This window comes from Zootoca vivipara, chromosome 2 (assembly GCF_963506605.1).
Source record: "Zootoca vivipara chromosome 2, rZooViv1.1, whole genome shotgun sequence".
NCBI classification, from domain to species: Eukaryota; Metazoa; Chordata; class Lepidosauria; order Squamata; family Lacertidae; genus Zootoca; species Zootoca vivipara.
The window spans coordinates 97,639,378-97,767,827 of record NC_083277.1 but is presented as its reverse complement, the minus strand read 5'-3'; the positions used below and the strand labels follow the sequence as shown (position 1 = coordinate 97,767,827).

Below are 128,450 nucleotides of genomic sequence, written 5' to 3'. Positions count from 1 at the left end.
TTATTCAAACAACTGCCGTTGTTTAGGACAGCCAGCTCCCCCTCTTTTCAGTATCCCTCCTTTCTTGCTGTACTCAAAATTCTCCCTCTTTTACTCCGCAGCCGCCACATGTGAGAGAGATAAATATATGTGGAGCCCTCAAATATTCCGCAGTTCCTTCAGATCATGTATTTCACTCCTGGCACCACGAGTTGAGTTCAGCTGGAAGTTCCAGATTTAATGTAGTAATTTAGAACAGGTGTTTTGTTAACGAGCAAACACCCATATATGTACAACACCTGTAACCTGAACTTAACCTCTTAACTGAGCAAACTTTGCAGGCTTTCTCTGAAGGTTTCATACATCTTAAAGAGGTCTGCAGAATAAGAGAGAGAGGAGGAGTTATCTGTGTGCAAGGGAGAGTCGAAAAAGGAGGAGGAGGAGGTAGGAAAAGGGGGGTTGATATGAAAATGGGTTGCAAAAAAAAGGAGGGAGTAGAAGGCACCTGAATGGGGATGAAAATTAAAGCAGGGGCATGAAAGGGTCCGCAAAACAGGAAGGGAGGGTGGCTTGGCTTCCTAACTGGGCGGAAGGTAAAAAGGGTCTTTAGCAGTTGCAGTGCATGGGAGGAGGAAGCTGCAGGAGGTTACCATGGAAGTGGTTTGTGCGTGGGCGGGGGTTATACACAAGGATGGGTAAGTATGGGGATGAAGATGAACATGGGTGCAAAACAGGGCTGTGTGACAGAGGAGAGAAGTGGATTCAGAAATGGGGTTTGGGAAGGTGAAAGCAAGTTTTGTAGTTGCATGTGATGGGGAGGGGAACCTTGGGCTTAAGGTGGGGGTGGCGGCGGGGGGGTTGACGAGTGAAGCGAGCAAGGGCACAGCCCCTACCGGTAGCTATTAATAAGTATTTATACGAGTCCTATTGCAATTGCCTAAACCATTTCACTTCTATTATTTCCTTAACACAACAGATTAGTTTTACTTAATCTAAAGACGCACAATTGTTAATTCTGGAAAAGTAGCTATGTTGCCTGCAGCAGCAGCAGAGTGCTGTGGTACAGCAATAGCACCCTGGGGACTTTGTTAAAAGCAAATGGCTCTTCACCAGTTGTTAGTTACCTTTTGCCCTTTATTACTTCTCCAGAGGTTTTTTTATTGCTGCTGGGTGTGAAGCATAACAAATTTGTAACTTGGTGGGCAGAGGCAGCTGTGTTGTAAAAATCCATCTGCCCAGTCTAAAATTTTCCTTGGTTTCTGGAGTGTACATGCCTGTAAAGAGAATTTGGCTGGTTCTGAGCCTGTGTTGGAGACCATTGCCGATCCACTGCCCTTTCACAGAGTCTTCCCTGCTATTGTCTATCAGGTACACCCGTGATCAGGCCTTGGCTTAAGTCCTAACAATACCTGAAGCCACTTGCTGTCTGAATTATAGTGCTACATGCAGGTCACAAAGTGCTGTGTTTCAGCCAAGGTGTATGTTGCAATGAATTGTCTTTGGCAGAAGCAAACATCATTGGGTTTTTATTTTATTATATTCCCAAAGTCTATTTTATGTGGGTGCCTGGGATTCAATTTATCTTTTTGCATTGTTCAAATAGCTTCAAGTAAAACCTAACCTGGTACAAAAAAGTATTAATGCACAGTCAAGCTGAAGATTGCTCAATCCTCATGACTGTGCCCTGCTTTTACATCTTTTCTTTTCCTATTCTCACTAATGTTTGCATAAATATGGGAATGAATGAAAGATAACTTGTGAAGTCAAAGGAAGATAATTGAAAGCAGACCTGTCGCCCCTTTCCGTGGCCCCCGCTTTTGTTATTTGCAGCTAGCCTGGCTAAAGCCATAATACAAGAATGGATTTTTCTCCAACTCCTAATGTCTCTGTTTGGAAAGGAGATTCAGATACGCTGGGTAAATGGCTTTCCTGCATAAGCTTTCTAAACACACCTGTCCCATATAAGCTTGTTTACCCCATGTGTTGTTCTATTTGCATATAGAGGATTTGGGTGGCTTGGGAATGTGTACCACTTGGGTGCTAACGCTGCATAGGACTCGAGATCCTAAGCACCCGTGTATCCAAGTACCATATATACTCGAGTGTAAGCCTACTTTTTCAGCACCAAAAATGTGCTGAAAAGCCGCCCTCTGCTTATATTCGAGTGAGGTGGGCAGCAGCGGAAAAAGGCACAGGACCGGGGGTTCGGAGAAGCGCTGCGCTGCGACTCTCCGAACCCCCATCCTATGCCTGCTCTGTGCGAGGCGGCGGGGAGGGAGAAGCGGTGAGGAAGGGATCCTTCCTCGCTGCTTCTCCCCGCACCCTGCCACCGACAGCTGGGAAAGGCATATGATCGATATTTATTTTTATTTTTTGAAATTTACCAGTAGCTGCTGCATTTCCCACCCTCGGCTTATACTCGAGTCAATAGGTTTTTGCCAGTTTTTTGGAGATGAAATTAGGTGCCTCGGCTTATATCCGGGTCGGCTTATACTCGAGTATACTGTATAGGGTAAGTTCCTTTTGAAATCTGTAGGCTTCCAGTTAAATGACTGAACTGTAATTGTGCCAGATTGGTAACTGTGCTGTGCCTTCCTTCTGCTAACCACAGCAGGTGACATAAAAGGGAGTGGAAGGAGAGTGAGAGAGGAGTAGCCTCGCTTTAAGCTCTGTGTTCCAACTGTGGACAGCAGGCAGCTCCCAACAGACTGGGCCTTGTAGCCACAGATCAATCGGAAGAACATATATAGGAAGCTGCCTGTTACCAGATCAGATCATTGGTCCATCTAGCTCAGTACTGACTGGCGGTGACTCTCCAAGATTTCACGCAGGGTTCCCCCCCCTACCTGGAAATCCCAGAGATTTGATGGGATCCTAGGCATGCAAAACAGATGCTCTCCCTCCACTGAGTTTCCCTAGACTTTGTCAGAGAAGGGAAAGCTAATGCATATTCCTCCTGCTTTTCCCCTTCAGTTTGGGAGGGGAAAATAGGAGCAGGTGGAGTTACTTATAAAGTGCATTTGTGACGGAGGTATCCTGCTTATGTCCAAATATACTGAATATTGGTTTTTACAATTAAAAATTCTGCTTTCCGTGACATGTGGATGTTCTGCACGTGTTCAGAAGAACATTAATAATTTTCTGCTTGCGGGGGGAAATGCCTTAATACTTCCAGAAATGCAAACACAAAACGCTGGCTAATACTGTAACTGTTAGTGAATATATAATCGATTATGGTGTCATTCAAAATTTACGAATGAGCCACTTCAAAATGATGTTTATATCATACAACACATCTCACAAAATATACAAGTACCGGTAACTACAAGTTGTTATATGTATCAGAGTCAAACAAAGAATCAAACAAATCAATTACAGTGGTGCCTCGCTTAACGAATGCCCTGCTTAACGAAATTTCCGCTTAACGAAAGGATTTTTCGAGCGGAGGTTGCCTTGCTAGACGAATTCGTTTTATGAAAAATTTGTCTAGCGAATCGCGGTTTCCCATAGGAATGCATTGAAATTCAATTAATGCTTTCCTATGGGCAAAAAAAAAATCAAAAAAATTCAATGCATTCCTATGGGATTCGCTAGACGAATTTTTCGTTATAAGAAAAGTCCCGTGGAACGAATTAAATTCGTCTAGCGAGGCACCACTGTAATAGAAAGGAACGCGAAGCCGTCTATCAAAGGAAGACATCTCACAAAAGTCTCAAAAGGAAAAAAAATTGGTCCTATTAAGCTCTGTTCTGCTGTTTGATGGGTCGTGTCACTCAAGTGCTTTGTGCAAATGGCTGCCCTTTGTGTTTGCACTTTTGCTCACCCACTATGCTTGCTCACCCATCTCTGCTTCTGGCAGTGCCAGTCGCGGAGTTAATCACAGCTCCAGCTCTGCATGAACACCCAGGCTTTTAAGTATTTAATCGTGAAATCCAGTGTGGGAAAGCATTTCTAGAAAGAGTTCTTGTTTCAAATGAGGAGTAGGAGGGATTTATTCTCTTTGCAAATGGGCCTCAGAATGCTGCTCTGCCCAGATTCAGTAGGAAATAAACAGCCTTATACAGAGTGGGAGAAAGGAGGTGATTATCTTCTTGCTTGCTATCCATGGTTGTAAGAAATGACAGCATGGTTACTGGTGGTGAAATTCAGTACTGCCCCCCCCCCACAAGTCACTTTCTAGGAAGATGCTTAAAATCCACATAAACGAGGTGCAAATAACCTACAATGATACAGTAGTCTGTAATCTGTTGCATTGTCATTACCAAATCCAGAAAGGAGGGAGTTGATCCTGGTAAGGTGCAAATATGATTCCTGATCAACAGGCTGGAATATGCAAGATAACTTGGGACAGTTACATGCCCAGATCCAATAGTCTGCCCTTGCACGAAAGTGTTTATTTACGTGAATCTGCAATAGCAGTGACTGTGTATTTAGTAGTGAAATTTACTGCATTAGGCTGGGCTTCCCTTCCTGCTTTGTCACAAATTCCCTGGGTGATACAACCTAACCTTGTGTAATTTAGCTTAGACAAGTCCCATGAAGTTTAGTGGGACTTCAAATAATTATGCATAGAACTGCAGGCATAAGGTCTTCCTGAAAGAAGCCTTGTTAATTTATTTGCATTGTTGATGAAATTTGGTGATCAAACAGTGTTCAGGGCTGTTATCCGTTCTAATTATGCAAAGCTTGGAAGCACTAATGTGAATAATCCCGGTTTCCTCACTTGCTGTATGTGTGTGTGTGTGTGTGTGTGTGTGTGTGTGTGTGTGTGTGTGTGTGCATTTATAAACTGCATACACATGCATGTTCATGTGTGATTAACCTGACTTTGCATTCAATAGATGGTCTCTTTCAGGGCCACTATTGGGTAATGGCTCCAAAATGTTTGCTGCTAGCAGGCATAGTAACTGCTAATGCTGAATGTCAAAGGACATCCTGACTGCATCCTGAGTTCAAGGATTTGTTGTTCCACATAAGTGTGAGGCCACACTGCCCGTTCCTGCTCTTTGGAAGAAGTGTGACTGCATGCATGCACCTATACGAAGCTGGTACGCTGTTGCTCAGAAAGTCATCCTTGATCTACCACTCCCAGACAGGGGCGTAGGAAGATAGGGGCGGTGGGGGCGGGCCACCCCGAGCGGCGGGCTCCAAGGGTACCATCGCGGGCGCCCGCCCCGCCCCCGGAACGCATGTCACACCCCTCTGGAAGGCGTGCCACGCCCCCGGAACACGGGCCACGGACCTCCGGGAGGTGCGCCATGCCCCTGGGAGGCGCCCCTCCCCCAGAACGGGCACCAGCCCCGCCCCCGGTGCCGGAGCATGAAGCTCCGCCACTGCTCCCAGAGACAACAATACCAAGCTACCAGCTAATCCAGATTACCTTCATGTGTTGGTCATGCTACCTTTTTTGCATGAATCTGTGCTGAGTTAGTGCAAAGATGGAGCACCTGTGGTCCTCTGGATGTTGTAGGACTCTAATTCACTTCATCCTCAGTCAGCATGGCTGGTCCACTTGCTGGCTTCGGGGTACTTTTGAATTTGCGGGGATGAACCTTGCAAACCAGAACTCTGGCAACTAGTAAAAGCACTGCACACACTATTCAGTAGGAATGTGCAGAAAGGTGGGGAGTGCTGCCATTTTGTGCAGGCATTTACCCTTGTACTAATCCTCTGATTCTCTCTCTGCAACGTTTGATCTTTGCAGTTAGCTAATTTCTAGGCCAATGCCCCTTTCGGACACAAATAATACAGCTGCATTATATAACTTGATTATGCAGGGTTTATCTTGGAGAGTGGCCCGAGCCCTACAGTTGCAATGGAGCTTGAGATGAGGCTAGCATTAGTAGCCAGTAGGAACATTATATGTCTGAGCTTTGCAATATTTTCTAACGCGATTTAGAGCCGTAGCTTGACATCGAATTCAGGTCAAAACATCACTGTATATGAAACTGTTTATTGAATTCTAACATCTTTGCATCTTCTGAATTCAGATGCGTTATTCAAAGTGATGGTTCTTAATGAAATGTTTGCTATTTTCAATCGTCTTTATGGTAGCACATTTCCATGGCAACAAACAATGTATATGCGAAGCTTCAGATGGCTGAAAGCAAGGGGGCTGCTCCAGTGGCACTGTCATTTCTGGTCAATTCCAGAAGGCAGATTTACTCTGTCCAGTGTTTCTCTTGCTAAGGTTATAAGCTCCACGAGAAGAGACAAATAGATTTCTCAGACCCCTTGAAACATCCCTATGGGAGCATAGCAACTTGTCTGTCATGTCCATCCTTTCTTGGAACCAGTTAGCATGATTATTCTCTTACCCCACCCCACAAATCCTTTAACATGGATGTTGTATGCTGCAGTGGAAATCAACCATGGCCTTTTGAATCCTCTCAAGACCAAGACTGAAGGTTCATGGCCCTTTGTGTAGATTTCCCAGGTATGAATAGGAGTTAATGACTCCGGTCTGTGAATGAGAATTCACAGGGGCCTGTCACCATGCTATAAAAAAAAATTCCTCTGAAAATGTTCAACTTGTGGTGACTTTGCCACCCAATACATTTTGCTACCTGAGGCAAAGGACAACATGCCCCCCCAAAAAAAATACCATGTACAGAAGCTGGCTGGGCTGGCACCTGAATTTTATTTCAGTACTTTTTATTTCAGGACCCAGGTGGCGCTGTGGGTTAAACCACTGAGCCTAGGGCTTGCTGATCAGAAGGTCAGCGGTTCGAATCCCTGTGACGGGGTGAGCTCCCGTTGCTCGGTCCCAGCTCCTGCCAACCTAGCAGTTCGAAAGCACGTCAAAATGCAAGTAGATAAATAGGAACCGCTACAGCGGGAAGGTAAACGGCGTTTCCATGTGCTGCTCTGGTTCACTAGAAGTGGCTTTGTCATGCTGGCCACATGACCTGGAAGCTATATGCCGGCTCCCTCAGTCAATAACGCGAGATGAGCGCGCAACCCCAGAGTCGGTCACGACTGGACCTAATGGTCAGGGGTCCCTTTACCTTTACCTTACTAGCGTTAGGAAATTGTTCTCTGCAGGGTACTTATGGAGATATGTGGCAAACCAGACAGAGGGCCTTCTCGGTAGTGGCACCCGCCCTGTGGACCGCCCTCCCAGCAGATGTCAAGGCAATAAGCAACTATTTTACTTTTAGAAGACAACTGAAGGCAGCCCTGTTTTTAATGTTTGATGCTGTACTGTTTTTAATATTCGGTTGGAAGCCACCCAGAGTGGCTGGGGAAACCCAGCCAGATGGGCGGGGTATAAATAAATACATTATTATTATTATTATTATTATTATTATTATTATTATTATTATTATTATTATGTGGCATGCACAGCTCTGTCTTGCCAAGCAGTGGTGGCTACAGCCCACAGCATCTGCCACTTGAGCTGTACTGTATTGCCTCACTCTGCCAAATGGCAGGCCTGGCCCTGCTTTGCCGACAATCATGTGATTTTCACCTTTGGAGGATGTGTTAAAAGCCGCCTGCATCACAGGTGCCACCAGATGGCACTATTCTCTTAACCTCAACAAGCTGAGCTCTCCATTTGGCTGTGCTGGAGGAGGCTTCAAGTGCACATGGGCGATCTATTGTCTCTTGTTCATTTGCCTTTTCTTTTTTCTTCAAAGCAAGCAGATTTTTATCATCTTTACTTCAGCTTGCTAAGAGCCTGTAGGCAGAAAAGAGGAATCCCTGCCTAAGTTGAGAGAGCAGAACCTCCTCACCCAGAACCAGCCTCTCTCAGGCCATGTGCTAAAAACTAGCCCTCTTCTGAGCACATGGCTGTTGAGATGCACTCTGGTGACGTAGGGGCACTCTTTGGCTCTGCCACCGCTGCTCTGCAGTCCTCAGATCCTTCCCAGCAGCCAGGGAGCACCTCCTGGGGTATGAACATGTAAGGCAGAGCTTTCCAAACACTGTGTCACAACACGTTAGTGTGTTGGCTGCAGCATGTACAGTAGGTATGTCGTACAAACAGTTCCCGATGCTCCTTCCGGGGGCTGGAAAGGGGTTAGTTTAACCTCCGGTTTGCTAGTAAAACTGAATGACTGTGTCACGAAATGATGCGTGTGTCTAAAGTGCATCACCGACATGAAAAGTGTGGAAAGCTCTGCTGCTAAGGTTCTACAACCCGTGCAGCTACAATAGGCACTGCTCAAGGTTAAGGAGGGTGAAAATCAAACTCTTTAGGGCCAGACTCTAATATGTCCTTGCATCTAATATGCAGCTTAAAGGCATGTTCATTGGGGTGGGTTGTGATAATGACATCAGAGCAGGCAAGGGAGAGTGAATGTAACACATACACGCATTTCTCTCATCCGTCCTGAGGAAGATCCCTCTGGACACGGAGCAATGGATTCAAACTACAAGAAAGAAGATTCCACCTAAACATTAGGAAGAACTTCCTGACAGTAAGAGCTGTTCAGCAGTGGAATTTGCTACCAAGGAGGGTGGTGGAGTCTCCTCCTTTGGAGGTCTTTTAGCAGAGGCTTGACAGGCATATGTCAGGAATGCTTTGATGGTGTTTCCTGCTTGGCAGGGGGTTGGATTGGATGGCCCTTGTGGTCTCGTCCAACTCTATGATTCTATGATCTTCTATGATCTAAGTTAGCAGCGGAGGGCTGGTCCATTAGGGCCAATGGGGCAGTGCCCAGCTAAGTGCAGCCAGCGCCCCACCTGCCTGCCTTCTTACGTACAACCAGCCCTCCGCTGCTATGCCAATGGCAGTCTGCTTTCTTTTTCTTAGTCTCGGTGTTGCCCTCAGCAGGGAGGAACCTGAGGCCTGCTCTTGTAGGCCTCTCTGCCTTCCACCCCAACAAGCCTCAATTTAGACACCACTGGAAGTGAGAATGTGACTTTGGGAGGAAATCCTAGCCCAGTTGGCACATAAAAAGCGCTTGGGTTCAGCAGTGTGGGCAGCAGCAAGCTGATGTTGCAGCCTACTGCTATTTGCCCAGGGAAGGAGGACCCTTCCTCACAAGACAAAGACCCAGTTTGTGGGGCTTTGCAGATCTGCCACTAGCTTTCCTTCCTGTACCCACCTCCCACCCCCAAGACCCAAATGAGGGTGAAAAAGAGTCAAGAAAGGAGGATGCAGTAGCCGCTGAGCTAAAACAGAAGGCTTTTATTTGCCTTGGACAGGAGAGGACGAAAGTAGCATTTTCCTTTGGAGCAAAACCCTAGGCTCTTAACAGTTCCTAACTAGAAGGCTAACAGGAAAGTCCAGAGGACAGGCCAGGGAGAGAAAATATCACGTCAGGAGTTGGGCAGGCTGCGAAACATGTGCAAGCATTTCCGGTTCGATTTCAGTCCTGTTGTCCAAAAACGCAGGCAAACCGTTCTCCTTTCTCCACCAAAAGCAGCCAGTCTATTACCAGGCAAAGTGGGGAGCAGCTAGGCCAAAGCTAAATTTGATGAACACAGACCAAAGGATGGCTTGTGACAAAGGAGGAAGTGCGTGGCTCTTAGCCATAATCACCCTTAAGAGTTTGGAGAGCCGGTCTCGCCCTGTCACCATAGTTGGAGTCTGCCACTTGCGGACCAGGTGAGATTAAATCGCTCTAGGGCAGGTAGCCTGGGTCTGGAAAGAAACCTATTCAAGGGATGGGTAGCATTTTGGAGAGAGAGGCGCTACCAGGGCCTCTCTCAGCATGCCCTCACAGCAAGCTGCAGATTCCCCCACCTACCGACTCACCCACTGCATCCTGCGAAAATATTAATAATAGGGAGAGATCTTTCAAAAAGAGCAACATGATCATAGACAGGTAAGTTCCATCGTCCCACCCCCAGCACAGCATTCTTGCGTAGGGAAATGGAAGGCCGTTCTTCTTGGTCTCTTCTACTTTTTCTTTGGAACCTTTTCCTTTGTGACCATATCAGAAAACTCTGCAATAGAAACAGGCAGATGAAGTAGGTAGGTTTGGTGTCTGGTGTGGGGGCTGCATTTAAGGCAGTTATTCGTTAACCATAAAAAAGTATTAATAAGCCAGTTCATAAGTTTGGGGGCCACCACCAGTTCTACAGACAGAGTCCAACTGCATGAGCAGCTAAATATTGTTAATGCCCTGGGCTCCTCTGGGAGAAAGGGCAGGATATAAATTGAATTGATTGATTAACTTTTTCAATGTTGGTGAGCAGACATCACTTGAGGGAAAACTCAGACTAGGGGCTCATTTATCTCTGCTTACCTTTCTTCCTCTCTTTCCAGGCATGGTCTGCTATTTAAAGCTCCATGTCTGAGCATCTCCCTCTCCACCCCCTTTTTTGCTCTGGAGCTTTCCCTGCAAAAACCTGCTCTTTAAAGCTCAATCGGAGCAAATATCAATCCCTGGAAAACCTGAATTGACACTGAGCACTAAAGCACTGAGCACTAAAGAAAGAGCAGGGTAAAAGGTACCGGTAAGTGTGGGTAAGCCCTAGCCTAGGAGATGCAAAAAGGCTAGCATAGGGGATTCGGGGGTAATGGCTGGGAGACAGGCAATGTATTTGGCCTGTATTACCAAAGTGCCCATCAAAAGTGGCCACAACCTATGTCTAGGCTTCTCTCTCTTTTTAAAAAATGCTTTATTAGTTTTAGAAACAAAACAAATACAAAACAGGGCACTACGCAACAATCAACAAAAGGCAATTCCAAAATTAACACTGCCTATTTCTAAGCTTCTCACTGCCCACCTGTTCCAGGGCCGCTTGTCTCATCAGTACATTCCCTGGCAGTTTGCATAACTTTGCCACGATTATCTTCTGAGTACCTGGTTCTAGTGATGTCAGCCCTGGATGTGGCGATCGAATCTCAGCAGGAGCTCTTCTGCCGCATTTTGCATTTGCTTAGACTTACATGCCTTTCCCCTTACAGTATGGGATACAGGGAACTGGGAAGGGTAGACCCACCCAGTTCTAAATAGGACTAGGCGTCCTCTGCTTCTGAGCCCCCAGTGCTGTATACCCCCAGAGATACTGCCATGATGCAGTCTCTGCCCACCTTCAAAATCAATCCGGCCGTCCCCATCCGTGTCAGCTGCTTGGATAATGGCTTCAGCCTCTTCATCGGATAAGGGCACCACTGGCATATTGCTGGGCACAGTTTGTAAGATGTACCTAAGGGCAGGAGGGAAAAGCTGAGCCTCAGAAAGTGGAAGACTGTGGTTCTGCGATTACTCTTCAGCCAGTAGCACAGCCAGTACCACAAATGCATCACAGGGGGTTGCACCAGATGACCCTTGTGACCCCTCCGAGGGCTACAATTCTAAGATTCTATGAATTAGAGCAGGCATCCATCCCCAAACTTCGGCCCTCCAGATGTTTTGGACTACAATCCCCATCTTCCCTGACCACTGGTCCTGTTAGCTAGGGATCATGGGAGTTGTAGGCCAAAACATCTGGAGGGCCGCAGTTTGGGGGTGCCTGAATTAGAGCTTCTTGTTTTGCAGGATATTCTAGCTCAGTTTGGGGATGCCTGAATTAGAGCTTCTTGTTTTGCAGGATATTCTAGCTCAGGGATGGGGAACTTGGGGCTCCATCAGCCCCATAACTAATGGTAAGGGATGATGTGAGCTGTTGTCCCAATGCCAGTTGTTCGGCCACAGGTTCCCCTGTTCCTGTTCCAGGCTATCCAATAGGCTTGTTTTTGCACATCTCATGTAGCGGAGACACAGCATATTTCCCCAGAAACATCTGCTCTTCTGGGACAGCTCCTTTCTCCTGCTTTGGGATACAGGATTGCAGCAAGAAATGAAAGGGGAGGGGGGAAGCTGAATTGCTGACAGACCCGGATGCCTATAGTTAAGCAGGCAGGATGTGTCTTAATCGTCTTAGCCAAGGTTATCAAGTGCAATAGAGAACAGGTAAAGGTAAAGGGACCCCTGACCATTAGGTCCAGTCGTGACCGACTCGGGTTGCGCGCTCATCTCGCATTATTGGCCGAGGGAGCCGGCGTATAGCTTCCAGGTCATGTGGCCAGCATGACAAAGCTGCTTCTGGCAAACCAGAGCAGCACATGGAAACGCCGTTTACCTTCCCACTATAGTGATTCCTATTTATCTACTTGCATATTGATGTGCTTTCGAACTGCTAGGTTGGCAGGAGCTGGGACCAAGCAACGGGAGCTCACCCTGTCACAGGGATTCAAACCGCCGACCTTCTGATCAGCAAGCCCTAGGCTCAGTGGTTTAGCCCACAGCGCCACCTGGGTCCCTAATAGAGAACAGAGTTCGTCATTATTATAGATAGGAGTGGGTTTCGGCAGTGCCTCCTGACATGCCAGGATGATAAGAGTTGCAAGGCCAAACGTTTTCTGCAATAATGATTTCAGGCGGGGCTCTCCTGCGCTTTGTCATCCAAACACATGGGGTGGGGATTGGCAGGGTAACATATCCCAGTCCCAACTGAACAGAACTGGCCCTCTTGAGTCCGAGAAAACTGACAGACAAGCAGCAGGTGGGTTGCCATAGGGAGGGTAATATGACACCCAAAAGTGTGCCAAAGGGAGTGTAACCTATGGGAAAGCATTGGTCACAAATATGTATTTTTTCAGTGCTGGGTCTCATCAGTGTATAAGACTACTTTTTAACCCAGGAAAATCCTCTCAAAAGTCGGGGGTCGTCTTATACGCCAGGTCGTATTTCTTATACGGCGAGTATATCCCAAACACTATATTTTAACTGGAAAAGTTGGGGGTCATCTTATACGCCCAGTTGTGTTATACGCTGGAATATACGGTATATCCTGGCCAAGGCTGGGCAATATATCGTTCAAAACTGGTTTGAAGCCTGTATTGTGATACTGGTTTCATATTTTTTGACCTGGCAATATATCACCAATCATTATGTGTGTGTGTGTGTGTGTGTGCATGTGCTATACAAAAATCACAATGTGGGGGAAACTGTGCAGCCAGCCAATGCCTCTACATAGCTCCATCCTTATTTCAGACATTGTGATATTCTGGTATATTTTGATGTTTACCTGGTGGTAGATCACAATGTTGAAAACCAGGTATTGCCCAGCCCTAATCCTGGCAACTCTGAGGGGCATTTGGTTCCCAAACCAACAATTATTAAAGGTATCAGGCAAGCCCAGCTACGAGAGATCCTTTTTAGCTTCGAGTCTGAAAATGGTACTCCATAGAGATTAAGTAACCTTCCAAAAATTCTGTGTATGTAGAAATTCTTCTGTGTTGTAAGAAGAATGAATGGGTGATACCCAATGCTTGTCATACACAGAGTAGATCCATTGAAATCAATGAAGTTAAGCACATCGATTTCAATATACTTTCGGTTTGACCAATGTTGGGTGTCATCCCATGTTGACTCCTCCTGGCACTTGCAACACTTCACAGCAGAGGTATCTTACTTTATTTCATTCCACTCAATGAATCCGCTCCCGTCCTTGTCAAGCACTTGGAAGGCCTTTCGCAAGTGTATCTCCCGTTCGTCTGATGTCAGAAACTTCCGCATATAGTCAAAGAACTTGGTGTAGTTGAATGAAGCTGCAACAGATTGGGTGGCTTTTAATTCAAAAACTGCTTTGTTACGGTGAGGTGGATTTGGGGGGCTGAAGGACTTTACAGAAGTGAGGTGAGCAAGCTCTGACTTCCCATACAAGGCGCAGCTACCCAGACCTCCAAAATGGGGCCCCAGGTTTTCTTGGGTGGCAGCTTGAGCCAGGAGCAAACAGAAGGAAAATAACCTTTGGACAATGAACCCAAGATTTACATTTATTTAGAAGTATGGTTCATATTAATGATGATCTCTTGTAGATTAGTTAACCCCCTGTTATACTCATTAATCTGTTGTCCACCCTTTGAGTTCAGGTTTGTGAGGAGTGTTATTCTAATCTTTTTCAGGCCAAAGGCTCCACTGACCTCTGAGGATCACGTGTCAAGGTGGGCATGGCTGAAGTGAAAAGGTGGGTGTGGCCAATTAAAAGAGACACATTTTGGGGATCTGGAGGGTTACAAAAGCCATTCAGCATCACAGTGAGGTACCTACGAGAGAGGTCTATGTACACACAATACTGTGGTGCCTCGCAAGACGAATTTAATTCGTTCCGCGAGTCAATTGGTTTTGCGGAAAATTCGTCTTGCAAATCGTGGTTTCCCATAGGAATGCATTGGGAAAAATTTTTGCCCATAGGAAAGCATTAATTAAATTTCAATGCATTCCTATGGGAAACTGTGATTCACAAGACGAATTTTTCGCAAAATGAATTCGTCTTGCAAGTCACCATCAGATCGCAAGACGCATTCGTCTTGCGAAAAATTAGTCTTGCAGGGCATTCGTCTTGCGAGGTACCACTGTATTTTTAAAAATATTATCACATTGGGTGGCCTATGGCAGGCATAGGCAACCTTGGCTCTCCAGATGTTTTGGAACTACAACTCCCATGATCCCTGACCACTGGCCCTGTTAGCTAGGGATCATGGGAGTTGTAGTTCCAAAACATCTGGAGAGCCAAGGTTGCCTATGCCTGGCCTATGGGAACAGTCAGTAAATACTTTTTGAAATAATTGGGGGGGAAACCACAGAAAATTCTGGGGAGGGACTGTATGCAACTTTCGGGTTGTGTGTTTGAAGGTCAGTGTAACGGACTAAGGAGTGCTTGTTGCTCCAGATGAGCTAATCGAAACATCTGTTGCAGAGATGCACCTTGGCTTGCACGCATTATCTGTTCCTTACCATGATGCCTCATGTCTGAAGGCAGCAGGTCAATATCCTTGTCAGTCAGGGATGCCCCCATGGCTAAGGCCATCTTCTTGACTTGGCAAGTAAAATCGTCCGCCATAACGTTGTTGCTACAAAAGAAATGGAGTGTGGATGTAAGATGATGCAGTTGTATCGCACACGACTTGAGCGTTCCCCCTTGACTCATCACAACCTCCTCCAAACAACTTCTCTGCAGAGAAGAAGGTGGGGGGATAAAGAAGAGGAAGAAGCCAAACAAATCCTTGCAACTCAAAAGCAGCAGGTGAATCTTAGGAACTGCTTCAAAGCAGTGTTTATGAAGCACATTCCAGTGTGGAAGGAAAGTGCTTCACATAAAGATCTCTGCAATCCTTACGACAGCCCTATAAGATGATCATGCTTAATACTTGTGCTGTCAAATGTTCAAAGCACTTCATGTGCATTACTGAGTTGCCGTTCATTGCAATAACCCTGCAAGGTAAGTCAGCATTATTGCAGGTGGGGCGAGGGAACTGAGGGCCAGAGTGACGACTCCTCCTCATGGCGGGTGAGACAGTTAAACTAGGCGCTTTGTGACTTGTACTGCCGCTTCCACTGGTGTCTTGTACTCTTCCTTGGTCTTTCCCTCGAGGAAGGGCCATGGCTCAGTGGCAGAGCATCTGCTTTGCCTGCAGAAAGTCCCAGGTTCCAAAACACGCCATATCTGAGTAGGACTGGGAGAGTCTTCTGTCTGAAACTCTGGAGAGTCGTTGCCAATTGCAGTCCTGAGCTGGATGGCCCCATTGTCCTACTCAGAATAAGGCTGCTTCCTTTGCTCTTCTCTATATGCTATTTTTATTTACTCCATGGAAGTCTGTGTTGCATTAGCTTCTGGAACAAGTTAACCAGTAAAGCTATCATAAAGTGTTTTTTTTTTAATTAAAACAAAAACAAAAACACAACAACATAAAACTTAAGGATACTTTTTAGGATGTTCAATCATACAATGGAACCAACTAAAGGTACGTCCAATCATACCTCGGTTTAAGTACGCTTTGGTTTGAGTACTTTCAGTTTAAGTACTCCGGGGACCCGTCTAGAACGGATTAATCCACTTTCCATTACTTTCAATGGGAAAGTTCGCTTCAGGTTAAGTACGCTTCAGGTTAAGTACGGACTTCTGGAACCAATTACACTCATACTTTGGGTTAAGTACGCTTCAGGTTGAGTACTCTGCGGACCCGTCTGGAACGGATTAATCCACTTTCCATTACTTTCAATGGGAAAGTTCGCTTCAGGTTAAGTACGCTTCAGGTTAAGTACGGACTTCTGGAACCAATTACACTCATACTTTGGGTTAAGTACCGCCAGGACCACCCTACAGCTAAGGAAGGATGTACACCTGCGCATCACTGAAAAAGGAAAACGCATCACCAAAATCTGATGAACTGATAAAGGTCCAAAGCTAGGAATAAACACCACAATTTAAATAGAAGCACAATATCTGTCACTATAGACGTGAAGACTGGGATGGGTGACCTATGTGCTTGCTCAGCCTGCAGTCCAGTTTTATCTTGCTCTCTCTTCTTTATCTTTGAATTGGATTCGGATGGGACAGCCCTTCAGATATAGAACTCAGATATAGAACACACAGCCACCCTGTGACTGAGAGAGACAGGGCCAGCCCTGTCATTTGGCAGAGTAAGGCTACTGCCTCAGGCAGCAGGTGCTGTAGGTGGAGCGTGGGATTAAGCTAGACTGTTAAACCACAGAGCCTAGGGCTTGCCGATCAGAAGGTCAACAGTTCGAATCCCCGCAACAGGGTGAGCTCCTGTTGCTCGGTCCCTTCTCCTGACAACCTAGCAGTTTGAAAGCACGTCAAAGTGCAAGTAGATAAATAGGTACCGCTCTGGCGGGAAGGTAAACGGTGTTTTCGTGTGTTGCTCTGGTTCGCCAGAAGCAGCTTAGTCATGCTGGCCACATGACCTGGAAGCTGTACGCCGGCTCCCTCAGCCAAACGCGAGATGAGCGCCGCAACCCCAGAGTCGGTCACGACTGGACCTAATGGTCAGGGGTACCTTTACGTTTACTGCCCTTACTCTGTCTCCTCACCCGTGCTGAAGTATTTGTCAACTGCCTGCTTCTTTGACTTTCGTACATGGGGTGTGGGAGGCGCCATTTTGTCCTTAGGCCACAAAATTCTTAAGGTCAGCTGAGGGAGGTGCCATGAGTTGTTTTATATTAAATTTCCTCCTCCTAGATTCTGTGAGAGAGGGGCTGAACCCTGAAGAATCAAAACTTTAATAATGTACACACTAGCTAGCTTTTTAAAAGGGCACACACACCCCAAATCCACCCAAGGCTGAAGAGATCATAAATTTACTAGGGAACGATGCAACTCGCCCCCCAAAAACACCCCAGTACTTTCCCTGGTAAATAGGGACAATGGAGCATATGTAGATTGCATGATTGTTAAAAGAGAGATGTTATTAACTGCCACACAGAGAAGGGGAAAGAGGCTCCGGATTAATTTGCAGCTGCAGGGATATTCTGTAGAATATTCAGGAAAAGCTGCTTCTGTGGAAGAACAAATAGGCAACTGAATGCATCATTTTAGAGGAGTTGAGTGATTTCTCTCATTGTCAGCTTTGATGGAAAGTCTGGACAAGCATATGCCAGGGATGATTAAGGACTGTCATTAATTGCCCCGTGGCTTGTGCTAGACAACATTTTTAGGAACTCATTCAGAACTGCTCCTCCACCACTAAGGCAAGCCACTGTGTCTACTGCAGTGATGGCGAACCTATGACACGTGTGTCAGATGTGACACGCAGAGCCCTCACTGCTGGCATGCGCCCCATCGGCCCATTCATGCTGTTGTTGCCCCCCCATTTGTTCTCCCACTCCTCCTACAGCTTGTCTCCGCTGTTAAAACCAGGATCCTTTGTTGTTGTTGTTGTTGTTGTTGTTGTTGTTGTTGTTGCTGGTAGCCAGAGATTGGTTTTTAACCCTTTCTGTGCTGGTTTTTCTGGCGCTTTGGCAGACTATGATTGGGTGTAACGGCGTTCGTTTTTTTACCTGTTCTGTGCTGGTTTTTTGGGCGCTTTGGCAGACTATGTTGGTGCTGCGTGTTAGTTCCAGCGAAGGTATTATTTGTCATTCATTTATGTTCTCTTCCCCCCCCCCAAAAGCACAGCAGCTTCGGGGCACCCCCCCAAAAAGCAAAGCACCCCCCAAAAAACCTCCAAAACTTTGGTCAGCAGCTCCCCCCAGAAAGCTCAACAACTCTGGGCACTTTGTGATAAATAAGGGGTTTGGGGTTTGGTTTGATTAAATAATTAGTTTTTGGTTTATTAAATACAGTTATATATTACAATTATACTTCTTTGTTATTTAAACTATAAATATCACGAAATTATGCTTTTTTTCTCGAAGTGACACACCACCCGAGTTATGCTCGATTTTTTTGGCGAATTTTGACACACCAAGCTCAAAAGGTTGCCCATCACTGGTCTACTGGTTCATTCTGCCGTGTAGGAAGAGGGGCGTATAGCATCTTCGCTTCATCTCTGGAACTGTTTGCCTTCACAGAGGTGAATCTTGGGTGATATAGTCATGCGTGTGTGGTTGGATTCAGCCCCACATGGTGGAGTCATGCTATTTACCGAGATTATCTCCCGTTTAATCCAAGGGAAGGAAGCTTTCAATTGCCTGCTAAAACCACAGGCAGATTTCAAATTCCAGTAAATCCTGTTGCACTGAGCTAGCTGCTCATCTTGCCAATCAAACGGACTGGGCTCAGCCTCTTTGGCTCTTTCCCCCTCGCTGGCAGCCAAGCGTCTGCTAGACGAGCTTAACTCCTGGGTGAGTCACCCTCACTTCCCAAACTCTGCAGTGTACACTTCATTTAACAGCAACAACAAAACGCCACTGCAAAATGCTGGATTACAAAGGAACATGAGTGGATCAAAAAGGAGGCTGGTGGTACTTTTTTTTTTTTAAAGGAGATGAAAGACAAGGCCGGCTCCCACTCTCAGTAGCAAGGAGAAAGGGAACCCGAGGGCCCAATCCTGAGGGTGTGGTCATTTCTCCATTAGGAAACGATGAGTGAGGTTTGTCTGTAGACTGTGGAAGTGTTGACATGAGATTATGCGGAATGTGGGCTGGTGTCATGCAGGAGCTTATAAGAGCAACATTTGCATCGCATGATAGGAAACCAGGCCTAGGCAGAAAGGCAATCCCTTCTCTCTCTCCCTCCCCCCCCATTCTTCTTCCAGCTGAAACTGGGATGGGGGGGGAGCATTCTGGCACGTCTCTGGCAGGTTCTCCAGAGGGCAGATAAAATTGCATGCAGCTCACGAGCCATGGGCGTAGGCAGGGGGGGCAGGAGGGGGCAATTGCCCCCCCCCTAGAAGCAGGGCCACTGGCCAGCCTGCCCCACTGCCCGCCCGGTGCCGTCTCCCTTCTCCCTGGCTGGCTGTGGGGCGGGCGGCGGGAAAGCCCCAGAACCGCGCAAAGCGTTTGGCTGGCTTTCCCTCCCTCCGCCCCACAGCCAGCAAGGGAGAAGGGAGAGGTCCCTTCTAGCCGGCTGGCTGTGGGGCGGGCGGAGGGAAAGCCAGGCAACCGCTTTGCGCGGCTCTGGGGCTTTCCCTCCACCTGCCCCAGCGATTGCAGAGGGGGAGGAGGGAGTCGGAGCAGCCCGATTTCGGGCTGATTCTGGCTCCCCCTCGTCCCTTCCTATCGCGGAGGGGGAGGAGGGAGTCGGAGCAGCCCGATTTCGGGCTGATCCTGGCTCCCCCTCGCCCCTTCCGATCGCGGAGGGGGAGGAGGGAGTCGGAGCAGCCCGATTTCGGGCTGATCCTGGCTCCCCCTCGTCCCTTCCTATCGCGGAGGGGGAGGAGGGAGTCGGAGCAGCCCGATTTCGGGCTGATCCTGGCTCCCCCTCGTCCCTTCCGATCGCGGAGGGGGAGAAGGGAGTCGGAGCAGCCCAATTTCGGGCTGATCCTGGCTCCCCCTCGCCCCTTCCGATCGTGGAGGGGGAGGAGGGAGTCGGAGCAGCCCGATTTCGGGCTGATCCTGGCTCCCCCTCGTCCCTTCCTATCGCGGAGGGGGAGGAGGGAGTCGGAGCAGCCCGATTTCGGGCTGATCCTGGCTCCCCCTCGTCCCTTCCGATCGCGGAGGGGGAGGAGGGAGTCGGAGCAGCCCGATCGTGGAGGGGGAGGAGGGAGTCGGAGCAGCCCGATTTCGGGCTGATCCTGGCTCCCCCTCGTCCCTTCCTATCGCGGAGGGGGAGGAGGGAGTCGGAGCAGCCCAATTTCGGGCTGCTCCGATGTGGTCCCGCCCCCGCCCCTTGGCCCCGCCCCTTGGCCCCGCCCCTTGCTCCCCGCCCCTTGCCCCCCCTGATTTTCATCCTGGCTACGCCCCTGTCACGAGCTCCCAGTTGGCCACACTATCCCAGAATCACTTGGTATACATGAAAGCATATCAGATAAACCAGGCTGTAAGTGTTAGGAAAAACACTGAGTGTTCCTTTCTGGGTTAGATCTAGGGTTGCCAGACTCAATAGAGGGCAGGACTTCTGTGCCTTTAATTGCCCTGCTCTCTTTTGAGTCTGGAAACCTTAAAGAGAAACCAGCAGACCCTTTGTTTAATTTCCAAGCAAACGGTCTGCTGGTTTCTCTTTAAGGTTTCCAGACTCAAAAGAGAGCAGGGCAATTAAAGGCACAGAAGTCCTGTCCTCTATTGAGTCTGGCAACCCTAGTTAGATCAAGGGTAGCCAACGTGGGCTCCAACTCCCTTCAGCCCCAGCCAGAATGCCAGTAGCTCAGGGAAGATGGGAGTTGCAGTCTAGAAAGATCTAGCATGTAAAAGATATGCAGACTAACGTTAGTTCCCCACTAAGTTCTGTTCAATGTAGAGGAAGAATGTTGCCTTTGCTGACCCATGCTGCAAAGGTATAATCAAGGCCACGTTTCGAATTCACACCTACAGTGAACTCTGTTGTACCCCATAGGAGAAGTTAATATTCTGGGTGGATGCATCCGCAAGCAAATCAGCCATGCCAACGCCAATTGCCAATTGCCTTGCACTCCTAGCGTGGCCTCAATGGTCGCCGAGTTAGATATGACCTAGGAATTCATTGGGTTGAAATGGTTTTACATATATATTCCACCAAGTTCTTCGAAGTAAAAGCTATCATTCAACTTTTGGTGAAATACTGTGGGGATTTTTAAAATACTGCTAGGACACAAATGGAGCTAGAGCTGGCTGTAAGCATCTTGAAAAACGGGATTGGAGCAGTGTGTTAGAGGGTTCCTGTACTTAGCTGGATGAGAAATAGACTTTCATACAGTGTGGTTTCAGGTGTGAGAAGGCAGCAACCTGAGAGGGCAACCAGGCTAGATTGGGGTGAAATGTTGCAAGCCTAGATCACTCATGTGCTGACACGTGAAGACACTTTAGGTGTCCACACCCTGATGTGATCATTTTGTTTCCTAAGGATCTTTCTCACCGAGGTGGGCCTCTGTGTGAAGCCTGTTGCGTGCAAAGATTGCCTAACTTGTCCCAATCCCCTAAAAATGCAGTGCTCCATGACAGTGATATAACTGGGGATTAGCAGAGCAAACGAACAGTTGCCTGTACTATTGTCCTTCAACAGGCTCTGCCGTAGCTCGTCTTTTCCAGTATTAGCACTCTCCTGATGAAACTGAATGCAGCTGAAAGCAAAACGTAGTACTTTCCTGAAGCTATGGAAGCAGTGCATTGTGCTTCACGAGCCTGAACTTCTAGGAAACACACATAAGTGTGCAATTGGACAATTCTTGCCTAGCAGCCAGTTGTGTAGGCCTCAGACCTCGTCCAGATCTTCTGCTTCCTTACCTCACTTGGGTGACAACAACTTGAAGGCGTGTCCTGACCAGACCTTAGTCCTCCCCACTTTCCTCTTTAAGTTCTATAACATATATTGTGACACCCACTCTTCCATATTACTGTAGTGGGAGACTTGTTTATTTCTGGAGCACTCCCCCTCCTGTGCTCATCTTGACCCTTCCATTGCCTCCTCTAAGGGACTCTTATATTCACAAGGCAACGTCTTGTGATGTGAACTAGTTCTAAGATTACACACACAGTCTAAATAACTCAGCTTTCCCAATGGACTCCCTGTGTTTTGTCGGACTCTGCCTGCCAAGAGTTTATTTAGGAAAGGACAAGGCAGTTCTTCTCCCATGACTTTTGAGCATTCAGGGAGAGCAGCCATTTTCATATGAGGTAACTAACCCAGAGGCTGTTTTGCTGTTCACAGAACAGAATAGTGAAGCAATCCATTTGGACATGTGAAGGCATGGTAAGGGAATGTTGGTGTGATCCCAGTATTTGGACAAAAATATCTTCACTAGTGCTGGCTGCCAAGTCAACTGGCACTGTGGAAGGTGTCATTCCATAATGTTGCCCATGGATACTCCCGGATGCTGAGAGACCCTCTGTAGATGTTGTACTTTCTCACCTCTGTTGGAGACTTGTCTGGACTACCCTCTTATTTTACTACCCCTCTGGGATTTACAGGCTCAAGTGTCGTTTGCAAAAAGTGCAATGATATGGAGGCCCTCTTGTCTAAACTAGAAAAGGGGCTTGCTGTATTTGTGTCTTTGATGTTCCACCAGCCCCTTGGTCTATTTGCATCTTTGGAACCCTCTGTCTTCATGAAACATTTTCTTAACTATCTCTAGCATTTGAGATACAGGTAGGTAGCTGTGTTGGTCTGATGTAGTCGAAAGAAAATAAAAAAAATCCTTCCAGCAGCACCTTAGAGACCAACTAAGTTTGTCATTGGTATGAGCTTTCGTGTGCATGCACACTTCTTCAGATAGCATTTGAGAGTTGGACTTTTCTAACACTGACATTTTGCAAATCATCTCTCCCCAAGTTCTTTCAGAGACAGCATTTAAATGTCTTCCCCCCTTAAAAATAAAACTGCATTTCCCACCCCCTCACCAGCTTTAATTTATTCTATGTCTTAATTTAAAAGGCTGCACTTAGCAAACTGTTGGCACCAAATAACTGCACAGAAGTTGTAGTAGCAGCAAGAGCAGGCTGGTGCATTGGAGTTCTGAGTAGGCAAGGGGGAGTAATTCAATTCAGTTTGCATTTAAAGCCAAATCTATCAGATTTGCACTTTCCAAAACCAAAGGAGAGCAGAAACCTATTCGAATTTTGTGATACAGCTCCCCAACCAATGTTTACAAAAAAGAAAAAGAAAAAAACAACAGATTGCAGACCCTCCAAGTGTCCCTATTTTCCAGAGACATTCCTGATTTAGAGAAGCCGTCCCGGTTTCTGATTCGTTTCCAGAATGTCCCACTTTTCCTTAGGATGTCCCTGTTTTCATCGGATAAATGTTGGAGGGTATGAGATCGGAGAGAAATGTGCAGACAAGTGAATACACTGGTGACAATAACATACAAAAATGCTTTGTAGTAGGAGAAATTGCCTGCAAAAATGTGTAGGTTAGTCAAAACTGCATGCAAATCAGAAGAAATCCACCCAAAATTGTTGAAGGATTTTCAGGAGGACTTTTAAAAATAAAATTTGCAGATTGCTGTAGAAATGTGGAGAACTGAATCCAAGACTGGGGAAAGGAGAAACGGAGATCTGGAATTGGCAGGTGGTTCCATCTCCAGTCCTGAGCCTGTGGGTGTAGTCAGAACATCACACACACAGGCCTTGTTTACGGGTCACAGTAAGCCACCATTAATGGCTTATATTACAGGTATTCCATAGCTAATGGCTTTGCAGCAACAGAGAATGACCCCTGGCTTAGCACTGCATCCAAACTATGGATTGTGGTTTCTCATCTGAATCCAAAGTTTGTTCTTGGCTTCCCAGTCGGGGTTTAACTGAGCAAAACAAACCACAATATCTATATAACACTGCACCAAGGTCCATGGCCTGTTGCATCCCGCTCTCATGCTAGAGGAACAGCAACCCAGGAGCCATCTCCTAATTTACAGTACGCCATTAATCAGGGTATAGCAGGAAGAGCCAACTGGCCCCCGCTTTTCAAAATCCCCTCCTCAACAAACAAACAAACAAACATCAGTATGCCTTGGCTATCCTTTAACTTGGCTATCCTTTCCACAGCAATGCAACCATCAATTCCTTTATTGCAACTTTCAATCGGTGGTTTCAGCACCTGTTGCCTGAAATACTATGGGATGTTAGCTTTTCAATGCGTTGGTTTTCCATTGCCACCCGACCTATGCTGTGTACCACAGGCGTTCCATGTGAGCCAGGGTCACTGATCTGATTAAATACCAATAGCCTTTTTGGTTCGTAGAACATCCCTTTGACAAAGCTAGTATTCCTAACCAGTTTACTAAGCTCTCGAACTGTTCTAGCTCTCAGAACTGGATTGTTCACTAGTTCCACCCTTTCCTCTTTCACTAATCACAGGGATTTTCTGAGTGTGATTCTTAATGCTCTTGAATAAACTTGGCAGTTCTTCTCTAACTGCACCCTCCCTCTGACTACCATATTAATACATTAGCTTGCCTCTCTCTAGGCATTGACTATATCCACAGCAAGCACTTACCTCCCACAGAATTTCCTCAGGCTGTGTCTTGGAGGCTCCTTTTGGGAAAGCTAAAACCATGTCCCTGGCTTTTATAAGGCCAGGTCCCTTCGCTCAGCTTTGCTATTTATGGCAAGATGCACCTGTCAGGGATGCAGCCTGCAATTCTCCTGGGCCCTTTCAAGACGCCAATGGGGCATCTTCCGGGGTTGCATGATCTTATCAATTGCCACTGGCAACTGGATGCTCGGCATCAGATATCATATTAGCCAAAGCAAAGATCTGCGGAGTATGCTCCCCACCAGACAAACAAATAAACAAGCAAACAAGTTTACCATTATGCAGCAGAAGCCAGTCCTTTCCCATGAAATGGGCTGGGATGGCGAGGATCATGCTCTGCCATATTGTCCGTTGCTGTTCCTCAGCTCGTCCTCCCCAGCTTTTCGGGGTGGGGGTGGGGAGGCATTTCCCCCAGATGAAAATAAAAGCAAAAGCAAGTTTAATTTGAAACACATTAAGTGAATTAGCAACTTCCATTTATGTAAGTGAATGTATACCCCATCTTTCCATCCGAATGTTCTCAACATGGCTAACACTATAAAGTATCAAACAAAATTTAAAACGTATAGAGATGCTTGATACACTCATTGTTGGCTACTACAGAAGGGACTAAGGGGTATTGTTTTCCTTGTTGAATCTTACGGTCCTGTATATATCTGAAAGATTAATAAAATATGTTGTTGTTTTTTAAATGTGAAGAGGCAAAACGAGCAAACCACACCACCACCACAAAAACCACTCTCAGGGGAGCCTGTTGTTGCTGTGCTTTGATGCCCTCCACCACCTTACACCAAACAACAGTGAGTTTATAAGGTATAGTAGCAGAAATTTGTTAAAAACAGCTGCAACAAACATTTTAAAAAATGGAAGGAGCAATGTCTAAGAAAGGGTTATCTTGCATTCTTGTTTTCTGAGTCGGGGTGGAGGATCATAGGCAGGCATCCCCAAACTGCAGCCCTCCAAATGTTTTGGCCTACAACTCCCATGATCCCTAGCTAACAGGACCAGTGGTCGGGGAAGATGGGAATTGTAGTCCAAAACATCTGGCGGGCCGAAGTTTGGGGATGCCTGATCATAGGTGATGTTTTCTGTCCTCCTCTCGCACCCACCCAGTGAGACCTTGAAAGAGTTCTCTCACAGGTACATTCAACACCCACCGCATATCAGATGCTACGTACAGAACTCCCACAGAGCTTATAGATGCAATATCTTTTGGCAGAGGCAATTCACATATTTACCTTCGAGTGACAAAATCATTGAGTGATGGATGATATATACTTAGAGATGAATACACATGTGTGAACTGGTGCTTCAGTACTCAGGGTCTTAGAGAAAGTAGAAAGTCATGGGCAAAAATGGAAAGCCACCCCAAGTGCTCTTGATCCCTGCCAAGCCCATTACTCCACTAGAGATTGTCAACTCTCTCATTACACTTAAAACCACCTTTGGCAACAGCAGCCTCCCTGTTCTGCAAGTTCCCTTCAGTCCACTACAAGGAGGCTTCTTTATATGCATTTTGTTGCAGGGTCATGGGAAGGTCAGCACACCAGGGCCAGAGACTGTCACTGCATTGTCAGGGCTAGAGCCTCTTATGCAAGAGGAGACAAGAGATTCCATTCAGGCTAGGTGCTTCCTCCAACCTAGCCTTGCACTCTGTCACGCCCATTCTATTGACAAAGCAGCTGTGATGCAATCCTGGCAAAACAGTTCTTTTTTCCTGAAGAATGGTATGTAGCCAATGAATCATTTCATGTGTCCGCTCGCAGCCTCCCAAGCCCCATGTATCACTTGCATCCCTGTTCTATTGCCCCATAGATGGGGTAAGGCTTCTTCTGGAAATGGGGAGGTAAGCATTATAACTAGGAAGTGCAAATATATGAATTGGTCCAATAACCACGAGCCACCGTGCAGAGTGGGATCTGCTGCATCCTGGATCTGTTGAAGCGCAAGCTCTGAAACACGTCTAAGATGGGATGTGTTATATTGTTGTTGTTGTTTAGTCGTTTAGTCGTGTCCGACTCTTTGTGACTCCATGGACCAAAGCACGCCGGGCACTCCTGTCTTCCACTGCCTCCCGCAGTTTGGTCAAACTCATGTTCGTAGCTTCGAGAACACTGTCCAACCATCTCGTCCTCTGTCGTTCCCTTCTCCTAGTGCCCTCCATCTTTCCCAACATCAGGGTCTTTTCCAGGGAGTCTTCTCTTCTCATGAGGTGGCCAAAGTATTGGAGCCTCAGCTTCAGGATCTGTCCTTCCAGTGAGCACTCAGGGCTGATTTCCTTCAGGATGGATAGGTTTGATCTTCTTGCAGTCCATGTGTTATATTGGGGGGTTCTTATTAGATGGTGTTATCAGGACTCAGGCAGCCCCATCCTATCCACTGCTAAGCCAGAACTTACACTAGTATGCCATTGTTATAAATCTGTGCCGCTGTAGTTTCAATACACTGATGTGCCACTTTGAGTTTTGCCAGCATAAGATGTTTAGCCCACCTTCCTATACTTGTTTACTTAGCAGTAAGACCCATTAAACTCAGTAGGTTAGCACTCCATATTGTTATCCTGTCCTCAACTAAACATCACAATTGGAGGATAGGTTCGCACAATTAATCAATCGCCCTTCTACTATTTCATACTTGCAGCTTGGAAAACAGCCAAATATATTGGATAACATCCAAAATTCTAAGTGTTCATTATTTGTTACGATTGAATTATTGTTTACATGGTGGTTTCAATTACCATAATTACTAATTTCATTGTATATTTTCCATAACGGTAATCTGTTGGTTATTTTCCTGCAGTTTGCGAATTATTTGGGGCATACATTTTCGTTTCTTTAAAAAAAGAGAAAGAACTCCCCCTGCTCTTTCAGGGCTCCTAACTACTGTTTTGGATATTTTCTTTTTACTCCGATCAGTTTCACCTAAAAACGTTACCAAGTGTTCGTATCGTTTAGGGAATTTTTCACTAAATTATGCTATTAGAAATTTGAATATGCAAGATTAAGTTTAACAGGCACTGAATTGCTAGATCAAAGGAGAACTCTCCATTTTAAGCTGAACTTCTCTAGAGGCTGATTAACATTAACTCGAGAAATCTGTAGGTGGGTTAGTTAAAATCAATATATGCCTTTCAGATCCTCCATCACTTCTTTGCCTCCTCCCCTTAGTTTCCTAGGCCAGTGTCTCCAGCCTTAAAAGTGTGGCTTACCTAATCTTCCTTACCTCCCCATGTATTTCTCAAAAGAAATATTTCTCTTTGGGGGTATTGCATTGTCAGGACACTTAAATGGTAAAGCGACCCCTGACCATTAGGTCCAGTCATGACCGACTCTGGGGTTGCGGCGCTCATCTCGCATTATTGGCCGAGGGAGCCGCCGTACAGCTTCCAGGTCATGTGGGCAGCATGACTAAGCCGCTTCTGGCGACCAGAGCAGCACACAGAAACGCCGTTTACCTTCCCACTGTAGCGGTCCCTATTTATCTACTTGCACTTTGACGTGCTTTCGAACTGCTAGGTTGGCAGGAGCTGGGACCGACCTTCTGATCGGCAAGCCCTAAGCTCTGTGGTTTAACCCACAGCGCCACCCGCGGTCAGGTCACTCAGAGCACAGTTATTTTGCATCCTGGAAACTGTAGTTTGAATGTCCTAACTGCAGAAAGTTTCCTGTTAGGACATTCATGGCCATTTTGATTGCTACGTGGAATGCAGTTCATGGATCTCATAGATATCTTTTAGATTCTGTTTGTCATATGGAGGGCGATACCGTGTCCTTGGAATTTATTTGTAATTTGTTGAGTGTTTGGTTTGAACTTCAAGCATTGAAAAAAACGAAACCAAAACCACCCAAAATATTTGGAAAGGATATGTCCCAGTGATGTATAACTTTTATGCAGGAATAGGGTGCTGTGTGTGGCATACCCTCCAATATTTCTCCAATGAAAATAAGGAAAAGCAGGACATTCTAAGATCAAATCAGAAACCAGGACAGCTTTAGTAAATCTGGAACTGTTCCTGGAAAATAGGTATACTTGGAGGGTCTGATGATGTGGTAGTGGTGGCTACTACAGTGGAACCTCGGTTTATGAACACCTTGGTTTATGAATTTTCGGTTTATGAACGCCGCGGACCCATCTGGAACGGATTAATTCATTTTCCATTACTTTCAATGGGAAAGTTCGCTTCAGTTTATGAACGCTTCAGTTTATGAACAGACTTCCGGAACCAATTGTGTTCATAAACCGAAGTACCACTGTATCTGCAGGCAGGATATTGCTAGGTTATCATGAGAGATTGCCCAGAGATGGTGAATGGCTCTCTAAAAGCTCTGTGGTGATGTAGAGAGAGGATACAGCTTCTCTGCTGGTCATTTTGCTCTGATGAATTCTAATTTCATCCCACAGAACATAGGAGAGGGAGGGAGGCAAGACAGTCAGTGGGACAGCAATGGAAGTTGGCAAAAGCACATTGCTCTCCAGGCAATAACATGATTTTTTTATTTTTTTTATTTTAAAGAGGCAGGTAATAGGAATTGTGATTATTTCAACTTGTATGCCATTTTTCAAAACCAAAGGTTCTCCTTCGAAAGTCACACAAACAAAATATTTAAAATAATAGCAAGAGCATCGATAAAACAGCATGATCAAAGCCATATCTCTACAGTTGCATGGGGAATTAAAATATTTTTAAAAGTTAAATCTAACCAAGCAATTTAAAAACAACAACAGTCAACCTAGCAATGTCAGATTCCTCCTCCTTCCCTTCAATATATCAGACCCTGTACACATATCAACCTGTAAGCCTCTTGCCAATGTTCTCTGGCTTCAGATTGCAGCAGTGACAGAGAGGCAAGTTCTAGTTCAGTATTTCCTACACTAACAGGCAGCAGCTCTCCAGGATCTCAGACAGACTGGAGGTGCCAGAGATTTGAACCTAGGACCTTCTGCATGCAACACATGGCCTGTCTCCTTATCGCAGAAGAGCTGCCATTGAAAAGTCGCTTGCAGAAGTGCAATACAGTGTCTAGAAGGCTTTTGTTGCACACTTTTGGTGATTGTGCAGACAAGCCTGCATTGAGATTCCTGCATCCTGGGGGTTGGCCTTGATGACCCTTGGGGTCCCTTTCCAGCTCTACAATTCTCTGATTCTATAAGGCCACATAAACTCCTTTCCACAATACAAGAGTGCCTTCGCCATGGGTGGGCTTGTGGTGCAATATTTTCTGACAAATACAGCCGTGCAACACATACGCCATAATGAGTTTAAATTTGCATATATATTTTTACATGCATTTTTAAAAACATGTGATCTATGGAGCAACCGACCTCATTTACTGGCTCTACGTTTCACAAGCGGGAAAGAGAGAGGATCTTTTATCTACCCCTGTTTCTCTCTTTTTTTGGTGGTGGTGGGGAGGAAGTTCATTAACTGGTGCAAGCCTGAATGTGGCTCAGCTGATAGCAAAGGGAAGAAACACATGGGACTGAGGAGGAATTCCCCACCCTGATTTGGATTGATCCCAAGTTTAGTGCCTCTTGCACAGATCAGCGAGAAGCCTGCTTCATCCGCACTCTCGCTTTCCCACCTACACAATGCCCCTAAGCACATGCCCATGCGCTGCCTTGGATCATCACTGGGGAAGATATGCATCGGATATCCACCAAACCCTGAGGCAGTCAGCTGGCTCTTTAAGCAACTGATTCCCTGGAGTCTCAAACTGCTGCATCATAACAGATTATGGTTCCTGGAGGGTTCCTGGGAAAACTGACACTTGATGTGGCTCAAGAGTTTGCAGAGTTTGGAACAGGCTTCATGTGTTTCCTGTTAGTGTTACTATCTTGCTGCTTCAAGGCAAGAGGCACACAGCTGGGCCCGGGTGCACAGCTGGTAAGTGCTGAGCACACCGTGATGTTAACAGCTGCATTCTTGGGCTCTCCCTGTGCAGTTCCATCTCTCAGCACCAGGAGGTACCTTGGTTTTTAAAATCCTCTCCATGTGATCCCCAGGTGTTATCAGATAAAACTTCTGGCAGTCTCAGCAGGCTGTTTACTTGAGAACTGTGAGAAGCAGAATTGCAGTCTGGCGGCACTACCTGTCTGAAGGTGAGTGCGTATGTAGTTGAGAAGTAAGGCTGAGGATGAACAGGGCTAGAGTTGACTTTCTCCTCTCTGCAAGGAGCTTGTTTGAGAGCCTAGGGCTTGCCGATCAGAAGGTCGGCGGTTTGAATCCCCGCGACGGGGTGAGCTCCCGTTGCTTGGTCCCTGCTCCTGCCAACCTAGCAGTTCAAAAACATGCCAGTGCAGGTAGATAAATAGGTACTGCGGTGGCGGGAAGGTAGACGGCATTTCATGCGCTACTTTGGTTCGCCGGAAGCGGCTTAGTCATGCTAGCCACATGACCTGGAAGCTGTACGCCAGCTCCCTTGGCCAATAAAGCGAGATGAGCGCCACAACCCCAGAGTTGTCTGCGACTGGACCTAATGGTCAGGGGTCCCTTTACCTTTACCTTTACACCACCTGGGGGTGTCTGAACACCAGTTCCCATTCTATATATTGATGATACCTGTTAACCATCCCTTCTCTTAAGTTGCTACCTAGTTCGGTATTGTTCACACTAACTGGCAGAAGGGTTTCAAAAAAGGGGACACCCCCAGACCTACCCACAGTTGCCGGAGTTTAAATTGGGACCTTCTGCACTCAAAGCAGATGCTCTGCCAATAAGCTACCGTATTTTTCGTTCCACAAGACGCACCTGGCCATAAGATGCACTTAGTTTTCAGAGGAGGAAAGGGGGAAAGCAATGTTTTTTGGGGGATCAGCTCACAGTTGTGCAGCTTCTTTTGCAAAGAGGAAAAGCCCCATTTTTAAATGATCAGCTCAAAGTTGTTGAGTTTACTTTGCAAAGGAAAAAAAATCCTGTTCAACTCAGTTCTGTAGCTTTTGATAATCTAATCAGCCAGATAATCCAATCAGCCAGTCACATGTTGCTGGGAAAACAAACAGCCTCCCTCTGCAGAACATTCAACAATGGAGGCCTGGGCAAGGGGGCTGGCCGGGAAGGGAGCTAGGTCTCTTATCTCCCTCCCTGATCTCTTGCAATCAGCTGCTGAGAAGCTTCTTTTCAACACCCCTCTTTCCCTCTTGTTAGCCTTTAGCTATTTCTTTTAAAAAAACAAAACGAGCTTCTTTTTGCCCCTGGTCAATTCGGCTCCAGGGACCACACATTCACTCCATAAGACGCACAGACATTTCCCCTTACTTTTTAGGAGGAAAAAAGTGCGTCTTATGGAGCAAAAAAAAAAAAAGGTATATCGCCTTTCCCCAATACCTTTACAGTATATTACAGCTTATGTGCATTGATAACAATGACAGTGGATAACAGTCAACACATAACTGGATGATTTCTGGAAAGAATTACAGTGGTACCTCGGTTTATGAACACAATTGGTTCCGGAAGTCTGTTCATAAACTGAAGCATTCATAAACTGAAGCGAACTTTCCCATTGAAAGTAATGGAAAGTGAATTAATCCGTTCCAGATGGGTCCGCAGCGTTCGTAAACCGAAAATTCGTAAACCGAGGTGTTCATAAACCGATGTTCCACTGTATACAGAAAGGAAAACATTGAGCTCTACAATGATTTTTCCCCCCAAAGGGGTGTGGCTCTTTGTTAGTAGATTACATATTTGTGGTGGATTGTATTCTCTGATCCCACACGATGGTTTTGTTTTATAGGACTTTGTGCCGTTAATTGATTGGTGCTTTGTGGGATGTATAGCATCATCACCCAAAGGACTTTGGTTATGGGTCTACAAATAAATCTAAGAAATAAATAATATGTATAATGTATAAGCCAAGCATGATTCCAGTGCCACAATGTATCTTCACATCTCAACCATTCTGTGCATTATGGTGAGACAAATTTACATTTACCGAAGTTTCATCCAGATAACTAGTTTATTGAACATCCACCCTGATTTGTTTGTACAAAGATTGTAGGGAACAAGGACACCTGTTTATGAAGAGTGCATTCTTACTTGTTTTTCCAAAGGTTATATGATGTTCTGAGAGGTTATATGATGTTGCATACAAATGCCAAATCTATAAAAAGCATGGCCTTTAATACTGAGGGTCTTTCCTAATGGCTTTTTTCATTGCACAGTAGTACACATGCATTTGTTTCTCATCTGATGTAGTTACACCTTTCTCTAAGGTAGTGATTTGCTGCAGGTAAATTGAATTTTGCCAGCCAAAGTGGTAATGTGAAAAATGCTCATTCCACACACAGAGCTAGCTAGCATATTTTTTTCTGATACAGAGTGCTATGTGGAATGGGGCTGCACAATTTTTATTAGCAAGTATTGGCTAGTGGCTATGACAACACTGAATGATTATTGGCCCCAAGTCTTTTTGAAGAAAATAATGTGTATTTTATAGTCATCTACAGCCTAAAAACTCAGTTTTGTGCCAGTTCAATGCAAGAGTGTTTATACGGTCTTTCAAAATACAAATTAAAATTCAGAACAAAACCTGGTAAACTCTATTAAAGCTATTGGTATAGCAGTGCTTCATTACTTTGATATCTTTCCCTTCCCCTTTAATTCTAGGCTGCAGTTCAGAATTTCACTCCCTTTAAAAATACATCAAATATTTGTCCCCACCCCTTGCGGCAAGGCTACATAACTCATTTGCATGGTGGCAAGAAACTGATGTCCTGGATAAGGACTTGTGTTGTTGTTGTTTAGTCGTTTAGTCGTGTCCGACTCTTCGTGACCCCATGGACCAGAGCACGCCAGGCACTCCTGTCTTCCACTGCCTCCCGCAGTTTGGTCAGACTCATGTTGGTGGCTTCGAGAACTCTGTCCAACCATCTCGTCCTCTGTCAACCCCTTCACCTTGTGCCCTCAATCTTTCCCAGCATCAGGGTCTTTTCCAGGGAGTCTTCTCTTCTCATGAGGTGGCCAAAGTATTGGAGCCTCAGCTTCAGGATCTGTCCTTCCAGTCAGCACTCAGGGCTGATTTCCTTCAGAATGGAGAGGTTTGATCTTCTTGCAGTCCATGGGACTCTCAAGAGTCTCCTCCAGCACCATAATTCAAAAGCATCAATCCTTTGGCGATCAGCCTTCTTTATGGTCCAGCTCTCACTTCCATACATCACTACTGGGAAAACCATAGCTTTAACTATACAGACCTTTGTTGGCAAGGTGATGTCTCTGCTTTTTAAGATGCTGTCTGGTTTGGATAAGGACTTGTCTGTGGGTGGCTGTGGTTCTTTGGGATTCCCACCCATTTCTATCAGCTGGGGTCTTGTCTCAAAAGCAGGATGATGAAATTCACCTCTCTTTAACTTCAAAAAAATAAATGCCACCCTCCTGTTTTAAAGGAATATTGTTTGAAAGCCGATTGTGTTCTAAGCATGTCTGCTCCCACTCAGGTTATCTGCCTCTGTAACCACCCATTAAATAGTTCTGCACTCCTGTTTTACAAATGGGAATTGTAGTTGCATACAATGCAGTATTATCTTGTGCCCCAGGAAGGCAGAGAATGAGCTCAAAAACATCGGGGCGGGCTTCTCAAAGAACATTTATTCACAAGGAGACCTTTTAATTCCCCCCCATCCCCTCGCTCCTAACGTAAGATCTATTTATGGCAGGATGACATCTACAGCACTATGTTCTTTGCAACCATGGCTCCTATGAAAAATTAATACTGTACACAAATTCAGCTTTAAATATTAACATGGACTGTGGGAAAATATAGGTGCCCATACTAAGAGCTGAAGATTTTCAGGCTGCTTGCTGTTGCAAGTACATTATTTGGGTGAAAGAGTTCCGATTACTGGGTCTGGACGGGTGCTTTAATTAAAACATTAGGCCTTTCAAGTCAGGTATGTTTTCACCATTTCTATACTTTGTGGCCCAGACTAAAAATGTTAATTCAGGATTTGAGCTTTTGTCCATGGCCAGTGGCTTGCTTTAAAATATGGCTTGCAATTTAACTGGGTGGCATCTGGTTCCACAGGCCCACTCTGGTGCTAAAATGTCATCCCAGGAAAGAGGAGAGAGGGCAAGGCATGGCATGGCATGGCATGGCAGTGACATTATGCAAGGAACCAGCCTTCAGAGGAAGCACCTCCACATACATTTCAGGTCATTGCTACTGGAGATTCAAAAAACAGTGGCAGCTGCATTCTTGGTCAATTAGAAATAGAAATTTTTTTAGAATACTTTATTGTCACTGTACCACTTGTTTACAGTGAGATTAAACTGAAACATTATATGTTGAGTTGACACTGCAGCCCACTGATCCTAAAGTCTGGGAGCCATTAGATCCTAGCATCTGAATGATGTGATGTAGTGTTTAGCACATTGGAATAAGAGTGGGAAGACTCCAGTTGAAATTCCCACAAAACTGACAATAAGTATCTCTGAATCTTAATATACCTCAAAGGGTTGTTGTGATGATAAAGGATGAAAGGCCATGCAAACTGCCCTGTGTGAAGGAATTGTTGTTTAGTCGTTTAGTCGTGTCCGACTCTTCGTGACCCCATGGACCAGAGCACGCCAGGCACTCCTGTCTTCCACTGCCTCCCGCAGTTTGGTCAAACTCATGTTCGTAGCTTCAAGAACGCTGTCCAACCATCTTGTCCTCTGTCATCCCCTTCTCCTAGTGCCCTCAATCTTTCCCAACATCAGGGTCTTTTCCAGGGATTCTTCTCTTCTCATGAGGTGGCCAAAGTATTGGAGCCTCAGCCTTGCTATTCCTCCTCAGTGAAGGAATAGCAAGATAGAAATGTAATAAATACGTTTCATTTCCTCATCTAGTTCTGAAGGAGGTCGGAGTAGCTTTTCTCCCCTGTGCAAATACAGCCATTTGTTTCAGGGAAGTACCAGAGGAATGCAGCCAAAACTACTAACTCAAATAGGGGGAGTCAGTGGCAGAGAAAAGAGAGGAGAGCTATCTTATTTGTTTGAGGTAAATACTATGAATTCTACATTCACCCTCTGTTTATACAACCTTTTGATTTTGTAAACATATGCTGTTCACTCAGCATAGCAGACCTGTCCTCAAGGCTTTTCTTTTTCTTTTTTTAAAGATGGTATTTCTCTCCCAAAGATAGAGGGGTGGAGAGGAACTGCCAAAAGGTATTTACTCGGGACCGCAATACTGTACTTGAAGGACCGCCTTTCCCTTTTTGAATCGCCCTGGAACCTACACTCATCATCTGAGGCCCTTCCTTGTGTGCCTCCTCCGTAAGGTCCAGAGAATGGGCCTTTTCTGTGGTGGCACCCGCTTTGTGGAGTGCTCTCCCCAGGAAGGCTCGCTTGGTACCTTCATTGCATATCTTTAGGTGCCATGCAAAAACCACTGTTAGAATTGGGTGGGGTGTTTTGAATATCTCCCCCCCTGGTTTTAATGTATATATGTGAGGGGTTTTGTTTGTTCGTAAGGGACCACCACCTCAGTTATGTAACACCCTCTCCTCCAAGGTTCAACTGGTAGTGCCAACATCCATCTTTTGGGGCTGGCTGGGGAACTTTCTTCTTTTGCCAGGTCCTCTGAATATGTATGTATAGGGCCAGCACAGCGAGATAGTTTTTGCTCTACAACTGATTATTTTGACTGCATCTTCTCTTTTGTTGCATTCTGTTTTGTTATTACCTGCCCCGACGTCATCTGCTGAAGGGGGGGCATCATCTATAATGAAGAGTGGCATATACATTTTATAAATAAAACAATAATGCATAATCATATTTGACAAAGCAGCTTAACCCTTTCTTTGACCTAGTTCAGCCTTTCCCAGCCTTGGGTCCACGTATGTTATTGAACTACAGCTCCCAGCATCCTTAGCGAGAAGGGCCAGCAGTCAGGGATGATGGGAGTTGTAGTCCTTACAACATCTAGGGACCCAAGGTTTGGAAAGGCTGCTATAGTTAATTATATACGTGTGTGTGTGTGTGTGTGTGTGTGTGTGTATGTGGAGGAAGATCTCCCCACCCTCCAAAATCCTACCACATCATTCTTTGTAATCTGCAATGTATAAAATGGCCCTGACGGGCCTGCATTTTCAAGGATTTGTAAGATCATTCAGGAATATTCTCTGCCTCAGTTCATGACCATTACAACCATTCACAATTTATACTTTCTCCACATTAAATAACACCATACACCCTTCCCAACTAGTGCAGGGGAAGATCTGCCCCCCCTTTCCATTTGCCTCTGTCGGTCCCTATGGCCTTGCAACAAGACTCGTAGGAAACTCCATTCTTTATATACATTTACTAGCTGGCCCGGCCATGCATTGCTATGGCTCATCCCTGTGACTGCCCCCACCCTGTGCCGACCCATGACCTATTCTGCCTCTCCTCCCCCCACCCCCTGGTCACCCCTGTGATTCCCCCCATTCTGTCCCAACCTATGACCTATCCCACCCCCTAGGCCCAGTCTACAAAGCCGAGCCAAGATCCTGTGGAGAGGGAAGGTTTCCTAGCTGCAATACCAGTGTAGCCGTAGTGAGAGGGCGCTGTTTTGCAACCTCTCCTGTGTTCCCAGCATCCCCGGCTGTTTTGTGTTCGGGAACAGTGGGTTTTACCTGCAGTGCTTTACCTGCCATAGGTGTGACATCTATCTACACAAACGTATCCAAACCTTCGCATATCCACATGTGACGTTGTGTCCAAATTTGAATGCATTCGGTCAAGCGGTTTCGGAAAAAGTGGAGACTAACCCACATGCCCAGTTTACATTTTTATATATATAGCCTGTGAATCTGCTTATATCTAAGATTGACCCGCCTCCCCTTGCTTAGCCAAGCAGCGCAGGTCAGCGTGTGAACCTGCTCAAAAGCGCAGAGAGCGAGCGCGTTTCGTATTTGGCGGAGCTGCGCGTGTGAACGGGAAGGGCTGCTCCTGCCCGCCCGAGTGGATTGGGCAAATGTGTGCGCGCGCAGCCCTGCTGCCGGCTCGAGCGAAGGGCGTGTGTAGTTAGTAGTGTGTGTGTGTGCGCGCGCGCGATCTCACCCGGGTCACACTTGGCTGCACGTGCGGCAGCGACGCCCCTTCTTCACCCATTGCGCGCGCCAAGCCATGCCACCTGGGCGAGCGCTGCCCGGCTCCCTCTTCTCCCTTCCCCCCCGCCTCGCTCCTTCCCTGCCGCTTGCTGCAGTGTTGGGGGGAGGGCAGATCTGGAGCAAGATGGCGTTGCTGTGGCTGCTGCTTCTCCCAGGGTCAGCACTGGAACAGCTCCTTCCTTTGCATTCCCACTAGCACCGGCAGCTGCCCTGGTGTTCTGCCGACGCTCTGCAGCTTCCTCTCCTGCCCCGGCGTTATCGCTGCAGCCAGTGATCTCTTCCTCCCCACCTCCTCGGCGCTCCAGCTTTCTCTTGTTTTGGTGCAAAGCTTTCCCCCCTGTGTGGCAGCCGGAGAGGGGGGGTGGGGTGGAGAGTGCGCGACTACATCTCCTCTCACTCCTTTTGCAAGGCACTCGCTAGGCTGTATCCATTCTTTGGAGGACGGCACCAACCCAGGTGCAATTTTATTTTGCTTTTGCAGGCAAGCGTCTCTTAGCAGCTGTTTTGGCTTGATTTTGCATTTTGCAACGCCGAACGCCGGGGCCGTTGCGATTAAAAACAACAGCCTCAAATTAAAAAGAAAACAAATATATATATATATAAGCAACTCGCTTATGCTACCACTTGCAACTGTGGCCGTTGCAACCCGAACCCCCTTCATCTTCCCATGGAGGATGTAATCGGCTAAAAAATACCTGAAGGCGACGCACTGGGATAATAACATGGAGGAAGAGGAGGAGCTGCAGCATTGAATTCCCTGGCTGTGCTATCAAGAGGAAAGGAGATGGTGATTTTTTTAAATGTGGCACCGGCGCAACTTCTGGAGTTGCCAGAGCTTTCAGCCCCCTCCCCTCATCCCACCGCCTCACCTGCCTAGTGTCTGCCGCTTCTGTCATTTATTTTTTTGATCCACCCCCCCCCTTCTCTCTTCTCTGCACCCCCTACAACCCTCCCCCCCTTCTGCTTTGCCATGGGAATGGTGGCAAATCTCTTGGCTATTGTCATGTCGGCTTCATTTTTCAACCCCAGCTTTGCCTTCAGTTCGCACTTCGACCCCGGTAAGTTGGCTTTATTTCTGTTTTTTTAAAAAAGTAATGAATTCTCAATTTCCCTTTCCCTTCTTCTTCTCCTCCTCCCCTCTCTCTCTCCCCTCCTCCCAAAAATCGCCTTTGAATTCTTTGATTTTCCTCTCCTTGCCTCCCACTTCAGCTACAGATTTCTTTCCCCTTGCAGGCAATTATCCTCTACCTGCCCCCCCTGCACTTCTTTGCATTGTTTAACCCTTCGCTGAATCTGATCCATTTTATCAGGCCGCTGGTGGTAAAGGTGGCAGTTAAATCAAGGAAGGAAACAAAACAACAGTACCTCGGTCCCCTGCTCCCACACACTGCTTTTGTCTTGGGTTGTGATTTTTAGAAAGACTCCTCAGGAACAGATTCTTCCTGCAAAAGTTGCACCACCATTTATCAACTGTTCTGTTTCCCCTCCCCTTCCATCATTTTGGAAATGTGCAAAGAGTTCCTGGGGCATCTTCCCTATGAGATAATTTGACATTTAAAGCGCAGCTCATTCTAGTGTATGTGACATCTTCTGAGGGCATACCTTGCAAACAAGATATTTATGGTGGTGGCCACTCTTTAAAACGTGACTTGTTTTGGGTGAGATCCTGTGAGTGGTTGATGTTTTGAATTTCCTGCCTGGAAGTTCCCTTCAATTGCAGAAGGGATGGAATTTTATGTGGCTTATAACCCTTGTGGGCCTTTTGCTCTGCGTTCTTGTGAAGGTTGTATTGCGTAAACTCAAGCAAAAGTGGAGTGAGGGAACCTCCTTGCCTTGCTGGGCCGTTCTCTGTGCTGGGTGTCAGCCTTGTATTAAAACATCCCTTTGCTAGAGGTGATTGATTTTTTTGACCCTGTTCAGCCACAAACCTTTTGTCTGGGTAATTGCTAGTCCTTGATTTGTGGATGAGCAGGAGCATGTTGACTCTGCAAAGTCAGAATTGTTGTATCCCAGAGGGACTTACCGTACATCTTCTGGTGACAGGTTTCCCTGCTTTTCTCAGCCAGAAATCCTGAAAGGTAGAAACCTAATCTCTACATCGGCATCCCAGTTTCACATCCATTGTCTTCCTGGTGCCTTTTGCTTTTATCGTCTGAAATAGCTTCTAATTCTCATGGGTCCCTCTCCCCTCCACACGAAACTGCCACCTCATCTCTTTCCACTAATTTCTGTGCCCCTAGTCCTTATCTGCCACGCTGGTGGAAGATTGACTCAGTCACCTATGAATGAAACATGAATTTGTTTTCAGTACCTCCAAATGTCACTTTTATGTTCTCCGCTGGATTTCTCATGTGAAAACAAACTGCCGTGTTCTGCCCTGATAATACGATCTTGGCACAGCTTTCTGGATTCCACTGCAGTTGCTACCTGGCAGGCCTGGAATGATGTCTTGGGCTCAGTAATGGGTTGAGTTTTCTCAAAAGGCACCTGTCCAATGAAAAACATGCCGGGGGGGAGATAGAGGATAGCACAAACAAACCAAACTCTGCCCTCACTGATAAATAAATTTATTCGGGTTCTTTTCTTTTCTTTATACAGTCTTCAGCAAAAATTGGTGAAATGCTGTTCAGCCAAATTTCAATTTGTGCATACAAGAACTTGCAACTCCGTCATGTAGGCATTAGGGAATCATATGTTATATAAGTAGCTATTTTGCAGCTTTCGTGTTAAGTCTCAAGTGCATGCCCCAAATAAAAGTGGACCTGTTTCCTTAGTTATGTATGTTTCTGTTGCAGTGTGTGAGCTGACCTTGCATTTCACCAATCTGGCCACAGATGGAGGTTGATAAACAGAGAGGGATGCGATTACTTTGCTTTCATCTTCTAGGTGTTCATGTGGAAGGATTACCCAAATTTTCACGAAGGCTTTGGCAAGATCTCTTTCCTAAAAGCAACACTGAAAGATAGTGTTGATCAGTGCAAATGAATGTATGCTTTGGGTGGTGGTGGTGAGAACCATATAATGCCTAAATAGTGTTAGCTTTTCTCACCCATGAAAAAAAGGTAATGACATAGTTTGTAAATAGCACCCTGGAACCATCAGCTCAGTCTGTTTAGCCACTAAAATAGCAAACATGGCTAGAGAGTGTTAGGAAAAGAATAAAAACTAATACCAAAAAGGATCGGAATGTCTTAATATCAATCATTTGATGTATTATGTGTTTACTTCTTGAATGATGCATGGTACTTTGGGTTCTTGTCTTTTAAAATACACAATGGACTTGGATATGGATAGTAGTTACAGATGTTACATGGCACCATATTCAGTATGTTGAAGGGTGTAAGAAAAATTATCACCCTCTTTTTGTAGGGTCCCTTCCATCTTAGAAGAGAGAGAGTGAAGATAGAATAAAGTATGCAATATAGTGCTGGTTGAAGAAAAGTGAATAGGGAACATTTGTTTGATTTTACATAATGCTAAAGCTAAAGAAAACTCAGAAGCAACACCAAAACGTTAAACAAATCTTACAAAAATAGGTCTGTGTTAGAGTTGTGCAGCTCTCTCCCACTAGAAGTGGTAGATTGCCAGCTGATCCTCCATGGTCACAATTTGGTGGACTGATCTTATACTGACTGTGCACCAATGTGCAGCTGACCTCCATGATCTGCAGTGTGTCCTGGGTTGCTTGCAACATCGGTTATGAACTACTCTGCAGCTGTGCCATGGGATCGGCATCATATTGTTGATGCAACCAATCATTTCCCAACTTATGCATAGCTTTGTGAACAATGTTACCCCTGGGCCATCCCATAGCACAGTCTGTGTTTTTGATTTCAGAGGCATATAGTGTAAGTGTATGGGACAGGATATTGGATAGCATGGACTTTCTCTCTTCTCAATGAAGTTTCGGATGGGGAAACATATCGATGGGTTATGGTCATATTCAGCGCCCGACTGATTGCCACATACTTGGTTTTCTTAGCGGTCAGATTGACTAATGGCGTCTTGTTTTTTGTTTTGTTTCTCCTGTGCCTCAATGTACGTGACTTGGATCCCTTGCTTGAGTCTTAAGGAGAGGTTTGCTCTCTGGTTGTAGCAAAGTGTGTTAAGGTTACATTAACTGATCTGGGAATAAGGGAGACAGAGTTGCTTCAAATAGGAGCAAAGGGATTGGAATAGGTGGCCTTTTATAGTTTGGTTCCTCTTCTCCTTCAGAGCTGTGACTCTGTACTGATGAGCCTGTGGTCCTCCAGCTGTTGGACTTGCAACGGCCATCAGCCCCAGCCATTATGACTAGTGATCAGAGCCACAGGTTCCCCATTCCTGCTCTTTATATTGTGCATTGCTATATTATTGATCCGCTTATCATTGGTCATACAATGGGGGCAGCAATCAGCGAAGGCTTGCTGGTGCTTGCAGCTGTTTCTCTACAATTCCTCTTCACGTTTCCCACTGATATTAGTTCTTATAAAAGGCTGAGTATGGAAGATAGTGGTTTGCCTAAGGCCACCTACTGGGTTCATAGCTGTGGAGAGATTTGATCAGGGCCCTTCCTGCCATATAGCTCACAGTCTTTGCCAGCTCTCAGACAGCAGAGGATTGTCAAGCTAATGAAACACAGCAATGCAGAAAGATTTTTAGCATAGTCAAGGAATTAATAATTGCTCAAGTTATTAACCAGTGGTAAGCAGCTGGAAATTGGATCCACACAATCACCCCCCCCCAAAATGAACGAAGTTTTGTTTTTACATTTGTCTCGTGGTTGAGATGCACATGGAAACTTGTCTTGTGAATGCTTCAACACATGTGGTCAGCACATGTTTACCGGGTTTCAGAAAACAAGCTGGCCAAATTCCAAAACAGCCAGCAAATAGATTGCTTGATGCTGCATTCAAAAGATTGGTAAACATGTGGTTCATTTGCAAGGTGCATGGGTGTGGGAGGGAGTGGTAGGAAATTGATATGTGAATCTATTCCAGAAGTAGATGGCAAGGAATGGTGTACATGTACTCTTATCAGAGCAATAACTTCAAGTCAGCATTAGACTCCCATAGTGTATTAGCTTGTGTCTTTCAGTTGAAGCCAGTATTGGGGATTTGCTTCGTTGAGCACTGGTAGAGCTGCATGTCGTAGTAGAGTTCCCACTGTCAGTCTTCAGAGCCCACTTGTCCTTCCTGTTTCTCCTATTTGTTGTCACTCACAGATAATGTACCCTGAATAAGTGAGCAAATGCAGGACCAACAGCACCCGCTCCCTTTGTTATCTTTCATCCTTATGAACTAGCCCAGGCACCCCCAAACTTCGGCCCTCCAGATGTTTTGGACTGCAATTCACATCTTCCCCGACCACTGGTCTTGTTAGCTAGGGATCGTGGGAGTTGTAGGCCAAAACATCTGGAGGGCCGCAGTTTGGGGATGCCTGAACTATCCCTTTGGGATTAAGGAAACTGTGGGAGGCAGTGCAAGACAGGAGTGCCTGGCGTGCTATGGTCCATGGGGTCACGAAGAGTCGGACACGACTAAACGACAACAATAGGTCAGGAGGAGGTGGAACCATTCAGGGAGGGGAGAGAATCTTGTCACCCCAAAGACCTAGAGCAGGTGCGCATATCAGCCCTTGCAAATGCACAGATAATCATTGCAGGTACATTTATTTGGAGCAGGACAAAGGACCTGTGCTTGCTAAACGGTATCCTGCGCCCCTCAACTGAGATAAGGGGTGGAAGAGGTGTGCTGAGCATGGGAATGCTGAGCATGACGGGACCTCAGTGACATCTAATAGGCATTTACCTAGTGTCCTTTGGGGAAGAAATGGCTCTGCTTGGAATGCTTGTATGGAGCTGATAAGACCCAAATATTCAATGGTGATACAGCAGGGGGAGCAAAGAGGGGAAACATTCTGCTGGCACTGTCATTGCCTCCCTAGGATCCTGCCTGTCTTTCTTCAATGATATTCCTCTTTGTGAATGTGCTGGCCAATTTTCTTACCCACCAGGAGCCCAGAGATAGAGAGGGAGGGATGTGCATCTATGACATGGGTAGGAAACTTAGGGCTTGGGATACAGAGGCAGCCTCTTTGCTCCTTGAGACTCTCCTCGGGCCACATCTCCTCCCAAGGGCACCGAACCTGATCTACACCCTTCTGAAGTATTTTGTCTCTTTCCCTGAATGCCTGTCAACTATCAAATGATGCAGTAATACCCCCCACCCATTTTTTCATGCTAGAAAAAGTGCCTGGCTCTTGAGGCTTGTTTGTTGTTCCATTGCACCTTTTGGGGCTCCATTGCACCTTTTCTCCAAGGTACTCATGATTGTGGGTGAGAAACGTTGGCTAAAGTGGTCGCCAGGTAGCTATGGTTCAGATCTTGATGATTCGTTGGGTGCCTGCTGAAAGGTCTCCTTAGGCTTTTCATCTTCTGCTGCAGCAGTTGTAATGATGGCTGCCATAGTCTGAAGCCCAGGCTCTCCTCAACAGATAATAGGAAGGGCAAGATGTACCCCAGTACAAGGGGGTGAGACAAATAGACAAATAGAAAAAGTATCCTATGGTGAGAGTGGCTTTTTTTTTTTTTTGCAACTCACTGTATATGCAGCATTGTTGTGTATTGTTCTGTACAGCTGCCACAAATCAGTCAACATGAGAAGGAGGAGGCCACTAGTTTTTGGCAGGTAAAATGACTGGTATCATACCCTAAACCAGGCATCCCCAAACTGCGGCCCTCCAGATGTTTTGGCCTACAATTCCCATGATCCCTAGCTAACAGGACCAGTAGTCAGGGATGATGGGAATTGTAGTCCAAAACATCTGGAGGGCCGAAGTTTGGGGATGCCTGCCCTAAACTATAAGTGTTGTAAAAGGTTTTCCTTCCAGCCTTTTGGGGTCTTGTGGAGGAATTATATGACTTCTCAAACATATTCTTTTCTCAAGTCATATTCTATAATAGAATTATGTTTCAAATAGTATGCATGTGCATGTTAGGAGAGAAGTGCTCTTTTGCCTCCTGATGTGGAGTCTTCTTTCTGGAAGTGAAATGATACTTCCTTCCTTGGGCTCCACGCCAGCCTAGGGCTGGCATGCCAAGCAGTGAACTGTCCACCTGCTATTTTGCTGTGGTCAGATGTTGTCAGATGTTTCATGAAGTCACTGTGTCAGTGGAAACTTTTTGTTTCATTATAGTGTCATTAATGAAAACAAGACTCAGGGCTGCTTGGCCTTAGCCCTAGTAGGGGGCAAAGATGTAGTGGTCCATTTTAATTTCTCTCTCTCATTTTTTTCTAGTCTTAAATTCAGTTCTCCATATTTCTGCAGCAATGTGCACTTATGAGAAAAAATAATCCTCGTGAAAATTCATAACCATTTTAGTGTGAATTTCTTCTAATAAACACATTTCTGTATGCACTTCCGACTAATATGCACATTTGGTATGGAGTTTTGACTAATATATACATCTTTACAAGCAATTTCCCCTAATGTAATGCATTTGTGTATGTTACTTTCCCATAATTATATGCATCAGTATGCACACTTTCCCATAATTATGTGCATTTCTGCCCAGATTGTTTTGTTGGAGAACCGCGTTGCAAAAATTTGGAGCTGTGTGAATTTTGAAGGATGCTGTTTTAGTTCATATATTAGTTCAAGGAATGCAAATTAGGTAGTTTTGCATTAAAATGCAAATAAAACACAATTGCTCCTCCAACCCTAGCTGAGGCAAATTTGGCAGCATACCAGACCTTCTCTTATTGGCCACCTGCTTATACCTACAGGCACCTCTGAGCAGTAGCTAGTGGTAAAGGACACCGATTGCGAACACCCATGACCCCTCCTTGCTTGCAACGAATCTAATACTGATGATGTGTGAAGAATGGGTCACTCCACAGGTTACTTGGCCCAAATGCTGTTAAAAACTGAGCTCTGTTTTTAAAAAAACAATTGCTCTTACTAGATTTCATTAACTGTCCTCATGTGTAAAATAAAAAAAATCCTTCAGTAGCACCTTAAAGACCAACTAAGTTTTTATTTTGGTATGAGCTTTCGTGTGCATGCACACTTCTTCAGATACCATGTGAAAAGCTAACAGCTAAAAAATGCAACAGTAAATTGCTTGCATTTATAGAAATCCTTTCCTAGCATTATTAAAAAGTTATAATGATCCATTGCACTTCTTTGAAAAGTTAAATTAATTGTTGCACAAAAACAGTTAATTTGTTTCTGTAATTATCAAAAGTATTAAACCTGTTGTCGATTAAAGTATTTTTGCTGTTACTGTTCTAATAAGAACTAAGCAGCAACAACAATAAAATGAAGATAACCGGGCAATCCTAAAAATGCTTGACTGTTATATCACAATATTTGATCCCTCAGTTGGCCAAGTTTCTTTTGCCCAGCTTAGGCCATCTCTTGTTTTCTTTTCATTCTCATGCAATCTGTGCTTTGTTAATAATAATAAAAAAATCTCAGAGCATTCCCTGTTGGTTGATTTGTGCCTGGAGCACTCCATGTGTGTTCCTGAGCCAAATGCCTTTTGCATTTCCATTGGAATTTGGCTACCTCCAGAAATGGCGATGATGACATTAGCATGGCTTAATTTGCGAGTGAGACTTGGTAATTCACATCTCAGACTCAGGAATGTGTGACAGTCTAGTAGCAGGCAGATCATTTTCATTGTCAGCAAACTGACAATAGTCTTGAAAGTGGATGGTGCGGAAGAATGAGTCCCAGGCACTGGCTCTGAACTGAGAGAGCATCTCCTGTTTCTGACTACTTGACTGGCAGGAGGTTTATGAAGTGCATAAAAATGGGACTCCTGTTCATACCTTTGAACTATGTGAGGGGTGGCTGAAAATTTCTCAGTCGAAACCCAACTTCATTCTGCTTAGACAGGTATTTTCAGCCATTTCTTGCACATAGCTTGTTCCCAAGGGCCTTACTGGGATTAGCTGATAAGGGATTCCGTGATGCATGATAGGAAATAAAACACCTCTCCCAAAAGACGCTAGGCTGGGCCAAAGAGAGAAGAGTTGGGTTGTAGGAATGGTTTCTTATAGGCACTGAGCTGGCTTTGCTTATTGGAGTTCCCTTTGGTGTTTGTTTCCATTAGTGGTTTCTGGGTGTGTGTTTTTTGCAGTAGCTCTTCAGACTCAGCTTAAATTTGTTTTGAACTTGTACTTGTTGAACCTTTGTGGAGCTGGGTGCCTGTTTTCCCCAAAGCTGATATGTTTTCTGTCTGGCATCTCCACCATCCTAGGCAGTGTAGAGTTTGTGTATGGTTACACCCCTTTGTGGAGAAGTTTATAGGCCACCTGCAAGGCCGAGTTATAAGATAACTAGGTGGGAGAAGGTAAATGGAATAAGTTCCAAAAGGCCAGAAAGAAAGCAAACATGGTACTCCCCTCCCCTTCAAGGAAAAGCACTAAGAACAATACAGCGATTATAAATGCTGTATGTACCTTGGTTTGAATGGCTGGTAGGTTTCTGGAAAAATTAATACAACAATCAAATTGTGAAGACTTAGCTTGAAAACATGGGAAGGGGAAGGTAAAAGCTAATGTGGATCTGCTAAGAACAAGTCTACAAACCCACATTTTGAAGGATAGGAATAGAATTAACCCCCCCCCCCCCGCACCCTGTCACAGATATCCCCCCCCCCCGCAGGATTGCCACATTTTCTGACATTAGAGGTCGGTTTGAAATTTTTTGATAGAGAACTGCAGTCAAAACAAATGGATCTTGCCCATATGTATTTTTCATTTGTTTATGGTTGTCTTGAGGACAGAGCCCAGATGTCAGGAGAGATATGGAGCTGCCATTGTTACTTTGGGGCGGGAACATTGCTCAACACAAAGGAGTTCCTAGGTTCAGTTCCTGGCATTCCCAGTTCAAAAGGATCTCAGGTAGGCAGAACCCCCAACTTAGAACCCTGGTCAGAGTATGCAGAACTAGGATAGAAGGATAAATTGTGTGACTCTGGTATAAGGGTCCCCCCCCCCTTAGTGTTTTCTATTACCTGCCTTTGTAAGCTAATGGTTCCTTAAGACTCAGGAGGAAGGAGAAATTTGATTCAGTTTGGCTGGGAACTGCAGCACAAGGGGCATTGCTAGCCCTGTACTTGGTCCTTTGAGTTGTAAAAAACATTAGGGCTACCAAAGCACTTATTTCTCACCTCCCCATCAGCTGACACAATCAATGCAGAATTGAACCCCACCCTCCTGCCCATCAGCTGATGTCATGGGTAGTGTCAGCTGACTGAGGGGTGGGTGCTGTTTTGGAAAAATGGCTTTATGGGTCAAGTTGGACCCCTCTGGCAGGCCAAGATTAGGCTGCAGGTTGCGGGGTTTCCCACCCCTGGGGTAAATCTTGAGGGGCTTTTGCCATAGTGGAACTATAAGCAACTGCCTGGCACTGACACCAGTTTATTTATTTCGTCTATATTCCATGGTGTAATTGACAGTGGCATTCATAGGTTTAGCACATGGTCTGTATCTAAGCACTAGCCAAGCCTAGACCTGCCAAGCTTCAGCGAGGTTGCTGCATCGTGTGCTTCATGACCAGACTGAGAATTTGAGAATGTTGCTGATCCCTTTGGAAAGTAGGGCTCAAAGACAGCTGTTTGTCAGTGACTTAAAGACCTCTTGGGATCAGCCACACTCCAGAGTTTCTGATCAAGAGCTCGGCTCTGGAGTGTAGCTGATCCCTGATGAAAGCAGGGCTTGAAAACAGCGCCAACCAAGTTGGTTGGCTGGAATCTTGCTTTGCAGTAAGTCTTGAACTCAAGCCATGCTGCAGAGCGAAAAACGGTCCACCTGACAGCATGGGGATATAGGTGACTGATAGGTGGGCAGCCCCACCCACCTGTCAACGTGACCCACTAGGGATGGAGGATCTTGGGATCTGGCCCACCAGCTAGATCCTGTCCTTCACCCTCCCTGCATCCATGCATACACTCAACAAGAGCTAGTACAGTGGTACCTCGGGTTACAAACGTTTCAGGTTACAGACTCCGCTAACCCAGGAATAGTACCTCGGGATAAGAACTTTGCTTCAGGATGAGAACAGAAATCGTGTGGCGGGAGGCCCCATTAGCTAAAGTGGTACCTCAGGTTAAGAACAGTTTCAGGTTAAGAACGGACCTCCAGAACGAATTAAGTTCTTAACCCGAGGTACCACTGTATTTCTCTCCCCGCCTACATCAGGGAAACTGTCCCAAGCAAGAAGAGCAGAATTGAATGTCTTGATGGTGGCTGTTCTTGTTTGCTCATGGATCCAGCATCTTAAAGCTGAGAATCTGATTTGGCTTAGGGCTCTATAAATAACTTTCTTTGGTCATTGCTTCCCCGTTCCTCCTAGGGGGAAGGCAGGAGTTGGAACATTAGGGCATCAATAAGGCATTGATTAAGTCAGGAAAGGTTTGGAGCGACGTGGCTGATAAGTGACAGGTAGCTGCTATTGCTACATCAACCGTTTACCTTAAATAGGTTATTTATAAGCAGGGCGTGGATATGGGCCAAAAATAGTTGGCAACCTTTGTGTGTGCTACAGGACAGTATGTGCTCTTAATGCAGCAGTGTTTTCCTGTCTATAAAATTTTTGCAGGTTGGATGGATGGGTGGGTGTGGAGGGAAGCGGCAGAGAATGTTTCATGTCACTGTTAATTGGCTTCTCTGAATATGGGACGGGGAAGAAACATATAGCAAGTCCCAGAATTATTACTTCACCAGAAATGCAACCTCCTTTTAAAAGCACAGTGTGAGCGAGTTGCTTGTTGTGAGCATTTTTGAGTGCCACGGGTACTAAACAAAGGCTGAAATATTGATTTTGTTGGAAGAATGTGGACCATGTGTTCTGAGTGTTTGGATGCAAAAATATATTTTCTTATTGGAATACTGGTGGGAGGGAGTTTGAGGACTTCTGGTTTGAATCTGCCCAGCACAAGTGTGATAAAGAGGTGTTTGAATGCCCTTTTGTATTCCTTCATGTAAGGGAAAAAATGATGAGAGCATAGATTTCCCCCCTGACATTTTCAATGTGTGGTTAGGGGCTGGAGTAGGAATTCTAAGCTGCATTAGTGATTGTGAATTGAGGGTTGTGCTTTGTTCTATACAGCTTCAGAGACCGCATAGCAATGCCATGTTCACATGAATAATTGCTACAGCTTAACAAACTCTTAATGTGTTTTGCCTTGAACCTATATGCATTTTCTTGAAATTAAGTCCCATTGATTTCAGTAGAGCTAACTTCCAAATCAATGTGCTTTGGCACATATACACTTAGATGCATAAATCGCCCACTTTTTTTTTGTTATCACTGAGACTGCATTCCTATGAAAAGATTTGCAGGCTGCGTTAGGTATTCCAAAAGGGTTATTCAGAAAGATTACTTTGCAGAGTTCATGTGTTCATTATTCACAGGAACACATTTTCCACAAGGAGGACCATATTTGCAGAAGTCGTGTTTGTCAGAGAGTGTATCTCTGTTCTGCTTTTCAGAGAGGGAGATGCCTCTTTTCTTTTTGGTGAAACACAGGATGCCTAAGGAGTGGAGCAAGTTTGGTTCTGGTAACTTTCATTTATGTAAACCACACTGTTCAGGAAATGAGGTACTATCATGAGTCTACTACTGTCATGATTTGCGCAAAACAGCCCAGATCAGTTACAGAATTGTTGCTTGACAGAAGGCTCTTATTTGTACCTTGATGACTTGGCGGATAACATAAACATCCAGTAGGCAGAGTTTATCTGAGCTGGCCAATCCCAGGTCCTATTATGTCTCAGAGCCATTTAGGAGCTACTTGGTGAGCATGAGATCCCTTCTAACCAAGGATCTTGGGCAGACCGAGTCTCTTGAATTCCAAGGCAAAGCACAATGCAATTTAGAGCAAAAACATTTAATTCAAAAGAAACAAGCAGAGTCGAAAACCAAATAAAACAAGAATGCAGAAAAGCAATTTCTACTATTCTTGAGCTAATGGCTATTCCACAGAGGAGGCAAAACAGTTTGGAGCATGTTTACTTTAATTTACAGTGTCAGAAAAATCAGTTTTCTGTGTAGAAACACAAAACCCCTGACACATATCCAGTGAGAGCAGTCCCAAGGATGTGCATCTTTTATATTACCACTGAGAGCCCATTGTAATCCACAGAAGTAATTGCCAAGCCTTTTGATGTGGAAATAATATTTCCCATTTCCCTTATTCCATCTACATTCTTTCCTAACAACACTTGAGTTAGATGCAAGGGCATATTCCAGCCAAAGTTAAGGACTGTTAAGTCCTATTGATTTCAATAACAATGTTCAGCACAGACATGAGTTTCTCCCACTGAAACAAACAGGATCTAAAAGTGCTTGACCTTGGCTTGATTATGTGGCAAGTGTTAACCAAACCCATTCTTGCTGGATCTCCATATCAGTATTGACTGTTGAGAGTTATGTGATGTCTGTATGGATATTATTTGTTTTCTTGGTGCAATATTTTTGAGTTACACTTCTGTTGTTATTGTGCTTCGCTTTCAACTGAAAAAAGAAAAAAAGACTCATAAATTGTAAATCACAGAGTGGGTGACCACATTTGTCTGGTACAGCAAAGATAAAAAAAGAATATTGTGCTCTCATTTTTAGTATGTTTGTAGATCTTTGGCGCCAGTTTCCCCTGTGCTGCGTTTTGGCTGTTTTTATTCTGATTTTATTATGGTTCTCATAGTTTTATGTCGGTTATATTGCTATTTTTAAATATATGTATTTGATTGTGTTTTTGCATTTTATTGATTCATGGCTTCCGAAGCCACCCAGGGAACTTTGTTGATACATAAATAATATTTATTGTGGAGTAAGCTTTTGTGGATTCATTAAATGAGAGTGTTATAAACGTTCATAATATTGTAACGTTCAAGATCCTTTTCGGCAGCAGACATAGATTAACAAAAGGAGAATTTTAGCAGAAATACATAAATGTCTTTAGAGAATATCAAACAGTATTTTTCAGCACATGGAAACACAGGTTTAGCATTTCAATGGCACAGTAGCAGCTTGAGTTCCAAAGGGGATTAAGATATGTATACAGTTAAACACTTGTCACTGATACCTATTCTTCTTTAAAGAGAAATTCATAGCACTGCTTCCTTCTCAATGAAAGAAGTATAGGGGTTAACATGTGCTAAGGGTTTGATAAAATGAAATAGGTATAAGAAGGGGAATGAAAGTGGGAGGAAGCAGCAGTGATATGTACTAATTTTAAAGAGCCCCTCTTTAAAAATAAATACTTGTGTTAACTGCTTATTCATGAGAATTCTGTTAGAATATCTCTGTCTTCCTTAGAGAGCATTACTGTTCCTTTGCTAGGAACAGAGCAGAAGAGAGTTAGAGAGTTCTGGGTCATCCTCCTTCACTGAACATGCATTTCCTTAAGAGGAAAAAAAATGGGACAAGAACTTCTGCTCGCAAAGAATATTTGAGCAGTACTGAAGGAAGGTGACTGTAGCAGAGTACAATACAGCCATTGTTTGATCCTGGCCAATCAGTTTTAGACAGCCAAATATCCTACCTCTGATAATAGCATGGCGCTGTGGTTAAGCCACTGAGCCTAGGGCTTGCTGATCAGAAGGTCAGCGGTTCGAATCCCTGTGACGGGGTGAGCTCCCGTTGCTTGGTCCCAGCTCCTGCCAACCTAGCAGTTCGAAAGCATATCAAAATGCAAGTAGATAAATAGGAACCGCTATAGCGGGAAGGTAAACGGCGTTTCCATGTGCTGCTCTGGTTTGCCAGAAGCGGCTTTGTCATGCTGGCCACATGACCTGGAAGCTACGGTATACGCCGGCTCCCTCGGCCAATAATGCGAGATGAGCGCGCAACCCCAGAGTCGGTCACGACTGGACCTAATGGTCAGGGGTCCCTTTACCTTTACCTTTAATGTTTCAGATGGAACGTGGGTGGCGCTGTGGTCTAAACCACAGAGCCTAGCGCTTGCCGATCAGAGGGTCGGCGGTTTGAATCCCCGCGACGGGGTGAGCTCCCATTGTTCGGTCCCAGCTTCTGCCCACCTAGCAGTTCGAAAGCACACCAGTGCAAGTAGATAAATAGGTACTGCTCCGGCGGGAAGGTAAACAGTGTTTCCATGTGCTGCTCTGGTTCGCTTAGTCATGCTGGCCACATGACCCGGAAGCTGTCTGCGGCTTAGTCATGCTGGCCACATGACCCGGAAGCTGTCTGCGGACAAATGCCGGCTCCCTCGGCCAGTAAAGCGAGATGAGCACCGCAACCCCAGAGTCGTCTGTGACTGGACCTAACTGTCAGGGGTACCTTTACCTTTAATGTTTCAGAAGAAAGGTAGGGTGGGATTGGGAAGTTTCTCTTTCTCTCCCCCAAGAAGCGTTTTTCCTATTTCCAAAAGAGAAGGTTTTGTGTGACTTCACTACCACGGCATAGATCCTAGCACAGGATGTGTGCATAGCTGCCTACTAACTGAAAAGCAGTGATGATTGGTGGTAGAGGTGGAAAAACAAAAACACAGGAGGGTGCTTTGACCGTCCCCTGGCTCCCCTGTTGTTAAGTGTAACAACCCTCTGCCTTCCTTCTCAAGCCTCCATGTATACTAGGTCTTTTCTCATATGGTTAAGGTGGGACAGGAGCGTATTGACAGCACTGAGATATGCTACACACACACACACACACACACACACACACACAGACGCACATACTCCATATTTAAGTCCTAAGGGTAAGTTGTACAGTACTATGCAGCTCTAGTTTACTGTTGTTTGTGAATACAAAGGGATAGAGACAGACATTCAACAGCAGCTCAGCTCCCAAAATACAGGGCAGATTTCCAAAGCAATGCTGAGCACGTGTTGCTAGGTCCTTTGGATTTCCAGGTGTTCAAGATTTTCAAATACCTTGCTTTTGGAGCACTGAGTAAACGGAGGACAGAACTGCACTGGAAATAAACCTTTTTAGAAAACTTAGTGGAACTGTGACGATTTGTTTGCGCTTTTGCTGTAAAGGGGTTTTTTTGCTACGGAGGGGAGTTGGGGGTGCAGGTAGAAAATGACTTGTGGCATCAAAGCTGCATCAGAGAAGTTCACCGTGGAGTGGTTGGCAGGGCAAGGGTACATTTTCTTTGTTTCTGGGCAGTTTCTTGCTGCAGTGCTGGGAACAGTTTGCTTTGCAAGCACTGCAGTGCAGCAGCAGGAGTAGCAGCAAAAGGTTGATTCCTCTTGGATGTTCACGATGGCATTAGAGATTAAAGTAGAGATCTGTCAAAAGGAAGAAGGGGGAAAGATCTATATTGTGTGGCTGTTTGTTTGGGTGGTGCATTTCTTTAAGCTTACATGTCCCTGGCCCCTTGATGCTCTCACAGTGCGCACTCTCTCTCACACACACACACACACACCGCCCCTTCTTCAGCCTGGCACGGGTGATTACGTTTTGGATGATGACAATACAAATTCCTGTCAAAGCAAATTAAGAGAAATTAATACAAGAGTTTTGAAATGGCTCAGATCTCTGGAATTGTTCAGAGCACAAATTATGAGTCATGCAATCCTGCCTTTCCCTGGCTGTACGGAATGCAGTGAGCAGAAAAGCCCTGGGTCCTGGAGTGTGGAAATGATTGTTTGCTCTGGCCATTGCACTGAACCTGCTGTGTTTTGTGGGGGAAAAAAAGGCTTCGAATGGATGAAGTTTGCAGGCCTTGTTCATAGGGTGGCCAGTTATGCATCAAAACCATCACCAAAAGAAGAGAGAGTGCATATTTGCATAAAAATCTGCATGTGGTAATTTTTATGTGTACAGTACACGCAAAAGATGATTACTCTGATTTGTAGGGAAGACTGTGACCAGTTGACCTGTGTGCCTGCTCAGTTTGCATAACTCAGGCATCCCCAAACTTCGGCCCTCCAGATGTTTTGGACTACAATTCCCATCCTACCCAACCACTGGTCCTGTTAGCTAGGGATCATGGGAGTTGTAGGCCAAAACTTCTGGAGGGCCGCAGTTTGGGGATGCCTGTGTTAACTGTTCTTGGACAACTTCAAGGCCCATGCTACTCCCACTGAATAGAAGCCTTTCCTCTGTAAAGTAAGAAACATGGCCACCCTTGCTCGCACTAGTAGGCCCTGGTGCAACTTGATGTTCACATCGCATCTCAGTGAGCCTCGTCTGAATCTAGCTACATCCTCCCACCCTCTCTCTTAAGTATGGACAGGGGAGGAAGCCGCTGTTAAAAGGAAAAAAAACAACTGCTCCCCGTCCCTTATGGGGTACCCAAGAGCCTGTATAGAGTCCTTATGTAGGTTCTCTATAGGTAGGAGAAAATAACAGAGGCCAACCAGAGAATATTGAGAAGCAAAGCAGCTAGTAAGCCTGATCTTTATTAACTGTTGCAACAGGGTGGTCACAACCACATGCAGGAGGCAAGAGGAACCCAGAACAATAGTGTGCAAGCCCATATATAGACATTAGAAATTGCCCACCCTGGAGCCCAAGACCACCCCTGATACATCATACATACATCCATACATCATCTTCTTCGTAAGATTGTCTTCCATAAACACGGTTTTAACAATGGGTCCGTAAGTGACTGTGGAGGCCAATTCTGGATCCAGACGTCCTTCCACAGTGGGGACATTGGATTCCAGGCGGGAGTTGATCACGGTGTGAATTTGCCAAGCGTGCCTTCCTCTTAGCACGTTTCTCCTTTGCGTCCTGAGATCGAGTGTCTTCAAAGCCCATGACACCTTTGGTAAAGGCTGTTCTCCAACTGGAACGCTCGCAGGCCAGTGCTTCCCAGTTGTCAGTGTTTATACTACATTTTTAAAGATTTTCCTTGAGACAGTCTTTAAACCTCTTTTGTTGACCACCAACATTACGCTTTCCATTTTTAAGTTTGGAATAGAGTAGTTGCTTTGGAAGACGGTCATCAGGCATCCGCACAACATGACCAGTCCAACGAAGTTGATGTTGAAGAATCATTGCTTCAACACTGGTGATCTTTGCTTCTTCCAGTACACTGATATTAGTTCGCCTGTCTTCCCAAGTGATGTGTAAAAATTTTTGGAGACATCATGGATGGAATCTTTTAAGGAGTTTGAGATGGCATTTATAAGTGGTTCATGTTTCACAAGCATATGGTAAGGTTGGTAGTACAATAGCTTTGTAAACAAGCTTTTTGGTTTCCCTGTGAATGCCCTGGTCCTCAAACACTCTGCACTTCAATCGGGAGAAAGCCGCACTCGCAGAGCTCAGGCGATGCTGGATTTCGGCATAAATGTTGGCCCTTGTGGAAAGGTAATTGCCTAGGTAAGAGAAGTGATCAACATTTTCCAATGTTACACCACTGAGTTGGATTTGTGGCGCTCCAGAGGGGTTGTTTTGTACTTGTTGGTGCAGCACTTTGGTTTTTGGGATGTTGAGTGATAGGCCAAGCTTTTCGTAAGCTTCTGCAAAGATATTTAGGGTGGTTTGGAGGTCACCCTCTGAGCGTGCGTACACTACGTTGTCATAAGCATACTGAAGCTCTGACGGAAGTTACGGTAACCTTACTTTTTGCTTTCAGCCTGCTCAGATTGAAGAGCTTTCCATCTGTTCGATATATGATTTCTACTCCAGTGGGGAGTTTCCCGTCGACAAAGTGTAGGATCATGAAAATAATGAATAGAGTTGGGGCAATAACACAACCCTGTTTAACACCTGAACCCACTGTGAATGGTTCACTTTGAGAGACATTGTTATTTGTGATTGTTGCTGTCATATTATCATGGAGGAGCCGAATGATGTTTACAAATTTATCTGGGCAGCCAATTTTCAGAAGGACAGTCCACAGGGCATTACGATTTACAGTGTTGATAGCCTTAGTCAGGTCAATAAATGCCATATACAGGGGTTGGTTTTGCTCTCTGCATTTTTCTTGAAGCTGTCAGGCGGTGAAAATCATGTCCACTGTCCCCCTAGAAGGCCGAAAACCATTTTGGGATTCAGGAAGGGTCACCTCGGATATTGTTACCAGACGGTTTGCTAAGATCCTTGCAAGAATTTTGCCAGCTGCAGCTAACCTAGCATTTCGAAAGCTAATATATACATACATCATTGAAGGGGTTGTCTACAACAGAATTCTGTCTGGCAGGAAACCTGTTGATGGGTTTAAAAGGTAAAAGGATCCCTGACCGTTAGATCCAGTCGCGGACGACTCTGGGGTTGTGGCGCTCATCTCGCTTTACTGGCCAAGGGAGCCGGTGTACAGCTTCCGGGGCATGTGGCCAGCATGACTAAGCCACTTCTGGCGAACCAGAGCAGCGCACGGAAATGCTGTTTACGTTCCTGGGAGAGCAATCGAATGTCATCAAATCCTGTTGGCTCCCAAGGGGACTTGCTGTATGTGTATTCAAAGTGTGCGGCAGACATTCTAGGCTGTAGGTGGGTGGGTGTCATGATTTTGAAGCTTAAAGGGGGGAGGCTTACCAGACCTTACAAATCCAAAGATGCATGTTATGTATATGGGCATCAGTTGCTTTCTGCCTTGTTTTTGAGTTAAAAAAATTATTTTGAGAAATAGCAACGAACAATTTAAATCTAAAATTTTTCTCTTTATTTTCTTACTGCGGGTAGTATTCTAATAACAGCCTTTGAGTTACACTGAAGGTGTTTTGGCATGGTAGTGAGCAGCACATATTTCCTGTGCACCTTTCCCCTGGAAAATTATCTCTCTTTCCTCTTGCCAAGCAGCACTGATAATCTGCTATCAAATTGCCTGAACAGTAGCTGTGCCAAATGTGCTGTGTAGATCTCCTGATTAAGTTATCTGTTGCATACGAAGCTGATAGGAAATTGATCCAAGTATTTATTTGTTACAGCTACAATATGTAGGAGGTAGAAAAATGAATGAGAAGACATGATGTCTTTGGATTCACTAGAACCTAAGAAGGCCAACACTGTGCTGCGTAGCCAGATAGAAAAATAGAATCATAGAGTTGTAGAGTTGGGAGGGACCCTGAGGACCATCTAGTTCAACCCTCTGCAATGCGAGAATATTCAGCTGTCCCATACAGGGATCAAACCTGCAACATTGGCATTATCAACACCATGCTCTTAACCCAACTGAGCTAGACGTACTGCCAAAGTGCACCATGACTTTGTTTTTGATGTTTTTGTGTCTGGAGACAGGAAATCTGGATTGTTAGCCAACCTGACTCCATTGTGTCTGTAGCGTTTTCATCAAGCCCACTGGTCTGGGACAATCTTGGGGGACATTTTGCAGTCAAACCTAACAACTGAAATCTATGCCAGTTAGTAAGTGAAGGGGTTAAGGACCACATCTTTGGTTGTCTTGATTAAGTAGTGTTGAGATGCATACATTCCTTCTATTTTTTACAAGTGTTCTGTAAAAAAAACAAACCAGTCTGTGACACCAGTGTTTCCTACAGCCATCATAATATGTAGTGCTGCCCTTCTTTGTATTCTTAGTTTAACCTCTTGTCCATCTGCTTGCATATGATCCCTTTTGTGTGTGAATGTCTTCATGGTACCAGATTTTTTTGCAAGCATTTTCCTGGCTGCTTCTTCCATCTTCTTGACATTTCTTTAAAAACTCTAGAGGAGAACATTAGGAGAAGCACCATCTCCAATTTTTCTCCCCCAAATTGATGCACAGCTTAAAGCCATAATAATAATAATAATAATAATAATAATAATAATAATAAAAAATAATTTCTACCCTGCCCATCTGGCTGGGTTTCCCCAGCCACTCTGGGTGGCTTCCAACAAAAGATTAAAATATGTAGCATTTATAAAGAATAGCAGTTCACATAATATGTTTTCATACATATTTATTGGGAGGAAAGTGCAAATACATACATGAATAACAAATCTGTGGTCAGATATTAAAGTGAAGCAGGAAAAAAAATACAACCAACTGTATAACAACCTCTTGTTGGTAGATCATCTAAAATTGTGCGAGAGATGGAAATGTGAATTTTCATTTTCTCTTCTTTCTCCTATAGAATATCTCCCCAGTTTCAGAGTTCATAATCCTCAATATCTGTTTATAAAATGGAGAACATCTAGCCTGTTTTCAGCAAGTGCTCTGATAAAAGAATCAAGAAAATGTTCTTTTCTCACAAGGGAAGGAAGATTCAATTTTCAGTATTTGCAATTTAAGCATTTCTTTATGCAATTTAGGAATAAAAGTAGCAAAAAAGCCAGCACCTAACATGAATGGAACACTTGCTGCTCCTCGCCCTAGAGCAGGCATGTCAAACTTGCGGCCCTCCAGATGTTTTGGCCTACAACTCCCATGATCCCTAGCTAGCAGGACCAGTGGTTGGGGAAGATGGGAATTGTAGTCCAAAACATCTGGAGGGCCGCAAGTTTGACATGCCTGCCCTAGAGAGTCTTATTTCCTCAGTGAATATCCTTGCAAGCAGGGCCGTCTTAAGCATATGTGGCGCCCTGACGCCGTGGTGCGAAGATCCCTCCGGTGGCCCCCCCCGCCCCGTTTCCCAGCGCGGCTGTCTGGCGGGCAGAGCAGTGCGGCGCCCCCCCCGGCGCCCCGGCGCCTTGTGCCACCCAGCCTCGCCTTAGAGCCGGCCCTGCTTGCAAGGTAAATCCCCACATTGCAGGGGGGAGCTGAGGTTAACAGAATAGCAGTTTGCTCAAGCCCTCACAGGTTTACATTTATTAAATGTCTATATTTCTCCTCACTGTAAAAAGTCTCAAAGCAATTTACAACCAAAATAAAAATGCATAAATATATTTAAAGCATAATCAAAATATAAACATCTAGTTGCTGGTGCTGGATAACAGAAACATATTTGCCTGGAAGTGAAATGATGAAACGGTTGTCTGCAGGTGGGCCCTGCTGGGGAGAGTATTCTGTGGCTGCAGCTACTACAGAAAGGACCTTTCCCCTCATTGTGACCCCCTGGACCTCCCTCAGAGGTGGCACACAGAGAAGGGCCTCAGATTATGAACCCGGGATCTTGGCAGGTTCATAAGGGGGAAAGTGGTTTTTTATCATGTTTAGGGGTCCCAAGCTGTATAAAACTTTAAATGTCAAAACGAGCACTTTGAATTGAGCCTGGAAACAAATTGGCTGCCAAGGCAGTCAGACCAGAACTGATGTCCACTCCTCCTTGCCCCAGCTAACAATCAATCCTACAACTTCTTCACCAGCTGTAGTTTTCAAACCGTCTTTAAAAGCAGCGCTGTCTACAACACACTGCAGTAGTCTGATTTGGAGGTTACCAGAGCGAGGATATCCCTATCCAGATAGGGTAATAACTGCAGCTTCCCATTATAGTGTTGGATCCAAGAGTATACCCAGACTGTACACGGGCTCCTTTAAGGAGAGTAACTCCATCCGGAACACGATGCATTCCATCCATCCTGAGAAGGGAACCACCTGCTAACAGTGTCTGTCTTACCTGGGTTGAGCTTCAGTTTGTTGGTTCTCATGCAATCCATTATCGAGGCCAGACACTGATTCAGCACATCCGCTGCCATACCTGCTTGAGTTGTAAAGGAGAAACAGAGTTGTGTGTCATCAGCATACTAATGAAAGCGCTCTCCAAAATTCCCATTCAGTGGATTTCATGACGGATGTTAAACAGCGTGGCATATAAAATTGAACTCTGCAGAACCCCACATTGGAGGCTTTGTGGGGCCAAACAACATATTCCAAGCCAACCTTCCAAGTAGTGGTGAAAACCACTGCAAAACAGTGCCCCCTACTCCCAATTCAGTCTCCCCAGAAAGATACCATGGTTGATGCTACTGAAAACTGCCAAGATTGGGTAGAATCAATAGGGACATGCTCCCAACCTCCTCTCTCCTGATAGGCTAACCAAGGTGCCAAAACTGGGCCTGAACCCCAGTTGAAATAGATACAGAAAATCAGTTACATCCAGCCTAACCCACACTCAGTTATGCTGCGGCGGGACTTTCAGTAGAAGTTTCCATGGCTTCCATACTTGCCACTGCTACACCGTAGACAGGGATAAGAAAAGCCCTTCCTGATGTCTCTTAGGCGGTCAACTGAGCACTAGGGTTAAATCCTAGCCAGAGGACTTCAGAATCCTATTAATTTTAGCATAAGGCAAATGGAAAGCAAAAGAAACGGAGTATAGTTTGGGAATTTTGTTTCCTTATGTTCTTTTCAGCTCAGTTTCCTGTAGCTCCCTGCTTGACAAACTTGGCAAAGTAGAACATAATGCTGTGCCGTCTTGCTTACTGGTTTTATTTTTGGCTTCATCCTGCTTTTGTACACTAAACCAGAAAAAATTGTGTGTGCCTTCTATTCCTCCATTTTAAATAGATTGTTTCTGCATGGAAGCAATCTCCAGTGTATGTGTACATGCATCCTCCTGCTAAAATGGCCCCAATAGGGCCATTGGATGGTATAAAACAACTGCTGTTGCATCTTAGCCGAATGAGGTGCACATACGAGCAACCTGAACCATTATTTTTGGTGTGTGTTTTAAAAATATTTACACAGCTGAGAGTGAGAGTGGTAAAAAGAAGTGCTAAATCATTTTCTTTGTGCAGAGAACACTTTCTTGTGGATATGCTACCGCAACATTCACACCGTAGATTTAAAGAACAGTAATACAGTGGTACCTCTACTTACGAATAACTCTACTTACGAATGCTTCTACTTACGAATGGAGCTCCGTCCGCCATCTTGGATGCGGTTTAGATAGGATTTTTTCTATTTACAAATTGTTAGATAGGGTTGCTTCTACTTACCGTACAATTTTTTTCTCCCAATGCATTCCTATGGGATTTGACTTACAAACTTTTCCGACTTACAAATGTGTGTTCGGAACGCATTCAATTCATAAGTAGAGGTACCACTGTACCAACAGTCATGGCTTCCCCCAAAGAATTCTAGGTTGTTGTTTTAAGGGTGCTGAGAATTGTTCGGAGACCCCTATCCTCCTCGCACAGCTACAATTCCAAGAGTTTTCTGTGAAGAGGGATTGATTGCTAAACCACTCTGGGAACTATAGCTAGGCAAGGGGAATAGGGATCTCCTAACAGCATCTCAGCACCTCTTAACAAACTGCAATTCCCAGAATTCTTTGGGGGAAGCCATGATTGTTAAAGTGGTATAATAGTGCTTTAAATGTGTGGTGTGAATATGTTGTCATACCTGGTGGCTGGAAGGAATCTTTGCCATATTGGATTGGCTGCAGGCTTGGTAATGTATGTGAGGAGGGAGGGTTGCCATTTCCCAGAATGCACCATGGTTTGTTCATTTGAGCCGGCTGTATGTGTCTTGCTATGCTTATTTCTTACCTTATAGTCCTTTTTTTAGCAGAGTTATTTCCTAACTAGAGCACCTATCTGCTCCCTCTCTGAGATGAAGGGCAGGCCATCGACCTGACAAATAAACAAACAAAAACTTCCCCCATACTTGTATTCCTGAACTCTCCTTCCCGGGCAGTGTTGTCTGACCCTTATTTGTGGATTTGCTGTAAGGCTAGTCAGTTCAGTGTAGTCCAGACCCTTATCTATTCTGTTGCCTCACATTTTTAGTTCAGTGTTGAGTGAAACCAGACAATAAATTATTGTTGCCTTTAGTGATGTGTTCCTGCACCGGCATGGGCATGTAGAAGGTTTCTCAGGTGACCATGAGGAAGAACCTAACTTAATTTGACAACTGGAAGCTGAGATAAATTCCTTTGCATCTAGGGTTATGGCATGGCAAAGACACGCTTGATAAACCTGTTGACGTGGCAACCTTTGAACTTCAGCTAGCTCTTTATTCCAGAACGTTTAAGTCACTTTCTGTGTTGAGGTCTGTGATGGGATTCTCAATCCTTCCTGCACCCTTGTTTAGGCTGTATAATATTAATTAGTGCACTGTTAAGACTGAATGTCAAATGCATGCTAAAGATAACCTTCACGTGGTAATCTGATGTCACTCTTCATGAAATGATGTCGCCACTTGATAAGCAAGTTCACTTTTCCAACAAAGCAATGTCAGATCCATAGCTGTCAAGTTTTCCCTTTTTATAAGGGAAATTCCCTTATGCTGAATAGGCTTCCTCGCGAGAAAAGGGACAACATGACAGCTATGGTCAGATCTTTGCCCTGATGTGCCTGTTTTCCATCAGTGCATACAGTTGACAGCCTATGCTAGCTGAAATACTTGCTTCTTAAATGATATAAGTAGATTTTTATTTAATTTGTTTATCTTAACCTTGTTGTAAGTGCTGTAACAGCTAAGGGAAGTTGCAGGAGCACTTAGGCTTAAACTACATGTGACAATGGCAGGTACACCACACAGGAGGGGAATTGCCAGCCCTCATGCCTCATAAGCCCCACCAGGCCTTCCAGTTGGCTTGCAAAGCCATTTTGCCCAGGCCACTCCCTCCTCTCAATTACCTGAGACTGTCAGGTGTGAGGCAGGTAAACCTTCAGCTGCAAAGGAACAATTGGGAACTTGACACTCCTGATTGTTTCCTTGCAAGTGTAGCTTGTGTTTGACAGTAGTTGTGGATTAGCCTTGTAGCGTTAATTGCCGCCATGGTGCTAGCATTAGATTGCCATTTAACCCATTTGCTGTAGGTGGCTATAGCAATGGAAATCACCTACTCAGCTGCTTCCCGGTTATGAGAGAAAAAGAGGCAGGATTCCTGTGTGTGTGTCCCCTCCCCCATCATCATTGGAATAGCAGTGGTGGTGAATTTTGCATTACAAAAATGGCCCATGGGGAAAGGTTTCAGAATCCCTTCTGTTAGCAAATTCACAGCCCTCTGAGATTAGTTTCCTCCTCCACAAAACCAACCCCAAACTCTCCTACCACATATAGTTGGAATGATGATGATGAAGTGGTTTGACAAAAGTGTTGACCTGTTGAAAGTAGAGACTGTTCGTAAGTAAGGTGTAAGTATTAAGCCCCATGAAATTATGGGAGGTTTGCCCACTGTTGCCTAGTAGTTTCAGCCTCAGGATTCTGCTTTTTTATATATTTCATTATGATATGCCTTTTTTTTTTAACGTTTTGTTCCCCAGAATGAATTGTGTAGTCTGCTTCTAGGCACATTCACTGCAAATGTAACCCCCACTGAATCCAGTGGAGCTTACTCTCAAGCAAGTGTCCATACGATTTCTACCTTACTTGTGACCATACCTGCTTCAAACAGTTTATAATTATCGCCATGTCCACAAAGCCTTTCTAGCCCTCAGACCGTTGATCAATACAGAAAGGAAATAAACAATTAGTTGAAAAGCCACCTGAGGTAAAATTGAAAGTGTCAGGGATGCTGGTGGCTACCCTGGAGTAACGGCACTCCACACCGTCGTGTCTTTAAGACTTTTATTTGTGCATACTTATTTACAGTGCAAGAGATAAGAGAAACATGACTGTTCAGTCTTCATCAGAATCTCACAATGGCGCTTTCCAGCTACGCGCCCAGCAAAGTAGTTTGGGGACCCCAAAGCGCCACCCCTTGCTCCTACGGGAGCTGGCACGCCTCAAATCAGGCATTGGGGGGAAAGGGGCGCCTGTCCGATGCTCTGTCGCAGGCCATTTTCTGTATAGGAACTCTAGGCTGCAGTCGCGGCTCTTGGATGCTGCCGGAGCCCTGTACCGACCTGCTCACTTCCTCTGCCCTTCACTGGACCCACTGCTGGAGCTCTGACTGGTTGAGGAGGAGCTGGACTTTATGATGGGGGGCTGTTCTCTGTAACTCTGCCCCCTTACAGAAAGGTATGCATGGACTTGGGGTGGATCCTTAAAAACACCTGTGCAGTTCAGCTCTGTGATCATAGAGTTGGAAAAGACCACAAGGGCCATCCAGTCCAACCCCCTGCCAAGCAGGAAACATGTTGGCAGGTAGCCTGAGTTAGAGTGTGCAATCTGGTTAGCCTACTCTTGCTTTCAAATAAGGAGTAAAAGTTGGCTCTGAGAGATGTACAAAGAGCTTCTTCTCTCTCCTCTGGAGCGTTAGTGTTAGAGATGCTCTAACACTTCTCTAGAGAAACTGCTAGGCAGATTGGAGAGCTCCTGCACTGAAGAGTCAGTGTGGCTAAAACTAAGGGCAAGACTACATGTGCTGTTAAGTTTCTTTGTATAAATACACTCCACTTTTTTAAAAATACTATCCACAGGCATGTGCTGGAGAGGCAGGTCATAGCAGGCAGACTTAGCATACCTCATTGAGAGGTGCCAAGTCACAGGGCCTTTTTGAAGGGAAGTACAAACCAGGATTGACCTGGTTCTAGACAAATGCCTGGAAATGGGTGATATTGTTGGAATAATGGGTTTATCCAATAGAGGCTGCCTCAGAGGCTGAAAAAGTGGTTCCATACAGCCACACTAGCAGCAAAGTGAGTATTTATTTCATTAAAAATTATATACTGCTTGATTGTACAAAAAAAACCTCAAAGCACTTTACAAAAAGAATAAAGCAATGATATTATCAGATTTAAAAATGATATTAAAAGATTTAAAAACAACCATTTAAAATCTTCCAAAAAATAATAATCAGAATCAACAATAAGCTACAAAACAGATTAAAACACATGTCAATATTCTACTGTCTGGATATTTTTATTTTGTTTTATTTATTAAGTTTCTGTACTGCCCTTCATCTGAATATCACAGGGCGGTTTACAATATAAAACCACAAAAATATATAGCGTAATAACAAACGAAAATAATTTAAAAAGCTATCGCTTGTTTAATTAGTCCAAGGCCTAGGAGAAGTGGTGAATCTCCCTGCGGCCCTTCCCTTGGGAGAGCATTCAACAAGGGGGGAGCACCACAGAAAATGCTCATTCTTATGCTGCCATACTAAAATATTTATTTCTTACAAATGTGGAATGAGCATTATGTAGCCATAGCTGCCAAGTCTCCCGTTTTTCGTGGGAAACCCTCGTATTTTAAACCATTTCCCGCTGGCAGCCCGGATTGGAAAAAATCCCGTAAATCCCCCGGATATCCTACCTGCCAGGGAGGCTCCATTTTGGGTCCTGGTGCCGCCCAATTTCCGGTGCCCAGACATGGGTAGCACGGCACCGGAAGTCGCTTCTACGCATGTCCGGACATGCGTAGAAGCGACTGCCGCTGCCGCTCTGCCCATTCCTGGGCACCGAAAATTGGGCAGAGCGGCATAGGGAAGTTGCTTCTACGCATGTCCGGACATGCGTAGAAGCGACTTCCAGTGCCGCACTACCCATGTAAGGGCACCGGAAATCAGGCGGCGCCGGCACCGGAAGTTGCTTCTACACATGTCCAGACATGCATAGAAGCGACTTTCAGTGCCACACCGCTGCTGATCCCTCATTTTTCAGCGGGAGACTTGGCAGCCATGTATGTAGCATTTCTAAAAGTGACAATTCTGCAGATCAGAGTGGTCAAGTGGGCATGCTGTCAAGGGCATTATATGTTAACACTAATAGAATAACCCCCCCAACACCAGAAATCCTAAACCACGCCAGGAGCTGAGGACTGAATGCAGGATCTTTTCTAGCTGCCAGATCACAAGAAAGTCCCATTGAGCAACTTGCATAAAGAAGTGAGTTTGCATGGGATTTGGAGTGGGTTTCTAGAGGTCTTTGCTGAGTGATACTGTAGCCTTATCAGCTAGTATCACCTCTCCAATACATAGAGCCACAGAGGTCTGAAGACCCAGTACAATACAGTACAGTGGTCTTTCTGATTTGTTTTCCTGATTTGTCATTCATTATTGACCCATACTTTTCCTTGACTTGTTGTTGGGAGTGGGTGAGTGATTGAGAAGAGGAAAAGTTGTTATATTTTGTAAAACAAAAATGGTTAATCTATCCATTGGCACCAGTGGGGGACATTGTCCCAATGGAAATAGCAGCTTTAGATGAGAGATTTCCCTCAGGATGCAGAAGGGGAAGAAGAGATTCTGTTTCCCCTCTAAGCTTGCTATTACAGTAATCATTATTAGCCTTCCAGCTGATGCTATCTGCACATTTAAAAAATCTGCATCTTAAATGCAGAACCATCAGGTCTAGTTTGGCACTACACCTCTGGACCCTAATTTCTGCATATTGTTTGTTTTTGTTTTTTTAATGGAGGAACACTCACATGAGAGCCAGTCCTGATGAACCCTGACAGTCAACTGGAGCAGATCAGTTCCTGTTTAGCACACTGAAAAGCGAATCTGCGTTTAAAATCTTGTTGTCACTGCTCTCACATTCTTGTCTGTGGCTCATTAAAACAAATTCATTCGAACTCCTCAGATTATGGCTATGTTTTTGCCTTGCATCTGTGTTCTGTAGCCAGCTTAGGCTTCGAGATGAAAGCACAAATTAATCAGAGTCTAATCCTTCTCCTAGTTATGCACTTTACAGAGTTTTTTTAAAAATATTATTATCAAAGGGTCAGTTATATAAATGGTGCTGTATCACAGGAATACCAAAAAAAGGTGCATGTAAAACTATTTCATTGCAGCCTGGAGCAAATGTCATGATTGTAAAAACCTGGTGTAGCTTGCAGAAATTAGCTTTAGTGCAATATTGGCTCCAAACCTCCATAACCCTTGCTAGGGCTGGGTCAAGATGCAGCATAATAATAATAATAATAATAATAATAATAATAATAATAATAATTTATTATTTATACCCCGCCCATCTGGCCGGGTTCCCCCAGCCACTCTGGGCGGCTTCCAACAAAACACTAAAATACAGAAATCCATCAAACATTAAAAGCTTCCCTAAACAGGGCTGCCTTGAGATGCCTTCTAAAGGTCTGGTAATTGTTGTTCTCTTTGACCTCTAGTGGGAGGGCATTCCACAGGGTGGGTGCCACTACCGAGAAGGCCCTCTGCCTGGTTCCCTGTAACTTGGCTTCTCGTAATGAGGGAACCACCAGAAGGCCCTCGGAGCTGGACCTCAGTGTCCGGGCAGAACGATGGGGGTGGAGACGCTCCTTCAGGCATGCCAATACACAGGTCACACTTAGAGCCAAAGTAGATGTGACGTCCTGTGATTGGAACACCCATCATCATCATCATTATTATTATTATTATTTCTCTTGCCCAAAAATCAGCCATGGGGGTGGGGAATTTGGATGAGAGACGCAATGCTGGCAAAAGAACAGGATATGGTTGCTTGTGTATGTTTTCCCCTTCACAGCTAATAGCTGCTTTTTAAATGAGGGAAGCCACGTCATTTTTTCCCATACAGTTCCCTCTGAGGGTGAGGAAATGTCATCAAGTCCCATTGCTCCCAGGGATATTTGCTCTACCGTGTTCAAAGTGTGCACCGGCAAAGGAGCCCTGTGTATTAGCTGCTCCACATGGTGGGTGCTTGTTTTGGAGCTTTTTAAAAGGAAAGAGGGGAATAAACTCGTTATCAGACAGAAGCAGCACTGCAACCCTTGGATTCGGTCCAGTATACCTGAAAGAGCGTCTCCACCTCCATAGTTTTGCCCAGACACTGAGGTCCAGTACCGAGGGCTTTCTGGCGGTTCCCTCGTTGAGAGAAGTCAAGTTGCAGAGAACCAGGCAGAGGGCCTTCTCGGTGGTGGCGCCCGCCCTGTGGAACGCCCTCCCATCAGATGTCAAAGAGAAAAACAGCTACCAGATTTTTAGAAGACATCTGAAGGCAGCCCTGTTTAGGGAGGCTTTTAATGTTTAATAGATTATTTTATTTCATTTTTCTGTTGGAAGCCGCCCAGAGTGGCTGGGGAAACCCAGCCAGATGGGCGGGGTATGAATAATAAATTATTATTTTTATTATTTTTATTATTCCTTGTAAAGGGCTCCTCAGAATTCCAGCTGGGCCATGAGCCATCCAGATCATATTGGGTGAATCCGCTTTGGAATCTGGCTTCTGCATATTCTCCCCCCATCCCTAGTTGTTTATAGGGGATTTTATGAACATCAGTAATGGAGTGCTTTTATGCTCTCTCATTTGACATTAGATGTCCTTTTCCCCATCTCCGTATAGGTCTTATAGCACTTGTGCAAACCTCTCCACAATATAGACTTTTCCAAATGCTGTACACAGGGCTTTTCAAAACCCAGTGTTCAGCTGGACCCCTTTTGGCTGAGCCAGACCACACCTCATGTCAGGTAGAAGGCCAGGTGAGTGTGGTTCGACTGAGATGGCCTTGTGAGTCAAATGGGGAGGGACCCGAGGTCCCCCACACCTGTGCTGCCCCCACCCCCTTATTTTCTCTTCTGTGATGCTTTCCTTTTGCTGCGGAGCATCAAAGCAAAAGTGAGGTGAAATTGGCTTGGCGGTTTTAAGGGAGGAATGCAATGAAGCATTATGGCAATTTCCCCACTTCTCCACATCCTGTCTCAATCAAGTCAAACACAAAGGACCAGAGGATTCAGAGGCAGAAAACAGCTGTGAGCTCCTGGAATCTAAAAACCCAAGAACCAACTACAGTACTGCCCTAAATATCCGCTCCTGGAATGTAGCCGGCTGGTCCAGATGCCTATCCCACTCTACAGACATCCCCTTCTATCGCCAAAACTTTAATATCATCACCCTCCAAGAGACGTGGGCGGCTGAAAATCCATCATTGGAAGGATACTATACATATGCAGTTAGAGCGGTTTCAGGCAGAGGACCAGGGAGGCTCAAGGGGGGGGGGGGCTATGCATCCTGATCTCATTATGTCTAAGCGCCATCTGCAAGGAGCTGCCCCCCCCCTCTAGATCAATTAGCAATGGCCCTACTCATATCCTGGGGAAAACTACGGTTTACTAATTATTCCCATACAGACTTCCCAACTTATCCCTTACTGGCATTCTAGGCCTTCAAGATTTAGCTGAAACTCAGTTAAATTCCACCCTACCTATCTCCTATCATTTCCATCTTTGTTTGTTTACTGTTCTTCATGAACACGTGCAAAGTAGTTTTAATGCCATATATTTTTAAATATTCACTAAGATATTCCCACTCGCCCTTTGTTTTGCTCTCATCAAAGAGTCTTATTTTTTCTGTCATAGCCTCAAGCTCTGCGAATTCTGTCAACTTGCACAGCCATTGATCTTTTGTTGGGATGACCTCCTCTTTCCATTTTTTTGCATAAACTATTCTCGTGGCTGCCGTCGCGTATGGAAACAGATTATGAGCTTCCTTTGGTAACTCCCCTCCTGTAAAAGCCAATTAAAAATGCTTCTGGTTTCTTGGGAAATGTGAGTTTAAACATTTTCTTAAGTTCCTTGTATATCATCTCCCAGTATCTTTTTGCCCATTTGCAAAGCCACCACATGTCCAGTTTTGAACTTTGACCTTTTTTCATACATCTTGGCAAGCTTTGTAGGTGTTAGATACCATCTATATACCATCTTTAACATATTTTCTTTTATCATATAAAAATACTATAAGTGACAATTGAGAAGGAGTAAGGGAGTAAGGTGGCGCTGTGGGTTAAACCACTGAGAATAGGGCTTGCTGATCAGAAGGTCGACAGTTCGAATCCCCGCGATGGGATGAGCTCCCATTGCTCAGTCCCTGCTCCTGCCAACCTAACGGTTCGAAAGCATGTCAAAGTGCAAGTAGATAAATAGGTACCACTCCAGCGGGAAGGTAAACAGCGTTTCCGTGTGCTGCTCTGGTTTGCCAGAAGCAGCTTAGTCATGCTGGCCACATGACCTGGAAGCTGTAGGCTGGCTCCCTCAGCTAGTAAAGCGAGATGAGCGCCGCAACCTCAGAGTCGTCCGCGACTGGACCAAACAGTGAGGGGTCCCTTTACCTTTAAGGGAGAATAATTCAGCCAAGGGCCATCAGTCTTCATGGCATTTAAACTCTGACTTCTGAGACCAGATGGAATTCATGGTTAGTTGAAAAGAATGTTAAACATCTCTCTCTCTCTCTCTCTCTCTCTGTGTGTGTGTGTGTGTGTGTGTGTGTGGTAGGGAATGAGGGTTTCAGTCATGATACACATGAGAGCATAATAACACACGCATGGTCCCTCATGGTGGATGGATGAGATCAAGTGGTGTGTGAGGCAGCAGTACAATAGGAAAATTGGAAAATTCATCTCGGTGTGATTTCTACCACGGCAGCTCGTTAGTACTGCACTCTTCAGCTTGATGACAGCTAAGAGACAGCCTCCTTTCCTTTCTTAAATGCAACAATTTAGTGACAGACCCGATAGCTGCAGCTCTGGCGCATGTGGGCAAGCAGGAGACAAGTGCTCTGTTGTGCGTTGAGCTGTGTGAGTCACTTACGAGGTGTGTAATTAACTTCTAATAACCCCTTCTCCCACAAGCAGGCCTGCCTTCCTCAAACAGGACCAACCACGGAAGCTGCTTGGAATATATAATGTGCACAGGCGATGCTCACTAAGCATCAGACAGGCTCGAATCTCCTGCAGCTTTAATACAAGAGTATAGTGCTGGGTGACAGAGGAGGATAGGGGAATGTTTATCTGAATACAGTGGTACCTCGCAAGACGAATGCCCTGCAAGACAAATTTTTTGCAAGGCGAATGCGTTTTGCGATCTGATGGTGACTCGCAAGACGAATTTGCTTTGCGAAAAATTGAAATTAATTAAATTTCAATGCATTCCTATGGGAAACCGCGATTCGCAAGATGAATTTTTCTCAAAACGAATTGACTCGTGGAACGAATTAAATTCATCTTGCGAGGCACCACTGTAAATAAGTAAACTTGTATACGGCTTAAATATTTTACTTTCAGGGGGGGAAAGCTTTTAAGTACCAGTAGCTTTCAAGTAAAGAGGCTATAAATAAAAATCAGCAAATAGTTTATAACAATCCTTTTGATGTTTTCTGATTTTTTTTTATATAAAAATATTATACATTGGTACCTCGACTTACGAACGACTCGACAACCGAATTTTTTGACTTACGAATGGGGCAAATGGCTGCACGCTTACAAATTTCTCGACATCCGAACGAAAACCACAGCGGTTTTAGATAGGGGTTTTTGGACTTAAGAAATTTTAGATGGGGTTGCTTCGACTTACAAATTTTTCTGTTTCCAATGCATTCCTATGGGAAATCGCGTTTCCAATGGCGCTTTCCGACTTACGAATTTTTCGACCTACGACGGTGTCTTCGGAATGGATTAAATTCATAAGTCGAGGCACCACTGTACTAGCAAATTCCTTAGATTTTCAAAAAAGTGTTTGCTAAGCAGCTTACAAATATCATAGGAAATACTAGAAAATAGCAGATACTTCATAGAAGAATCTGTTGGTTGAAGACAACATAGTCAGCTACTGAACGGGATAACCTTCCTAAGTATCAGAAAGAGCCTCTGTAAACACATGGTTCCCTCCCCCCAAATATATAAAACTTAACGTGAAATAGCTGCTCAGATGTAAGATATAAATACGTAAGATATAAATGTCCACCTACTGCTCAAAAATAGTTTTGTATACTTAATGTGATAGAATCTGAATGAGCTTTTCCCGAACCACCTGATGTGACAACCTGTTTATGCTTAAACCCTTTTTCTTTTTATCAATTGTGTTTTATTATTTTTTATAAAATACTAATGAAAAGTGTGTGTGTGTGTGTGTGTGTGTGTGTGTCTGTGTAAAGTCCCCAAAATTATATCTCATATATACATATATGAGATACAATTTTGGGGATTTTACTGAAGGAAGTGGATGGGAGCATCTCTAGTTAGCTGTAAAATGCCTGTTGGGTATAAGATAACATTCATTTGGTGGAGCATCCTTAGCAGAGACGGGGCCTACTCTCTCAGGTTTCAGTCTCTAGATCAAATCTATTTTATTTGCACAGGCTTTTAATGAACAGCGATGTTGACTTTAGAGTTGCCTTGAAATTTTATTGCCTCCATTGTTTATGCTGTTTCTACTGCCTTATTAATTTTATGGATTTTTGTAGTTTGTATTTTATTGGAGTTCTTACTGATATTGATTGTGGCTTTTTGTGTGTTTGAGTCATTGGAAACTCCCTTGTAAATTACTTTGCAGTTAAAAGAGGAGATATAAATATTTTAAATAATTTTTTGTGGAGGGTGAGGAAATTAACAGGGATATAATACATTCTTAGAGTCACATAATTTTCCTGTCCAGTTAGTTTTCACCATATAAACAGAAAACACTCATAAAATGCTATCAGATTGTGTTAGGAAATTACTGAGCTAAAGAATGGGTCTTTTTAAAAAAAACACACACACACACACAATATAAAAGTTAATCTCTTGTAGGTATCTTCTGTAGACTCATTGGTTATGGAAAGTGGAAGAAAGTGTGTGTGTGTGTGTGTGTGTGTGTGTGAGAGAGAGAGAGAGAGAGAGAGACTATCTAGGTAGAGTCTCAGCTGCCAATCAGTATGAACAAATGAAAGATCCAGTCTCTCTCTGGCAGCCTTTGTTCCCTTCATTTGAACAGAGTGGTTGCCTTCTGAGGTGTAAAATTACTATTCTGGGAAATGCACACAAATTTTGGCTCCTCGCCTCCATAGGAATTAAGATATTTATGTGGCTGTGTTCACTTTAGAGAGAGAACATGTACAGGTCTGAACATCTGGCTGGAAATGTCACCCTGGTGCTGGATTTCTGAGCTTTGATGCCAGCATGCCAAGCAGTGGTCTTAATTTCTTGCATTGAAGTTGTCTTGGAGAGCTGTAGAAAATAAGGGTTGAGGCGTCTGAAACTTGTGGTTTTGGATATGAATCCGCTAGGCTGGGGAAGTCGAAAGCAGTCCAATATCATACCATTGAATCAGGGGTCCCCAAACTGTGGTTAACCAGGCCAGTGGTGGTCTGCAAGCTTCACTCTAGTCGTCTGCCATGAGTTTGTGAAAAACAGTAGGCACAATGGCGGATCCATCTTCCTTGGAACTTGGTGGTCTGCCCAGAAGATGAACAGGATGGACTGGAAGTTTGGAAACCACTGTACTCGATGACTTAGTTGCATGACTATTGTAAATGGGGTGTAGATGTGGGGTTCACTGCAAAGACTGACTTGGGGTCAAGGAACTCTTGTTGATGTTTCTTGAAAGCATCCACCAACCAATAGAGGCACTTGCTTCCTCTGAATTCCTGTAAAGCTAGAGACACCTTTATGGGGAATGCATAAAATATCCTCCTATTTTATTTTTATAAAAATCATCATTTCCCTTAATCATTATTTGTCACTCTAATAAGATAGCTCCCCACAAAGAAAATATTGCTTTATACATTATGACATCTCCAACATTTTAAGGGGCATGGAGCAGGTCAGCAAAAATTAGGGAGTGGATATTGCTGGTGTATACATCCACTCACTATCCTTGAGGTCCTCTTATATGAGGGGGCAGCACCCTGACCATCCAGCCTTAACCAGATTCCAGATCATATGGAGTGCTTTGGGTCACCCCTTCCTCTTTCTGCTCAGTTTGAGGAGGTTGGAGTGGAGTGGCGCATGCAGGAATATTGGGGAGAAGGGCAGGCATGCATGCCCACAACATTCTAATATTTCCTGCTCCAACGTAAGAGTCATCTGAAGTCTTGCAAAGGATGGCAGAACTTAAAAGCCCAAGCAGATTGTGAAGAGCTGCAAAGAGATTTTGCCTTGATGGAGCAACTCACTGGCAAATAGGATTCAGCTGCATTCATGCCAGCATCTGACCGGTCAGTTTTGGATGCAGATGCTGGGCTGATCCAGTAGGGTTATTATTTCCTGATTATATTAAAGGCTCACAGCCTCCTTCATCTCTAAATGTCACAATTTTGCTGGCCAACTTGATATTACAAAGCCCTAAATGGCCTCGGTCCAGTATACCTGAAGGAGCATCTCCACCCCCATCGTTCTGCCCAGACACTGAGGTCCAGCACCGAGGGCCTTCTGGCGGTTCCCTCGTGAGGAAGCCAAGTTGCAGGGAACTAGGCAGAGGGCCTTCTCGGTAGTGGCGCCCGCCCTCCCATCAGATGTCAAAGAGAAAAACAACTACCAGACTTTTAGAAGACATCTGAAGGCAGCCCTGTTTAGGGAGGCTTTTAATGTTTAATGGATTACTGTGTTTTATTTTTCTGTTGGAAGCCGCCCAACAGAATAATCCACTTCATGTATCTCTCAGTAAACCATAGCCACCGGTTTACTGTGAGTGCAGCAATCTGGTCTGTTTTGCTCCTCACCATTATTTCACAGGGGAAATTTATTGCAGTCTGTCAAATAGTATTATGTCTAAACTGCAAGTCATGGTTGGTTTCAGTCCTGACAACCCACAATCTGTAGCCAAGGTTTTGTTCTTGGTTGTGTTATTGAAAGTGGTTTGTTTTTAGCGATTGTTCCCCCCATGCATTTCCTTAGCTTCAGGATTTGGGTGCTGTAGTAGTGAGGTCCTACATTTAACTGATTTTGTTTATGTAATTGCACCCCAAAAAACATTTGATATACAGTATAAACAAGAAATATTTAGCATATTGCCCTGCTACAACTTGAAGTGCTAAAGATGTCCACATATTAAACATGAAAAGCTGTAGATCAGGCATCCCCAAACTGCTGCCCTCCAGATGTTTTGGCCTACAACTCCCATGATACCTAGCTAGCAGGGCCAGTGGTCAGGGATGATGGGAACTGTAGTCTCAAAACATCTGGAGGGCCGAGGTTGAGGAAGCCTGATGTAGATTATAATACTGTTTTGTCCTTACTCTGTTTCCCATACTTAGGTATCTGGGAAACTTGTTTGGGCTTCATATTTGTAGACAAATTGGAAAGAGTTAAAAGGAGAAGAGCAAATATGATTGAAAACCCAGAGCATTTAAGGATTCGGATACATATCTGTGCATGTTTGTTTAGGAGTCAGACCCAGTATGTTCCAAGGAGCTTTACCTATCCATAGGAGCGTAGGAAAGGGGGGACGATAGGGGTGCTCCGCCCCAGGCAGCGCATTCCCAAGAGCGCCATTGCGGCTGCCCCCCACCCGCACTGGGCGCCACGCCCCCAGAAAGCATGCCATGCCCCTACAGGCGGCGCGCCACGCCCCCAGAACGTGCGCCAGCCCCACCCCCTCCTGCTCTCCGTCCCCAGTGCCAGAGCATGAAGCTCCGCCACTGCCTATCCAGCCTTAGTTTCTCTAGGTTTGGAGTACCATCTTGATTATAGCATGAATGTTGTGGTCCTGCATATATAAGGGGGCTAGAGTTGACTACTATTAAACAAAGTGGTCCTATATTTCAAAATAAATAAATAAATTATTTTGGCTGTCAGATAACATTAGCAATAGATTAAGCCCTGCAGTCACAGGGTTGGTGACATTTGAGTCCTTTTCCATTCTCTGGCTCTGTGCATTATCTCCTAATGCTCATTTTTAAAGAATATTCACCAAAAACAAATAAACATGATACTGATTTAGGCACGATTAACCCTGTAATTCACTGAGTAGAAGACTTCAAATGTGTTTCTAGGAATGTAATCAAGGAAAATCATCAATATTAATTAGGAGCATGGTTCCCTCTGGCTCTAGGCAAGCTAACTTGTATTTTTGCAGGAATGCGTATCCTGGAATGCCTATGGGGCATACAACACTGTGCGGTACTGAGGAATATTGATTAAGTTTAAACATTTGAGTAACGAGGGATCTTTGGAGTCACAACAGTACTGTACAAACTAAAATTTGCCTAAGGCTAATGGAATTAAAAAGCCTATTCTATGCATGTTGAATTGAGAGAACTGATACAGTGGTACCTCGGTTTATGAACACAATTGGTTCCGGAAGTCTGTTCATAAACTGAAGCGTTCATAAACTGAAGCGAACTTTCCCATTGAAAGTAATGGAAAGTGGATTAATCCGTTCCAGACGGTCCGCGGAGTAACCGTTCATAAATTGAAGCGAACTTTTCCATTGAAAGTAATGGAAAGTGGATTAATCCGTTCCAGACGGGTCCGCGAAGTACTTAAACTGAAGCGTTCATAAACTGAAACATGGGTGTAATTGGTTTCGGAAGTCTGTTCATAAACTGAAGCGTTCATAAACTGAAGCGAACTTTCCCATTAAAAGTAATGGAAAGTGAATTAATCCGTTCCAGATGGGTCCGCGGCGTTCATAAACTGAAAATTCATAAACCGAGGTGTTCATAAACCGAGGTTCCACTGTACATGAAACTAGAGCTATGAGTGGCAACAAGGTTGAAATTTTAAGTTCCACTCTATTTCTGGAGGTCACAAAGAGATGAGACACAACGTAAAGAGGGAATATGCATATTTCCCCATCATTGAGGTATCCAGATATTACAGGTGAAACTCGGAAAATTAGAATATCGTTGAAAAGTGGCATTTATTTCAATAATGCAACTTAAAAGGCGAAACCAATATATGAGATAGATACATGACATGCAAAGCAAGATATGTCAAGCCTTTATTTGTTGTAATTGTAATTTTTTGTCGTTAGGCGTGTCAATTATAAATGGAATGTAATTAATGAAATGTAATAGCGATGTTTATTTTTGTATTATTGCAACTATTTGTTTTATTACTGTGGAATTTCCAAAAGAAAGCATTTGTTAAAAAAAAAAGTTGCACTACTGAAATAAATGCACTTTTCGATGATATTCTAATTTTTCGAGTTTCACCTGTAATTTCCCCCACTGTTTCACACCCACCCACCCCAAATTGCACCAAATTAAAAATTTAGCTTATGCTTGGCCAAAGGTTGGAGGGATTTCAAGGTAATAGTTAGTGGTTTTGTTTTGTTTTGGAAATAGCAAATGAGAATACAGTCTGTGGTCACCTTTAACCCAGCCTCTTCCATCCTCAATTGCCTGTCTTCCACGCATCCAATGAACTTCTGTATCCAATAAGTGATGCTCACAATCTCCCCATTGTCTTTGATGGTGGCTCACCTGCCACTTAACAGCTACAACTATGTGGCCCAGCCGGGAATTTGTAAAGCAGATCACAGCGACAGAGTAAAAGCAACAGTTCATGGAAATGGTCAAAGCCTGCTTTAATGTAGCTGCTTGGCAAGAAGAGAGGCAAGGCTTCTTTTCAAATAACGGTGACACCAAGAGTGCTACCTTACAGCCACTTACTTCCCTTTTCTATTATAAAGCTTTTCTGGTCATCCGAAGTCACATGGAAATGTAACATGATGTGTTTTGTTTCCAAAGAAAACCTGTAAACTATGGTACTGTTTTCATAGTCTTCATCTTGAGGTGGATTAGTGCAAGTCCAAGAAAATGTTGCTGCATAGGATGCTGCTTTTCAGAATTGCAGGCATCCCCATTCCATTCCTCCCTCCTTACCTTGGTTTAAGGTTTTCTCCTGAAAAAAAATGTTTATACTTCTGCAAACCTTGAGGTTTCCCCAAGCCTGCTGATCCCTTTCTCTTGGGCGAGGGTATTGCCCTGTTGGCTACTCTCAAAGATTGAAAACATGGGGGGGGCTGAAATAATCTTACAGGTCTCACCTTGGATTTCCACGTATCTTTGTACAGTATGTGGTGTTGCTTGCTAGAATGCACTTTAAAATGCTTGTGAGACTAGTAGAAGAAGCCCTGTTCCAACCTGTAAAAAATATGGAGGATCATATAAATAGCAGATGTGTGGTAATGCAACAGATCATTTTGCTGCTGAATTGATGGTGATAACATAATTGAAATAAACATGGCATGTTACGTTATAGTGAATGTCCAAATTTTGGTGAAAGCCAATGTTCTTAAAATAAGGATCACAATCCCATACAGGGGTGTGTGTGTGTGTGTGTGTGTGTGAGAGAGAGAGAGAGAGAGAGAGAGTCATAGTTGTCAAGTTCTCCCTTTTTTAAGGGAAATTCCCTTATGCTGAATAGACTTCCTCGCGAGAAAAGGGAAAACTTGACAGTGTGTGTGTGTAGGCAGGCATGCATGCCTTAGTGTTTATCCAAAAAATGACAAACCATAGTGACAGTTTGCTTATATCTGTGAAATTTAGCTGAGATTGTCAGGATCCAGTTTCCACATTCACTATGTTTTGGATATCCTCTCAAATGTACTGTGCAGTGCATGCCTTGTTGTTGTTGTTGTTGTTGTTGTTGTTGTTGTTGTTGTTGTTGTTGTTGTTGAAGTTTGTTGTTGTATTATTTTGTTCCCCTATTTTTACTCTGAATTCCAAGGATTGCTAACTGTTTAAGCAAGTTGACTTAAATAAAAGCCAAGCTAGATGGTGGTGGCTGCAAGCAATGCCATCGACAATTCCCTTCTGTATTGTGTCATAGAATTTACCTGGCATTGTGACATCACATCATTTTGCATCCCCCCTCCCTGGTGACATGGAGTAGGCCTGGGGGAATGTCAGAAACCCTTGGTGCAAGATAATGTTTTGCCAGATGTTACTGATGGGGAAGTGGAAGTGATCGCAGTAGCTCTATGTACACCACCATGCCGAGTGTGCCTCTTGTGGCCTCTTTGCGCAGGCAAAATGGTCCTCTGTGTGATGAGCTCCAGCAGTCCCTAAGGATACATTCTGATGGCGAATGTAACACACAGCCTAGGCCTCCTGTGGCTTCCAGCTTCAGTTTCCCAGCAGCAAATGGCTTCTGACGGTCTACACTTCTGAATAATGATATGGCTGCTGTATTTCCCCCCCCCCTCTCTCAGAGGTGATTCTACGTTTCATGACAATAATATGGAGTGGAGCAAAGGAGGAAACTTGAGACCTGTGTTGAATGTCTCTTGGACAGAACAACCCCAAGCTTCTGCCATTTGGTTACTCTGGCCTTCTGCTGCCATGCAGCCTTTTGTTTTCTAAGCATATACTGGAAAGGCCAATCTGTGCAAGGAATGAGGGAGGCAGAGAGCAAACAATCCCCACTGTCTGCACTCTAAGCAAGTTTTCAGCCCTTGTCTCTGCATATGTATATGTCGCCTGCCTCTCGTGCTGGAAGGAGAAGGCCTTCTCTTCCATGCACAGCACAGCAATTTTCTGTAGGTGCTTTGAAACATTCAGGAGGCACACTGGGCTGTGGAATTACAGCTCTGCCCTGCTCCTCTTATTCTTCCTGCAGCCTTCTGAAAGCTGAAGTGACTGTTAAGGCACCATGAGAGGTGCAGGCACGTTCTCAATTCTCTCATTGATCTTATGGCATCCCTCACCCCTCCCATTATACATATGAGAACTTAGCTTGTTAGCAATACAGTGGCACCTCGGTTTACAAACACAATTGGTTCCGGAAGTCCGTACTTAACCTGAAGCGTACTTAACCCAAAGTATGAGTGTAATTGGTTCCGGAAGTCCGTACTTAACCTGAAGCGTACTTAACCCAAAGTATGAGTGTAATTGGTTCCGGAAGTCCGTACTTAACCTGAAGCGAACTTTCCCATTGAATGTAATGGAAAGTGGATTAATCCATTCCAGACAGGTCCGCGGAGTACTTAAACTGAAAATACTCAAACCGAGGCTTACTTAAACCGAGGTATGACTGTAATGGAGAGTTCTGGCTTATACTATATCCTCACCTTCCAGTACTAATATTTTTCACTGTTGTTTTGAAGTTCACCTTTCTCGCTTTGCTCATTTCCTGTTGAAGAGGTGGGTTTTTTTTGTGTGTGTGTGTGTGTGTGCGCGCTTCTAATGTAGAAATGCAGCATTATTGTTGGATTTCATGAAACAAAGGATTAATACTTAAGAAAGAGGGAAAAAACCAACATTTTTTCCATTTCGAATATGAGGTGCGGAATGTTTTTAATTGGTTGAGCTGGGCAGCTTCTCTTCATATGCCTCACAACAAGGTTTCTTTCTTGCTATGTCCACTGCTGAGGACTTAGCCAGAAGACAAAAGGATATTTCTCATTTTAAATTAATCTTTGTTGGTTTTAAACCAACACTTATAAACACAACAAAAGCTAGAAAAAAGAAAAGAAAAAGAAACAAAAGCAGCACGATACATCTCTTACAAACAATACACAATAGAACATATTTCATCCCTTCTTAGAGTGAAGCTTTAGCCAAATCTTTCTGCTGCTTTCGCTGCAGGCAGTGCGCTCTCTCTCTCTCTCTCTCTCTCTCTCTCTCTCTCTCTCTCTCTCTCTCTCTCTCCTATTTATTCATTTATATTAAAGCATTTATAAACCACTTACAATTTTGAAGTCTCTCAGCAGTGATGTGAGTGGAGAGTCTTGAGCTACATGGCTAAGAACAATTTTTTAAAAATAATAATTATTATTCCCATCACTTACATGGAGGATGGGCATTCTACCTATAGTATCTATATTTGTCATAGTTCCCTGTAAAGGGATTCCACAGCCGGCCTTCCTAAGCTATGTAGTCAAGGCTATATATACCTGGCTTTGTTTGTTTTTTAAACCCTTAATAACCTGCCCAGACAATCCAAATTCTCTGCCAAGAAAAGCTGGATTCTGTAACATGTATGTGAAATAAGCAGGATTTCTTTTATTTTACATAATTTATTGTTCAGTGTTTACTGTTTTGCATAACCTGACCTTGTTTTGCTAGCTTTGGGGAGGAGAAGAAGCTAATATAGACAGCATGAATTATGAACTTTATACCTCGAGTCCAACTAGACAAGACACAGGAGATCTGTGAATGGTCCTTCTTCTGGTTTTTCTCTTTTCTTCTTCAAAGTGGCAGAGAGGTCGCACAGACTAGATTAAGAGACCATGATTCTGGAGGAGGGAATTTTACTTTAACTGTTAACACTATCCCTGTGCTCCTATTTGCCAGGCTGTGCTCTTCAACAAATCATCTGGTTTGGTCCCCAGTCTGCTTGAAGTCACAATCTACCCTTGTCCATGGTGCTGATTTGATTGTTTTTAACAACCTCATCTTACCACCCCATTGGAACCATGGAACTGTGCCCTGTCCCATAGTGTAGCTTGATGTTTAGCCTTCCATAGTCACTGAACTAGAAATATACTTTAAAAAATACAGTAAACTTATTTTCCTTGTGCATTGGTTGGTAGAATGCCACAAACAACACTGTGTTGTGGAGTGTCCTTAACAAACATGGTACATGAGTTTAAATGGAAATGTTGTGCAGAATGGTTGGTGGACCCTTCACTCAAAATGTTCTCACTGTGATTCACTGTCGTTTATATAACCTACATCTAATAATCTTGAGTTCTGCTGGATTGGTCCAGAAGAAGCATGAGGCAAATGGATGCTTTTTGGCTGGCTGAAGGAGATTCTTAGCTTTTACTAATGGAACAACATTTGATAGGAAGGGCAACTGTGCACTGGACTGTGAACTGTTTCTACTGTAGAGAAGCAGCTGATACTAGTTTCTTTCACTGATAGTACAGATGGCGCTAATTTGAAGAGCTTCTCTGGAGCGCAATTCTGCAGTAATTTAAACTCCCAGTTTGCAAATCTTTATTCAGCTCTCTCTCTGTTTCTTGCATTTATTTCTGTTTGTATTGGAAGCAAAGCTAGAGTAAGTGTGGACACACCCTTTGTTCTATGCCAGTGGATGTGCTTGACACTTCAGAGAAATGTAATAATACCCAGATTCCGAGCCAAAAGAGTCCAAATCTTTTACTTAGAACAAACTTTGCCCATTTTGCTTGTATTATGCAGATGCATGCAAATAGTGTACTTTGTTCTTACTGCTGTGTTGGAATTTGTAAAATGTGCATTCTTTTCGCAAAGATTGGTTGGGTCTTTGGCAAATAACATGGTTAGTGGGAGAGGAGTTAGGCTGGAATACAGGCCTACTGGTTCCATTTCCTGATTACTGGAACCCTGACCAAGAGGCCCTTTTGGATTCCTTATTTGAGAGATCAGCCATGTTTTCATACCTTTCCTCTGCGGCTGTGAAGATCAGAAGCCTGCCGCTGTTTTTAACACACGAGAGCTGGAATTTTCAAGAAACCAGAATCCTTGCTACAGTTCATAATTGACACTACATGGCAAAAATAATGAGCCTAGTGAATAACTTGTAGCTCTGCACTGAACATTATTTGCTTTTAAAGTTTGTTGTAATGCTGGCATCTGCTCTTAGGTGGCCAAATAAAAAACATGTCTCCTTTGCAGAGATTTGAGTCAACTGAACTTAAATGCTTCCGTCAGTATATCTAAGGGAAAGCAAATCTGATGGTTTCTTTAAAAAAAAAAAATTATTGAGTTTTAAAACTTAAAAATAATCATAAGTATATATAATTATACATCTTTATATGTCATTTGTCCCTTTATATAATGTATCAAAGTACAACAGAATACAACAGAAAAACAAAAGAAAATAGAATACAACAAAATACAACAAATACATTCAATTCCCCTACCCCCCCCCTCATTTCCCTATTCTTTGTTTTTATCTATCCTATTAGGTTCAGCTTCCTTCTTCTTCCATGTTTGGTTTTCTATGTTCATTTCTTTTATCTGCTCTTTTTCTTTTATTTCAATATGTTTCCTCTTTTGTTTAATTTCCTTTCTCTTTTTTAGGCTTTGTAGGTAATTATGCCTAGCCAATCAGTGTTGTTGCTAATTTACAATGTACTCTCAGATATTCTCTAAATTTATTCCATTCTTTTTGAGATTTCTGGTCCTTTTGATTTCTCACTCTCCCAGTTAGTCTAGTCAATTCTAGGTATTCCACCATTTTCACCCTCCATTCCTCTACCGTTGGGATATCTGCCGTTTTCCATTTCTGGGCCAACAGCACTCTGGCCGCAGTGGTTGCGTACATAAATATTCTATGGTCTTCTTTTTAAATCTCCTTCCCCATTAATCTGATGGTTTCTTGTGTGGGTAGCAGTTTCCTGGTGGCAGTCAGTCATATAGTCTGTCATGCAGCAGCTCTGCTTGAGGTAGTGGCAGCACAGAAATCTGACTGGAATTAACTGACAGAAATTATTCATATCTGAAATGGCATTGACTATTAGGAAAACATGGTGGGTGGGTTTGTAGATTTCAAACTTTTAAATACTAGCAAAGCTTGTCTCCCCCCCTCCCTTTTTTGGTATGAATTAGCTTCGGTTTATGTGGAAGTTCAGATTCAAACCTAGAACTAAGCTTGTGCAATTGCAACCCATTTTATTTATATTTATTTACTTACTAAATGTATATCTCACTTTTTCCTCAGAGCAGCTCAAGGCAGCACAGATGGTTCTTTCCTTCCCATTTTATCCTCACAACAATATCTGTGATGTAGGTTAGGTTGAGAGAGAGAGAGTGACATGCCCAAAGTCATCCAGTGAGATGACTTAAGTCATGTCTAAGTCTAGCTACGGCACCACACTGGGTATTAGACAAAAGGATTGCTGCAGTGCACTCTACAGAATAATTAACAAACAAGCAAACAAACAAGCAAACAAACATGGGGCTACCCTTGAGCAGGGTGGATAAAATCAGGCTTCCTGATACCCCTGGAGAGCTGCTGCAAATCAGAGAATTCTGAGCTAAATAGACCATTGGTGTGACTCAATATAATGAAACTTTCTGTGCTCTTCTGTTCCTATGCCCTGGGCTCCTTTGAGAGGAGGGGTGAGATATAAATTTAAATAATCATGAGCATACTTGTAAATATTGTTAGGTAAATGCGTCAAGATTCTGAAGGTTGCAACAAATGCAGTTGCGTCCAAACAAAAGCCATATCTTTTCCTTTGTGCTGTTGGAGCTCTGTGGAATGATTTGTCGTTCCTGTTTTAAATGCACTACCAGGTAGGGGAATAGGAGCAGTTAAAGAGTTTAAGGGAGGCATTAAGCTGGAATAAATCATTGTGTGCCTGTGCCCTTCTCAAATGTAAGTGGACTAAAGCCTACATTAAAAAAAAAAATCTTATTTGAAAAACATAGTTTATAGCCCTTTGCTCTATAGCGCAAGAAACAAAACAAATGCCTGAAAATTTGAGAATGGGTCAAAGGCTCTGAAATTTTGGACAGGAAACAATTGCTGCTTTAGTCCCCTTCTGCTAGGACTGCCTGCTGGTGGGCGATAAAGCAGCCTCTGTGTACTGAGACGATTTCCCCAGCACTGACTGCTGAGTAGCATTTCGCTCTCATGGCCTTTTTTGCTCCCAGAGTTTGGCCCAGAACTCACAGAAAGGATTACTGAGTATGTGCCTAGCTCCCTGCTGAACCAAATATCCCATTAATTGTCTGATGTGGCTGAGCCAGGCCCCGCAACGAAACAAAAAGCCTTGGCTCTGGGTATGCTAGTATTAGCAGCTTGAAATCTGTTTGTCTGAGTGCAATCATGTTAGTGTTTGCACCACAGACTACTGAACTCGCCTGAAAACAAATGCAGGGTATATGGCAGGTAAAGGTCTGTGTAAGAGTCTGTGATTGTAAGTCCTCGAGCTTGCTTTTTCTCTGCCTGCGGAACGAGTAGATGCAGTCTCTAAAACCGAGGTATGCTGCCAACAGCCTCCTTTCTCCTCACTTAACCTTGAGGCAAAGGCAATTCAGGTACAGCGAACGAGGGCTACCAAAGTGTCAATTATGCCAATGTAGTAATCGGCAATCTGTAACCTAGCTGCTTATGCATGATGGAGAATGAGCGAAAGTGAGTAATACTTAAGGGGCAGGGCAGAACCATGACACAGAGTCTACATCAGGCATCCTCAAACTTCGGCCCTCCAGATGTTTTGGCCTACAACTCCCATGATCCCTAGCTAATGGGACCAGTGGTTGGGGAAGATGGGAATTGTAGTCCAAAACATCTGGAGGGCCGAAGTTTGGGGATGCCTGGTCTACATCAGTGTTTCCCAACCTTGTGCTTCCAGATGTTTTGGGACTACAACTCCCATCATCCCTAGCTAGCAAGACCAGTGGTCAGGAATGATGGGAATTGTAGTCCGAAAACAGCTGGAGGCACAAGGTTGGGAAACACTGGTCTACATGCTACAGATCATGTGTGGGGAACCTTTGGCTCTCCAGATGTTTCTGAACTACAACTCCCATCAGCCCCAGCAAGCATGGCCAGGGATGATGGGCACTGGAATTCAACAACAACTGGAGGGCCAAAGTTCCCCACACCTGCTATAGTCAGAGAGATGGAGGGGAGTTGTACATATACCTGCTTCTCAGCTTAGCATAGCTTTTTTTATCACCACCAGTAGGAGCAGAGAATTGTAGAATATGGAAACTTATGCAGATGAAACCATCCAAACCCAATGCAATCTTGCACATAAGAGGCAGAAGGGGGGATTCTCAGTGAGAAATTGGAGGCTGATCCTTAGCTGCCTTGGTGTTGAAGATGAGAACCTGCCCCTAAACTGTTTCCTCGAGTCTCTCAAGCTGCAGCGATTTCATCAAAGTCACTTTGTAGCTCCATAGAATTCTATGCGTAGTAACTTCTGTGTCGTAAGTGATTGTGGTGGTTATTGCTAATGTCCCCCTCAATTCAGTGAAACTTTTAAATATAAGCTAATGGGCTCGCAATAACAATAACAATTTATTTATACCCCGCCCATCTGGCTTGGTTTCCCCAGCCACTCTGGGCGGCTCCCAACAGAACACTAAAAACAGAATAAAACTTCAAACATTAAAAACTTCCCTAAATAGGGCTGCCTTCAGATGTCTTCTAAAAGTCAGATAGTTGTTGATTTCCTTGACATCTGGTGGGAGGGCGTTCCACAGGGCAGGTGCCACCATCAAGAAGGCCCTCTGCCTGGTTCCCTGTAACCTCACTTCTCGCTGTGAGGGGACCGCCAGAAGGCCCTTGGCACTGGACCTCAGTGTCCAGGCTAAGCGATGGAGGTGGAGGCGCTCCTTCAGGTATACTGGGCCGAGTATACTAACATACAGTATATGTAAGAAGATTGCTTGACCTCATCGTCAAAATATGCCAGTTTTGCACATGTCAGTTCCCCTTCCAATTTTCATTGTTACCAGGTGGATGAATTCTATCATATAAAATCCAGAACTGGCTGATAAGATTTATAGTCTATAACATCTGGAGGGCACCAGGTTCGCGAAAGCTGTCTAAGACCATGTCAGATTACTTAAAAGAACACCGTTGCTGTATTATCTAAAGCTACGGTAAATAGGGGGGGGGGAACATTCTGATGAATTTGCACTACAGTATTTTTATATATACTGTACAGAATATGAACCACTCTTCTATGTGGTAGTTGATGTTCCTTGATGCTTACTAGAGAGGTGGAAGCAAAGTAAAATGGTCTCTCCCCGAAAGCATGAAGCTGATCTTCAGTGGGAGTCCATTGGTTTTTCATGGGATGGGCAACTGTAGCACATCCTCTGTTCTATGTTCGCTACGCCCACAACAGCATTCAGAAAGTTCCATGACAAAGGGAATTTAATTACCATTTCAGCACCAGTACAGCAATTTCCATTAGTGGAAACAGAGGCAATTTTCCAGCAAGAATACCCTGTGGTGCTGTTCCTTTGCCACTGGTGGTATTTAATCATGTAGACGGAACATGAGGAAGCCGCAGTAAGATGCAAGCAGGAAAGAATTTGCTTTCTTTCTAAGCTGAATACATTCAGACTGTTTCATTCCCTTGACTGAAGAGCATATTGGATGCTGAAGTCCACAGGCTACTTTAGGGTCACCTTCTTCTGGAGTTTGCTATATTCATTCAGACCTCGCTGGTTTCATCTCGTTTGCCAGCATGTAATTGGTGCTGGGAAGGCAAGCAAGTTGATGCAGTGTGATATGCTATTTTTCAAGGTTTTTGTCTTGTATCTCCCTGGTTCCATTTGAAAAGGGAAGACCTGAAGACCCGCCTTGTATTCTCCCATGTTTTAGGGGAAGGATGTTGTATTATTTTTGCCTCCTTTTCTTCCTCTTCTAAACATGATTTGAAATGGATTTGAGGTTATACTGTGTTATTTTCATGATGCCCATGTACACCTTGAGGCAGGGCTATATTTCCTCTGCTTATATAAAGTTCTTAACTGTCTTATTTGACCCAGTGGAACTGGTCCATGATGTCTTCTTTGTCATAGGTGGTTTGATGGCTGCTGCTTGGGCAAGCAGCACAGTGTGCAAAGAGCCTTAAAGATCGCAATGCCGCAGTTCCTTATTTTCGCTCCATAAGACGCACCTGACCAAAAGACGCACCTAATTTTTTAGAGGAGGAAAGGGGGAAAGCCCTGGGGTTTTTTTTGGATCAGCTCACAGTTGTGCAGCTTCTTTTGCAAAGGGGGAAAGCTTCATTCTTTTGAGGATCAGCTCACAGTTGTGCAGCTTCTTTTGCAAAGAGGGAAAGGTCCATTTTTGAGGATCAACTCAAAGTTGTTGCGCTTACTTTGCAAAGGGAAAAAGTCCTGTTTTATGGGGTTCAACTCACAGTTCTGCAGCTTCTTTAGGAAAGGAAAGGGAGCCATTTCTACAGTTTCCAAACAGATAATCTAATCAGTCAGTCCCATGTCGCTGGGGAAACAAACAGCCTCCGTCTGCAGAACATTCAACAATGGAGGCCTGGGCAAAGGGCTGGGGCTGGGAAGGGAGCTAGCATCCCTTATCTCCCTCCCCGATCTCTTGCAATCAGCTGCTGAATGGCTTCCTTTCATCACCCTCTTCCCCTCTTGTTAGCCTTTAGCTCTTTCTTTAAAAAAAAAAAGCACGACCTGCTTTTCGCCCCTGGGCAATTCGGCTCCAGGGACCACACATTCACTCCATAAGACGCACAGAATTTCCTCTTACTTTTTAGGGGGGGAAGTGCATCTTATGGAGCGAAAAATACAGTTCCTACCCTATATTCCTTCCTGATTCTGCCATGAGCATTTTTACCCGCACTGTGTTATTTGTAGCTGGGCCCTGGTCTGTCCTTTCTACCTGAAGTTTCAGTGAACTTCATAGTTTAGGCTGCAAGTCTCCTTCATTTGTCCTTGCCCAACTTGCAAAACTATTAGATGTGCTCTGGGAAAGCCCACCTCCCACTTCCCTGCCTATGTTGGAAGGAGAAGAATAGGATCCCGTTGAAAGCAGGAAAGCCATTTCTCTGTTCCCTTGATGCTTTTTTATGGAACTCAAATTGGCAGCATCGCTCTGAGTGGTTCCCTCCTCCATCCTTGCCCTCCTGCTTTCTCCAACTCTAAACACTTCATTTGTTGTGAGAGGTTCTGGAAGAACAGAGTAGCGATAGCCCAGCTGCAGCTTCTAAGGCAGGGGATCTGTGAAGGGAAGCAGCCCAATCAATGGCTCACAAAAGCAGACTCACAGCTGAGCAATAAAAGCCGTGGGCTGCTCTCACTGCAGATGCCCCATAAACCTAGTGCATGAAGGCTCTTTTTGTTAGGGATCTGTACTATTCTCATTGCTGGCAGCCCTGGAGGAAGGGACGGGTCCCTTCTCCTTGCTCCAGGGAGAATATTGCCCAGCAATTTAATTGAGGCAGTATTTTACTATCAATAAGAAATGCCAGAGAGAGAGGTAAGACTCGGCCTTTCCGAGAGGAGGCTGGTTCAAAGTGCAGATAAAATAGATTAAAATGTGCAGGTGTTGTTTTATTTGTTGAACGGGATCCAGAAACTTACTCAGATGGAACGTGTTTCTGTTTTGGAGAGGAATGCATTTCCCCCAGTACCCAAACATCAATATATTGTTTTTAGGGAAAACTGATTATTTGCCCACCTTATGGGACCATTACCCTTTGGCATCCTGTACCAAATGTGGCTGCATGCTCTATCCTTCCCCTGGTCTGATGTTGTTATTGTTGTGTTTGTTTAGTCGTGTCCGACTCTTCGTGACCCCATGGACCATAGCATGCCAGGCACTCCTGTCTTCCACTGCCTCCCGCAGTTTGGTCAAACTCATGTTCGTAGCTTCGAGAACACTGTCCAACCATCTTGTCCTCTGACGTCCCCTTCTCCTAGTGCCCTCAATCTTTCCCAACATCAGGGTCTTTTCCAAGGATTCTTCTCTTCTCATGAGGTGCCCAAAGTATTGGAGCCTCAGCTTCACGATCTGTCCTTCCAGTGAACAGATTTGTTTTGTAACTTTAGGTGTGTTTCAGATTTGTTTTGTAACTTTAGGTGAGCTTGCTACCCAAAGGGGTTTTGCTTTGAATAGGCAGTTTGGGTTCACACGGCAAGTCTCCATTTTCCTCAGGGATTCCTCCCGCTTTGCACATCCATAGCAGCTTTTAAGAAAGCAGTAAGCCTCTCATCCAGGTTTTTGTTTTGTTCATAAATATCCCTCCAAGGGCACACCGGCCGTCTAATATACCAGACATAGGCAAACTCGGCCTCCAGATGTTTTGTGCGTACAACTCCCATGATCCCTAGCTAACAGGACCAGTGGTCAGGGATGATGGGAATTGCAGTCCCAAAACATCTGGAGGGCCGAGTTTGCCTATGCCTGTAATATATCACGGAGTTACCGTAGATTTGATAGAAGATTATGGAAATGATAAGAGCAGTCCTGGAATGGTACGTTAAATGCTTCTATTGCAAGTTTGGAGTTTCGTATTTTTTTATGTTTATTATAATAAACTCTCTAATTATACATTATTATTTTTTTTAAAAGATTTGAGTGAGAGCAGAAGTCAGGTCATTTTCTTTCTCTTCCTCTCCATGTCTGCGCATTTGCACATATGCATTTCTGATCCAATCAGAGTGAATTTAATGTTTCATTATTGCCTTTGAACCAAGGCTTGCAGGGATATTCTGTATGTATCGTAGGGGGCATGGATCAAATTCATAACTAACTTTCATCAGATATATGCCAATGTTAGATTATTGTATTTTAATATTCTGTTGGAAGCCGCCCAGAGTTGCTGGGGAAACCCAGCAGATGGGCAGGGTAATAATAGTAGTAGTAGTAGTAGTAGTAATAATAATAATAATAATAATGAGAAATTGAAGTCTTTTAAACATATGGTGCTATCATTTTCTAATGAAGTCTATAGCCAAGTTAGGTCCACTCTGTCATTGTTATCTTACCTTATCCCAGAGTCAGTTTGCCACATTATCTTTGCATCTGCTATTTTATTTTATATTATCTATCTATCTTACAATTTCCAAAACCACATTCACATTAAAATAAAATAAAAAATCCCATTCATATATTTCTTTAAAATAAAACAATCATTTATGACTTCCCTTCTTGCCCTTTCCGGGTTCCATTATTTTTTGCCAAGCCTCCTTATTTGGGACCTCACTCGCCCACCATTACTGGGCCAACAAAATCCTAGCTGCTTTAGTAGCATACATAAATAGATTGCGTCTATTTCTTGTTGCATTGTGACCTATTATTATTATTGTTATTATTGCTATGCTTATTATTCCACTAACTATTCTAAAAAGTAACTTCTGTGCCATCCCATTTGAGATCCTCAAGAGACAGAGTTCAAGAGGGGCAATAATGGAGAAGTGACTGGTTTATGTTCACGTGGAAAGTGAAGGCAGAGAAGGGCATAAAATCTACCCTCTGATCTTTATTGGACTCACCTGGTCACTCTAACACTTTGTTGAGTCCAGGATGCAGGGCACCCTCCTTCTTATTTGAATTGCATTCTCTAAAGTGCCATATGGGTAGCTTATGTCTTTTTTCCCCCTCACCAAGAGGCCAAATATCTTTTAAAACAAAAAACAAAAAATCCAAGCAGGGGATCTGTAACCATCTCCAGCTGTCATCTCAGGAAGGAAGAGAAGAATTTACATTCAACAATAATCTACTGGGAACCTTTTCTGTACTGGTTTCATTGAATTAAATGAGACACTTCTGCAAGCAGTCCTCCTTCCCATGTTTGTCTAGCTTGGTTTTTTTTAAACAACAACAACAACAAAAACCTGAAATTGAATTGCAACAAACAGCAATCGTTTCCCCCCGCAAATTGCCGTTGGTTCCGATTTCAGCTTTAAAAAACAAACAAACAATGAAGCTCCTGCATTATCTGTAGTTTGGCTCGAAGCCAAGCACAGGCAAACTCTGCCCTCCAGATGTTTTTGGACTACAACTCCCATCCTCCCTAGCTAACAGGACCAGTGGTCAGGGATGATGGGAGTTGTAGTCCCAAAACATCTGGAGGGCCAAGTTTGCCTATGCCTGGCCTAAGCACTGAAGGGAAGAGGTCAGGTCCTCCCCGCTACTGAAGCTTAATGGGGGCAGAGCTCAAGGAGATGCCTTAACAATGCAGCACATGTAGAAAGACCTGCCACAGGTGGAAACAGTCGGGAGGAAAGACATGGATTGAGAACATGGGCCGGATGCTGCAGGTCAGTAGAAAATCCAGGGGCTGCAGTGAAGGGATTAGAGAAGCAAAAGCCGACAGGGTGTTAGGGAGCCACCAGGGACTCCTGTGTTCTAAACCCCACCCTTTCAGGCTCAGAAGAACCATTGTGTAGAGTGAGCACATCAAGAAGAAGGCTGGGGTCAGTGGGGGGGTGGTCCGTCAGGGCAAATGAAGCACTGCACCCACCTGTTCTAAGCCAGCCCCCCACCTACCTGACTTCTTATAACCAGCCCAGGAGGTGCCAATTCCTGCCAGCTTCCTCCTCCTCAGTCTCGGGGTGTGTTTGCATTACCGCCTCAGAGCACAGCGAGGTGGTTGGGTTCTTTTTCGCAGCTCCCCTCCCCCCCCAATCAGCTGTTGACATGGCACAGTCCCAGCACGGCCTCTGAATGAATAGATCTAGCTCTCTGAGGAGGGTAGGAGGCATGATCAAGTGGTTAGAGCAAAGTGGCTAATTATGAACAATGTTCCATTTAGCGAATGGGATTCTGTGCTCAGTCCTGCCTTACCAGAACAGCCACTAGAGTGGCTAAATGGCCTTAGTTATCCCTGCCTTGCTTGTTTGTGTCGTTAAAATTGCTTCTAGGGTGCACCCTTCTGAAATCTAGCCCTGTGAAGCACAATACGCTGTTTCAGGCATTTCTGGCTGTGCTTGTTACTCCTCGCCACCCACTACCAGCATGCTTGCCTTTCGCGTCGTTGATTTAGTACTGACTCTTCCCCCTGAAAGAGCAGCAGCATGGCTTCAGAGCAAGGCTTTGTTCCTGCTAGAGATAAATTGGAGGCATCTCTTAGGGAGACTGAATTTCCCCAGCGAACCACAGCTTGGAAATAAGGGGATGAAACACCTTGTCAGGTCCCCTCCTCTCTCTCCGTAGCTGGATGAGGAACGCCGTCCAGCCCCACACGTGATTTCAGATCCTAGCTGGAAAGTCCATCTGGAACAAGTGCTGAGAAAATCCCAGGCTCCTGGTTGCCTAGGCATCTAAAAATGTTCTGTTGGTGCCTAGGCAATTTGCAAAGGAAATTCAGGACTCTGCAGCATTGCTCCCTCAAAACTCTTGTTCTGGTTCTCGGGAAATCCAAACATTTCCCCTGCAGACTGCCTTAGAACTGCTATGGAAAATCGCACAGCAGTTCAATCCCACCCCGACGCCTGGCTCGGTGGTATTGCAAATGCCAGCAGACAGATGGATTACAGTCTTGCCAGTTTTGGGCCTCGTGGAAGCACAGGAGTCAACAGGAGGATATGGGCCTCTCTCTCTCTTAGCTGGTAGAAGTAGGGCTGCATTTTTACAGAAAGCCAGGAATCCCACTGCTGGGGTTGAGGAGGCAGGCAAGGGATGCTTATTGCCATGGCGATGGTGTCATGACAAGTTATTTTGCTCCATTTCACGGCATGTGTGGGATTAGAACAGAGAGCGAGCGTTTGTGACTATGCATGTGTGTGCAGCATCTATTGTTTAATGTGCCTACACAGTTGTGTGCTCTCACTCACACGCAATATGCTGTCATATCCTTTCATCTTCAAGCATTTACATGTTCCCATACACTCTCCTATGTTCATGCTTTGTCTCAGACGCGTATGTGCTTCTTAACATACCATTGTAGCAACCAGTTAAATGGTCCCCCTGGGACTGTATTAGCTAGCTTAAATTGGCAAATTAGCTCTTTTGCATTACAAAGCATCTTGGGCTCCATGATCTTGATGCCTTTAATATTTCTTTTGTTTATTGACTTCCCCTTTTTGCTGTGAAATTAATTTTTATTGCTCTGATTGTCTCATTTCCCCTTTAATCTTTGAACGCCAGCTGTCTTCATTATTTTAAAGGAGCTGCTATACTGGCCTTCAGGATACAACAAGCATTCTCCCTCTTGCTCATTTCCCCCCTTCTGAAATGTGTGCAGTCTCCAACATCCCTTTATGTTTCAGGAGGCAAGCCAGTTTTTACTTTAACAGAGGAGGTGCTCAGAACCACCAGAAGTTGGGCCTTCTTCAAAGCAGCTAGCTGCTAGCAGACAGTGGTCTGCCAACCAGGCACTGAGGGCTTATGCACACTTTCTGTTGTTCCACAGGGAAAACCACTCTTTAGTGCTCATTCGGAGCAAACAGCTGTTTGGGTTTTCTGCAGGTTGCTATTTGTTCCGATTTAGAGCTAAAGAGAGGGTTTTTCCTGAGAAAACTGCTTGGACTCATGCTTTCTAGGCAAGGGACAAGCAGAAGTGTGGAGGAGCCCTACATATGATTTTCCCTCCATGAATATCCACACTGTCTGAAACTGGCGATAGCTTCTCCCTAAGCATAATGGAAATGACTGTGCTTTTCACCAAACACTGTGTGTGTGCAGCAGGGTGCCATGGGTCCAAACTGAGAAGGACAGGCAGCACACTGCTTTCATACAGAGCAGTGAACTATGAACAACAGTGAGCAGGGTGGTGGCTGGAGTTTCAGACTAAGACCTGGAAAACCAAGGTTCAAATCCCTAACTGGGTGACTTTGGGCCAATAACTGTCTCTCAGCCTCACCTACTTCACAGGGTTGTCACAGAGATTTCTTGAGAGGGAGAACCATGCACTACCTTGAGTTCCTTGCAGAAAATAAAGAAATAAATCCATTAACAAATTATAAATCTGTGGTATGTGAGGGAGATGGGTGGAGATCAGCAGGGCTGTGGGAAGTACAGGTAAGGTAACCAGGGGCCTATTTTATGTTAACCCAGCAGCATCCATCGCTGCCCCTACCTGGACAAACTCTACATTATAAAACCAGAGGGGAAATGCGCTCTGCACCTTTGTCTCTTGCATGGCATGGTTGCCTCCGACTTGCACTTTTCCTCGGCTTCTCCAGGCTGTAGGGGATGTAGGGCCAGGCCAGGTAGTCCACATGGGCCGAAGAGCATCTCTGGTTCCCTCCCTTTCCTGTGTCATACCTGATCTCTGAGCAGAAGGGAGAGTAGAATGGGCTTGGGAGTGTTTTCTGCGTTCTGTTCCAGGAGTTGGGAAGGAGACCTTTTGTCTGAGAAAGTGTATAGGTTGGGTTGGAGCAGGGGGAGAACGTGTTTTGGTGCTGTCACAGCAAAAGGGTTCCTTAAACCCAGACCCTCTGGATTAACTTTGCGCCTGTAAGAAAGGAGGGTGGAAATGTGAAATTGTAGTCAAGTGGCATCCTGCTGGGTTCTGCTCCTGGACATCCTTATTCTTTCTTCAACTAAATGTTTCCCTTTTTAAAAGAAGAAGAAAAAAAGTGCATTTCCACCCTTGGCTTTCCCTGCACTTCCTTTCTAATCTTTCCCCCCTGCTGTGTCCCATTTGTCTCCCTACAGACGGCACTCCCTTGAGTGAGCTCTCCTGGTCTTCCTCTCTGGTGGTTGTGGCTGTTTCCTTCTCTGGGCTGTTCACATTCATCTTCCTCATGTTGGCCTGTCTGTGCTGCAAGAAGGGGGGCATTGGCTTCAAGGTAAGCATTGTGAGAAGCCCACGTCCTCCCTAGGGCTGGCTGTGTAGCAGCACTGGACTTAGCGGTAGAGAGGGAGGTCGCTCTCCGTCTCCTCGGGTCTGTGATGCAAGGAGAGGCAGCAGGTACTCTGGGCTAGAACCAACCTCGCTCTAGGTAGCCTGTCTTGGAATACCCGTGGCAAGGAGGCGAGATTTGTGTGGGAGAGAAGCAGATTTTGGGGCGTGCACCCTTGTTCACAAACTCCTGCTGCTCAGAGAAAGCATGGGCAGAGAGAGAGAAGTGTGTCTGTGTGTGAAAGAGAGAGGGCGGCAGCCAAGCAGCAGGCAAAGGATCTTAGCTGTGGCAGGAACTAGCAAGGAATTCAGCATGGGCTGAAGATGAAATGTGGTGGGCAAGGTTAGCGAGCAGCAACATCTCCAACAAAGCCTGGTGTCAGGGGCTTGCTGAGAACCATAGAGTTGGAAGGGACCACAAGGGTCATCTAGTCCAACCCCCTGCAATGCAGGAATATTTTGCCCAATGTGGGGCTCGAACCCATGACCCTGAGATTGAGAACCTCATGCTCTACCAGCTGAGCTAGCCTACTGCGGTAGCGAGCCTTAGAACACAGCAAGGGATGCTTGCCTGGCATTCCGTTGGAAGTGGGAGTGTTGGAGTTGAAGGAGACCCTGTTGAGTCCTAACCAACCCAGAAGAAGAGGCGGGTGAAAACATAGGAAGTTGCCTTATTCCATTCAGACTGTTGCCTGCCTAGGCCTGAGTGGCAGCAGCTCACCAGGGTCTCAGGAGGGCCACTGCCACCACCTGCTTCCTGATCCTTTTAAATGGAGAGTGATCCTGGGACCTTCCACATGAAATGAAAGTGCTCTACTGGTGAAAAAACAGCTTCTCCTGTTGGGACCAGAGGCAGTGGGATTCAGTGGGATGGCTGCTGTTTCCCTGAGGCACTGTGTCAGAATTTAGACCAGGTTTGTACACCGATGCCCTTTTTCGTACGTGTGACAAAGGTACACTCCTGCAAGTGGAGCGATTTAGTAAAACAAGAGCTGTCTTTAAAGGCTCCAGGAAGGGCAGAGGCAGTGGGGATTGTTGGTGGGGTTGAGCTCAGTAGGGAAGCCTCCTTTGCTCAGTCTGGTGCCGTGCTGTGAGGAGCAGGTAGGAGGAGCCCACGAAATGTGAAAGGGCACACAAAGAGAGGAGGAAAGGTCCATAGGTGCCCTTGAAACACTTAACATTAAAGCGTGTTTCAGGTCCGATGGCTCTTCATCAGCAGCAACCGAACAAGTTTTAATGAGGAGATAAGTGTTAGTGCAAACTAACATGCTCTTCCGTGCACACCTTTTGCAGGTAAGGGTGCAAACTCCCAAGGCGCTTTCCTCTGACAGCATAAGCTCCATTGACTTCTAACATGGAGCTCAAGGGTGCAGTAGGCATTTCAGGGTACTGAGCTGGCCTAAGAGGAAGGCTCTCTTTTCTTTTGCCTCTTGTCTTGAAGGAAATACACGAGTCTTAGTTTGTGAGCCACGCATGACACCCCCTTCTTGCTAGAGTAGCGGCAGGGTGCCCCTTCTTAAATTCCCAGGCTGGCTGGGATCCTCGTCCAGTCTTGGCTGTGGCCTGCCCTGGAATGCCCCACGAGGGAGTGGGCAGCGCCAGCGTGACCTCACAGGCACAGAATGTGCTGGAGAAATGTGTTGCTGAGATTCTTGCGGGGGCTCTTGGCAGCCAGGCCACGGTGCAGCCGTGGGGTGCTGGAATGGAAGCTATGAACAGTCCCGTGGGCTGGCGGCTGTGCAGCACCGGCCAGGTTTTGCCGTGGGAACAACGAGGCACTTCAGAGGCCCCTACGCTGCCTATATAAGGGGGCGCAGGGAGGGTTTTTGCAAAGCAGCCTCCATGCTTTGCCTGTGGAAATGCTGCAGCAGCGCAAGGGCGTCATGGCACAAGGGTGATGCTCACCCTTTCCTACCTGGTTGCCGGGGCAGCCTTTGGTGGGATAAAGTCCATCCAGGTAACTGGAAGTGCCTACTTGGCTTTTGCACGGAGTGAATGGGGAGGTGGAGATGCCGCGGCCTCAAATTGCAGGTGGGGTGTGTGCATGTGTGGATGGGAAGGCTTGCTGGGGAGGGGGGCACATCGAACTTGGCGTGCTGTTGCCGGGGTTGGTGGTGGTGGTGTTGTGTTGAAGGGCACTTCAGGGATGGAGAATTTATTAACACACTTTCTCTGGGCACTCTTGCCTAGAGCTGGAGAAGCGAATCCCGGGAGAAGAGGCTGAGGATGGTTTTGAGGTGTCTGCCCTGCACGGGGGCCAGCACAGTGCCAAAAACAGCCTGTAATGTAGAACTGGGGAACCCTGGGCAGCCCTCCCCCTGCCCCCTGACCAAGGTGAGGCTGCTTCTCCCTCAACTGTATTTATGACTGTGTCTCTCTCATTGGGGGCAGGGTGGAAGGAGCAGAGCAGCTCCTGCCACACAAGTCGAAACAAAAGCAGGGGTGCCAGCGTGGGATGACAAGCGTCAGGCCAAGGGCGGGGTGGGCGCAATGGGGCTCTGCATTTGGATCCCCTGGGGCTTCCTAGCTTTCCCATGCAGAAATGGGGCTGGGGGGCAGAGGCCTGGAAGCTGTTCCATTAACCTGCCCCCTAGCCCAGCCTTGTGCCCTCCAGATGCTGTTGGTTTCCAACTCCCATCAGCCCCAGCCAGCATGGCCCCAAGGGTCAGGGATGCTGGGAGTTGTAGTTCAGCAAAAAGCCAACGAACGGACACCAGGTGGGGAAAGCCAGCCTTAAACCTTTGTCGCTTTGCATGTGGGACTGAGCTCCATCTCTTGAGTCTGCAAGAGAAACCTGGGCAGGTGATGCTTTGCCAGTTTTGCCGCTTCCATCCTGTTCATCGAAGCTTTTCTCGCCAGCTGCACCACTCATGGAGCTTCTGTGTTTCCAAAGGGAATTGAAAATTGGCTGCCATTAAATGTCCTAGGAGCTGCTGCCCTGGATCCGTGAAACCAAGCTTGAGCTAGCACCCCGCCATCTCAGTTTGTGTTTGTTTGTTTGTGTGTGTGTGTGTGTGTGTAAAGAAAGAGTGCGAGTAAGTGCACTATCTCTGTTGCCCCACCCCCTAAGTTTCAGGTTTTGGATCTGGACGGCAGCGTACGAGCGGCTGCGCCCTTCACACAGCTGTGGCATGACTCATGCGTGTACTCAACGGTGTATGTGGCTGCTTGAAGTTGAATTGCACCTGCACAGTCCCAGGTGGCAAGGCTGTTTGCATGAAGTGGCTTCCCCATGCAGCTATCCCCTCTACCACCACCACCACCACTCTCCAAGAACAGGGCACGGCTGAAGCTGTCCCATCTGTGTGGAGGGAGGTCTGCTTCACACAAGTGGCTGGCTGGCTGGCTTGCTTCTTGCTTGCTACTTCATAGAGCTGCATTGTGCAACTCCCATTTCAAGCTGTTAGACCATAGGGATGAGCCTGGCCTGTGTGTGTGAGAGGGCTCTATAGGTCTGTGTTACTGGCCACTGTTTGCATATAGACAGTATAGAGACTCCTAACAGTAACTCCCTCTCCCCAGGGAACTCCAGGAACGGTTGTGGGGTGGGGTGGGGGGGTAGCGCAAACTCTTCAAAGGGCATTTCCCCCATTATCTCGGGTTGACAATTAAAATAGTTAAAGCCAATATTGGTTTTAGTGCAAATTTAGTGCATATGTATGAGAAGGCTGTGCTTAGTGCTTTTGTTTTCCCATTGTGTGTAGCTCAAGGATGTTTATACATGTATTCCTCCCCCAGCTTGTTTATGGGATGGGGGAATGTGTGTGCCTGTTCCTCCCCACCTGTGTGCTTGCTCCCTTTTAAGCGGACAGAAGAACGCAAGGGAGTTGCCACCCACCACCTGGGTGTATTTTGGAGCTAGGGAGCTGCCTTATACCAGGGTGGGATAAAGAAGAATGGCAGCAAAGATCCTTAGAATCCAAGACATGAACAATGGCAAGACCCAGAATATGAAAATGGTATTTCATTATTCTTATGAATAAGGTAAACTACACCAGTGAAGGTACAGAAACACAAAACCAAATGATACAAATCAGAGGAAAGCACGTCAATAGAGAAAAATCCATTTTGCCTGCTCAAGTCTTTTTCAATTCTCTTTTCTCAATAGTCAGAATTGACTTTTTTATCTACCTCTCTGCTGTCTTCTGAATTATATTATTTAGTTTTGTGTTTCTGTATCTTCATTGGTGCAGTTTATGTTTTATAGATCACCATAATACAGTGGATGTTTTTTTTTAATAGTCTGGGCCTTGTAATTGTGTATGCTTTGCCTTACATAATGTTGGACTCTTGGTCCATCAGGCTTATCTCATGCCAGTTGGTTGCATCTTTCCAAAATTCCAGGCAGGCAGCCTTTCCCCTCCTTACCTAGAAATGCCAGGGATTGAGCCTGGCACCTTTGGCATGCAGAGCAGGTGCTCTGCTCCAGAGCCTCAGCTCATCCCATATTTATGGGTTCAGTACATGTATCTGTGTTTGAGATGGCACCAATGACGACAATGTTGATTGCTTCACATGCATTATTGCAATGATCCTTACGCGACTGGGATTACGAGTATGATGATGGGGAATGCATCCACCCTTCCCTTTTCTACATGTGTATAAAAATGTTTCCTTGCCCTGTGCTGGGCTCCTTTTTCTCCCTCCCTATCTGTCTTGCCCACCCCTACCCCCCCACCCCAGGAATTTGATAATGCCGAGGGAGAAGAGTACGCTAGTGAATTCTCAGCCCAGGGCTCACCCGCTACCCAGAATGGCCCAGAAGTTTACATTCTGCCTCTCACCGAAGTCTCCTTGCCCATGTCCAGGCAACCTGGGCGCTCAGGTAAGTTGCTGAGCCCTCTGCATTTAGGATTTTGTCCACCCTTTCGGTTTTAGCAACAGTGCACACTTGCAACGTGCAAAGAGCACGGCCTTGGATTTTCACTTGGCTAACCAAACCTCGAATCTCCATTCTTGCAATAGTGAGTATGGAACAGAAGTTCTGTTCTTGCAATAATGAGTATGGATTAGAATCCCCCTACAAAGGTGGGCAGAAAACTCCTTCCTTTAACCTTTGTGATTTTGCACTGTTCATTATGGTTGAAAAGGTGTTATGGGTTGCTTATGTGCACCCTCAAAGCAACTATGTGCTGACATATTTATTATGGCACTAACACATTTGTTATAACATATGCTTTCCTTGATTAGAGTGCCATGATAAATGTGTTAGTCTTTCAAGTCTCTATTTTGTTTTTGTTGCAAGAGACTACTATTACAGCTACCACTCTCTGGAAGTTTTCATCATGCCCATTCAGTGATCTTACATATGAGTTGTTTCCTAGATGAAGTTGTCACAGGTGTACAGAGAAAAGTGAAGCAGGAGCAGCAGTGGTCACTACTACCATTACCTGGTGTTTTTTGTAGAGTGACATAAATGAGAATTAAGGCCCACCTGCCCCAAGGAGCTTACAATCTCAAGAGAAGAGGCAGATGCAATCGGAAGAATGTGGACAGTGGAATTACGCATCCTTATTTTATTTTAAAAACATCTAGCCTCAGGCTTAAACATGTGATCTGCTGAAGAGTCGGAAGAAATGCAAAATGCTGTAGATTAGACGTTGTCTTTTGTAGGCATAGGAAGATGCAAAATCTAGAGCTGCGCAGAGCATATAGTCAGAATACGTCAGTCCAAGAAAAATACACCTTGAGCTGTTGTATCTTCCGTCTCATCCCACCGGGCAGCAACAATTGCCCCTAACCTAACGAGCAGGCAATCTTAAAGCGACCAAAACAAGGCAGTATGCTTACGATGGTATGGATGCAAAGGTCACCATAGGGGGATGCAACCTCTGGGGGCTCCTCAAGTGCCCCCCCCTGCCAACTCTCAGCAAGATCAAAGCTCCAAGAGATCCCCTCCCTCTGCAGCCCTTTTAGCTCAGCTGTCTGCCATATATTGCAAGGCTCCCCACCCCCCACCGGCCTTCTCCTCCACACAATGGATGGTCTCATTCCTCCTGCCCACAGCCCACTTGCAGCTGCTTGGTGGATACTGTGTCTGGGTGGATCAAGTCCTCGTTCCAGTCATGGAGTTCGGTTCCCTTCGCCCACATCTATCCTCTACGATGTAGATGCTTCTGTTGCCACTCACGGCAGCTGCAGCAGAGGAGGCGGGGGGGGGGGGACACAGGGTTGGTTTTACGTGTGCAATGTGCGGGTTTGTTTGCAACTTCCTGGGAGCACCTAGTGATCCTGCCAGTTATGCATTTGGGAGCTTTTGCTCCCCCCGCGCCTACTTCAGAATCCTCTACCTGCCCTCCCCCCCAAGGGAAAATCCAGGGCCGTCTCAAGGGTACCCAGCGCCCTGGCGCAATTTTTTTTTGCCGCCCCCCTTCCCTTCGGCCTGCACGGCTCCCAGCTCTGAGTCACTCACCTCTGGTGGCTCTGGATGCTCTCCTCCTGGCGCCGAGGCCGCTCAGCTCCAGGCGCACGGGCCGGCCCAGCTCACCCAGCTCTGCTTCCCTGCCCAGCGGAGGCCTGTTGTACACGGGCCTGAGGAGGAGCTGCCGGGCGAGCTCGGGAGGCTGCTGCAAGGGGAGCGCGACTCCGCCGTCCTCGCCGAGCTCCAAGTCCGGCAGGCCCCGTTGCCAGCCCAGCGCCCCGTCGCTGCCACCAGCAGGGCTGCCGCCGCCGACAAAACCAGAAGCCCTCCCACTCATGACACCCATGACCGCCGGCCCCGCCGCATCTCTGCTGCGCCGCTTGAGGAGCACGGGCAGGACCCGAGGAGGAAGGGCCACCCCGCCACCTTTGCAGGAGCAGCCGAGGTGCCTCAGAGGCCGCGCAGCTCCTGGCCTCGGAAGTTTCACAGCCTTCCCGCCAACCCTGGTGCTGTGTTTCATTGGTAGAGCTGCTGCCATGTGGCGTCACCTCTACCAATGAAACGCAGCGCCGGGGTTCGGGATGACCCTGCAGAGCGGAGCAGGGTCCTAGTGCCCCTGCTCCGCTCGCTTACCTCCCTGCTCTCCCCTGAGCGGCGCGGCTGGCGGAGGGAAAAGGGAGGCCGCCGCGCAGCTCCCCCACTTGCTGGGGCACCCCTCAGCGACCCCTGATCGCCCAGGCGCCGTGGTGCATTGCACCACTAGAGCCAATGGGTGAGCCGGGCCTGGGAAGATCCAGCACAGAAAAGCTCCGGTGCAAGAGCGCCAGGTGGAAGTGCTGGGAGGAGAGGTTGCAGCATCTCACCTTCTTTAGCTAAGCACCAAGCAGCCCACATTTCAGGTGCTGGTGCTTTTTGCCTGTCTCCACATCAGATGCAACACTCTGCTGCTGTTCTTTCATTCCCCCTTCAACTAGTATCTTCCGGATTGTTCCGGCTTCTTAGTTGGGCACCCCAGCCAGTGACTCAGCAGTGCCACCTTGTGGGTTTGGGATGGCAGGGCAACCCCCCCATTTAAGCCATGGCGGGGGGTGGGATGGAGGTGGCAGGAGGAGGAAATGGGACACAAAAGAGGGTTGCAGGGCACTTTTTTCCTAAACAGGATGCGGTACCTGGAAAGCATGCATTCCTACCTGGGCATCCAGGCTCCCTCCATGACCAGGCAAGGCAGGGAACAGCGAGATAGGCCATCTCCAAGCCTCAGTGTAGGTGTTTGACCCCTCAGCAGAGGTCACTCCCTGCTCCTGTGGCCTGAGATCACTTCCTCTCCTCCGCTACCTCTGGAGACAAAGGCCTTTTGGTCCCCAAGTCCCACAGGCCCTGCATTCCTTCCCATGTGACTTGGCGAAGGAATCCATGGCTTGCTCTGCTGTGTGGGATGGGGGGGTTGAGCCAGCTAGCCGGACAGCGACTCCCCTCTGCTCTGCCCACACAATCCTTGCCTGGTGCGGCCCTGCCGTGCACTAAATGGGCCCTCAGAGAATGGGTCCAGTGTCCAGATACAACCATCGCCGCTGGGCGCAACAATGGGGCCTTTGCTTCTCCGTGTGATGGGAGCAGTGGCGTCTGGCACTGAGGGGGCGAAGGGATGGCACCGCCTGCTTTGGGGGGGACGACATGGGACTGCCCAGAAGGGTGGGCGCGACACAGCCACTTTCTGCTGCCTGGAGTCTTGGAAGTTCGGCTGCCTATAGCAGAAGGCTCCTCCTGCGTCTATGCGTTTGAGAGAGAGTCTCGCTCACCCTCAGTTCTGGATCTGCTCTTGCCAACCGGGTAGAGATGCAGCAAACCCACATAGCCTGGCCTCAGGAGCGGCTGAGGTGTCCGCTTCTCTCTGTGGATCCCCGTATGCCTGATCCTTTGGGAAGCTTCCTGCCCCAGACCCCCCTCTTCTGCGGAAAGCTAGGATGAGGCAGCAGGCAGGGGTCAAGCTGGCAGGGTGTGCAGAACTTCAAACCGCTCTGTATGCTCCTTCACAGTGCAGCTGCTCAAATCCACCGACCTGGGACGCCATAGCCTGCTGTACCTCAAGGAAATTGGCCATGGATGGTTTGGCAAGGTAAGCTCCTCACCCGAGACCGATCCCATATCGTTGGTTTTTGCAACGGGGCCGCAATGGCGATGGGGGACAGGGCGAGAGGGAGGGAGGAAGCAGACGCCAAAAGGCATGTCGAGTGAAGGGATAACAGCGTAGCTTTTGCTGTCCATTCCTCTCCTTCCTTGGTGTTTCCCTTTTGGCTGTTGCTGGTATGGCAGTAGGACCGGAACAACGTGTTCTAATTCACAGGCTGCAAATAGAAATCTTAATTCTTCATTTTGACCTGGAGGGTGTAGAAATGAGGGGATTCAATTGAATAGGTGGTAAGAAGTAAGGAGAGGAAGGAGGCCCTGACTTGGGAGCAAGGAATAGATTAGGTTTGACACCCCTGTCAAAGACGACAATTAACAGCCCTTTGTATATTTATTTATATTGCCTGCCTCCCTACCTACTTTTTGGCATCTGTTTTTTCCCCCCCAAAAATAGTGCCTGCCTCAGTGACCCCAAAGCCAATTGTGAGAGCCGGCCATGGGGTGCTCCTAACTGGACATGGGTTGTGTCCAGGGTCTTTGCAAGTGCTGGTGGAGTGTAGAGGAAGGATAATCCTCTTTTTCATGTTACATTTGAAACTTAAGTAAGATGCATTGAAAGAGGGGGAAGGCAAGATGTGAAATCTGTGCAATAACTTCAGCTCAGGTCTGGGCCTTGGTGGGGGGGAATGTAGGCCTAAGAATGCTGATCCTGTTCATAGTTTCCCCCGAGTTGCTTTTGTGACTTGGGGAGTTGTCCCATTTGCTCAAGCAGTTGGACACAACTCACATTGTGATTGCTGAAGCAGCATCAGAAACCGTGGGTCTGCATACCCCTCGGCTGATGCGTTGGCTCAGTCGAGAGGATGGATGGTGTGGAAAAGTGCCGGAAAGTAATTTCTGAATTGACACAAAGTGGGGGGGGGGGAATTGAGGGCAGGGAGGAGAAATAAGTTTCTTACATTCGCTGCAGAATTGCAATGGACCAGAAGCTTAGATTTAGGCGGCAGCTGCAGTTGTCCCCTGGCATTTTGCAACAGCCTTGCTACGTACCTGACAGATACTGAGAGATGATAATGGCACTTCCTGGCCCATGCAGTGGCACTGTCCTATAGCAGGAGCCCAAGCTCCCAGTCCAACAGGCTAATGCCCTCTGTCTCTCCATATCCCAGGTGTTCCTCGGTGAGGTGAATGCAGGGCTGAGCAGCACTCAGGTGGTAGTGAAGGAACTCAAAGCCAGTGCCAGCGTTCAAGATCAGATGCAGTTCCTGGAAGAGGCCCAGCCTTACAGGTAAGTTCCCCAGGGCCTTTCTGTAATAAGAAACATTGGGGTTTTTTTTAATTACTGTATTTGTACTCCCAGGGGTGTGCTTGTAGGATTTTCTGTCTCGGGTGTCAAAGTAACTTGGCCAAACATGGGTGCCTATGCACTTTGTCCTGGGGAAGTGGCTCCACTTGCTGTTCCACCTGAGGCAGCGGAACGTCTTGGGCCGGCCCTATTGATGACCTTGGCCAGAAGAGGAAGATTATAAGGGGACCTGTGTTATGTGGCTCGGGGTTTAAAGTCTTCCCCTGAGCCGCAGTGGAAATGTGCTTCTGGAAACTTGCTTGCCTTCTAAATAGATACCACTTTCCCACGGCTGTGCCCAGAGAAACTTGACAATGTTAAAGAATAAAACTATATAAGACGATCGTAAGAGCTATTCATTCATCCTCCCTCCCCACCATAATTTCCATGCCCGGTTGGGAGAACACAGATGAGCCCCCATTGACCCCCTTCCTGCAAGTCCCTGCCACCATTCCTGAATGTTGGGGGGGGGGCTCAGTTGCCTGCAGCAGGGAGCTTGCTCTGCTTGGCTAGGCTCTCTGTACCATTCAGACCCTGACACATCGCAGTGTTGTTGATGATCAAGAGAGCCCTACCCTTGTATACAACACAGTGACCAAAACAAATTACAAGCAGTGAGATACACCCTGTGGAATCAACCAACAATGAAAACTAGCAGCAGGTACTACAACTAAAAAATGTTGAAACCAGCGGCAGAAGTAGTTAAGGCATTACAAATGTCAAATCCTAGTAAAAACGATGACATCAACTTATTATAGAAGGCATTTAGATGGAGCTTGACTGTTTTCAAATGCTTACTGTATAGCCCAGTTGCCCAAAGGTGTGTGCTTGGGAATTTTTGTTAGCACTGTGCAGGACTTACACCTAAAACATTTTTTCCCTCTTTCCTGATAACTTCAAAGTTTTCCACTGCACCCTTTTCCACACACAATTCATTCAGTATAACTATTAATGTCCTGGTTTTGTGTCAGTGGCCCCCAAGGTATCAACACGCTTGCACCTGGGGGGAAATGTACTCCTTCTAAGCAACCCAATTCTCTGTATCACCTGCTGGGAAAGCTGTTCTGTCTTAAACGATTTGCAGCGTTTACCCCTGGGCTGGAAGGAAGTCAAAGGGGCTGCAGTTTGGATTCGAGAGACATTGTCCGGGGGAAGGGGAGGGATGGGACGGTGCTGGGAAAGCGAGGAATTACTGTACCGGCTCATGAACAACCCCCCCTATTGTCCTTGGCCGTGCTGCGGTGGCTGGCACAGCTTAGGACCCATTTATTCACGGACAGTGCAGGGCTGTTCCATAGGAGCCCCTCCCTGTCCCCACATGAACCTATTGTGTGAGTTGTTTGGAAAGGAGAGCACACCCTGGAGCAAATCTTTCTCAGCTAGCCTACTTGGGGCTTTACCTGTAGGCCCAGCCTGCTCCTTCTTGGCTGCCCTGGCCCCAATGGCTTCCCTAAGGATCCTTCCCACCCCCTTGGTCCCAGAGTCTCTGTTTCCTTTGATCTGCCGTGCTGCTAGTGCAATTCCCTGCCCGCTCTGCACATTTCCCTTAGCCCTTCCCCGGCTCTGGACTCTTTCCTTTCCTTTCTCCCCCTCCCCTTTCAGCCCCATTTCACTCTCCTGCTCTTCCCGTTTCACAGGGCGCTCCAGCATACCAATCTCCTGCAGTGCCTGGCCCAGTGTGCAGAAGTGACGCCCTACCTGCTGGTGATGGAGTTCTGCCCATTGGTGAGTCATTGCTAGAGGGGAGTTGCACATTTCCTCCCCCCCCACAAAACCCTCTGCTGCTGTGGGCCTCCCCTGAGCTTTGGGGGGCAGGTAAGCAACAAGACCATGGCTGGCCGAGAGCCAAATCCTTGTTTGGGTTCATGCCGTATCTCCTCTCCTGACTCTTGCTTGGGTCACGTGAAACCATTTGCTCGTTTCCCAGAGGTTTTCGTTCTGCTGTTGCGTTCTTTGGGGTAACCTGTGGCTCTCTGGGTAATGTTGGACTCCAATTCCCATCATCTCTCAATGGTCAGGAATGATGGGAGTTGCCGTTCAATAACATCCGGAAGGACACAAGGTTCTGTATCCCAGGTGTATGTACTTTCTCCAAAACATGCTTTACCTGTAGTGTGATGGTGGGTGGGTGGTCCTACTTTAGATACAGGGTTTGACTGAGAGACCTTTGCATCTTTGAATTCTGTGATGTATTTTTTCCTCTGTGGGGTACTGGCGGTTTAGTGTAGGGCTGGGGAAACACCTCCCCTGCTCCTGGCACCCAGATGTTGCTGGACTCTCCCATCTGCCCCTGGTCCATTGGTCATGCTGGCTCAAGCTGATGGGAATTGGAGTCCAGCAACACCTGGAGGACCACAGACTTCCCTATCCCTGGGTTTGGTGCACACCTTGGTCCTTGACCTCGGGCCTTCTTTGGGGCTTGGCACCCACCCCCCTGGCTGCATTGCAGAGATGCTTTCTCTCTCTTGTTCTCCTCCAACCCACCCATTGAGACCGCGCAAGAAAGGTCTGTAGGCAGTGGTGCCCATGGGTAACGTTGTTGCTGCTGCTGCCACCCTGACAGGGTGACCTGAAGGGCTACCTGCGGAGCTGCCATGGGGCCGAGGCACTGGCACCGGACCCTCTCACCTTGCAGCGTATGGCCTGCGAGGTGTCCTGCGGCCTGATGCATCTTCACCGCAACAACTACGTGCACAGGTGAGTCAAGAGTTCCTGTCTCGTTCCTTTGCCACACTTTCACACGGGAGGGTGTGGAGTCGGGTTGGGGAAGAACCCTGCGAAAGGGGCCCGGTTCTTCGTTGGGGTTGACGGGGGAGCAACAGCGGTATCAGTAAAGCGCTAAGCCCAAAATGCAGCAGGAAATAAAATGGGATGTGTACGCAGTGGTTCACAGAGCAGCAGATCATAGAATCATAGAGTTGGAAGAGACCACAAGGGCCATCCAGTCCAACCCCCTGCCAAGCAGGAAACACCATCAAAGCATTCTTGACATATGGCTGTCAAGCCTCTGCTTAAAGACCTCCAAAGAAGGAGACTCCACCACACTCCTTGGTAGCAAATTCCACTGCTGAACAGCTCTTACTGTCAGGAAGTTCTTCCTAATGTTTAGGTGGAATCTTCTTTCTTGACAGATGTCACTGTCAAAGCCACCCTGTGGAAGTTGCTGTATTCCATGCCAGACCATTGGTCCATATAGCTCAGTTTTGTCTACACCAGTCTTCCTCAAACTTGGGTCTCCAGATGGGTGTGTTGTTGTTTTTTTGGACTACAGCTCGCATCATCCCTAGCTAGCAGAACCCGTGGTCAGGGATGGTGGGAATTGTAGTCCAGAAAACAGCCGGACTGGAGACTCAAGTTTGGGGAACACTGGTCTACACCGATTGGCAGCAGCTCTCTGTAATTCTAGGCAGGAGCATTTCCCAGCCCTACTTAGGAGGACTGAACTTGGAATCTGCAGCACCCAATTCCGCCACTGATGATCTCTTTCCATATGTCGGTGTTCCCATGTTTATGAACGCAGCATGAGGTGGGGTGTTTGGTCCCTGGTGGCTGGAGGTGGACGTGGTGATGATCCACAGAAGCAGAGATGAGGCTTTCATTTCCACTTTTGGATTTTCTGAAGGGTTTAAGGGCTGAGAAATGGGAAGCCTTGGGTTCACGGGGTGGAGGTTTTGGCCTAAGGGAGCCCTAAGGTCCTGTGTGGGGAGTGAAGTTATGTGGACTTATGGCCAGTGTATGCAAGGTATGGCATGTGTCGCTTGATAGCTTTGTCCTGCAACGGCGTTCTTGTCTTCTTCCTGTTTGCCCTTCCTGGAAACGTGGGGCTCCAGCATGCAACTTGCACTCCAGGAAGAAACCACCCCGCTGTGGATACCCTTCTGCAGATCCTGATCTCCTCCCGTCACCCTGCTCCTCCTCCCCAACAATATCCTGGTGCTGAGTGAGTGGCACTCAAGAGACTCCAGCATCAGTGATTTTGTTGAAGAGGCTGAGCTCTGCCATCTTCTGAGGACGGGAGTCGCCCTTTTGGGGAAGTGCATTGAGCTACAAACTGGATGTCCGTCGGCTGAATTTTGCCTCTGCCGTGATCTCACTTCGTGGCCTTAGATGAGCCCGTCCCCCATTCCCACCTATCCCTCTCGCTCCCTAAAGGTACAAGGGTGTTTTTAGGAACTAGACTTTGCAAGTCTGCATGGGCAAGAGCAGATCGAAATGCTACATCCTTCAAAGATACAGCTTTGCTGTAGGGACATTGCTGGGGAATCAAGAGGGAGGGAGGCAGTTGACCGTGAGTTCAGACTGCTGTCGGTGGTGCTCAGGCCTCACCTTTCTCTGTGGAGTTGACTCTTGTTGCATTTCAGTGGATAGTCAACCAGTGGCCAGTCAGAGGTTCATTATTGGTCTTGGTGAGCTAAGCAAACCGGATGAGGGCATATTTGGGATTCTGCCCTGGCACATCTGGTCAGCCCTTTCCCACTCCCCGGCCCCACAGCTCCTGTTGGCCTGATCTGGGTCACAATGCCTGAGCCCCCTTGGCTGGCCTGTCGCTTCACGCCTTCCGCTGTATAATCTTAGCTGGGCGTTTCTTTTGTCTAGTGACCTGGCGCTGCGGAACTGCTTACTCACGGCTGACCTGACAGTCAAAATCGGCGACTACGGCCTCTCTCACTGCAAATACAAAGTAAGTCTGCTTTGGGGGCGGGAGCTGGACAGGGAGCACAAGCCAGCGTTGTTGGTGGGGTTTTGTGTTCAGGGCCCCTGCAAGGCTGATGGCGGGAGCAGCCATCTTGGGGATGAGGGGCAACTTGGCTCTCTTGAGTGCAAGCATTTTAAGGGGAGAAAAGGCAGGAGGAACAAGTGGTTGGCAAGCAGGACTGTGCCTGCTTCGCCTGGGCATATCCATATGCGGGGACGTGCATCTGGAGGGAGGCTGGGATGTGGGGATCGCCATTCTCCCAGCAACAGTGTAAACGTGTCTAAGGCCGAGCAAAAGGGATAGGGAGAGGTGTGGGACAGACTTAGTGGAGTCAGTTCTATTTTCCAACACCAGCGGTTCTTGGATGGAGTGGACTAGCCCACCTTTATCATAGAATCATAGAGTTGGAAGGGACTCCAAGGGTCATCTAGTCCCAAGACTCTGCAACGCAGGAATCTCAGCTGAAGCATCCGTTGCTGTTTCTATTGGTGCCGGTTTGACGTTGTCTTGCTTTGCCCCTGCATGCCTGGCAGGATGACTACTTTGTGACCGCTGACCAACTGTGGGTACCCCTGCGCTGGGTGGCACCTGAACTCATCGACGAGGTGCATGGCAACCTGCTTATTGTTGACCAGACCAAGACAAGCAATATCTGGTGAGAAAATCAGGGGGGGTACGGGTGGGAAGGAGGGTGGGATAGCAGATTTGGCGGGGGGGCAGTGATTTTACTGAGCCAGGTAAACATCTCTTACAACATCTCATCACTAAGTAATACTTTACAGTTTCTGCGATCCCGGTTTTATTTTGGTAGCCCCACAAGCCAGCGGGCAACTCTCTGGCTTAGGTTACATTTTGCCCGAAAACAACCAAACAGAAGGCTTTGGCCAGGAAAACTGTGATTACAGTGCAACATGGGATATGCCTGCTGAGCTTGCTCCTCCTGTGTGATGTGCACCTTGGTAAACCTCCCTGCTGGGCTACTGTAGCACATTCTACATGGGACGACTACCAAAGGCGCAACTGGTCCAGAATGCAGCAGCCGCAATGATTTATCTTGGTAGCTACAAGGAGCACATATTTGGTTTTATTGGCTGGTGTAACTGTTTGGGTTCCTTTCACCTTATTTCCCCCTTCCCACAGTTTTACCCACATTTTCATTGTAATTTGATTCTGTGTCTCCCACCACCACCACCTTAAAGATAGTTGCCCCTTTTGAAGGGTGAGCTATGCATTTGCCAAGCAAATAAATGCAACTGCCCTGGGTTCAAAGGGCCTGGGTGACCCAGCACTCTCCCACTATGGTGGTGCCACCTGCCACTTGTGTGTGCTTTGAGCCCCCTCTCTCTTGGCAGGTCCTTGGGCGTGACCATCTGGGAGCTCTTTGAACTGGGCAGCCAGCCCTACTGCCACTACTCAGACCGGCAGGTGCTCACCTACGCCATCAAGGAGCAGCAGCTTAAACTTCCTAAGCCACAGCTCCCACTCTCACTGTCTGACCGCTGGTGAGTGAAGGGGGCTCTTGGGGGGGGCATGGCATCCCACGAGGGGCAGAGGTGGCCAGCAGGCACTAAAGGACAAGCGTGGAAGAGGCTGGACCTTAGGCAGGTGGGATCAGGTGGGTGGGTGGGCAGATGCTGATAAAGGTCTTCAGTGCCAGACTCCCATCTTAGCCCTCTTGCTAGCAAACAGCACACCAAGCCGTCAGGACTGGCAAATTGCAAGCTTGGTAAATGTATCCATTAAATAAGGAACAAAAAGACTGCCACTCTGTGGGTAGAGCACAAGCTTTGCTGGTAGCCCCACAAGCCAGTGAGCACTCTCTAGCATAGTTCCAGCACCTCTCAGGTGGGCGCCCAAGGGAGGCATTCATGGTGACTAGAAAAATAGTACTGATTATGTCCTTATTTCAGGCATTGTGATTTATCGGTACATCACAGTGTTAAGCTGGGGATATATCACGACATTGAAAGCCCCTCAGCCCTAGCGTGAGTTTAGCCACCCCGGTCTAAAAGGGTGGCTTTAGTGCAGAAGAGAAAGAAGAGTTTCACTGGGGAATTAGGGTAGCAAGGAGCACGTTGCCAAGTAGGTTGTTAGCAAGGAGCAGATTGTGGATGGAGGAAGGCCAGCTCTGTGAATGACGTAATTGCTGAGCGTTGTCCCCAAAGGAGCAAAGGAGCAACCGAGTCTCACCTCTCCTCTGCTCTCCCCTATGCGCAGGTACGAGGTGATGCAGTTTTGCTGGCTGCAGCCAGAGCAGCGCCCCACTGCTGAGGAGGTGCACCTCCTGCTCTCGTACCTGTGCGCCAAGGGAGCGTCAGAGGCTGAGGAGGAGTTTGAGCGGCGCTGGAACTCCATGAAGCCTGGTGGAGGAGGAGGAGGAGGAGGAGGCGGCTCAGGCTCCAGCCATGTGGGCGTTGAGCTCTCGTCCTTCCCCCTGCTGGAACATTTCTCCAACGATGGCGATGACGTCCTGACTGTCATGGAGACGAGCCACGGCCTGAACTTTGAGTACAAGTGGGACCAAGGGAAGACTGAGCACCTGCCGGCCTCGGCCATGAGCCCTCGCGACGCCGCGCGTTACCACGAGCTCTACTATGCCGCCAGCAGCAGCAGCGGAAGAGGGGACGGCAAGCACCTCAGCCTGGGGGTCTCGCCCTCCTGCTACGAGTGCAAAGTGCAGGGCTGCCCCGGCCTGCACACGCCAGGTGTGGTGCCCGTGCTGAGCGCCCACAGCCCCTCCCTGAACAGCGAGTACTACATCCGCATCGAGGAGGCGGCCTCCGAGGGCAGCGGGACGGACCTAGACTACACCATGTGCTCCTACAGCCCGGAGTTTGGCCGCCCCTCCCACTGGAAAGCCAAGGAGGGCTGCTACGAGTCGAACAGCAGCCCCACCGTCTCGCTCACCATGGAGCCCCTGCTGGGGCATTCTGGTGCACATGGGGACAGTGGCCACTGGGAGCCCCCTGACTACTACTCCTATGGAGGGCAAGGGGGCAAGGAGGCCTCGCCGTACTATGAGGCCTCCCTGAAAGACGGCCCCGAGGACTACCTGCTCGAGGAGCATGGGGCTTCCGAGTGGCCTGTGGCAGCGCCGCAGAAAAGCATATTTGCTGACCCGCTTGGTGCTTCGCCCTCGGTGGGCTACGCCTACAAGGAGGAGGCCGCAGTGGCAGACTCGGTCACTCTGGAACTGGGAGAGGAGGAGGAGGAAGAGGAGGAGGAGGAGGAGGAGGAGAACTCGTGTGGCAGCCCAGGGAGCGAAGGGGATGAGAACAACGGGTCCCCTTCCTCTAGCAAGCACTGGACGTCCAACACCTCCGCCAATAACAACAGCTGCCACCTGCTGCCGCCGTGTGAGCCACCTGCCAAAGACAGCTGGTGCTACCGCCACATGATCACTTTCCAGGGACTCATGGCAGAGCCGCTGTGTACTGTACCCCATGATGGCCCCACGCTAGGCATCGAGGACCTGCGAGCGGCCCTTCTGGGCGAGGAGCGGGTGGTATCATCTCATACGGGCTCCCCCTGTCTGGACACCGACTTGCTGTTAGAGGAACGAGCGTCAGCCGAGGTTGCCAGCGTAGAGATCGGCGTAGGCGAAGCCATGAATCCCTTGACCGAGAGCGGGGTGGAGTGCCTCCTGGCTGCCACCACTCCACCACCACCAGGGGACACGGATTCAGTGGCATCAGTGCTGGAACCCGTCAGCAACACAGACATAGGGGATGCCACTGTGCCAGAGGAGGAGGCACCGGGAACTGAGGAAGACCCCATCGTGGTGGAAGAGGCCTCAGCCGAATGCTCACCCAAGGTGCCGCGAGAGATCAACGTGGACAGCGGCAAGAACACCACGACCAGTGAGCAGGACAGGACGCCAGACAAGACAGTTTCGAGCGCCAGCTTCCCTGACTTGGATGAGGCCAGCGACGAGGACACGGCTGAACTCACATCCGGGGTCTTCACTGACTTCCCAGTTGATTGTACCGAGCGGCAGGACGTCATAGTCACCCTCAAGTCCTTGCAGAAGCAGGTGGAGACCCCTGACTCGCTGGAGTCGCTGGACATCCCCTCCACCACCAGCTCCTGCGAGGCGTTCAGCCCCACAGCCTACGTGCCCTCGAGCCAGCCTAAAGCCTTAGACAGCGGCTACGACACAGAGAACTACGAGTCGCCTGAATTTGTCCTGAAGGAGCCTCACGAGCCACGGGAGCCCGAGGCCTTCACCCAGCTAGAAAAGGCACCAGACGGCCCCGAGGGCCCAGCCAAACAGCTGAGCCTCTCCAACTCCTTCAGCGCTGAGCTGCAGGGCTTAGACGAGAAGAACCCTTACCGTGACTCGGCCTACTTCTCCGACTACGATACTGAAGGGGGGACTCGGGAGGACGGGGAAGGGGACAGTGATGGTTCTGAGGGGCACGAGCCAGAGCTCCCCCAGGCGGACAGAGAGTTGGGGAAGGACCCCGACCAAAATAGTGCAGGCGAGTCTCGGCCTACTTTCCTTGAGCCCACTTGCCCACAGGAAGACGCCATGGGGTGTACCTTTCCTCCAGCGACTAGCGGCCAGGGCACGGGGACAAGCCTGTCACAAGAGCTGGTAGTGAATGGAGTCACTGTTGCTGAGCTGGACTCATCCAGAGGCAAGAGTGATGGGGCTGCTGCCGTGCCCCAGGTGCCGTCCCCCGCCACCAGGTCCTTTTTCTTGTCGCCTGTGGTTGTGAGTCCCGATGTGCCGAATGGGGCTTGCGAGGGAGATGCGGGGTCGGGGAGCAGTGCAGTGGCAAGGGCAGCAGAGGAACCTGGGGAAGGGCAGGAACGATGCTGCCATGGCGAGCAGCCCCAGAGCGGCCCTGGGCTCTCGCTGGACCTTTCAGCGGCACCCTCTCGGCATCCATCTGTCCCCGCCGACCTTGAGGAAGAGGAGGACGACACGGAGGACAGCGATGAGTCAGACGAGGAGCTGCGGTGCTACAACATCCAGGACCAGAGTGAGGAGAGCGAGGAGGAGCTGCCCACTGTGCCCATTGTGGTGGCCGAGAGCCACAGTGCCCGCAACCTGCGCAGCCTGCTCAAGATGCCCAGCCTGCTGGTGGAGACCTTCTGCGATGACCTGGAACGCAAGAAGAAAGCGGTCTCCTTCATCGAAGATGTCACCGTCTACCTCTTTGACCAGGTGAGTCGTTTTCTGGTGGCCTGGAGTCGGCAACCGGAAGAGGCCCTCAAGTATGCTTTAGCATACTCACGAGTCAAAAGTTGTGTGCCTCTTTTGTAGGAAGCGTACACCTTTTTGTGCATTCTGCAATTTCCATTCTGCAAGCAACAGAAACACCCCCCACCCCCACCCCACAGCTATGAGCATCTGCTGATCTCTTAGCTGAGTATATCTTTCATCATTTGTTTTGAAAGGTGCTGGTTACCAACATCCACTAATCTTGATCGTAGTCTTGCAAGTACTGTACGGACAAAGAAACCTTCATCCTAAGCCTCAGACCTTAATTTGAACATGATTCTCAATTGTTAGAATCATAGAGTTGGAAGAGACCACAAGGGCCATCCAGTCCAACCCCCTGCCAAGCAGGAAACACTATCAAAGCATTCCTGACATATGGCTGTCAAGCCTCTGCTTAAAGACCTCCAAAGAAGGAGACTCCACCACACTCCTTGTTGTTGTTGTTGTTTTAAAAAAACACCAGTTACATTAATATGGGAGTGACCCAAACTTTTTGCAAGGCCTGGGTTTGAGAGCGTGTGTGTGTGTGTGTGTGTGTGTGTGTGAATTATGGCAGCCACCCTGGGAGCAAATAAGGGTAGGAGGTGTTTATTCCCTGGAGGGCAACCTGGATCCCAGAAGTTGCTCCCAGGAGATAATTATGCCCATTTTATCTCCTGCGCACAGGAAAGCCCCACGAAGGAACTGGCAGAGCATCCTTTCCCGGGAGTAACAGAACCTCCTGTGGCACCACCTGTGCATAAGGACAGCAACGGTTCCCCAAGCCCAGCAGAGAGAACAGATGCACCCAGCAGTTCCTCGGAAGGGAGCACCTCTGAAGAGAGTAAGGGTAGGAAACCAGAAGGGAACTGAGCAGGGCTCTGGGGGGGGGGGGCTGATGTTCCTCCATCACAACACCTGCACAGGTTGCTTTTCTGAGCGCAACCCATCTAGGTTTGCTCTTGGGTGCAATATTTTTGCACCGCTTCACTATGCAACGGAGATGGGGCACCCTCCAGATCATAACTGCCAAGTCTCCCACTGAAAAATGCGGGATCAGCAGTGGCGTGGCACCGGAAGTCGCTTCTACGCATGTCTGGACATGTGTAGAAGCAACTTCCGGTGCCACTCTGCCCGATTTCCAGTGCCCAGGCACCTGAAATGGAGCCTCCCTGGCAGGTAGGAAATCCGGGGGATTTCCGGGATTTTTTTTCTATTCGGGATAACAGCGGGAAACGGATTGAAATCTGGGGGTTTCCCGTGAAAAACGGGAGACTTGGCAGCTATTGCTCCAGATTTTGTCAACTCCCAGCAGCCCCAGCCATTGTAGCCATTTGGTTGGGTCAGACTTGGGGATGATGGGAGCTGTAGTCGATGACAACAACTGGAAGGCCATGTGTCACTTGATTGGACAGATTATGGGCTGCGGATTCCAGCCTCTGTGCATTGCTCCAAGCAGCAGCTTGCGTAAAGCAATCTGCATTTGGCCACTAGAGGGGGATAGAAATTGGTCCTGCATAGCAAGACCTTTTGGACTACCGGTAGTGGGAACTTGGCGATGCAGCAATTGGCCGGGAGGCTAACAGGAAGCAGCGGGGCACAATTGGCCAAATGTGGGGTGGGATTTTGGCCCAGATCCTTACCCTTCCACTGTGTGTCTTCCCTCTTCAGGTGGTGGTTTTGAGTGGGAAGATGACTTCCCCCTTATGCCAGTGAAAGCATCCGTCATGCCATCGTTGACGTCAGTGGCACCTGAGCCTGCCCTCCCCGGACTGCCACCCACACTCGTGCCAGCTCAGAAGCAGGTGCTACCCATCCAGTTTTCACGCTTCACAGTCTCACCTGCCCCCGTGTCGAGGTTCTCCATCACACACGTCACTGATTCGGGCGCCGGGTCTGTAGGAGGTAAGGTGCATTCAGGTAGCAGAAGAAGGGGGCCCATTGAGAAGGGGTGAGCCCAGAAGTCTCAAGAATCTAGCTCTTTCTGTCCCTGGGTCTGGAGGAAAAGTCTGTCAAGCCACATGGCCTGGCCTAGATGTCACATGATCAACATTAGGAAACGGAAGAATAGTTAAACATTGAATAGGAACTGGGGAACAGTCCAGATTTTCATGGGAATGCTGTTGAGTGATTTTACCGATGGCACTTAATTGGACCACCAGTCCATAAAAAGTCTACCAAGGCCATGTTAACGTGAAATTATACCAAATGCACTAAAAAAAAACCCCACCACATTTTGTAATGTACACAGCAGTTGAATAGATGGAAACAACAGGGATAGGGATCTGCTTTTAAGAGAGATTATTTCTAAGAACCTCTTGTTCATGTGGACCGTAGAGGCCCTTGCTTCCACTTCTGAGGTAGACTCTTTGTCTACCGAAAAAGAGTGTGACTGCTCGCTTTGTAGAAAGTGGGGCCAGGAGGATATTCCCCTACAACTTCAGGGAATTGATCCATGGTTGTTAGGATGGACATTGTGTGTTCCTGTTCTCAAAATATAACTGAAGGGGGGAAGACCTAAGACACTCCCGAATGAATAACTCCTATGGAAGCATCTAAGGATGTTTGCCTATGTTCATTTGGGCACAGCCCATTCTGTTAAACCCACTGGGATCATGTTCAGGTGCACCAACAATGATAGGCAAGTGAAGGAACTACAGGCAAAATGATGGACTCCTCTCTGGATTACAAGCTCTGGCCAGCGAGGGTCAGGTTGCAAAGCATCATCTGGGTTGGGTTCTGCAGTGGTGACTGGCACACATTGGGAGTGGTAGGGAGGCCAACAGTAGGGGGAGCCAGAGCCAATGACAGCAGCCTGGACTGGTGGTAAATAGCAAGGTAGGTAGATGTGGTTTTACCATATAGGTAGCTTGCGCGAAGTCCATTGCACTGTTACTACAGGCTAGAAATCGGATTGGTAGGAGCACTTGAGATGTGGTCTGAAGGGAAAGAGAAATAAAAAATACCAGCCGCCAGGAAAACCAGTTATACTATGAGCAAGAGAGTGGAAGTAACTAACCCATTAACCAGAGGCCTTGGAAAAAGTGAGAAAGTGGTGATGGAGAGTAGAATGGTCCTGACCTAACAACCAGAGGCCTTGGAAAAAGTGAGAAAGTGGTGCAACCTCAAGTTATGGACGTGATACTAGGGAGAGGGGCCTTACAGACAGGGGTTGATGATTCTCACGTGAGAAGCCAGATCAATAAATAACCGGGTATAAAATACACTTCCGTGTTGAAGAGAAATATTTCAGGTAATGTCTGAATGTAAGATAAAGAAGGGTAGTGATTAATGGATATCCATGAGGTTATACATATATGCACAATATATAATAAACGTTCTAGAATCAAATAAATAGGGTTAAAGTACTTAAATAATACTCGTATGGTGAATAATAATATGTACAGAAAGCAATTATGTATTATGTATAATATATAGTTACTAGTATATATAAGGATATTCATGGGGTAAATATTTAATGTACAATTAAAGGGCAAATAATAATAATAATAATAATAATAATAATAATAATTTATTATTATTATTATTATTATTATTATTATTTTTTTAAAGATTTTATTTGAGAATTTGTTAAAACATTACACAACATCTTCGAACCAATCCAAAAACATTCAGTTGCGTTTTACACGTATCAAAATTATAAAGTATCGAAAAGGGAGAGAAAGGGTAAGAGAGAAAGAGAAGGGCGTGGGGTGTGGGTGAGGAGAAGGGCATAGGACCAAGGGGGGAGGAGAAAGTAGACATATGGGCAAGGGATGGGGAAAAGAAAAAAGACCGAGAAAGCAGGGACGGGACAGGGTAAAGGTAGAAGAGGGAAAGGTAGTTAATACCCCACCCACCTGGCTGGGTTTCCCCAGCCACTCTGGCCTGCTTCCAACAGAAATATTAAAATACACTGATTTCTTAAAGATTAAAAGCTTCCCTAAACAGGGCTGCCTTCAGATGTCCTCTAAAAGTCTGGTAGTTGTTTTTCTTTTTGACATCTGGTGGGAGGGCGTTCCACAGGGCGGGTGCCACTACCGAGAAGGCCCTCTGCCTTGTTCCCTGTAGCTTTGCTTCTCGCAGTGAGGGAACCACCAGAAGGCCCTCGGCACTGGACCTCAGTGTCCGGGCAGAGCGATGGAGGTGGAGACGCTCCTTCAGGTATACTGGACCGAGGCTGTTTAGGGCTTTAAAGGTCAGCACCAACACTGACCTTTCACAACCAGCCCCATTCATCAACCTTCGCTGAGTGCCCGAGCCGGAATTTTTTGAATGGGGCTTCTGTGTCCAAAGCAACATAAGATGCAAGCCTGCTTGCACTCTGTTCTATGTTGGGGAACCTTAATTGTATTCTTCCTTTAAAAAAATAATAATTGTAGATTGGGGTGAGGGGCTGGTGGCATGAACTGTAAAATTGGCTTAAGTCATGGGGGCTGGGCTGGGAATTTGTGTCTCCTTTGGTTCTCAAGAGCCTTGCATTTCATGCAGTAAGAATGGATTCTGCAACTTGGAAAGCTATGCAGAGGAGAGTACAAGGCCTCCTTTAAGGTTGTGGCGCCCCGTTACTAACTCCGCCTTTCCCCCTTTTTTTGTTTTTAGGAAGCAGTGAAAACAGAGGCGACAGAGAATGAGCTTAGCCATGGGCTCGATTTTGGACTTGCCACCTTGCCCCCTACAGCATCCGTTTCTGCATTGGGGCTAAGGAGTAAGGATGGAGGCCCAGAACTTGGGTGGAACAGAGGACTCCACGGTGGTGGTGGTGGGGCCTCACTCTTACTATATATATATTTTTCTTTTTTTAAGAGGCGGATTTTATTGGACAGTTCTTGACTGCTGCTAGGCTGGAGATGCCCCACAGCGTGGCGATTTTGTGACAAGCGTGTGGATGTGAGGGTGTGTGTGTGTGTGTGTGTGTGTGTGTGTGTGCGAGGGTGTGTATATGTACAGATAGACATATAGACATATAGAACCTATAGCATTTAAAGGGTAGAGCTGTGACCTCGCTAACATCGCTGCCCCCTCCACCCAAGCCATTTTGATACCCTCCTCCTCCCTCTCCAGCTCATGTCTCTTGGATGTTTCGACCCACATTGGCTTCCCAAATTGGGGCACTGCCTTGAGATCACCACCACCTTTTCTTCCTGCTGCCTGTTCTTGTAAGCTTCTCATGTGTGCTTTCCAAGCCCAGCACGGAATAGAGAGCGAAAGCGAGAGAGCACATAGCCTTGCACCGTGTGTCATTCAGAGATGCTTAAATTTGGCCCTTGAAAGCTGAGTACGCCTTCCTTCTCTCTTTTGTGACTGCAAGTCACTTCTTGTCCCCCTCCCTCTACACCTGGCTGTGTCGGGTGTAGCCTGCTGTTCGGCTGTGCATCAAATAAGGGGAGAGGCGAGAGAATGGATGGTAGGGAAACTCAAGTGGCACGTAGGGGAGCTAGACGAGGTTAAGGTGGCAATTTCATTTGTGGGATGGGCTCAGTAGCCGTCTTCCCTTTCCACAGTGTGTTTCTGCTGCCCCTCCTTTCCCCATGTATAGATTCTGCAGCTACTGCTGGCCCCTTTACCATCTGTTCAGCTGCACCACCACTGGAGCACTTAGTGGTACAGGAGCTGTGCCTTAATGGCCTTTGGTGCATCCTTTCTCCATCCTCGCCTTGGGGAAAGCAGCCTCCCTGCCTGTTAGGAAGTCTCCCTGCCTGTTAGGAAGTGGCAGGAAAAGAAAGGGGATGTGCAGGAAATGCAAAGTTAACTTAAAAAACAAAACAAAACCCTACAAGCCCCCAACACACAAGCTGTAGAACCTTCCTATTTTCCCTGCCCCAGTATTGTTTAGGTGGAGGCTTTCTGGGGTGCCAAGCTGTGTCCCGCCAGCAAGAGGGTAGGGTGGGATTGTGTCAAAATGCCAACCTTGGTGGTGGTGGAGAGACTTCCAACTCCCCTTCGCAATTCCTAGAGTAACTTAACATACAGGAGGAGACTCCTGACGAGATGTGTAGCAAAAGCAGGTCAAACGGCTGCCAGGACTATTTTTGTATAAAATTTACCCTACGCTATATCACCTGCCCTAACAGAGCGGCAGATTTAAGTTATTGTTGCCAAAGAGATGTAAAGAGTTAACTTTTATCAAGGTTTCTTGGGGATGGGGTGGATAGGGTGGGGGAAAGGATTGGAAGGAGGGAACCAGGGGGGGGGAGAGAGAGCATCGTGGCTGCTTTCTTTTGTTTTTGGTTTAAATCTTTTATCAGTTTAAATCTTAGGATAATTGTGCAATTTGGATCGGAAAAAAAAGGAAAAGTAACGAGGGGGTCCACACTCGGGAGTTGTGGCCTTTTGGGGCTATAGACCAAACACAGATGCTGGAAATCAAGGGTGCAGGTAGTAGCTGCTAACAACCGTATTTCCTTTGTGAACCATTTCCAAATAGGGGCTAGAGGACAGCCATGACCACAGTAGCCCGAGACAGCAGCAAAACATGCTTTTCTTAAGAGGGCTTTTTGTTCTTTCACGTCTCTGGCTGTTTCTCTTGACATCAAGACCGATGACTCTTCTCTTCTTTTTAGCTCCACAAGGGGCATAATGCACTCCTAAGAGCAGGAGGAAAGCACTTGCTGGATCAGGCCAGTGGCCCATCTAGTCCAACACCCTGTTCTTACAGTGGCCAACTAGATGCCCATGGGAAGCCCATAGGGCAGGGCTTGAGTACAGCAGTGATCCCCCACTGGTTATACTGCATCTGATGGTGGAGCCAGGGCATAGCCATGGTGGCTAGTAAAGGTAAAGTGACCCCTGACCGTTAGGTCCAGTCGCGGATGACTCTGGGGTTGCAGCACTCATCTTGCTTTATTGGCTGAGAGAACTGGTGTACAGCTTCCGGGTCATGTGGTCAGCATGACTAAGCCGCTTCTGGTGAACCAGAGCAGCGCACGGAAACACCGTTTACCTTCCCACCAGAGTGGTACCTATTTATCTACTTGCACTTTGACGTGCTTTCGAACTGCTAGGTGGGCAGGAGCAGGGACCAAGCAACAGGAGCTCGCCCCGTCACAGGGATTCGAACCGCCGACCTTCTTATTGGCAAGCCCTAGGCTCTGTGGTTTAGAACACAGCGCGTCCCTATGGTGGCTAGTAGCCACCGATAACCCCAATCTCCATGAATTTAATCTCATCTTCTTTTAAAGCCATCCAGATTTGTGGCCGTCACTGCCCCTTGTGGGAGCAAGTGCCATAGTCTTTAACGCTGCTGTGAGACAAAGTACTTCTTTTTGTCTGTTCTGAATCTTGCAAAATTCAGCTTCATTCTCAAATTCTAGTATTATGAGAGGAGGGGAAAAACCTCTCCCTATCTGCTTTCTTCACACCATGCCCATGCATAATTTTACGTACCTCTTCTATTATATATCCTAGAATTGTAGAGTTGGAAGGGACCTTCGGGATCATCTAGTCCAAGCCCTCGTAATGCAGGAATATGCAGCTGCCCCATACGGGGATCGAACCTGCAACCTTGGCATGATCAGCACCATGCTGTAACCAGCTGAGCTACCCAAGCTGATCTAATATCTCACCTCTTGTTCATTCCCTACCCCCCCCCCACCAAAGCATTAATTTATATACACGCACAATTCCCCCACTATTCATCTTATCGGATGGTGCTCTTGGTTTCCAATAGAGGTGGGGGTGGCTTTAAGATCCCCCTTCTTCTCATCTCCTTCCAACCTACTCCCCACACACCAGTTTTAGCCAGCTGGGAATCAGTGAAGCTGCATTCTTAAGCAGAGTTATAAACTTTGGTGGAGCTTAACATTTTAAGTGAATAATACTTAAGAGTCCTGCTGATGGTTGCTTGATTCTTCACATTCTGGGCACCAGCCAGCACATCAAGAAGTGTGTTTGAAGCAATAGTTTTGTCTCTCCGTACCCTCCTTCCCCTGGAAGCCAGAATATTGTTATGTGTGTGGCATTCCTTGCTGGGAACTGTTGCTTACTTGGTCTTTGTGAGATCTGCTTTCCTTGTTGAAAGAGCTGCCGGGCATGGAAAGTTAGCCATGCTCTATTCACAGCCTCCTTGCATGCTGAGGTCAAATACACATATTTAGTCCCTCTTCTACTGCAGACCAGCATATACACGATGCTTGCAGTTATTTCCTTGCTGCTGCTGTAGTCCCTAAACACCAATGAATAGCCCTGGACTTAGGAAGTAGCAGTGTTCTTGTCCGGCTTTTCTTCACTAAAGTTTGCATTAAGCCTGGGTAGGTGACAGAGATAGCATTGCTGTTGACTCAGTTCCCTCTCCTTGTGACAACCAGAAAACTGCTGCTTAAGCTTGTTCTCCTGGTTGGGGCTGCCAGACTTCATGGCATTCACAGTCAGGTGTTTGCCGTTTGATCTTGCTCGAACAGCTGAATCTGTGATGCCACACACACGTCTGGCCTGTGTGGCACTGAAGCCAACTGGGAAGAGAACTCCGAAGGAAATCATGAACTGGAGGAGGAGCCAGAAAATAAGCAGTTCTAGCATTGATGCCTGGATATACCAGAGCAGGGGCAGCAGGTCTGACCCAGGAAGAACTGCAAAGACCACAGCAGCACATTTTCTTTCCTGCCCAGTTTCATTTGGCTGCTGCAACTCATTCCCCCGTGAGTTGTGCTTCACCAGCACATGCCTGTTCCCAGGAGCCAGAGAGGACAGAGTGCAAAAGGGACTTCTGCAACTTCTGTTTTCTGCATTTTGCCAAGTGATATCTGGCTTTGCTACATCAGCCACACACGGACAAGAGCTTCTACCCCTTCTTATTTGAGCAGAATGAGAAGCTGCTTCCAGTGGCTAAAAGTGGAAACCCAAAATGGGAACCTCAAGGCTGGGGGAAAAGGGTCCCTCTCCCACCCTGCAAAAAAGAAAGAGTGGTTTGTTAGCTGTTAACCTCTCCAACCAGAACGTCGCAGCTTCAAGAATCCAAGTCCGACCAAATCCTGCTGAATGAATGATTTCCAAAGCTGTAAAATGGCTGTGTCCCATGGCTTTGGGCGGATATTTATGCAAGATATCCATCTGTCTCCATATCAGAATGACAGTGTTCCCAGGAAGTAGCATCCACTTTGGATATGGTCCATCCTGGCACGAGTGCAGCTGTGAGCAGCTGGCGGGATTGCCATAGGGGCTCAGTGGAATTCTCTCTCTTTCCCCTCGTTGCTGCATCAGAGCACACTAGCCATTAACTAGAACAGGAGGAATCCAGGGCACTTCACAGTCCAGGAATTTGCACTAGAATTTGTTTGACAATGCAACAGAATTCCAGGTTGGACCCTGTGTTAGAGAACGAAGGTTTGATGCAGAAACAGAAGCAGCTTTTACCTCTTGTGCTGGATAACAGCCAGACCTCTGCAGTTCACGTGCATCTTGGAGGGGAACAGGAGGAGAGCTCTGTTAGGCTCCGTGGCAGTCTCTCTGCATGTGCACAGCTGTGCAGAGGGATCATGCCCTTCCCAGTTGCTCTTCATTTGGGCATGGAAGGAAGACAACTGAGAACCATGTATAAGCGGTTCTACTGGGTAGAGACACGAAGCCACTCAGGCAAAAGGGGACGGGGTGTACTTTTTGCCACACACTATGGCCAGGATTCCACTCTCTACCCAATAGTTACTCGGGCAAAAAAGAGAAGCAGGGAATGCCATGAATGTTAGTAATGTGCCCAAAACTACTGATGGACCAAGGATTTTGGCCTCTGTGGTTCCAGTCAATTCATTGTGGGTATAATTTGAGGTGGACCACGCACAAATTGCTCCAGTATCTTCTCACCACCTGCAAGCATTCCTGCTAGAGTTTTACCAGCAGAGCTGGAAGCAACCAACTGCCACCGTGCAAGATGTGTGGGAAGAACAAAAGAACTGTCATTGGTTACCCCTTCATCTTAATTTCTTTCTGGCTCAGGAATTATCCGGAGCTGGAGCCAACTGCAAGTGGGCAAGGTGGAGAAAGCCTGCTTTCTTACAGTGCCAGCTGCTTTGGTTTGCGAAGCATACATTTCTAGCACCTGTGCCAACATATATTGGTGGCTAGGAGCCAGGCTGTGCTATTTGCACCATTATAAAGTTGAGTTTGCTATAAAGCCAGCACAGTTGGGTTTCTGCATTTGGATTAGTGATGCTTCCGCACTATTGAGTTTATTCTGGAATGGCCATTCTTCGTCCACTCACTTTACAGGGCAATCACATGACATTGCAGTCAAATTATTCCCCTCTGCTCTTCTGCTTTTCACAATGTTTCTTTGATTTTGTTTTGGGAGAATCTGATGTAAGAAGAAATGGAACAGCAGCACAGGGTTAAGCCACCTTGGTGCTGCCCTTATGTTCCCGGCTCCCTCCTCCTCCTCCTCCTACGAGATCTGCTTTTGACATGTGCAGTGGGGCTCCCAGCAACTGAACCCTATCGCTTTACCTCAACTGGGGCATTCTTTCATTATTACCTTTTCAACCGGTGCCATTTGAGCGGTGTACATTTAAAAACAACAACAAAGCGTTTGAATGCCTTTTCACATTAAAATAAAATATTTGCACAACAGCGCTTCCGTGAAAAGAGCATTTTAGCCCAAATTTAAATGTTGGTGATAAAATTAAATACCGTTAAAGGGGTTCATTAGCTTCACTGTTAGCCGCCCACCCACATGGCTATGTTAAGCCCATTGTTGTGAATAGAGCATGGCAGGATGTACATGCACACATAGAATTGGGGGAAAGCCTGTTGCAATTCTGCATGTAGCACATGGCAAAAGGGTAATGACTGGGTAGCAATAATAGCCCACAGTCTGAAAGCACCGTTAGCTGTGCGGTCCTATCTATGCATGTCTACTCAGGGTAAGTCCCACTGCGTTCAGTAGGACTTACTCCCAGGTAAGTGTGTAAAGGATTGCTGCTTAAGAGTACATTATTTATCATGTGGCCTCTTATAGCATCAGGAATAACCAACATTTGTTTTTATTTAAACAGCTATCCTTCCATCCCTTGTGGCTTTTGAAGCCCCATCCATTCATACTACATGCATGGAAAGCAAGTAGGTTGTTGCCAAATGCAAGATTCTCCCTGGCACCATGGGAATGTGAGTTAAGTCTACTAACCATCCATCCACGCTGGTGTGCCTTTTCAAATTGCCCTTGCCACACCCTGGTGAGTACAACCAGGGCTTTATGTGTACTGCCATTCAGTGGAAACGTGTTTCGGTTTTTTTGTTTTTAAGGCCACAGAATACAATACTTGCTGCAGAATGTGGTTTCGTAAGAACCTCTTCTTTCACTTGGAAAGAAAAGCAAGTTTCTAGCCATTATGATTGCAAGAGGCTACTGGTTCCCTGGTGAGGTTGAGTTGCTGCTGCTGCTGCAAGGCTTCAAGAACCCCTTTCCCTGCCACGAAAGGGCAGGGAAGCAGAATACAGGCAGCATCAGGCAGATCTTGCAAATTTGCTTGATATATGTAATATATAGTCTATGTAGCTTGTCATACACAGCCCTCTTTCTATCAGTTTAGGGTGGAAGGTGACTGGTCCAGCTTACCATGAGGCTCGAGTTTCATTTTGGGCTTTATTGTGCTTCCCAACCTTATTGTTTCCTGGCCTCGGTTTTTCCAGTCTGTAAGTGTTAATGGGAGGCCGGTCCCAGCAGAGCTAATAGTTGGCAAACCAGGCTTACTGTGTAAGCTGTAGAGGCAGCTAAGGGTGACTCCCAAGTGCTTGTGATGGACTCCTTTGTTCTGCTCTTCCTGCCGAGCAACATTTGCTCCGAAGATCATCCACGGCCAATAGTGAGACAACACACACTTCTTACCATATTCCTACAAGGGCACCTTGCATATTTATTTATTTATTTAAGTTCCGTTTAAATTGTTTCTTTTTCTTTTTTTTAAAAAAAACACCTCTTAAGCTGTTTACATAAAATACAAAACGTATGTTGAAAGTTATGATCGGTAAAAGTCAGGAACGAGAAGTAAGGATTACCAGAAGTGGAGGGGAAAGGTACCATTTCCAGTGTTCAGGGTTTCTGTGCTTATGCCACTCTATAGGACCAGCAGCAGAATAAATTATGCAAAGTAAACAAATTGTGAAAATTTGCACGATTTATATAGGATGCAGAATTTACCTCTCTTTTTTTTTACAGTATTTTAAAGCGTGTCGTGCATGGACTGCCTTAGTGAGCAAGGAGGGCATAGCAAGAGACCTTCACCCAGATGCTTGTAAAACAGAATGAGCCTGCTGACACTTTACAGCAGTTTTAATTTCAGCATTTGTCCAGCCTCCCCTTCCTCTGTGAGAAGCAGATGTGGCTCAGAACAGATTTATTTATTTTTTACTATGAGAGAGCAGTGCTTAAGTGCCTACAGACCAAGCACATGAGGCCATGAAACCTCTTTACTTTTGAGGAAGCTGCCTACCACCAATGCTGACTTTGGGTGATGGAAATACTGTAAAACAGCATTTGCTCCAGAGCTGTGCAGCTTTTCTTTTTCTAACCCCCTGAGACAGGTTAATCTAGACCAGGTATCCCCAAACTTCGGCCCTCCAGGTGTTTTAGACTACAATTCCCATCTTCCCCGACCACTGGTCCTGTTAGCTAGGGATCATGCGAGTTGTAGGCCAAAACATCTGGAGGGCTGCAGTTTGGGGGTGCCTGATCTAGATGCAATATCCAGAGCAAAAGTCAGTAGTGGGCAGAAGACTACAAAAAAAACCCAACCAACCAGTCCCTTTATCCACATGGGTGCAATATGCCTCTTATGTAATGAGAAGAGTAGCTTTCGTTCCAACAGGGCTGAGTGCTGTTATTCTCCAACTGGGAGAAATTTGAATTGGAGGAACAGCAGCCACGGGTAGAAATGGTATTCCTCCCAGCATTGAGGTACAAAACTCCAGGCGATTCCACGAGGAAAGGTAGGCTTTATAGACTGCTGAACATGACTGGCATCTAGGCAGTGCTATTTGCATGGGCCCCATTTTCACCTGATAAACTCTGTATAATTACTCCACATTTCCCGCCGTAGGCAGCTGTCAGGCACGGCACGGGTGCAACTGGGCATACACAGCTTGCGGTGGTGGTATTAACATGGGCTGTTTTTGAGTGGGGTTTCTATCCGTTACACTTTGGTTCCTTCCACATTCGGTGAAATGGGAGAGTAGAAGATTCACAGGCACAATGAGTTCCGCGGAGCGCAGCATTGAGGATGGGAGTGTTGCTAAGTGGCTATAGCGCAGTTTGGCCTCCAAGCCGCGTTCCTTTTTTCACTGCATTTGAACAAGAAACGCTTAAGGGTGTGTGTGTGGTCTATAGCATCAAAATGCATTCAGCACCTGAGAAGCCGCATGAAGACAGAGCTAGAGAGCTATGTTTTTGATTGTGCTGGTTTTTGTTTTTTTTTTAAAGAAGAGAGAGAGGCTATTTACAGTGTATATTTTATTGATACGGGTCATAATTGCTGTATTTTTTATCAGTGCTGATTTCCATACAGCTCCCAGCATGTGTGTCAAATACCATTGGTCCAATAATAATAACACTAAAAATAAAACATTTTTAAAATAAGCCATCTTCTGCCTGCTCTCATCATAACATCTATTGTGCATTGAAGCCAGCATAATTTATTGGGGTTTTCATAGGTTAAGCCAGAGGCTGTGATAGTGGGAGCAGATGAGCCTACCTTGCGACACGCACTCAGGGCTGGCTACCTGCTCCTTTCTGAAGCCTCAGGAAGCAAACTCAGAGGTTCAGGAAAATCTGTACCTGCTGGATTTCTGACTCTCGTTAAAGGAACAAGTGTTGTGCCAGAGGTGCCAATATTCATGAGAGTGTCTGTTAGTCACTTCCTGTTCTAGAGTTCTATACTCCACTGCTCTTGTGGATGGTGACA

At 46.3% G+C, this 128,450-nt stretch overlaps 2 protein-coding genes across 15 annotated transcripts; one reads left to right on the top strand and one right to left on the bottom strand.

The window, feature by feature from the left end:
• Positions 1–9,104: 9,104 nt before the first annotated feature.
• On the bottom strand, positions 9,105–25,693 carry PVALEF (parvalbumin like EF-hand containing). Of its 2 annotated transcripts, XM_035104142.2 has the most exons (5): positions 24,549–25,693; positions 14,661–14,776; positions 13,336–13,471; positions 10,970–11,085; positions 9,105–9,876 (listed from the first exon to the last, which is right to left on the bottom strand). In XM_035104142.2, exons 2-5 carry the CDS (start codon positions 14,764–14,766, stop codon positions 9,830–9,832), a joined length of 405 nt encoding a protein of 134 aa, XP_034960033.1. In that variant the 5' UTR covers positions 14,767–14,776; positions 24,549–25,693; the 3' UTR covers positions 9,105–9,829. The 2 variants fall into 2 exon arrangements, with proteins under 2 accessions (XP_034960033.1, XP_060126894.1); XM_060270911.1 differs by lacking the exon at positions 24,549–25,693 and having other exon boundaries at positions 14,661–14,830.
• AATK (apoptosis associated tyrosine kinase) lies at positions 13,822–127,961 on the top strand. 13 transcript variants are annotated; one of them, XR_009557053.1, is made up of 16 exons: positions 37,321–38,396; positions 94,643–94,776; positions 97,020–97,163; positions 99,513–99,654; positions 103,227–103,306; positions 104,487–104,605; positions 106,300–106,387; positions 107,226–107,359; positions 109,259–109,343; positions 109,892–110,013; positions 110,711–110,860; positions 111,576–114,531; positions 115,255–115,417; positions 116,239–116,472; positions 119,170–125,417; positions 125,454–127,961. XR_009557053.1 is itself a non-coding variant. In XM_035104126.2 (15 exons), the coding sequence occupies exons 1-15, from the start codon at positions 38,309–38,311 to the stop codon at positions 119,199–119,201; spliced, it is 4,671 nt and encodes a 1,556-aa protein (XP_034960017.2). In that variant the 5' UTR covers positions 37,321–38,308; the 3' UTR covers positions 119,202–127,961. The 13 variants fall into 13 exon arrangements, 12 of the variants coding, with proteins under 12 accessions (XP_060126889.1, XP_034960024.2, XP_034960017.2 ...); XM_035104126.2 differs by having other exon boundaries at positions 119,170–127,961; XM_060270906.1 differs by lacking the exons at positions 37,321–38,396; positions 119,170–125,417; positions 125,454–127,961 and adding an exon at positions 13,822–13,890 and having other exon boundaries at positions 116,239–117,462.
• The last annotated feature ends 489 nt before the right edge of the window (positions 127,962–128,450 follow it).

Excerpts from the sequence above, each read along its gene's own strand:
- AATK (XM_060270904.1), top strand. The coding sequence starts at position 38,309 with ATGGGAATGGTGGCAAATCTCTTGGCTATTGTCATGTCGGCTTCATTT. Across the intron at positions 110,014-110,710 it reads ACCAAGACAAGCAATATCTG|GTCCTTGGGCGTGACCATCT; the intron begins GTGAGAAAATCA and ends CTCTCTTGGCAG. Across the intron at positions 114,532-115,254 it reads CCGTCTACCTCTTTGACCAG|GAAAGCCCCACGAAGGAACT; the intron begins GTGAGTCGTTTT and ends TCCTGCGCACAG.
- PVALEF (XM_035104142.2), bottom strand. The coding sequence starts at position 14,766 with ATGGCGGACGATTTTACTTGCCAAGTCAAGAAGATGGCCTTAGCCATG. Across the intron at positions 13,472-14,660 it reads TTCAGACATGAGGCATCATG|CTTCATTCAACTACACCAAG; the intron begins GTAAGGAACAGA and ends AATCTGTTGCAG. Across the intron at positions 9,877-10,969 it reads CGGCCGGATTGATTTTGAAG|AGTTTTCTGATATGGTCACA; the intron begins GTGGGCAGAGAC and ends TTTCTATTGCAG.